Raw genomic sequence first — 144,179 nt, forward strand, 5'->3', positions numbered from 1 at the left:
GCCATTTTACCAAAAGCGATCTACAGATTCAATGCAATCCCCATCAAAATACCAATCCAATTCTTCAAAGTGTTAGACAGAACAATTTACAAATTCATCTGGAATAACAAAAAACCCAGGATAGCTAAAACTATCCTCAACAATAAAAGGACTTCAGGGGGAATCACTATCCCTGAACTCAAGCAGTATTACAGAGCAATAGTGATAAAAACTGCATGGTATTGGTACAGAGACAGACAGATAGACCAATGGAATAGAATTGAAGACGCAGAAATGAACCCACACACCTATGGTCACTTGATTTTTGACAAAGGAGCCAAAACCATCCAATGGAAAAAAGATAGCATTTTCAGCAAATGGTGCTGGTTCAACTGGAGGGCAACATATAGAAGAATGCAGATCGATCCATGCTTATCACCCTGTACAAAGCTTAAGTCCAAGTGGATCAAGGACCTCCACATCAAACGAGACACACTCAAACTAATAGAAGAAAAACTAGGGCAGCATCTCGAACACATGGGCACTGGAAAAAATTTCCTGAACAAAACACCAATGGCTTATGCTCTAAGATCAAGAATCGACAAATGGGATCTCATAAAACTGCAAAGCTTCTGTAAGGCAAAGGACACTGTGGTTAGGACAAAACGGCAACCAACAGATTGGGAAAAGATCTTTACCAATCCTACAACAGATAGAGGGCTTATATCCAAAATATACAAAGAACTCAAGAAGTTAGACCGCAGTGAAACAAATAACCCTCTTAAAAAATGGGGTTCAGAGCTAAACAAAGAATTCACAGCTGAGGAATGCCGAATGGCTGAGAAACACCTAAAGAAATGTTCAACATCTTTAGTCATAAGGGAAATGCAAATCAAAACAACCCTGAGATTTCCCCTCACACCAGTTCGAATGGCTAAGATCAAAAACTCAGGTGACAGCAGATGCTGGCGAGGATGTGGAGAAAGAGGAACACTCCTCCATTGTTGGTGGGATTGCAGACTGGTAAAACCATTCTGGAAATCAGTCTGGAGGTTCCTCAGAAAATTGGACATTGAACTGCCTGAGGATCCAGCTATATCTCTCTTGGGCATATACCCAAAAGATGCCTCAACATATAAAAGAGACACGTGCTCCACTATGTTCATCGCAGCCTTATTTATAATAGCCAGAAAATGGAAAGAACCCAGATGCCCTTCAACAGAGGAATGGATACAGAAAATGTGGTACATCTACACAATGGAATATTACTCAGCTATCAAAAACAACGAGTTTATGAAATTTGTAGGCAAATGGTTGGAACTGGAAAATATCATCCTGAGTGAGCTAACCCAATCACAGAAAGACATACATGGTATGCACTCATTGATAAGTGGCTATTAGCCCAAATGCTTGAATTACACTAGATGCCTAGAACAAATGAAACTCAAGACGAATGATCAAAATGTGAATGCTTCACTCCTTCTTTAAATGAGGAAAAAGAATACCCTTGGCAGGGAAGGGAGAGGCAAAGATTAAAACAGAGACTTAAGGAACACCCATTCAGAGCCTGCCCCACATGTGGCCCATACATATACAGCCACCCAATTAGACAAGATGGATGAAGCAAAGAAGTGCAGACCGACAGGAGCTGGATGTAGATCGCTCCTGAGAGACACAGCCAGAATACAGCAAATACAGAGGCGAATGCCAGCAGCAAACCACTGAACTGAGAATAGGTCCCCTATTGAAGAAATCAGAGAAAGAACTGGAAGAGCTTGAAGGGGCTCGAGACCCCAAAAGTACAACAATGCCAAGCAACCAGAGCTTCCAGGGACTAAGCCACTACCTAAAGACTATACATGGACTGACCCTGGACTCTGACCCCATAGGTAGCAATGAATATCCTAGTAAGAGCACCAGTGGAAGGGGAAGCCCTGGGTCCTGCTAAGACTGAACCCCCAGTGAACTAGTCTATAGGGGGAGGGCGGCAATGGGGGGAGGGTTGGGAGGGGAACACCCATAAGGAAGGGGAGGGGGGAGGGGAATGTTTGCCCGGAAACCGGGAAAGGGAATAACACTCGAAATGTATATAAGAAATACTCAAGTTAATAAAAAAAAATGTTGATAACAGAATTCCCAGGGAAAAAAAAAAACACCAATGGCTTACGCTCTAAGATCAAGAATCGACAAATGGGATCTCATAAAACTGCAAAGCTTCTGTAAGGCAAAGGACACTGTGGTTAGGACAAAACGGCAACCAACAGATTGGGAAAAGATCTTTACCAATCCTACAACAGATAGAGGCCTTATATCCAAAATATACAAAGAACTCAAGAAGTTAGACCGCAGGAAAACAAATAACCCTATTAAAAATGGGGTTCAGAGCTAAACAAAGAATTCACAGCTGAGGAATGCCGAATGGCTGAGAAACACCTAAAGAAATGTTCAACATCTTTAGTCATAAGGGAAATGCAAATCAAAACAACCATGAGATTTCACCTCACACCAGTGAGAATGGCTAAGATCAAAAACTCAGGGGACAACAGATGCTGGCAAGGATGTGGAGAAAGAGGAACACTCCTCCATTGTTGGTGGGATTGCAAACTGGTACAACCATTCTGGAAATCAGTCTGGAGGATCCTCAGAAAATTAGACATTGAACTGCCTGAAGATCCAGCTATACCTCTCTTGGGCATATACCCAAAAGATGCCCCAACATATAAAAAAGACACGTGCTCCACTATGTTCATTGCAGCCTTATTTATAATAGCCAGAAGCTGGAAAGAACCCTGATGCCCTTCAACAGAGGAATGGATACAGAAAATGTGGTACATCTACACAATGGAATATTACTCAGCTATCAAAAACAACGAGTTTATGAAATTCGTAGGCAAATGGTTGGAACTGGAAAACATCATCCTGAGTGAGCTAACCCAATCACAGAAAGACATACATGGTATGCACTCATTGATAAGTGGCTATTAGCCCAAATCCTTGAATTACCCTAGATGCCTAGAACAAATGAAACTCAAGACGGATGATCAAAATGTGAATGCTTCACTCCTTCTTTAAAAGGGGAACAAGAATACCCTTGGTAGGGAAGAGAGAGGCAAAGATTAAAACAGAGACTGAAGGAACACCCATTCAGAGCCTGCCCCACATGTGGCCCATACATATACAGCCACCCAATTAGACAAGATGGATGAAGCAAAGAAGTGCAGACCGACAGGAGCCGGATTTAGATCGCTCCTGAGAGGCACAGCCAGAATACAGCAAATACAGAGGCGAATGCCAGCAGCAAACCACTGAACTGAGAATAGTACCCCCGTTGAAGGAATCAGAGAAAGAACTGGAAGAGCTTGAAGGTGCTGGAGACCCCATATGTACAACAATGCCAAGCAACCAGAGCTTCCAGGGCCTAAGCCACTACCTAAAGACTATACATGGACTGACCCTGGACTCTGACCTCATAGGTAGCAATGAATATCCTAGTAAGAGCACCAGTGGAAGGGGAAGCCCTGGGTCCTGCTAAGACTGAACCCCCAGTGAACTAGACTGGTTGGGGGAGGGCGCCAATATTGGGAGGATGGGGAGGGGAACACCCATAAGGAAGGGGAGGGGGAGGGGGATGTTTGCCCGGATACCGGGAAAGGGAATAACACTCGCAATGTATATAAGAAATACTCAAGTTAATAAAAAAAAGATGTAAGAATGGTTGTGTGATCTTTTTTAAAAGCCTGTCTTCATTTCTGTTTATTCATATATCATGTACTCCCTTTACTTGATTTCATGAATCAATATACTGATCATTTATCACTTCCTTAAGTTTATCTTAAAATTTCATTTAAGTTGAATAGAACATTAACATTTTTCAATACGGAGAACATAAACCAATGATTATTGATTATTTTCTCATGCATATATAAACAAGATCTTCATGCTGCAAGATGGTCCTCAAGACTCTAAAACAGCAAGAAGGCTAGGGTTTTAATATCAACATAAGTCAAAATATCTGTTTGGAAAACTTGAAAGATTATTTATTTTAACCTTTACAAATAGAAAATCTCATAGTAACAAACAGTGACTTCAAAATTAGGCAATGCATGAAGCATTGTTGCCTTTAAAGTTGAAATGCAAATAAAGACCTATAGCTATAAGATATATTTGTAAAGTTCTTATGACAAGCGAGATATTAAATAAAAGGGACAGAAATTGGGTAGAAGTGAGCATTTTTGAATACAGAAAGATTGGCAATTCAGTGGCATAAATATTAAAGGAATTATGACTGTTGTGGTAACCAGGAAATTGCATCTTAGCTTGTGATAACCATTGACAAGCTTCGATACAAGTATAGTTTCTACTTCTTACTTTAATTTTCAACTTGAAAATTTATCAACCAATATGCATAGAATGAATATCAGAACAAAAATCAGGGCGTGAGATTCTGACTCACTTGACTGTAGAGTCTGGCTGAACCCTTTTCATTTCCATGCTTCTCAACATTTTGGAACATTCTAGAGTACAGTTAATCAACAGCTGTTAGCCGTGTGTGTGTGTTTGTGTGTGTGTGTGTGTGTGTGTGTGTGTGTGTGTGTGTGTGTGTGTGTGTGTAAGGGGTAAAGATGCAAGCCATCATGCTTGGCTCTCAACAAAAATTCCTTCAGAGTATGAAGGGACAGTCTTTTCAAACAATGCAGAATACTTTCTGTCTACTCAATGGGAAGGTTAGGCAATCGATGTAATGGCACTTTGATAAAATACCACAGTAGCCATAGCTACAGTGCCTGTTGACTCATGTTTAGGACACCCACATGGCACTAGGAAAAGCATGGTTCTGTACCAAATGAATCAAACTAGAATCACTATTATAGTGTCAGGAAGAAGCCTCTAAAACTTCCAATCACATGATCTATAAAACAGAGATTGTTCTTTTATAAATATTAAAAGTGATAAGATTTAACACTGTCTCAAGAAATAGGAGCTCCTAGGATTAATGTTGATTCTTTTCAGTAATCTTCCTAATTATCATAATCTGCTTTCCTTTTGAATCAGGTTTTTTAAATAATGATAGTTAATCCAATTATATATAAACAGACCGTATTTCCACCAATGAACTGTTGGGTCATTTGAAGTTAGTTCATTAAGTTTTCTTCTGTTCTACAAGGGTGACAGTACAATTTACATTGTAGGGTTGGAGGAAGAATTCAGTAAAGTAGTACTTACATTTCGGATCTTGGTGTCAGACACTTGTTTAATTTTAGAGAAAAGCATTTATGCTAAATTGAAGTAATTTACTATATTTTATTTATTTATATAATTTATCATATCTTAGTCATATAAAATATGTGTTATATTTTATATTTTATTATATATAGATTTATATTATATAAATATAAATACATAAAACATTTATGCATAAAATATTAGAAAGCATACATATAAAATGACTAATCAAAATTATTTTGAAAAATGTCTTATATTATTAGTAATATTAATGATAAAGTTTTTGAGAAAATGACATTGAATTAATAATAACCACTACATGTGAGGTTATGAACTTGTCCATGGCTAATTAAAAATGACTGAGCTTCAATTAAGAATTGTGGCTTCATTGTAGGTATAGAAATTGTACAAGGTCAATTAGAATATTACAGCCCCAGAAAGAGCATTCCCCCCAAAAAAAACCCCTCAAAGATACAGACTGTTTTACTCGATAAACATCCTAGAAATATTGGTGGGAATGGGAGAGAGTCTATGGATTTTGAAAAGCAATGAGAGAAAAATGTTGACAGTTCCTTCCTGATAAGGGAATCGGCTACACGTGCCATCCAGAATGGAAACAGAAGGTATTTCTGAGAAGTAGGGGCGAGGATGACTGCAGGCAGCTCTGTAGAGCCTGGAAGACGAGGAAGAGTGCCAAGATCATCAGCATTAATAAATCGGAGGTCAGGGGGTCAGGCTGCTCATCAGTTAGTGTCACTGGTGATGAATGTCCTGAGGGGAAAGGTCAGTGCAGTTGACAGCGCTGCAGTTTGCGCCATGGTTCTACTAAACATGGAACTCTTATTGATACGTGGTTATTAAAGCCACGACATCAGTGAATAGGGGACAGAGACAAGTCAGAATAAAGTTTCCAGGAGTTTAATAAACTGAGAAAATAAATGGAGTCAAAAGATTAAGTGGCTTTCTACTGAACTTTTACTTTTACATAGTTCACTTGACAAAGCCAAATTTACTTTTAATATAGTTCTTTCAAAGAAAAAGTTCATTCCTTCTAAATATTTCCAAAATAAGCCAAATGCTAATATTTTCAATCACTTAAGTATTCCTGATAAAAAGTTTCCGTGAAAGCTAAAACTAAGAGTTAAGGTATTAGGAGAGAGTATGGCTGCTGAAAGACAATATCCCAGATTATGCAATTTATAGGTGTGTAGTAATGTTTGAGTTGGGACAGAAATCTGTGGGATCAGACTAAAATTTTTTATTAATCATCCCATTTGTTTATATCTCAAATGATATCCCACTTCCCAGTTACCCTTCCACTCCCCCCCTCATCCCATGATACCCCACTTCGGGGTTACTCCTCCACCAGCCCTCCATCCCACCCCACCCCCTTTGCCTGTATGAGAGTGCTCACCCAACCACACTCTCCTGCCCCACTGCTCCAGCATCTCCTTAAGCTGGGGCGTCAAACCTCCCTGGAACCTAGGACCTCCCCTCCCATTGCTCTCAGGCAACGCCATCCTCTGCTACATATGTATCTGAAACCGGACGCCTCTGGGTACACTCCTTGATTGGTGGTGTAGACTCTGGAAGAACTGAGTGGTCAGGCCAGCCTATGTTGTTCATCCAATGGGGATGGTATCCCTGTCTGCTCCTCCATTCCTTCCTCCAGCTCCCCCACCAGGTTCCCTGAGCTCTGTCTGATGATTGGCTCCAAGGATCCACAGTTGCTGGTCGGACCTCCCAAGGAACCATCACATTAGATACCTGTCAGCAAGTGCCTCTTGACCAAACAGTATTGGGTTTGATGTCTGCAAACATGAAGGATCCCCAGGTGGGGCAGTCCCCAGTTGGCCCTTCGGACAAGGACATTTCTGGGTTACAAATTTTGAGACGGGTGGGTGTTCCCATCCCTGGACTGGGGGCAGTTCCTATCTACTGGAGGTGGTTTCAACAGGATCTTTTCCCCTTTCATTGTGCATTTCGGCTAAAGTCATCCACATTGGGTCCTGGGAGCCCCACGTTTCCCTGGTGTCTGGTAGATGCTTTACCTCATCATTAGATAAAGCACACATGGAAATATCAGTGCAGGCCTGAATGCTGGCAAAAGATTGCTCCAATTCCATCAGCTGGTCAAAGGAAAATAGAATATAGTAATAATGCTTCCAGTAAAGTGAGAGGTATGAATTCTGTGTCAGTACGCCTAAGGGTATAGTTCTGTGTGTGCACAAAATTTGCTAATACCTCATTTAAATTTTTTTTAAACTGATTTTATGTGTAAAACTATTCTTTCGGTGATTATTGATTCGGAGGTAGAGGTTAAGTAGCAGATGGCACAAGTCCTAATCCCAAAGGACAAACATTCTGAGAAAAAGAAGACAGAAGACAAATCATTATGGTGAGAGCAGAAGTGCTCAGATAAATATTCCAAAGTAGAAGAGACACAGAGTGCCCTAGGGCCCAAAGATGGCAACGTCTATGAATTTAGATAAAGATAATTATGAAATCAGATGAAGTGTTCATCAATGACAAGATTGTACTGTGATGGGGATAATGGGAAGAGAGAGAGAGAGAGAGAGAGAGAGAGAGAGAGAGAGAGAGAGAGAGAGAGAGAGAGAGAGAGATTTTAAAGGATTTTTTTTTCATTTTTAGCTGGCCTTAAAACCAGGACCTCAAGAATATGTGTCACAGGAAAGGCACTGAGAGAAGGTGCTGTGGTCTGACTCACCCAGGCTTGGGGCCCATCAGAACTTTGTTTGACTCTCTATGGAAACAGGAAGCCAGAAAGCTGTGAATGTAGGGATGATACCTGGGTTATCCCTTCCAGCAAAAAACATCAACACATACCAAGGGATGTTCAAAATAAGTTGCTGTGTCATTTTCCGTGGTATTCAGGCAAGGGACTAGAAGTTCAGAGGGGTTAAGCAGTTACTCTACATTTCAGGGCCAGACCCTGAGGTGTCACTCAAACCGTAGCAGGTGCAAGGCACAATGTCAGTTCTTCTTCATTTTCAAACATGTCGGGCTGTTTTTAATTTATGGCCTTGTCCAATAATAAGAGTGTTGATGTTCATTTCTTCCATTTTACAATCTCGAGTGTCAATCATTCTTTTATTTCACCATCTGAAAAACTGACCTTGTCTCTAATATGTTATAAAATTAAATTTATTATCTTCAATGCATGCCTGCTTATAAACACACAATTTCCCTGACCTGTTATTTCCTTTCACTTCTTCCAGGTTATACACAGCTTTTGTTTGTCATCCTTTATTATTTTCTTCCTTGTCCCTCTTCCTTTCCTGGTCCTGGTATCCTCCGTTTACTTCTCCCCCTTCTTCCTAATATCTGATCCTTTTCCCCGTGGTACATTTTCTATTTTATCATTGTATACATCATTTTTCCCTAATTATCTTTGGTTCACCCTCCTCTTCCATTGCTTTCTGTATTAATTCTGAGATTATTTATCTCATGGGTTCCTTCTTAACATGCTGCAAAAGTGTCCTGTGTGGTGGTAAAGGCTTGTGAGTTTGTCAGACCTGTGAACCTTGGACTCTACTCCAAGGACTGTCCTCCAGCTGCACCAACACCTTAACTTCTGGTTTTGTGCAGAGGGAAAGGTATAGCAGTGGCCCTCAGCACTGGATGATCTGCTGGCCTTATAAATAGTATCTGTTTTCCAGATATGCATCCTTCGAAAATATCAAATTCAAGGATACCCTTGAATGTCTACTGTCAAGAAAAACACTGATTGAAGCAGTTTTAATGCTAAACAAAGGCCAAAGCTGTTTACTCACCAGGAAGTACATAAAAATACGTTTTGAAAATACACACCATGCTTGTACTATAGCTAGAGTGCCTTCACATATTGGCACAGTACTACCTTTCTGGAAATAAACATTCCAAGGAAGCGATGAGTCAATGTTAGTTGTTTAAGAAAAACAAATGTCTCCTTCCTCCCCTGGTTTCTTTTTAGATTCAGTCTCATTATAATCTTAGAATAAGTTCCTCTGGAAAGGAAGGCTATGCACTCTATTCTTTTCAAAAGGATAGTCAATTCTTGTGTTTGAAATAATGGCATAAATTGGGAGAGACGCTGTGTCTCTTTACCTCTGTCTTCCACTGAAAGCATCCTCCACTTCTCAAAGGCGGAATAGCTATTTGACACTGGGTGTATTTCTTAGGTCACTCCTGTATTCAGAAAATTGTTTCTATTTTAAGAAAATTCCAAACTGAGATTGCTACTTTTAATGCCTTCATGAGATTCAGAAAATTTATAAGACCTACCCAACTTGTGAGTGACCAGCACAAGAGGCTACACAAACAGGCACACCCAGATGCATAGAAACACACGCAGCAGAGAGAGACCAAATCTAATGATTTCCTACTCACATGCTGTGCATTTTTAAACAAAACACGATGAATAGCCACATGAACACTGGGCCTGACATCACTACTGCCATTTTTGCAGCTGACGTGGTCCCACATTCCACACTTGACTGCTGCTTTTTGCAGCTGATGTGGTCCCACATCTCTCTAATTGCATTCCCAGATCTTAGGCCCTACTGAAATTCACAGGTCACTTTCTTTGCCTCCATGGTGGCCTTTGTGTGAGTAAATTGGCCTGAGCTCCAGCTGTTTGCTGACTGCCGTGGGTGATGATCAGTAACTAGATGTTGAACAGCTGCTCCCTCAGTAGAAGACAAAGTCAACACATATTTGGGCTTCCGAAGTTTTCAATTGGTTTGGTAGTGTTCTGGATGTAAGCACGTACGACAAATCATCCTTCTGAAGTAGCTGTATGTTTTATCTCTGCGTGTATAAGCCTGGAACTGTTTATAAAGTTAAAAGTGCTTTTCGTCTAAAATAACTTAATCTTATTAATTGTATGTAAATTGTTGAATCCATGTAATAATATTCAATTAAGTCCACTTGCTCTGTTCTCAGGCTACCATCAGTTCCTTTCTGTCTTACGGTATTTTGTCAGATTCTCATAAAGTTCATGGATCTTGAAATGTTCAAAGGCCGGAAATAGCAAAGGAGAACTTGGAGGTCTTTATATCAGCCAAGTCTGTATTTTCCTTGGAAAATTTAATGCAGTTCGCCCAAATAGTAATATAAGATGAAACCCTGGTGTATGCAACTGCCAAAGAGTCTGATTATTTTAAACAGTTTTTATTTCCTTTAATAACACTCCTGGAATATCATTTATAAATGTTCACTCTCAAGTAGTAATGTGTTCAGCTTTAGTGACTTAAAGATATCAAAAAGTAATTAGTCCCCTGAGCCTATTAATTAAATTCATTTACATTTTATGGTTATAGAGACAGAAAAAAAAGTCATGAAAAGTTATGGTAGAACACTGTACAAATATGAGTAGAAATGACAGACATTTAAAAACAAGCAAGTGCTAAATACACATCCATACTGCCAATCCATTTTAACATACTTTAGTACAGCTGAGTAAGATAAATCATTCTTGTTCTCAAAGTCTTGCCTGTGGATATTTTTCCTCCTTTAGCAATTATGGTGTATTGTCCCAGCAATTTAGCATGGTGACTATGTCAATAGCGCTGTTTATCCTAGGCTTGCCTGTAACGCCTGAAGTTCATAAATCAAGCATCTGGCCTACGAAAGCTGTTTATAGTTTGAGAAGGTTAACATTCTTTGTCAACTCAAAAGGATTTGAAACATCCATGAGAACACTTCTCGGCCTGTGTCTAGGAGCAGGTTTCCAGAGTTTTCATTTTGAATGGCCCATGCTAATGTGTGATCACTATTGCTTGGACTGAAGTCTTGACTGAACAGAAAGTGAGCTGAGCACTGTCTCTCACTGTCTCACTTCCTAACTACAGATGCCCCCTGTCTTGATCTTGTGCCTTGTCCAGAGTAGCCCTTTTGCATTGATAAACTGTAAATCCTATCAACTTCTCCCTGATGATACCTTGGGTCATGTATTTCCTCACATAAAGGAGAAAAGGAACTAACATATGTAAAGTTAAGCTGTGAGTAATACATGGATCAGCTAAACAGTGCTTTCTGCTAATTAACAGAACTTTTCATTCAAAGAAAGAATTGAACCTTGGCAAATTCAGAAACACAAGAAAGACTCAGATGAAACCGAGGCTATGGGAGCTCAATGATACTAGAGTGAGTAGAGAATCATTATAGCATCCTGGTAGGGAAACACAAATACGTCGGCTGTGCCTGGAGCATTAGCCAGGGCCCTGTGATGGACAAGCTGTGATAGATGCAGACAAGCTCAATATGTACATATAGCATTAAATTAGTGTAAATGATTCATGTAATTAATACTAATCATAAAATTATCTTCCTAATTAGGTTCTGGGCACATCTTCTAAAATTCACCAAAAACTGATAACTCCATGAAGGGTTTTAAGTTTTTCCTTTGAAAGAAGAGCACTGCAATTGTACCCTTGGTAATCCTTCCTCCCTACCAGAGTGGACGGGAGCCAAATTTACATGACTCACATAAAATTATATATGAGACATTTCAGGCAAAACTCAATGGTAAGTTATTGTAAAGAGGATAATTGGTTTGTTTGCTTTCTCTTATCTTTTTCAGAAAGATATTTATTACACATTTTTTGTTTTGGCTCTCCATGTGACAGTATTAATCCTTTTTGACAACATTTTCTTTGAAAAACAGTCATTTCTTGTCTCAGTCATTAGCAATAAATTGGGAAGGTGCCTTCTTTTACTATTGTAGTTGAAATAAATCATCACAAACTTAGTGACCTGAAACAAAACACCATTATGCCTCAGTTCAAGAGGAAGATTCTCCCAAGTGAATCTCACTGGGCTGAAAGTAAAGCAGTAGCCATCCAGTATTCCTCCTTCTGAAGGTTCTAAAAATGTTTCTTCTCTTAGCTTTTAGAAACCAGATGCATTGTTTATTTTTGGCCATTCCCTTGCACTCAAAGTGCCTCCCCCAAAGAACATTCTTAAGTATGTCTCCACCATTGACTTTTACTTCTTTTCTCTAAATGATTTTGGATCCTGCAGAGCTAACACGTGACAAACACAAGTCCCTGATTTCAATATCTGGCACACCACTTAAGAACAGCCAGACAAAACAAAACAAGAAACAAGGCACTTTAGCACATTTGTAATCTCAGTGCAGGAGGAGCTCTGAGGTTCATTGTCCACTTACCTCAGCCAAGTCAGTGAGCCGCAGATCCCAGAAAAAGACTATCACAGAAAACAGAAAACAATAAACAAACAAAAGTGGCAGCACTTAAGGGACTATGCATGTGCATGTATATACAGGTACAGGTATAGTCATACACGCACATGGAATGAAGCACCTTTAAGCATAAGCACACATATAGGCACATGTAAAAACATTTCTAAACATATTAAAGGGGGAGAAAGATGGCTCAATATGAACAGTATTTGCTATTTGTTCATAAAGATCTGAGTTAACATTATCAACATCCCGGGTTGCGGATTTAGCTCAGTGGTAGAGAGCTTGCCTAGCAAGCGCAAGACCCTGGGTTCAGTCCTCAGCTCTGGAAAAAAAAGACAAAATAACAAAAAGACCAAAAAACGAGGTAACATCAACATCCATGACAAAAGTTAGGTATAGCACTGTATACCAATAATCCCAGCACTAGAAAACTTAGATTGGAGGATCCTGGGACTTCACCAGCTAGCTAGTATAGTTCCAGATTTTGTGTGAGACCCTGTCTCCAAAAGAAAGACAGTTAGCAATAGTAGATATCTGATGTTAAGTTCTGGCCTTCACATGCTTATTATGCAAGGGTGAGTACATCTTTACTTTAATATCATATGGACACACACACACACACACACATACACACACAAAACATGCACACTCATGCACACACTCATACACACACATACATGCCATGCACACACACATATGCACACACATATACACATGTACACACAAATAAGCATACTGATGGTTACAAGTAAATATGAATGACTCAAGATAATCTCTTAAATTGAGAGATTAACAAATTTAATTCCAAATGCAACCTTCATTTACCATTGTCATTTGAACTGATATATTTAGAGGTACTGGGATTAAGACATGGCTATTGAAGTTAATAATTCTCACAACCAATGTAAATTTAACCTCTGAGTAATCTTTTTTGGCTTACAAAACTCAACTAACCCCTGCCAGCTCTCAAACTACTCTCAATTACCACCATTGTTGGATACAGAGTTGGCTTAGCAGTATATGAGAATGTTTCTATATGGATCACAGACAAAATGGAGTAAGTAGCAATTGACATTCATATAGGCTGTTTTCTTTTTCTCATTCCTGACCCATTGTAGTTGGCCAGTAGCTGAATATTATGGTGCCCATTTAAGTCAATATTTGCAAGTCAGCCTGACTCCATTATTGTCATTAACTTCAAAAACAAAATAAACAACAGTAAACAGCCAAGCAAATCCCATAAATCACCCTTAATAAATTTCTCCATATTTCCTATATTCTCACTAATCACTGGCTTTAATTCACTTCAGTATCATCCCTCTTCTTGATAAAAACAATCGCCCCATAGATATAGTCCCTGGTTCCACTTCAAACATCCCAGTTCATTCAGACTGGGACCTAGCATAAGAGTGGTAAATAGCAAGTTCAAGACAGAAAGGCTCTGAATACATTTAGTACATACATTTTTATCTTGTTACAATGAATGTCCAGCCCATTTTTGATATCCTTATCCCTTTTTGTGGTTTATCTTTTTCCCAACCATATACTAAGTTCTAAAAAAAACACTAAAGAACTGGTCAGAGAAGCAAAATTACAAGAGAGGTCTACTATAAAAATGGGCAGAAGAAATATTAAGAAAATAGGAGAGAATCCAGTAGGGAAGTGTTGTTATTAGCGGATAATGAAAGAGTTCTCTTCAGAAATGATATAGAGAATGCTGGAGGGTAAATGGAATTAGCGTAACTGTCATAGAGGCCAGTTTTCTGGTTTTTGTTTTCTTTATTTTTTACCAGAGTTCTTTGTGAATCAGGGATAGAAATTAGATTGGGGATTCATAGGAAAGAGGAGGAGGATAGAAAAATATGCAGTTCTATATGCTAGGGGATAGAAATGTGGGTGTATATTAGTTATTACATTGATGTCACTCTTAATATAGTTGGGTATTTATCTATTAAAATGACATTTAATATTGTAAATAATGTAATGCTTTTCCTTATCTGTCACAGAATGTGAACTTTTAAAATTGAAGTCACTGAACAACATACTTCTGTTTGAATTAAATTGAAGCAATTCCTTAAAGTCAGATACAATCTTAAATTCAAGATGTATTGGAATCCTAGCATCTTTTATAGTTGTTTAATATTACCTAGAGCACGTGTCTGAATCTCTTCTTTATCTTCAAACTTTCTTAGCAAATTTGTGCATTGTACGACTTGTATAAGTCACATAAGTCCTACATTATCTCTCTAAATTTTAGTATCCAAATTCTCTATCTTATAGAGGTCACATATTTCTTTTTGGAATATTTATTTTGTAATTTTATGTATATCTGTACATCTGTGTCATGCAAATATGAGTGTGAGTGCTTATAAAGTCCAGAAGAAAGGATTGGATCTTCAGGAACTATACTTACAGGTAGTTGTGAGTCATCTGACTAGGGTTATGAGACGTGAACTTCGGTTCTTTGTAAGAGTACCAAGTCCTCTTATCTGCAGAGTCATGCCTCCATCCTGAAGACTCCTATTTTCAATACATGACAATCACTCTGACCTTCCATAGTAAAAAGGTATATGGTATTTCAACAGTTAATCTGCACTCACAAAATATCTCATTACAATATTGTTCATTTCCAAAAAAGACATATTCACTTATAAATGGTGAATCATAATGAACTTTTATGAGCTGTATAGTTCTGAACAACTTTATTGCTACAATAGTTAGAATTGCTGAGTTCGAAGATTATCATGAAGGCTTCATGAAACACTATTCTCACTACCTTCTGCCTTACTACTAAAAGTTGAATGTGATAAGACATCTAGACAATATTTAGGTAGGAGAGCGCAACCTCCATCTACTCAGCTTTAGTTCGACTTCCAAGGTATTCACAGTCACGTTTGCTTTTGCCCAGGATGTGCTTATACAGTGTACAAACATAAGACAGGTCAAGTCTTTGTCTTTATTGAGAAGGTATTACACATACAATTGTGCACAAATCCTGGGGCCTTGAAGCAATGAAGTATCTGCTCTAGAAATATCATCAATTATGTGGTTAACTTTTTATCTCATTATAATGCATTCCTTCACATATTTTTCCCACTGGTTCAAGATAGGAATACATTTTCACCGAGACTCTGTAAATACCAACAACATAGAAATGTAGAAGAAAGACTGTGGCAGCATAATGATAGAGTGTCATAAATCTAAGCTTCTTGGTTTTTTGTTTGCTTTTTCTCATAGGGTTTTGCATTTGTTTTGGTTTTAAAATGTATGCTTTTATATAAATCCTTTAGACTCCCATATTCTATATCTTTTAATAAAAAATGATAGTGCTGGATAGATTTATGTTCTTTAAAGATTAAGTTATTTATTATATACAGTGGAGGAGATGTGCAATGTGCCAGGCAGAGAACCAGCTTTTGTACTCTTAACTCATATTTAAATATGGACAGCTGACTTCCAACCACTATTGAGCTTCCCAGTAGGATTTTACAACCAAATATTTGAAATACATTCCACTAGATGTTCTCTATCATTTCCCGATCTCCAATGCAGTGTGGCTCCATGTGTAAAGTACAAAGGATGACTTGGAATAGCAAGAATTATGCAGGCTAAGACACAAAAGGGATCTCCATTTTGACCTTGACTCAAATTTATAATGTCATTGTTTGTGCAAGATGTACATAAAAATTGTTGACAAACACATAGATGGCTGACAGATAGATGACAGACAGATTGGAGAGAGATAACAGATACATGATAAATGATAGTTAGAATGGTGTAATTATTCAGATTCAGTAGAATGGTAGGCAAACATTTCCAGAATGCAAAGAAGAGAGTCAATAATTGATGGATCATTTAAATAATTGTTATATTCATTCCCACCTCTGCCTTTCAAAGGGAAACTGTTCAATAATAGCATCAAATATTTATATAGAGCCTTAAGACATTTTTACACGGGCCTTTGTCTTCTTTGAGCCACATGATTCTCTAATGTAAGTCTATATTAATTTCCTCACTTTTGCAAGCAAGAAAACCAGTTCACTGGTCTGTTCAAGGTCAAGCAGCTAATAAACAGTTGTCTTGGGGTTTGAACTCAGGCTCTCCAGTGCCCAGTAAGGGCTAGTGCTTTGCTCTGAAAGAGATATGCACATTCAGTTTCATCTGCCATCATATTTTCTGCTTCAACTCTCCCATGTGACTCTTGTGAAATGAAATTGGCACGTGTTTAAGACTGGGATGTTCTGGTGCAATGTTAGGTCCTCTACGGAGGCAGTCATCCTGAAATAACATGCTCCCTGACCCCTCAACATGACTGCACCCCTTGTGTCACATGTGTCATTGTTCAGGATTAATATCTGCCCTTGCTCTACCTCATAGTCCCTTTATAACAATGCATATCAAGGTATTTGCTTTCAATGTGACTTGACTGCTAAGGCTAGCACAGATAAACAAGCATTTTCAACGTATAAACAGCACCTAAACTTATATCAGGCCAAGTGATATTTGAAACAAAATAACAGGGAGTTTTTGATGGCCAAAGTATTACTTTCTTTTAGAGGATTCTCTGTAGTGATAATATTTGTTGATTTTGTTGGACTAAACCAAATCTCTTGAAAAATATAACTGAACCACACTGATACAATAGTAACACGATTCTAGGTGAAAAAGTGTGTACCAATGAAGCTCCTGACTCCTCTCATGAAATTTCAGTGCAGATCCACTCTTTAAAAGCATCATGAAACTAGCCCCAAAGAACACCAAATTCAGTTTACCCTTGATACATTTTAAGTTCCATTTTCAGATACAAATTAGACAAAATGTCTAATACATAAGAAAAATAGTTGAAACAGAAACAAAAACATCACAATTCTAAAAGAAGAAGGCACATGAAGGAGGGTGATAAATGGCTGGTTTTCTTTTTAACATTTGAGTATGTATTTATGGATAACTACCTTTCCCTCACATATTCTGTCTTAAGTCAACCACACATCTTGTCTTTCAGGATATAATTCATCCCACTCCATTATTCATTATTTCAGTCCCCCTACTCCGGTTCACAGTCCCATCCCTACACAACAGGCTGTGTAATAGACCCACATTGTAAATTCCACATTGACTTTTTATTTCTCTGAACCCTGCAATGACTGTGCATCACATTTAACCTGAAGTAAAATCTTCACAATATTAATGAAACCCTTTCCATCAGGACTTCCAGTATCCTAGCCTGTTCCTCTCTTTGTTCATTCTACTACAAGCACACAGAGTACCATCTGTCCCATACACCAGAACCTCAATGATCTTTGTCATGCAGTCACATCTCCCTGAAAAATGACTATTATAAAGTCTCAGATTGTTTCTGTTTCTCACACATCTCTGCTTATATGTGGTCATCACTATGAATCTTTCCCTGTTCACTAGAAAATTGAAGCTCCTTATCTTTTTTGTTGTTTTTTCTTTCTTCTCCCTTACCACCCACTAGCACGCTGTATATTTACTTTATTTGCATTATTTTCTAACTTTCCCATGGAGATGATCATCTTCTGATAGGTCGAACTATCAGCTAGTAGCTCACAGTCTTATCCTTGGTATCAACTTCAGTGCCTGATGATTGGTTATTCAATGAATGGTTATCTTTCTTCTTTATAAATCATGAGTATCTATGATCAGCATAAAGAATATGAGACTGTCCACTGTGTTATTTTCAAGATCTAGAGTTTGGTTAGAGTATGTCAAATAATATTAGCTTTAAGTCTTTCCATAGTTCTTAATTTGGATAATCATGCATAGTTCACTAGAAATCATGAAAATGTAAGTGAGAAAATATGTGTAAAAATGGAGTTTTAAAACTTGATGTATATGTTGTTGTAGAAGACTTTCACAATTTATTTTCTTATAAAATACTGTGATGATGTTTCAAACCATATTAAATATAAATCAGTTTAGCCAGAACCCTCAAGATTTTAGAAGCACAGTAGCTTTAATGGAGATTTAATAGTGTATAATGTTTTAAAATTGGTTATCCTGGAAATTTTTGTGGTGTCTTTTTTTAATCCTTGTCTCAGTCTCTTAGTCAGTCTTTCATTATCTTCACAAAATCTCAGATGTTGTTTAAAGAGATGAAATTTCTAAATAACTTGGTATACTTGCTCTGGTGGAGATCTTCTTAGCCACATCACTTCATGCCAATGCTACCACAACCACAGGAGAGAGGTAAGAAGAAAAAGTCCTAAGAAAAGGAAAAAGACAGAGCAAGGAAGGGCCAGACTTTGGACAGCCCATATTCCCTCTTCAAATTCTTAGCTATTCCCTAATACTGTTCCACTGGAAGCCAAGTTCCTAAGACATATACCCATGGGGGACACACTTTAAATATAGTCAAACAGTGTTTAGTTGGAATACATTTGCTCTGTCTAGGTCCTTTCAGTAAGCTCCTTTGTCTTCAAATGCTCTTCATTCTCACATCCTTCAAAGCTCAACTAAATGTCTCCTTACTTTAGAGACTATGCTAGCTACTTTCACCTTAACGTCTTCCTAATATTCCTCTTTACACACCAAATATTAAAAGTCTTCATCTTACTATTACATAATTAAGCATATGTGGGGTTGGGGATTTAGCTCAGTGGTAGAGCACTTGCCTAGCAAGCACAAGGCCCTGGGTTCGGTCCCCAGCTCCAAAAACAAAAAAAAAAAATTGTGCATATGTAATGTGTTGGTGTAAGTACAACTAGAGTACTGGTGACATATTTTGTACCAACTCAACATCCAACACCTAGGACGTTCGTCTTATATTCCATAAGGAGTAGTAGATGTTTGTTAAACACTTATTTATTAAAAATAAGGTCATCATAAGGCTACAAACTTCCCTGGGGATTTGTACATAGCTAATGGCTTAATGGGGGAAAAAAGATATTTTCTTCAATAGTGTAGTCATTGGTAATTGTCCATATCCCTGTAAGTAAACCATTATTCATGCTCTTACAAACAACCCTAATGAAGCTCATTGCTCCATTAGAAAAGAAAACGTAAAAGTAGGAAGGGAACTAGTTGGTGAAAGACAATTAAAGTAAATGATGAGGGACAAGAAAAGGTAATAGGATGAGTAGGTATATGCATTATATCCATTATGATGATTTCATATTGAAATAATTTTTATAAATAATAATTACTGAAGAAAATATTAAAAAATAATTTTTAAAAGAACCATATAACTAGAGTGGTTGCTCAGTAGTTAGGAGGGCTTGCTGCCGTTACAGATTATCGAAGTTTTTACTGACATGTGGCTCACAGCTGATGTTAACTCCAGCTTTTCAGAATCTGATGCCATATTCTTGCATCTGGAGACCCCAGGAATACACATGGTGCACATACAAGCAAAGCACTAATATATATTAAGTAACTAAGTAACTAACTAACTAACTAAATTATATGTTGAAGATTTAAATTTCCAGTAGTATTTCACAACTTTCAGTTTTAAATACCACTCATATTCTATTAATATACTTTGTCTTTACAGTCTAGTTGAGATTTTGGCCTTATTGTAGGATTCTCATTTATACAAACAGCAGTTTCATATTGTCTGATTAAAAACTAGTCTAATAGGCATGTTGTTTCCACTGGGATATTACTGTTTCAATTCAATAGTCTTTCAATTCTACACATTTCTATATTTTTATTATGTGTTTTAGCTCATCAATATGTAGTCTAGTATACATATTCATTTCCATTTTTAGAGTATTAAGTAACCCAGGGCCATAAAGGTAGACAATGACAGCGCCAGTAGGAAGTTTATTTCATGTTCTTCTGTCAATTGCATTTACCTAGGACACAGATACATATGGAATTGAAATATTTTGGAATAACTTTTACTATCTATTGATGTGGCTACAGTAAATCTCTTTTGATTTAGTGTGATAGAATATTGATTTAATGAAACGCTAAAGCACATAGCTTTTTCAATGTCCTTTTTCATATAGTCCCAAAAGAAAAACTTGATATTTGAGTAGATTTTACTCCTTGTTGACTAAATTATCTCTATCAAGGAATCTACTTAACCTAGTTATCTATTTGTCCATCTACTATCTAACACCGAGTTATCAGTATCTGGATAACACATTTCTCTTAGACTTTAAAAAGTATTCATAAAATGCAATTATTTAATTATTCAATTGGCATTTCCTTACCTTTCTGGTCTAGGAAACACTATCAGTGGGACTGACTTAATTCATAATACTTTCATCAATATAGTTATTCACTAAGTAGTGCCAAAAACTGTCTCACGGGAGTTGTTAAATTTCTGTAATCAGCACCCTAAATTCAACAGGAAAAGTCTGTATTTCATGAAAATATTAGGTAAAGGAGAACCTTAAGTACAGGTGGTCTCTTCTCAGCCGAGAAATGGGGCTGTACAGGGGTTACATGACCTTTGCAGCACCGAGGAGCACTGATTCCCCAAGGAGTGCTTGGGCAATGTTTCTTCTCCATTAATTCTCTTGTGAATCATTTTATGGCTTGAAGACTCCCTATGCAATAAAAGTTTATTGGCCATGTGTCAGGAACTTTGCTGGGTGCTGGAGTTGCAGGGATTTATGAGACACAGCTCTCTCCCTAAAGGACATCACAGTGTAATGACAAAAGTAGGTATAAACCATTCTACAGAATCTAATAAGCACATGAACAGATGAAGGGCACATAAGCCAGCCCAGGGGGTCAGAACAGAAGCACTGGAAAAAGAGGTTTGCAATCAGAGTCTTAAATGATAAGTTGGGTTAGAAGTTTTCTAGACAGTTAATGGAAGACTAGAGGCTATTGGCAAGGTTGAGGCTATGCACAGCAAGGGAGGATGCAGGCAGAAAAGCAAAAGAAATAGTAATACAGAATTCTATGGAGAACATCAATTAATTGCCAGGAGTCCATTGCTCCTGTATGTAAAAGCATACAAGGGACCACAGCAGGAAATTGGCCTGAATAAATAGGTTAAACACTTAAAATGCCTAATAAGTCATATTTAAGTTTTTCGTCTTATTCTATAGAAATTACAGAATAACTAAAACATTTGAAATAATAGTTTCATCGCATGAATTGCATTTACAGAACCTTGGTACCCTTATTTTCTAAGAAAGGGAAAACTAAAAGCAAGGGCTAATTAGGAAGTAAGTACAATAATCTGCTAGATATTTTTGTAAGCCTCACAAATAGTAAAGCAAAACTACAAAGCCTGAAGAGGTTCATGTGATCAAGTACTTTATACATATGCATAGAATCAAATCTGTATTTAATCTGTACATGATTTTGATGTGGATTGTTGAGGACTTTGTAAATAATTTAATGATGTGAGGAAAGTCATAGAAAAACAAACAATAACAGCTCTTTAGTTAAGAGAAGATCTAAATGGGGCTCAAATGAAGACACAGCTTAAGGGATCCAGCAGAGGTTACAGCATGTATGCACAGAATGATAAATAATGCATGTAGGCATGACTGGTGTAAAACTATGTAAGAAGTTTAAGTGCTTATGGGAAACATTTTAATTGAACACACAGTGTTCTTCATCTCACGTCATTCTCACATCATCTTGGGAGTTCACTCTTGTTTTTTTCCAAAAAGACATCCTTATATATAAGCACATTAATTATTTTTTGACTTTCTGTTGTTTTTTGTTAGTATAATGTCTTTATACATGATATTTAAGCCATAATTTCTGGGGCTGGAGAGATGATTCAGTGGTTAAGATCAATCACTGCTCTTCCTGATGTCTGAGTTCAAATCTCAGCAACTACATGGTGGCTCACAACCATCTTTAATGAGATCTGATGCCCTCTTCTGGTGTGTCTGAAGACAGCTACATTGTACTCATATAACATAAATCTATATTTAAAAAATCTGGTACAAATCAAGATATTTATTTTAAAAAAAGCCATACCTTCTGGCTTTTTCCATGACCTTAGTGAACCAATACCCCTCTCACTCTTCTTACCTCCCCTCAAATTCTCATATTTCTCTAGATGAGTGGTTCTCAACTTTCCTAAAACTGCAATTTGGTATTAGAGTTCTTGATATTGTGGGGACCCCCTAAACATCAAGTTATTTATTTCATACATATAATTTTGCTACTGTTATAAATTGTAATGTAAATACCTCATATGCAGGATATCTGATATGCAAACCCCAGAGGGGCCACTGCTCTATGTCAAATTTCTTTTGAGGACTATAGCTCTCTATTTTCTTTGGCCTATGTGGATACAGGAGACAGTAGAGCTTCAGAAAGAAACAAAAAGCAATTCTTAGAGTTATGAAAAGAAACAAGATAGATCGTTTTATGGAAACAACGACAATACATGTCTCAAGAAGGAAACGATTGACAATCTAATAAGCAAAGCAAGCGCATAAATATGCATTCAAAGACAAAATTGATGGTACCAACACCACTTGAAAGCACCAATGTCAACTTGTTTTTAAAATACAATGTAGGATGAATGATCAGTGAAAACCTAGAGAGTGGTTACAATGATTCTCGAAAGTTGTGGAAGAAAATGGCTTTAGAATGGAAACTTTAGAATATTGTGTTTCTATTGTGAGATGCTGGGGAATAACATTTCTAGGAAGAAAAGGAGAAAAGAAATGAAGTTTAGGCTAAAACAGATGTGGCAGTGGTAATAAAGATAAAATATCAAGGAAGAATGAAATCAAGGAAAACATAGAGTCAGAGAGTGGCCAAAATTAGGACCAAGTATTTTGATCTCTAGCTGTTTACCCAGATGAGAGTTATAGAGAAGAGAATAGGTTGAGAGAGATTATGTACTACTAATTTATTTTCTAAATGATGCAAGGCATCATTAACTCTCTGATTGATAGTGTCTTAAGGATATTCACTAAGGAGAAAAAATGAAAGGTCAATGGATTAGTCCTATTCATAAAAATAGGAACATTTTGTCGGTATGGGGTAGTTGGAATAGTAAGATTTAATTAGTGATCAGGAACTGGTGTTCGGAGGCAAAGCTTCAGTGTTCATTTTCATGTTTTCATAAAATTCTGCTTTATATTATTTATGAAATAATAAAGAAATAAGAGATCAAAATAGTCCACCGGTGAAATAAAATAAACGAAAAAAGCCTAGGGTTGGATACAGTGTGATGAATTTGAGTGGGGAAGGAAATGATGACTGCTATGGTTCCCAAAAGTCAGGTAGAATTGTCAATGAAGACCTTGGAAAGATCAACATTTATCATCAAAGAGCCTGAAAAATGAAAGAATATTCTCATCCAGAGCAATATATCTATATCTATATCTATATCTATATCTATATCTATATCTATATCTATATCTATATCTATATCTATATATCTCCTATATCAGTTAGAGAAAATATTCATGAGGAAAGAGACAGACCTGTGATCTTTCCTCCAGGAAATATGAGAGAATTTATAAATAATGTCAATATCCAAAGCAAACCAAGCCAGAGGGCATGAAGAGAAGTACAAGACCAAGAGATGTACAAGGAATGAAGTCAATTATAAGGATGATACTCAAACAAAAAGACAATGTGATTTCTTTACTACTTAAGGAGAAGACATCCTTGGGAGACCAGCATAAGATGCTAAACTGTTGTGAGGATGACTTGAGAAGATGTGTAAACGAGATTGACTTGGAACTTTAGGGTGTTCAGGCTGTAAGTTAGTATGTGCATTAACTGTTCGTTGTTTCATGGAATTTTCAGGCTGTACCAAAGGAAGAAGGGCTAACTTTGTTTATCTATTTCTTTATCTATCTATTTATCTGTCTATCATCTGTTTTGCTTGTCTGTGTATGTTCTTAATCTCAGTCAAACTACCTGCAGGTACACTAGAAGGGAGAGATCAGTGACAGATTGAGTGTCATGATCACGCAAAGAACAAGTACACAGTGGCAAACTATTTGAAAATAAAATTACCCTACATTCAATAGACAACAATCTACAGATGGAAAGGAATAAAACCCAATTAAAAGGGCATTTCTGTTCTATAAACATAATCCATACAGAAAAATAGTCCAGATACAGGGGGCTATGGAAATGTGAAGAGAAGGTTGCCTAAAGCTAAGAGTTTCCAAGAGGTTAAACCAAGAAATCTAGAGGCTAAGGAAACAGTTTTCTCTGAGGGTTGGGGACTAGCATTGTACTCAGAAATGACATGTTAAACGCCCAGATCCAAACGAAAGAGAAGCAGAAAGGCTCTTTGTGTCTATGTCTGCTGAACACTGATACCACTAAGATCCCTTGTGCTCTGGAACGCCCTTGGACTGAGTCTGCAGGTGAACTTGGTGTGATTAATTCTGAGTTGGAGATGCCAGAGTCTTGTCAAAATCTCAAAACTTCACATTCTTGCCAGTAGACAGGAAAAGAGTTCTTCGAAAAAGGAAGGATCATGTCTTACCTGATCTAGGCAACTAAGGTTGAGATTGGAAAGAAGGAAACTAGAATTATTAAAGTTTGAAATTTTGATAAATCATACCAAGTTCATAAACCCACATGTTTTACGATTTGAATTTTTAGTCCTGGTTAATCCAAACAGGAAAAATGAGACTAGAGAGTTCTCTGGGTCACACATTCTGTCTGAGTAGGCTTAAGAAGATAAAGATCCCTTTTACTTTGTTTCTGTCAGTGATGAAACTCCCTGGACACAGTTAATGTTCTGTTCAGAAAGAACTGAGATAATGAGACATACAGACTTTATTTATCTGCCATTTGTTTCAGAACTCACAACTTGATCCACTCAATCAGTCCTCTCGTTAAGCTGATAATTTATAATTCCAGGTTACTCCCCAAATATATTTACATTATAGCCGAAAAGAATTCATTCTGGTAACAGAATGTCAAATATATCATTTAAAAATGTAAGTACTTTCCAGGCATGGGATCGCTGCAGTTTATTGGAGAGCCTATTGTGCAAATTTGTGTAATAAATATTTCAACATACACTGGTTCCTCATTAACAGTGGATCTCATTATGTGACTATATGTGGGAGGGAAATGAATCTATTTTTAGGAAACCATTGTTATAATAAAGGCAGGAAGAGTTTGAAAGAATCATTTAAATTCTAAACAATGTGGAAATATTTGATTTAACATTTCTGAAGAAAAGTGAGACTCTAGAAGGACATTGATGAAACAGGATCTTCAAAATACATTTTTTTGAAATTGGGCTTATATGAAGCTTCGTCTTTTAGAAACAGTTTTGCTCTGAGGTCCCTACTGTTCTAGGATTTGCTACACAGATTGCACTAGTCTTGTGGTCCTCATCCTACCTCAGTTCCCTGAACTTTAGGTTACAAGCAGCTGTGCTATTTTAAATGCAGTAAATGATGCTATGGGAACTGAAAACAGAATCGCAGTTTCAAAGCTTACCTCTATTTCGCATCTATAATCACATAAGTAACAACTATCTAAAGGCATCCCCACACAACCTGTAGGAGGACTAATGGGATGACTGTCACAAGGATTTGAGAACAGGATTCAGATCAAGATGGCAGGCTACAAAAGATGGCAGTGGGTAAGAATCTGCCAATTTGGCAAGTTAGTGCTTTCTCTGCATCTCTGCCTAAGGATCACTGAATAGAATTTCAGTTCACTCATTGTTAATTCGTGAGCTGAAGTCAGAGCACACACTCATACTGTAATATAAATCTCCTCAATTGTTGCCATATTACAACAACTGTGGTTTTAGTTCTTCAGTAAATTCTCTAAATTGGCTCACATCCTTTGTTATCTGTGTCATTATCACCTAATTCTGTAATTACTTCTTAATAGAATTTGGGTTCCCATGTTATTTGCCTTCTAAAACAGGCAAGAGTTGGAAGACAGCCCTGTAATTGCCTTGGCAGTACATTGCTTGCTCTCATGAATCTTATTTTGAAGATATGCTGGGAAGAAAAATCCAAGATTGTAGAATTTACAATCCTATCTTGGCAACCGTGGTACTTAACTGCACACGTACTGTTAAAAGGTGATGTACTTTGCTCTGCAGGTAAAGAAATTATTTCTGTTATCCATTATGCTTGTCATGATTGGGAGCAGGGTTTAAGAAGGACACTTTTACAATACCTAAAAAAATATTTTGGCTTTTATTGAAGAATGCCAAAATTAACGCCACTGAAATGGGACTACTATTCATTTTTAGTTTGGGGATTCAGCATTATTTATTCATTTAATTATCAATTCAGCAACAATTGATTGTTTTTGTTGAGTCATCTACTCTTTCTGTCTTATGAGGAAATAATGAATATGCTTGTGCCTTCTACCTGATAACTATGGATGAATAGATTATTAAAATATGGTCTTTTGTGTTGCTCTTCATCTAAATTCTGTAATGGAGAAGATACCAGTTCCTTTTCCATGGTTCCTAAGCAATAACATTATCCAGATTGAGACAAAAAGTAAATTTGCAATCCAAATAATATTATTAAAACTAATATTTAGCTTAAGATGTTCAAAAAATTAAATAGCATTTATCCAGGATTTTCCTTTCCTGGAACATGAAGGTACAGTTACAGAAACTCTATGTTGGACTGTAGCTCCAGTCAATGTTTTTTTACAACCCCCAGGAAATAGCTGTCATGAAGCCAACTGGGTAGAGGTCACCTCTGGAGCATGTGTCTTCACTTATCTCCCACCTGCCCAGATATGTCTGTCATATTCATCTTGTCAGAATATAGGAGGTGCCAGATTCTAGCCTCATGCTGTGTATGTAGCAGATATTGTATTTATCCTTTCAGGGTGGCAACAGTCTACAGTTTGGATAGTTCAAATCACATGGGCGTAAGTTTATTCATGTTTAAACTATCTGTATTTTGCATGAGTTATGACATGTATAATCAATTACTGTGTGATACAGAACAGTTCTAGATTTTCCTTTTATAAAACCATTGATATCTGCTTAAGTTTGGCATTTATAAAAATGTTTCTTTCTATATAACAATATAATTAACTGGACCATACCACAGTTCAGTTTAGCGAGACAGGAGAGAGAAACACTAAAACTTTCTAAATATATACATATTAATTATACCATTGACCATCAAGTAGCAAAAGAAATTTATTCTGTATTTGAAGGAGTTTATCATGGAATAAATTTCTAAGAATTTTTAAATTTTATGCTCAAACAATGTTGATTAAGTGCTCAAGTACATTAATTCTTGAAGCCATCTTGTTAGGTGGCTTATATCCTCAAAGCAATTTTGGTCTATAGAAAGCTGAGGTTCAGAGACTAGGTGACTTATGAAAAACTCAGATAAAAAAGCAAAGAGATATATGAAAAATTTGTCTTAAGCATTGTTAATTATTTTAATTAAACAACAGCTGCATTTTAAAAACTCAAAAAAAGAAACAAAAAACAAAAAAGCAAATAGATAAAAAAATGAATAATCATGCATATATACATATAAGAGTGTACTGAAATGAAAAGTTTCAAAGAGATTTCTGGATTTGTGTTCTCAGATAATATTGAAGGTTAAGACCTGCTTTGGATTAAGAAAAAAAACCTAGGAGCTTCAACGTGTATGCAAGTACATCACAAAACTTGCACTGTTTTTTTTTAATCCAGGTTGAATAAAAAACAAACAGAACAACAGACAAACAAAAAATACTATCACCAAGAGCTTTGGAATCTAAAGGTCAGTGTCATCCCATAGTAAATCAGAAACAGTGAGTGCCTAGAACAGCTGGTGGCCAACTGACTGTCAACAAGTTCCAAGAGAGTTTAATACTGAAATCTAACTGCTCACAGTATTCTCTTAAAGCAGAATTTTTATCTCCATATCCCATTAATTCTGTGATCCTCTTGATATAAAATTTGATGAAAAGTTAATAACAATTTTATTGTATAAATTTGTACTTCTTAAATGAATGAATGATTCTCCTGCAAATGTTGGTGTACATTTGAAAAACAATACTGAGAAATATATAGATGACAATGAGTTTTGGCCGGAATTTTAAATTGGGAAAGAGAGCTATCTGAGAAATTAAGTGCTAAGTATTTTAACATTAATTCAATTATCTCCATTTATTTCCTTTAATACAGCCTGCAATTAGCTGGTTTACCATAAAAAACAGCACACTTCTAGCAAGAAAGCCGCAAAAGGAACATGTTGTCATTAGACTTCAGATGCTGATTTATAACTAGAGCCTAGGGAAAATGATTTTACTTACAAAAATAAAAGATGAGGAAATTAAATCAACTGTAGATCATAATAAATATATACTCATTTAATTGCAAATGCCTTCAGTGCTATGAAGTCTTTAAACTGAAGGACACATGTAGAAACACTTCAGGAAAGCAGTTGTGTTATTCTATCAAATCCCTGTCATGTTTTGCAAAGTCTTTTCTTGCCATGTTTCTACTGCAGAACACTAGCATATTATTATAATGGCTCATGACAGTATTAATTCTCTAGATGATCATTTGTTTTTAAGGGTAGAAGAGAACCAGAATTATAATTTTAATGGAACTTAACAGAACACATTACCTACATCTGATTAGTAAAGTCATTAATGAGACAGCTGTTATATAAATTAGTGTTTATCTTCTGTCTCGTCCCTACCATTCATAGAAAGGGCCTTGTACATTGAGTCATTGAAGAAGTAACTTGAAATTAAATAACAGCAATGGATGTTTTAATCATTTACAAATTCTTTTTGAATTGTAGGTTACTTAGCTTTATAACCAAACAAACTTACTATTGATAGACTCAAGACAGGAATATATTTCTTCAAACCTCCTGCCAAAGCATGTACCATGTAATCTCTGAAGATAGATTCCATTTCAGTACATCAATATGCATTGTAATGTATTCAGTAAAATCCATACAGAACCTATAATTCATAACAAACAATACATTCTTGTTCAAGTCAAGATTAATCCAATTAGTTTCTAGGATGTGTGAGTGTAAGGGTGAGTATGTGTGTGTATGTGTGTGTGTGTGTGTGTGTGTGTGTGTGTGTGTGTGTGTGTGTGTGTGTTTACCATAATATTCATTAGCTTGCTGTTTTAGTTCTTAGGTGTTATTATATTGTTTTATTTTAAGACCCAATCTTCCACTAACAGTATAGTTATATCCTTGTAAAAACCAAGGAAGGTCAATTAGTCCAAATATTTGAGACTAAAAATTAAGTCAAAGTACTTTCATTTAAAATCATTAGTTTTTCAAAATACTCACCTCTGAAAGACTATTATCTGCTGTTATTCTAAGCCAGTCTTTTGTGATGTAGGACTCGAATTCATAATGACAAGTATTTAAAATGTTAATTAAGTATCCTTTGTCTGGTGATGACTCAGTCACTGTGTAGATGCACAGAAAAAGAATGTGTTGAAAATAAGACTTAGTTTACCCACAGCTAACTAACGGCAAGAGAAATGTTGGAAAACCAGTAGTAGCTTGATTTGCTTGTTGAGCGCCACCTTTGATGGTTTCTTTTCTCGGTCTTACTTCAACATGCCATATGTCCCTGTACTCCCTGCCTTCCAAGTCACCATCATTGTAGCTTGCCAGAATTGATGCGATCCAGCTCTGGGACTGGGAATAAAATTGGACTTGCCAAAATACCCCCAGACTCATGAGCACTGGGATGGATAGTGGCAGTGAGAAGGAGACACATGCCAAGTCATTAACAGTTCTGTTTCAGTAGGAAATCATTCACACGTATGCTCCATAACAGCCCACTGACCTAGACCCAGCACAATGAATTTAGAACTGAGACCGTGGTCAGAAGACCATAGGAGAGAAGCAAAAACAAAAACAGCAGTGTATTTGACATCATGAAAATTTGATCTCTTGTATGTGTTCCCATGCAGTATGGTATAATTTAGTGGAAAAACTTAAACTCAGATACACCTGGATATGACCACCAGCTTTAATTCACACTTTAGATAAAAATACAAACTTCATAAAATCTTTTTTCCTTATTTTCAAAATAGAAGCATTAAAGATAGTTTTTGGAGGAGAATGGAATATGTATACATGAAGTAGTGATTCTTACATGACATTTATTGTATCATTATATGTATGTCAAATGCCTAGCAAGCATTAGTCATTATAGTAAAATGTGTGATCATAGTTAGTGTACAAAGCTTATTTACAGCTCAATTCACAATTTGTTGGGATTGTACGATGGTACTGATGAATAGGATAAGAAGCTAGGCTTTTGCTCACTCCAGGGTGAGGCAATAGAGACACTGTTTGTCCTTCATGTTTCTCTTTTCTGAAGACAGTGACCTTGGGTATCTCATGTTCCAGATGGCACAGCTGTGAGGTGGAGAATATCCAACAATGCGTATCAGATCTTACATGAATAGAAAATGAGCCACACAGGGCTGTCTTGGTTCAGTTTACTTTACCAAAACTCAGCCTTGCCTACTTGTATAATATGGGTCTTAGAGGTAAGGATGACAACTTGAGTTTCTCTTCTTTTATGAAGAGAGAAATCAAGGGTCAGGAGTTTCAAATAATTTCTCTGAGGCTGCAGAGATAACTTGAATCATGTTACATATTACAACATTTAATTCTGTAATTTTCTTCACAGAAACCAAGAGTCTGGGTAACTAATCTGTGCTAAAAATCATCATAGATGAAGAACTGACTCATTTATCATGATCAAATATGACTCTGATCTGAACTAAAATATTGTATCTTGATCAGCTAACAGGACATCAAGTGTACATGATTACATTCCTCCCCAAAACAGGTGGCTATAGAATAAGAATAATACAATACTAGGACCCGGAGACATAACTCAGCAGGTGAGAGCAGGCACCAGTTATGTGGAGAACCTAAGTGTATCCCAAGCATTCACCTGGAGCAACTCATACTTGAATACACCTTCGGTTCCTTGCTGTCCGCAGGAACCTGCACTCACGTCCGCACACCCGTTTACAACTAGACATGCACATAGATTAACAAGCATAATATAATAAACCTTTTAAAATGCAATAATAGCTATTCTTACCCATAGTATATACTAGTTTAATAGATCAACAATTACATGTTAGTTTAACTACTCACATGCTTAAATCACAAGAAATTAAAATTCTCAGGACTGTGTTGAAATGCTCAAAGAATGTCCCAGAAGGGAACACCCTTGTGGGGCCTCAGAGAGGTTGAATGTGTATCATGTGACTTTCTTTCCAGAAATGGTGTTAAGCAATTCAGTATTAATTTGAGTCCTACCAACTAAAATTGGCTCAGTTTGTTTCTAGATGAATTATGGATTTTAATATTTTACCTGGATTGGTGATGGTATATTATCCTTGTTGATTTTAAAATTAATAAATTCAAACTGAGTATTTGAAATTTTAATATGTGCATTATCTGAGCTCATTGGTGTCACCTGTCATCCATCCTACCCCCTGCATTTACCGAGTATAATTTCCTCATTTGTTGGGTGTAACTGACAAGAACTGATTCATGCCTTGATTATTATTTTGAGAAAATTACTTTCATTCTAAACTCAGTCCACCATTAAAAATACTTTAAACAGAATCATATCTGTTATTTTTCTTTTGGAAAAAAATATGCTCAAATATTTTTAATCCAAAATAACTCCATTAGCTGGCTTTATTTTCTTTCTAAATATACACTTAAATATGCAGGATATTTCATTCCTCTATGACTCCCAAGATTGTCTTATTTACTGGAAAAAAAACCCTCTTTTTATTTGTGGTGTGGCTCAACCTTAGCACACATCCTTATTTCAAGAGCTTTCACCTTGGATATTATAAAAAGCATTAAATATAGTCAATAGGTCTAGGCAGAGGGAGCAACAAGTTGATAAGAAGTGAACATAGGTGGTTGGGGAGTTAGCTCAGTGGTAGAGCGCTTGCCTAGCAACCGCAAGGCCCTGGGTTCGGTCCCCAGCTCCGAAAAAAAGAAAAAAAAAAAAAGAAGTTACTAAAAAAATTAGAATTACTAAAATTTAGAATTACTAAAAAAAAGAATTTTAGAGAGCAAGAGGGAGTCAGGAGGACAGATAAAGAGAGACACAGGAAGTAGAAGGGAGGGGCATTCAGTTTGAGGAAGAATTTTTGGGATGGCTTGAGAGGAAGGCATTGTTAATGGGACATTAGCAAAGGAAGAACAGCTGAGTGCTATCCCTGTCTTTCTAAGCTGGCAAGCTTTCACCCCAGCATCTGACTTCTGAGTTTTTGTTTGAGCTCTTGTTAGATAACTACACTTACATGTAACTTAAATGTATTTTCTCCTTTATTGAAATTAGATGCTTTTTCACATATAGTATAACCTTATTACAATTTGCCTTCCCTGTACCCTCCTGGATCTTCTCCACTTCATCTCCCATTCAGATTCATCCCATTTCTGTCTCACATTAGAAAACAACCTGGCTTGAAGGGGTAATATTAAAAAAAAAAAAGATAAAAAGTAAGAAATGAGAGTTGACAATCAAGCATAAAAAGAGTCCAGGAGAAGGCACAAGAAACAGAGACCCACACATTTGCATGCTTGGGAATCCCCTAAAAAGGCGGAACTGGAAGCTATAACATATATGTAAAGGAAATGAAGGGTAAAAAAAGAGAGACAAATAGATAAATAAAATGAAATAAAATTATAACAAGAAAAATTGAAAAGGAACTTGAGAGAGAGAGAGATGGCATGTCATAGGAGACAAGGAACCTCCAAAATTGTCTGGAATTCATTTTCTGTTGGCTATCTATTGTTGAGAATGTTCCCACCTGTAACAATAGTTTGTCAGCGATCTTCCCTTGGAGGAAATTATATTTTCAATTTCAAGTTTTATTACTTGGAAATTGCTTCTAGGTTAAAATGTGTTAGCTTCTAGGTTAGAATTTCCTTTTTTCCTTTCAGCTTAAGAAGTCAAAAGGTGCAAACCCTAACTATTCTAATGTGCCTCAATCTAGTTGACTAGGGTCTTGTTTTCTTTGTGTCCTCCACATCCTTTGGTTATTATACTTTTTCTCCTCCTCTTCCATAATGTTCCCTGACCACTGGGGAGAGAAACTTGATAGAGACATCAGTACCACCCACATAGGTACCTATTTTATTTCCTTTTCCTAGGGAGATCTGTCTATGGCCTCTACTCTAGACCTAACCTCTGTGTTTCTACAGATTGCAGCTTTGTTATCCTTGACCTAAAATATGATACTACATATAAGCAAATAAATACATTTGCCTTTCTGCTTGGTTGATATTGTTCTTCTTCTTATGGGGAAGGAGTGGGTGGATGGGTGGGAGAGCACCATCATAGAAGCAGAGGGAGGGGAATGGGATAGGGGATTTCCAGAGGAAAAACCTGGAAAGGAGATAATATTTGAAATGTAAATTAAGAAATATCCAACTTAAAAAGAAAAAGAGGGAAGCAACCACTTTTCAAAGTGATGTTTGAGAAGCAGACAAAATGATGAATCACTCAATAATAATTTATTTTGACATAATTGTTTTAAGCATCTCTAATTTTATTTTTTCTTTAGCTTTCCTTTAATGACCAATATGTTTTTAACTATAATTTGCTGAGCATCTTTTTGATGCTAAGTACAATATTGGAAACCCTTTACAAACAATGTTCCTTGACATTTTCAGGCAGCATGAGTCACATGTTCCTTACTTTACTTTGATTTTTTATATTTTTTGTTGAAAACTGGATATTTTAGATAAGCTAGTTGTAGGATATTTTGGTACAACCACTGTGGAAATCAGTTTGGCAGTACCTCAGAAAATTGGACAGAGTGCTACCTGGATACCTAACTCTACCGTTCCTGGGCATATACCCAATAGGTGTTCCAACATATAAGAACACAAGCTCCACTATGTATAGCAGTTTTATTTATTATAGCCAGAAGCTGGAAAGAACACAAATATCCTTCAACAGAGGAATGATTACAGAAAATGTGGTATATTTATACAATGGAGTACTACACAACTATTGAAAACAATGACTTCATGAAATTCTTAGGCAAATGGATGGAACAAGGAAATATCATCCTGAGTGAGGTAACTCAGTCACAAAAGAATACATATAATATCCACTCACTGACAAATGGATATTAGCGCAAAAACTCAGAATACCCACTATATAATTCACAGAAAATATAACGTTCGAGAAAAAAGAAGACCAATGTGTGGATGTTTCAGTTCTTCTTAGGAGGGGGAACAAAATATTCACTGGAGTAAATATGGAGACAATATGTGAAGCAGAATTTGAAGAAAAGGTCATCCAGAGACTACCCCACCTGGCGAACCATCCCATGTATAGTCACTAAACCCAGACACTATTGCGGATGCCAAGAAGGGCCTGATGACAGTTTGCTTCCTTGTACAAACTAAACTTATCTTCATTGTTAGGGATTAAAGATGTGCACTAATAATGTGCATTTATTTCACCCAGATCATACTCTAATCCAGGGCCTGGGTACAGTCCTGCCAGATCGTGTAGATCTAGAAGGTCTTTGGATGTGATCCCTTGCTAGAGCAGCCACATTGCTGGATTAAAATTCCTCTACATCTTTATTTTTTCTAATATTTGGAGTGGACTGGTGTTTTGTTTGTTTGTTTGTTTGTTTGTTTGTTTGTTTTTTGCTTTTTTTCAATATAGCATTATCCTGGAGATTCTAATTGATATTAGAAGTAAATAAGTACAACTAATAACATTTAGAGCAAGAGAAAAAAAGTAGAATTAACAATTATAGACAAAAACATAGAATGAAAGACATACAAACAAAAAGACAGGTACAGAGAGACAAACAGACAAAGAGAAACAGAGACAGAGGCAGAAAATCATTCAGGTGAAAAGAGAAAAGTAAATATCTTTAATATAGGATATTTTCAAAAATTCTAAGAAATTCATGAAGTTGAAATTAGCTAGGGGGAGGGGTTAGGGGGATGTTGGCCTGGAAACATTCAAGTTAATAAAGATAAAAAAAAAACAAAGAAAAAAGAAAAAAGAAATTAGCACCGGGCACATTAATAGGCTTGCATAGTGTAACATAGAAGATAAATATCTGAAAATAAAGGCTATTTTCAAAACAACCATTGTTACAATAGGATCAAAATAGTAAAATTAATTAATGGGGAAATTCTCAGTCACACACAATTACAGAATGTTTTTGAAAGAATCTAAATATGACAGAAAACAAGTGGAAGAAATAAATAATGAAAAAAGACAGACAGACAGACAGAGAAGTTTTCATAATCCCAGTTTCTTTGGGTAAAAGTATTTAAAGTATTTAAAGTTTATAAGAAAATCTAAAAATTAAGCAAAGCCGTAACAATTGCGAATGTTATAGCTACTCATTAACACTCAATATCTAGACCTATTCTGAATATTTAATAATGTAGGCCCAACACTGACACAAAGATCAGTGGAACATGATTGTGTTTCCTGTTGGTACAACAGATTATAAATCCCTGTGATAACTGAGAAAATTAAGGTGAGGGAGAGGGAAACCCTCAACCCGTATCTCATGTAGAATCTGAAAACTGAACTAACATAATGTACCAGTGACCAAGGAGCCAAGAAAGATAAAAGTAAAATGTTTTAATATAAAAAGTTGGAGAAAATCTGCATGATCTCTGGTAGAAGGAGTTCTCCATGATGACAAGAATCATAAAAGGCAAATGACTTAATTATAAAATGATATTTTACCAAAAAAAAGATAACTGTGGAGAAAAATGCACAAAGTAATAATAAATGGTGTTAAGTGAAGTGATATATCTTGTGCATGATTTGAATTCATAACATATAAATTACTTCATTGACTATAAGAAGTAGAGAAAGTTACAGAAGAAGGAATACTTTCTTCATCATTTAAAAAGTACTTCATTGTATAAACTTGGTAAGGCCATAAAAAACAAAGGGATGACAATATAGAAGGTTTGGAAGGAGGATATGATATAATTATATTATGATCTCAAAAAAAATGAAAATTAAAAATCAGCTTTTATAGAAGGCACCTGGTGTGTTATTATATACTAGTCAGAATGACTGTATTAAAATTAAGTAAATTCTTATATTTGGTAGAGTATGGAGAAGCTGAATCCTTCATAAGTTCCTCACTAGATGCAAAGTACTATAGTCATGGGGCGGCAGAGATTGTTCAAAGGGCAAAAGCCTGGCCTGCTCTTGCATAAGACTCGGATTCAATTGCCAACATCACTAGGTGTTAATTTACCATCAGCTGGATCTGACACCTTCTACTGGCCTTGGTGGGAATCTGCAGACACTTATATGTACACACACATGCACACACACACACACACACACACACACACACACACACACACACAGAGAGAGAGAGAGAGAGAGAGAGAGAGAGAGAGAGAGAGAGAGAGAGAGAAGGAGAGACGTGGGGGGTTGGGGGGAAAGAATATATTTTAAAAATAAATATAATCACATTTCAAAATCACTTAATACTTTTTTAAATTACTAGTGATTTCATAAGGCTTAGCTATTTCACTACTAGAATTCTACCCTGGAGAAAAGACCAAGGTGTTCCAAAAGGCATGGACTCAGATGTTCTCAACATTATTACAACAATAGCCAAGTTTGGAAATATTTCAAATTCCCATAGAATGGTAAAACACAGAAAAAAATTGTAATAGTTATAGAAGGCAATACTTATATCTAAAAACAAAGAACTACAAAAAGCTTAAGATACAGAAGACATTTTGCATATGAAAAATGAGAAAAGATGGACACAAAATCACTTATTGTATAATTCAGTATAATGAAATGCTCAGATTATGCAAATTTATGAAGATAGATAACATATCAGCTTTTGCATCGGATTAGTGGTTTGCATTCAATCCTTGCTTTAAGGATTATATTTAAATAGACACAGAAGAAATTGGAGAGTTTATGTAAATACTTTACATTGTGATGAACATTACATAACTATATATTCAGTAAAAATCACTGAAATGTGCAATTGCTATAGGGAATTTTATACTTTACAAACCATGTCTTAATATATCATTTAAAACAGGAGCTGTAGAACAGAGTCGTGTTTGGTGGGTGGTAAATGGGAGATTAGATACAGGGCATTAGTTAGGAATGTATTGCTGATGTCTTGATATAAGAAGATTAAATGAAAGCCATAGATATACCAACATGCAGAGTTAGATATGGAGATGACCCCAGAGAATTGGCTTCCCACACAACTGAATCTTAAATTAACTTTCAGAACAAGAGAGTGTGTTTTACATTTTCAAACAGCAATGTACTGGATAAAATAGAACTATATTCTACTACATTGTGGTTTCCTAAAATATCCTTCTCTGATTATATAGAACCTTAACTCAAAGTCTGTAAGAACTGCATTGAAATTCTTAACAAAAATAAAAAAAAAACACTGATGTCCTTTAGAATGTAAAATTGGAAAAAATGGTTTTGAATGACCTGTGTTAGAATATGCTTAAGATTTCCCTGGGAATCCACAGTCTACTTTCTCTCTTGGGAAGGATATGGGCTAAATACAGATCTTTTTGTCTTCCTCTGCTCTTCGAAGTCCTATCCTTCAGGCTTACCTCCAGCTCTGTAGCAGATCTACTATAGTCTGCTTTCACCCTGCTCTCATCTGTGTTGGATCACACAAATCTTGCCCTACAAACTTCCTTCCACCAACTCTTTTCCTTATCCCAGCCCCCAACTCCAACAGATATTCCCTGGGAATGCACAGACCACTCTATTCTGACCAGTGAATAGAGCAGGCTAACTGCAGATTTTCACCTCTCCTTCCATCACAAATTAACATTATTAGAATGGACAAGGGGATATAAGAGTAGGCACAGAGTAATTCCATATATACTTTAAAACCTGTACTCCATCAAATTTAAAAGTAGCCTTGACAAATACCACTTATCAAATTAAATCAAGATTAGTTAAATAATTTGTACAGATAAATAACCCCTAGTGAAACAGATGTATTAAAAGTCTCATAAAATAAAAACCCAACTCAGAACAAAGCAACAATGATAACAACATCAACAGCAGTATCAGCAACAACAACAACAGGTCATCAGGGCCAGATGATTTTAGCATAAAATTCTACCATAGTTTAAAGAAGAGTTAATTACAGGACATTTCAAATTACTCCAAAAGTAAAAACAAAAGGAATATTGTTTATGATGCCACAGTTACCCTATCACCCAAACCTCATAAACTCTCAACAAAGAAATAAAATTGCAGACCAATTTCTCATATGATCATGGGAGCTTTTCCCATAGGAACTTCATGAAAATTGTCAATATAATGCTTGCATGCTGAATCCCAGAACACATGAAAAGGTCATCTGCCATGATCAAATAGGCCTCACTTGATAGATGCCAGGATAGTTCAGTGTATGGAAATTGACAAGTGCAATTGATCAAGTAAACTATCTGAAAGAAAACCAGAAGATCATCTCAATAGCTACACAAAAGGACATAGAGAAAATCCAACACCACTTAATGAGGAAAGACCTTGAGACACTAGTGAACCAAGGTATTTACCTAAACTTAGTCAAGGCAATATATGGCAAGCCCATATCCACGAACATCAACTTCAAGCTGGAGAATGCAAAAGAATTCCACTATAATCAGGAATAAGACTTTGTGATCTGAACTCTATACCTCTTCATTATAAGACTTGAAATCTTAGATCAGTTAGACAAGTGAAGGAGTTCAAAGAGATACAAGTTTGAAAGAAAGAAGATGAAGTATCTTTATTTGCTGATCATATGGTAGTATATGTAAAGGAGTTAAAAAGTTCCTAGGTGAATTCCTACAGCTGATAATTACATCCAGAAAACTAACAAAATTAACTCATGAAAATCAATAGCTCTTGTGCATACAAATGACAAACAGACTGAGAAAGAATCAGGAAAACCATACCTTTCACAGTTGCCTGAAACGACAGAAAATAAATTTAAACAACAAGTTAAAAACTTGTATGATAATAGCTTAAAATAATTGAAGAAAGCAATTTAAGAAGGGAGAAGATGGAAATATCCACTATGCTCATGGATAGGCAGGACTAGCATAGTAAAAAAGAAAGAAAGAAAGAAAGAAAGAAAGAAAGAAAGAAAGAAAGAAAGAAAGAAAGAAAGAAAGAAAGAAAGTTGAAAACTGATTTTATTTGATATTAGAATGGCTACTCTTGCTTGCTTCTTCTGACCATTTGCTTGGAAAGTTGTTTTCCAGCCTTTCACTCTGAGGTAGTGTCTGTCTTTTTCTCTGAGGTGTATTTCCTGTAGGCAGCACAATGCAGGCTCCTCATTCCGTATCCAGTTTGTTAATCTATGTCTTTTTATTGGGGAGTTGAGACCATTGATGTTGAGAGATATTAAGGAATAGTGATTATTGCTTCCTGTTATATTCATATTTGGATGTGAGGTTATGTTTGTGTGCTTTTCTTTTCTTTGTTTTGTTGCCAAGACAATTAGTTTCTTGCTTTTTCTAGGGTGTAGCTTGCCTCCTTATGTTGGGCTTTACCATTTATTATCCTTTGTAGCACTGGATTTGTAGAAAGATATTGTGTAAATTTGGTTTTGTCATGGAATATCTTGGTTTCTCCATCTGTGTTAATTGAGAATTTTGCAGGATACAGTAACCTGGGCTGGCATTTGTGTTCTCTTAGGGTCTGTATGACATCTGTCCAGGATCTTCTGGCTTTCATAGTCTCTGGCGAAAAGTCTGGTGTGATTCTGATAGGTCTGCCTTTATATGTTACTTGACCTTTTTCCCTTACTGCTTTTAATATTCTTTCTTTATTTTGTGCATTTGGTGTTTTGACTATTATGTGACGGGAGGTGTTTCTTTTCTGGTCCACTCTATTTGGAGTTCTGTAGGCTTCTTGTATGCCTACAGGTATCTCTTTTTTTAGGTTAGAGAAGTTTTCCTCTATGATTTTGTTGAAGAAATTTACTGGTCCTTTGAGCTGGGAGTCTTCACTCTCTTCTATACCTATTATCCTTAGGTTTGATCTTCTCATTGAGTCCTGGATTACCTGTATGTTCTGGACCAGTAGCTTTTTCCGTTTTACATTATCTTTGACAGTTGAGTCAATGATTTCAATGGAATCTTCTGTTCCTGAGATTCTCTCTTCCATCTCTTGATTTCTGTTGGTGAAGCTCGTATCTACGACTCCTTGTCTCTTCTTTTGGTTTTCTATATCCAGGGTTGTTTCCATGTGTTCTTTCTTGATAGCTTCTACTTCCATTTTTAATTCCTTCAACTGTTTGTTTTTTTTTTTTATTAACTTGAGTATTTCTTATATACATTTCGAGTGTTATTCCTTTTCCCGTTTTCCGGGCAAACATCCCCCTCCCCCCTCCCCTTCCTTATGGGTGTTCCCCTCCCAACCATCCCCCCCATTGCCGCCCTCCCCCCCACAGTCTAGTTCACTGGGGGTTCACTCTTAGCAGGACCCAGGGCTTCCCCTTCCACTGGTGCTCTTACTAGGATATTCATTGCTACCTATGAGGTCAGAGTCCAGGGTCAGTCCATATATAGTCTTTAGGTAGTGGCTTAGACCCTGGAAGCTCTGGTTGCTTGGCATTGTTGTACTTTTGGGGTCTCGAGCCCCTTCGAGCTCTTCAAGTTCTTTCTCTGATTCCTTCAACAGGGGTCCTATTCTCAGTTCAGTGGTTTGCTGCTGGCATTCGCCTCTGTATTTGCTGTATTCTGGCTGTGTCTCTCAGGAGCGATCTACATCCGGCTCCTGTCGGTCTGCACTTCTTTGCTTCATCCATCTTGTCGAATTGGGTGGCTGTATATGTATGGGCTACAGGTGGGGCAGGCTCTGAATGGGTGTTCCTTCAGTCTCTTTTTTAATCTTTGCCTCTCCCTTCCCTGCCAAGGGTATTCTTTTTCCTCATTTAAAGAAGGACTGAAGCATTCACCTTTTGATCATCCATCTTGAGTTTCGTTTGTTCTAGGGATCTAGGGTAATTCAAGCATTTGGGCTAATAGCCACTTATCAATGAGTGCATACCATGTATGTCTTTCTGTGATTGGGTTAGCTCACACAGGATGATATTTTCCAGTTCCAACCATTTGCCTACGAATTTCATAAACTCGCTTTTTTTGATAGCTGAGTAATATTCCATTGTGTAGATGTACCACATTTTCTGTATCCATTCCTCTGTTGAAGGGCATCTGGGTTCTTTCCAGTTTCTGGCGATTATAAATAAGGCTGCGATGAACATAGTGGAGCACGTGTCTCTTTTATATGTTGAGGCATATTTTGGGTATATGCCCAAGAGAGGTATAGCTGGATCCTCAGGCAGTTCAATGTCCAATTTTCTGAGGAACCTCCAGACTGATATCCAGAATGGTTTTACCAGTCTGCAATCCCACCAACAATGGAGGAGTGTTCCTCTTTCTCCACATCCTCGCCAGCATCTGCTGTCCCCTGAGTTTTTGATCTTAGCCATTCTCACTGGTGGGAGATGAAATCTCAGGGTTGTTTTGATTTGCATTTCCCTTATGACTAAAGATGTTGAACATTTCTTTAGGTGTTTCTCAGCCATTCGGCATTCCTCAGCTGTGAATTCTTTGTTTAGCTCTGAACCCCATTTTTTAATAGGGTTATTTGTTTCCCTGCGGTCTAACTTCTTGAGTTCTTTGTATATTTTGGATATAAGGCCTCTATCTGTTGTAGGATTGGTAAAGATCTTTTCCCAATAGTTGGTTGCCGTTTTGTCCTAACCACAGTGTCCTTTGCCTTACAAAAGCATTGCAGTTTTATGAGATCCCATTTGTCGATTCTTGATCTTAGAGCGTAAGCCATTGGTGTTTTGTTCAGGAAATTTTTTCCAGTGCCCATGTGTTCCAGATGCTTCCCTAGTTTTTCTTCTAAGAGTTTGAGTGTGTCTGGTTTGATGTGGAGGTCCTTGATCCACTTGGACTTAAGCTTTGTACAGGGTGATAAGCATGGATCGATCTGCATTCTTCTACTTGTTGACCTCCAGTTGAACCAGCACCATTTGCTGAAAATGCTATCTTTTTTCCATTGGATGGTTTTGGCTCCTTTGTCAAAAATCAAGTGACCATAGGTGTGTGGGTTCATTTCTGGGTCTTCAATTCTATTCCATTGGTCTATGTGTCTGTCTCTGTGCCAATACCATGCAGTTTTTATCACTATTGCTCTGTAATACTGCTTGAGTTCAGGGATAGTGATTCCCCCTGAAGTCCTTTTATTGTTGAGGATAGCTTTAGCTATCCTGGGTTTTTTGTTATTTCAGATGAATTTGCAAATTGTTCTGTCTAACTCTTTGAAGAATTGGATTGGTATGTTGATGGGGATTGCATTGAATCTGTAGATCGCTTTTGGTAAAATGGCCATTTTTACTATATTAATCCTGCCAATCCATGAGCATGGGAGATCTTTCCATCTTCTGAGGTCTTCTTCAATTACTTTCCTCAGTGTCTTGAAGTTCTTATTGTACAGATCTTTTACTTGCTTGGTTAAAGTCACACCGAGGTACTTTATATTATTTGGGTCTATTATGAAGGGTGTCGTTTCCCTAATTTCTTTCTCGGCTTGTTTCTCTTTTGTATAGAGGAAGGCAACTGATTTACTTGAGTTATTTTTATACCCAGCCACTTTGCTGAAGTTGTTTATCAGCTTTAGTAGTTCTCTGGTGGAACTTTTGGGATCACTTAAATATACTATCATATCATCTGCAAAAAGTGATATTTTGACCTCTTCTTTTCCGATCTGTATCCCCTTGATCTCCTTTTGTTGTCTGATTGCTCTGGCTAGAACTTCAAGAACTATATTGAATAAGTAGGGAGAGAGTGGGCAGCCTTGTCTAGTCCCTCATTTTAGTGGGATTGCTTCAAGTTTCTCTCCATTTAGTTTAATGTTAGCAACTGGTTTGCTGTATATGGCTTTTACTATGTTTAGTTATGGGCCTTGAATTCCTATTCTTTCCAGGACTTTTACCATGAAGGGGTGTTGAATTTTGTCAAATGCTTTCTCAGCATCTAATGAAATGATCATGTGGTTCTGTTCTTTCAGTTTGTTTACATAATGGATCCCGTTTATGGTTTTCCGTATATTAAACCATCCCTGCATGCCTGGGATGAAGCCTACTTGATCATGGTGGATGATTGCTTTGATGTGCTCTTGAATTCGGTTTGCCAGAATTTTATTGAGTATTTTTGCATCGATATTCATAAGGGAAATTGGTCTGAAGTTCTCTTTCTTTGTTGTGTCTTTGTGTGGTTTAGGTATAAGAGTAATTGTGGCTTCGTAGAAGGTATTCGGTAGTGATCCATCTGTTTCAATTTTGTGGAATAGTTTGGATAATATTGGTATGAGGTCTTCTATGAAGGTGTGATAGAATTCTGCACTAAACCCGTGTGGACCTGGGCTCTTTTTGGTTGGGAGACCTTTAATGACTGCTTCTATTTCCTTAGGAGTTATGGGGTTATTTAACTGGTTTACCTGTTCCTGATTTAACTTCGATACCTGGTATCTGTCTAGGAAATTGTCCATTTCCTGAAGATTTTCAAGTTTTGTTGAATATAGGTTTTTATAGTAAGATCAGATGATTTTTTGAATTTCCTCTGAATCTGTTGTTATGTCTCCCTTTTCATTTCTGATTTTGTTAATTTGGACGCACTCTCTGTGTCCTCTCATTAGCCTGGCTAAGGGTTTATCTATCTTGTTGATTTTCACAAAGAACCAACTTTTGGTTCTGTTGATTCTTTCTATGGTCCTTTTTGTTTCAACTTGCTTGATTTCAGCTCTGAGTTTGATTATTTCCTGCCTTCTACTCCTCCTGGGTGTATTTGCTTCTTTTTGTTCTAGAGCTTTTAGGTGTGCTGTCAAGCTGCTGACATATGCTCTTTCCTGTTTCTTTCTGCAGGCACTCAGCGCTATGTGTTTTCCTCTTAGCACAGCTTTCATTGTGTCCCATAAGTTTGCGTATGTTGTACCTTCATTTTCATTAAATTCTAAAGAGTTTTTAATTTCTTTCTTTATTTCTTCCTTGACCAGGTTATCATTGAGTAGAGCATTGTTCAATTTCCACGTATATGTGGGCATTCTTCCCTTATTGTTATTGAAGACCAGTTTTAGGCCGTGGTGGTCCGATAGTACGCATGGGATTATTTCTATCTTTCTGTACCTGTTGAGGCCCGTTTTTTGACCAATTATATGGTCAATTTTGGAGAAAGTGCCATGAGGAGCTGAGAAGAAGGTATATCCTTTTGCTTTAGGATAGAATGTTCTATAAATATCCGTTAAGTCCATTTGGCTCATGACTTCTCTTAGTCTGTCGACATCTCCGTTTAATTTCTGTTTCCATGATCTGTCCATTGATGAGTGTGGGGTGTTGAAATCTCCCACTATTATTGTGTGAGGTGCAATGTGTGTTTTGAGCTTTAGTAAGGTTTCTTTTACGTATGTAGGTGCCCTTGTATTTGTGGCATAGCTTTTTAGGATTGAGAGTTCATCTTGGTGGATTTTTCCTTTGATGAATATGAAGTGTCCTTCCTTATCTTTTTTGATGACTTTTAGTTGAAAATTGATTTTATTTGATATTAGAATGTCTACTCCAGCTTGCTTCTTCTGACCATTTGCTTGGAAAGTTGTTTTCCAGCCTTTCACTCTGAGGTAGTGTCTGTCTTTGTCTCTGAGGTGTGTTTCCTGTAGGCAGCAGAATGCAGGCTCCTCATTCCGTATCCAGTTTGTTAATCTATGTCTTTTTATTGGGGAGTTGAGGCCATTGATGTTGAGAGATATTAAGGAATAGTGATTATTGCTTCTCGTTATATTCATATTTGGATGTGAGGTTATGTTTGTGTGCTTTCATTCTCTTTGTTTTGTTGCCAAGACAATTAGTTTCTTGCTTCTTCTAGGGTATAGCTTGCCTCCTTATGTTGGGTTTTACCATTTATTATCCTTTGTAGTGCTGGATTTGTAGAAAGACATTGTGTAAATTTGGTTTTGTCATGGAATATCCTGGTTTCTCCATCTATGTTAATTGAGAGTTTTGCTGGATACAGTAACCTGGGCTGGCATTTGTGTTCTCTTAGGGTCTGTATGACATCTGTCCAGGATCTTCTGGCCTTCATAGTTTCTGGCGAGAAGTCTGGTGTGATTCTGATAGGTCTGCCTTTATATGTTACTTGACCTTTTTCCCTTACTGCTTTTAATATTCTTTCTTTATTTTGTGCGTTTGGTGTTTTGACAATTATGTGACGGGAGGTGTTTCTTTTCTGGTCCAATCTATTTGGAGTTCTGTAGGCTTGTTGTATGTCTATGGGTATCTCTTTTTTTAGGTTAGGGAAGTTTTCTTCTATGATTTTGTTCAAGATATTTACTGGTCCTTTGAGCTGGGAGTCTTCACTCTCTTCTATACCTATTATCCTTAGGTTTGATCTTCTCATTGAGTCCTGGATTTCCTGTATGTTTTGGACCAGTAGCTTTTTCCGCTTTACATTATCTTTGACAGTTGAGTCAATGATTTCTATGGAATCTTCTGCTCCTGAGATTCTCTCTTCCATCGCTTGTATTCTGTTGGTGAAGCTTGTATCTACAGCTCCTTGTCTCTTCTTTTGGTTTTCTATATCCAGGGTTGTTTCCATGTGTTCTTTCTTGATTGCTTCTATTTCCATTTTTAATTCCTTCAACTGTTTGATTGTGTTTTCCTGGAATTCTTTCAGGGATTTTTGCGATTCCTCTCTATAGGCTTCTACTTGTTCTCTAAGGGAGTTCTTCACGTCTTTCTTGAAGTCCTCCAGCATCATGATCAAATATGATTTTGAAACTAGATCTTGCTTTTCTGGTGTGTTTGGATATTCCGTGTTTGCTTTGGTGGGAGAATTGTGCTCCGATGATGCCATGTAGTCTTGGTTTCTGTTGCTTGGGTTCCTGTGCTTGCCTCTCGCCATCAGATTATCTCTAGTGTTACTTTGTTCTGCTATTTCTGACAGTGGCTAGACTGTCCTATAAGCCTGTGTGTCAGGAGTGCTGTAGACCTATTTTCATCCAGTTATGGGAACAGAGTGTTCTGCTTTCGGGTGTGTAGTTTTTCCTATCTACAGGTCTTCAGCTGTTCCTATGGGCCTGTGTCCTGAGTTCACCAGGCAGGTTCCTTGGAGCAGAAAAGTTGGTCTTACCTGTGGTCCCGAGGCTCAAGTTTGCTCGTAGGGTGTTGCTTATGAGCTCTCCGCTGGGGTAGCAACCAGGAGGACCTGCACCGCCCCTTCCGGGAGTCCCCGTGCACCAGGGTCCCAGATGGCGTTTGGTGTTTTCCTCTGGAGTCAGAAATGTGGGCAGAGTGTAGTCTCTTCTGGCTTCCCAGGCATGTCTGCCTTTCTGAAGTTTTAGCTCTCCCTCCCACGGGATTTGGGTGCAGAGAACTGTTTATCTGGTTGGTCCCTTCAGCATCCGGCAGTGTCTCAGAAGCAGGGGACCTGCTGCTCCTGTGCCCTTATCTACGGGAACCCAGAGGCCATATACAGTTTCCTCTTGGTCCAGGGATATGGGCAGGGGTGGGCAGTGTTGGTGGTCTCTTCTGCTCTGCAGTCTCAGGAGTGCCCACCTGTCCAGGCAGTGAGCTCTCTCCCATGGGGTTTGGGAGCAGTGAGCTGTGGGCCCGGATCAGCGAGGTTGGGAATCCCGCTAAAAACCAGAAGTGTCTGGTCCTAGAGTAATTTTGCCTCTGTGTGTCCTGAGGCCACCATTCAGGTCACTTGGAGCAAAAAAGTTGGAGCAAAAATGTTGGTCTTACCTGTGGTCCTGAGGCTCAAGTTTGCTCGTGGGGTGTTGCTTATGAGCTCTCTGCGAGGGCAGCAATAGGTAGAAAGAAGCCCTTGAAGAGAAACCAAAAAGATCCCTTAAACAAATACGGGAAACACAACCAAACAGGTGAAGGAAGTGAACAAAACAAACCAGGATTTAAAAATGGAAATAGAAACAATAAAGAAAGCACAAGGGGAGATAACCCTGGAAAACCTAGGAAAGAGATCAGGAGTCATAGACGCAAGCATCAGCAACAGAATACAAGAGATAGAAAAGAGATTCCCAGGGGCAGAAGATACCATAGGAAACATTGATGCAACAGTGAAAGAAAATGCAAAATGCAAAAGCTGCTAACCCAAACTGTTCAGGAAATCCAGGACAATGAGAAGACCAAACTCAAGCATAACAGATATAGAAGAGGGTGAAGATTCGCAATTTAAAGGGCCAGTAAATATTTTCTACAAAATTATAGATGAAAACTTCCCTAACCTAAAGAAAGAGATGCCCATAAACATACAAGAAGTCTACAGAACTCCAAATACACTGGGTCAGAAAAGAAATCACTCCCATCACATAATGATCAAAACACCAAATGCACAAAACTAAGAAAGAATATTAAAAGTAGAAAAAGAAAAAAGTCAAATAACATACAAAGGCAGATCTATAAGAATTACACCTAACTTTTAACAGAGACTCTAAGAGCTAGAAAATTACAGGTAGAAGTTATACAGACTCAAAGAGAACACAATGCAAGTGCAGGCTACCATACCCAGCAAAGCTCACCATTAACTTAGATGGAGAATCCAAAATATTCCATGACAAAAACGAATTTACACAATATCTTTCCACATATCTGGCTATACAAAGGATAATAGATGGAAAACTCCTATTTACAGAAGGAGGGATACCACACCCTAGTTAAAGCAAGAAAGTAATCTTCTTTCACCAAACCCAAAAGAAGATAGCACACAACATAATTCCACCTCTAAGAACAAAAATAGCAGGAAACAACAATCACTATTCCTTAATATCTCTTAAAACCAATGGACTCAATTCCTTAATAAAAAGATGTAGGCTGACAGACTAGATACAGAAACAGGATCCAGCATTTTGCTGCATACAGGAAACACATCTCAATAACAATGACAGACACTACCTCAAAGAAAAAGACTGGAAGATAAGGAAGGACACTTTATACTATCCTTGGTAGAAAAATCTACCAAGATGAACTCTCAAATTCTGAACATCTATGCTCTAAATGCAAGGGCACCCACATTCATAAAACAAACTTTACTAAGGCTCAAAGGACACATTTCACTTCAAACAATAAGATAGATTTCAAAATGATAATATAAGTTCTGGATCAAGAAAGAATCAAGGCAATGAAAAAAGTAAACAACTTTCTAGGGGTCAATCAGAATGACCAAAAAAATAGAACTGCCACAGGTATCTCACCAGCTCTGAACTTTGCATGAACTCAAATGTAAATGTTCGTAATCTGAACCTATTTCCTGAGTACTATACCAAAGTCAGATTCCTACCTTGAACTTCCTTCTTTGTTCTGGCCTGTCAAATTCACACCAAGTTTCTAGAAGCAGCCCCACAAGCTCTCCACATCAAGCTATATTACAGAGAAAGAGTGATAAAAACTGCACAGTATTGGTAAAGAAACAGGCAGATAAATCAATGAAACAATTGAAGGCCTAGAAATGAACCCACATACCTATTGTCCCTTGATCTTTGACAAATGACCTAAAACCATCCAGTAAAAAATAAAAGACAGCATTTTTCAATGAGCGGTGCTGGTTCAACTGGCAGTCAGCATGTAGAAGAATGCAAATCGATTTATTCTTATCTCCTTGTATAAAGCTCAAGTTCAAATGAACTAAGAACCTCCACATAAAACCAGATACACTGAAACTAATAAAAGAGAAAGTGGGGAAGAGCCTTGAACACATGAGCACAGGGTAATTTTTCTGTACAGAATACCAGTGCCTTATGCTCTGAGATGAACAACAGACAAATGCGACATCATAAAATTGCAAAGCTTCTGTAAGGCAAAAGACACTGTCAGTAGAACAAAACAGCAGCAGGTTGGGAAAAGGTCTTTACCAATACTACATCTGGATATTTGGGTTCTTAACACCCCAGTCCCACTGAGATAGTTGGTATTGGATTTTTTTCTTCTTTTGTTTTAATAACTTCTTTCAGCTAAACCTGTGTAATTTGTCCTTTCAGCAAATGTTCATTTGTTCATATTTTATAGTTTTTTTCTATTCCTGACTTTTACATTTGCAAGATTACCACGTATCTAGACAACTTAGTAATCAATTGACAGCTGTACAGACCTTATACCCATCTGCATCAAGCCAGTGAGATGTTGACACTCTATGGTCCAGGTTCTTCAATTATGCATTGACATTTGGGGACATATGACTTAATGTGGAAAAGCAAAACCTTCCTTATGAAAAAAAATATATCACATTCTTTTTTTTTCTCTTTTCTTTTTTTCGGAGCTGGGGACCGAACCCAGGGCCTTGTGCTTGTTAGGCAAGAGCTTTACCACTGAGCTAAATCCCCTACCCCAATATATCACATTCTTAATCAAAGTCATCTTACCAGAGTCTTTTGTTTTTGCTAGTTTCTACATCATATTTTTATTTTAACTATGTATCATTATCCAGATCTAAGTATGAAATAAAAAAGAATTGAAAAAAATATCCAGTTCCATGTCATTTATCAGATGTATTTATCTAGTTGAGTAATGTCTACAGAAAAGTATACTAATATGCCATCCCAAAGCTTCAGTTAAAGAACAAAATATTTACTAGGAAAATCCTATAGGATCCACATGCAAAAAAGAGAAATACCTTGAAATGAAGTTGAGATTTCCTACTGTCTACTACACACCAGGTTTCTAGAAAAGATTTTTGATGTGGCTAACTCTCAAAACTATAAACATGAAATAAACCAATGTCATATACATGGTTTTGGTTGGCTGGGCTTACCTGCAAGCTAATGCAAGTAGTTTGCTATTTCATTTCACAGACTTCCTCTCTGGTGTCATTCTCTTTTCTAACTCCTGGGAACATTTCTAGTGTCATAATTGCCTTTATCACCCATCAGTTATTCTATGAACACTGCGATTTCATTTTGTTTTCTCTTGATTTTTTTAGTCTATTGCTTTTAGAAAATGTGTTTGTGAAAGCAAAAGAGAAGAAAGAAAGGAAGAAAGAAAGAAAGGAAGAAAGAAAGGAAGGAAGAAAGAAAGAAAGGAAGAAAGAAAGAAAGAAAGAAAGAAAGAAAGAAAGAAAGAAAGAAAGAAGGAAAGAAGGAAAGAAAGAGAGAAAGAAAGAAACTAACTCATGGTTTAATGCCAGTGAGGACAAAGTTGTTGTACAGTAGAGGACATCCTAAGAATAAATGTGTTAGGAATGCTGGCAATTCAGGTGTAGTTATCTAATGGCACCAGGAAAAGGTTATGAACTGAGCAATAAAAACTCAGAAACATAGAAAACTACAACAACAACAACAACATCAAAAAAAAAAAACAGCAAAGAAATCTCTAGATCATAGACCTTAATTATAAAAAAATAAAGAACAGGGCAGATGAGATGGCACATTAGTTAATTGCACCTGTTGCCAAGCCTGAGGACCTGAGTTCAATGCCCAAGACCTGCACTTGACCTTCACCTTTTCATGCAAGCCATTGCATGTACACGTATGCGTGTGCGCCCGCATGTGCACGTGCATGTGTGCGCGCGCGCACACACACACACACACACACACACACACACACACACACACACACGAACACACACTCCACAAACAAATAAAGAGGCTTTTGTGAAAACTATAAACAACTCCAGAAACCAGTACTTGAAATCTACATCGTTCTTTGTGTATGTGTGGTGGGCATGGTGGGGGCTTCAAATGCTTTATATGTCAAACGATTTTGGGAATTTATTAAGTAGCCTTTCTTTTTGTTGCCAGAATTAGTAAGCAAATACCCAAATATTAACCACATTTTATTTTTTACATTATTTGATGAGTTGGTTTTTTCTCAGTGTATACATTTGAAATAATCCAATTCTCACAATGTTTGGCTTCTTTGTACATGCTTTTTTGGATATATAGCCTCTCTGTGTCACTCCAAACAGTCTAAAATGTCTTGCAAGAGTTTTAGGGACGTTAGCTTAGACAAACCCAGGATTTGTGACTTCTAAGCTGTATTTAAGGATTGAACAAGTTGTAAAGAAGAATTGGAGGTTTTATTAATGATGTCTTGATATAGAATTAAACACAAAGATAAAGAGAGGTACCCACAAAAAGTAAGACACATCCAAGTGTGGGTTCAGACCTCAAGAGAGATAAGCAACTCATTGCTTTGAAATAGGCATATAAAGTATTTATTGGCCTTTTCATTTTCTGTCTTCTCAATTAGTAGTTTCTGTCTTCTTAATGAGGGATGCCTGATAGGATCATTAATAGGAATGGTGAAAATGTAGTCCACATGTGTACAGAAAGGGTAACAGTTTTGTTTAAGATTCTCAGTCAACATCAGAATAAAGGAATAAAGTCTTATGAATTCATGTTGTAAGAATGGGTCCCTGATATTTTGCCATTACATTATCTATACGTGAAAAGAATATTAAGTCTAGCCCAGCAACCTTTATCACAAATATTCTTTGTTATAGAGTTATGTTTAATTGGTAGTCTATGGGACACCAGGCTCTAGTCCCTTCTCATGTCCCATAATTTTTCTTTGTTTCCTGCCACAAATGACTGTCAATAACTATTCTATTATAAAAATAAATCCTTTTCCAGACATCACCTAAGTTGGTTTAACTCCTTTCTTGGTGACAGTTTTTGGTAATTTGTTATTTGTTTGTCTAGCTCTAGTCTCTTGTAAGCCAGCCTCACCCCATCACACAGCTCACTTTATTCATCCTTCCCATTTTCCAGCCCATGGTAATGATTCTGTTGGTTCCTATCCTTATCTTCTTTCTCCACACCTAAGTGGCACACATTTTCTGCCAATGTTGTCATTTTTTCTTCTTCCCTGTGTCTTTCATTGACATTTTCCTTTTGTATCTCCTTTCAGCCAGCTTTCATTTTTCATGATTTAGTTTAATTAATTTATCATGACAAGATGGGGGCATTCTAGTCTGCTTTAGGTCAATACTATAAAACATACTGTTGGATAATTTACTGTTGTACGTAGATCTACTTTGACTTTGAATATTGTAATTGTTTTCTCAATTAGACTACAATATTGTGATGGTTTGTGTATGCTTGGCTCAGGGAGTGGCACTATTAGGAGGTGTGGCCCTGCTGGAGTAGGTGTGTCAGTTTGGACATGGAATTTAATACCCTTATCCAAACTGCCTGGAAACCAGTATTTTCCTGATTGCCTTCAGAACAAGATGTTGAGCTCTAAGCTGCTCCTGTGCCATGCCTGCCTGGGCACTGCCATGCTCCTGCCTTGATGATTATGGATTAAACCTCTGAACCTGTAAGCCAGTCCCAATTAAATGCTGTCTTTAGTTACCTTAGTAACTCATCTTGAAACAACAGTTTGAGGTATAATTTCAAAATCCTGTAATCTAGGATACTTTCATCTTAAGTACTGCTGCTACATTAATTATTCAATTAATTTATGAAATATGCAAGCTAAACACAAACATACTATACTGGCTAGTTTGGGTGTCAACTTGAACCACAGAAAAGGAGTCTCAGTTGTGGAAATGTCTTCATGAGACCCAGCTGTCGGGCATTTTCTCAACTGGTGATCAAGGTGGGAGGACCCAGCCCACTGTGGGTGGTGCCATTCCTGGGCTGGTGGTCTTGGGTTCTATAAGAAAGCAAGCTGAGCAAGTTAGAAACATCCCTCCATGTGCTCTGCATCAGCTCCTGCTTCCTGACCTGCTTGAGTTCCAGTCCTGACTTCCTTTGGTGATGAACAGCAATGTGGAAGTGTAAGCTGAATAAACCCTTTCCTCCCCAACTTGCTTCTTGGTCATGATGTTTGTGCAGGAATGCAAACCCTGACTAAGACACATACTTAACATTTTAGATAGTCAGTGTATCATATCTCCATCTCAAAAATTCAACCATGTTCTTTCATCCCTGTTCCTTTTAATACTGATACATGTTCATATCTTCTAGTCTGTTGATAATTATACTACATCGGCAACAGTGTGGAGGAAAAATTTAACAGGCTTTGCTAATTATGCTAATTATTTGTATGGCAGCATATGTGCGTGTGCTTTTTCACTCTAAATGCCATTAGAGATCACTATAAGTCACTCTTCTAATTCAGTTACTCTTTGAATTTATAAGTTACTCTTATAATCATAACTTGCTAGAGAAAATATACAGAAACTAGAACCATATAATTTTCTTAATCTGTGGATTTATTTGATTACTATTTTTACCAAATTCCATCCTACATGTCTATACAGTATCTAATAGAAATTTGATTTGGGAAAATTTTGAGGGGGCTGCATTGATTTGAACTTTCAAATTAAAGACTCCTAGAAGACTGAGAGACCTACTAATTATTTCAGTTGATTATTTCCTCTGTGGTAGATGAGGAGATGCCAATGTGCTGACATCAGACATAAAACTCATTTCATTAAAGAATATCAACATATTGGAGAAATATAGGCAAGATTAGAGTAGGAAGGCCAAGGTTTGTCTTATTTCACACTGAAATGATCACCAACAATGCTGCTGATACAAATGTATGTGGTACGTTCCTAAACTTGTAGTCAATCAATATTCTGGCTCCCCAAATATCAGCCTTGAGTTTATAAGTCAATTGGCTTATTAGAATAACCTTCAATGTAAGTGTTCAATTCTACAACACTTGCCTGATTCGAAAGGTAATGGTAAACACTTGATATACAGGATACTTATTTCTCCATGTGACTTAGTTACAGTGTCACGAGTTCCTACCACAATGCCTCTCCTTTCTGATTCAATAGTTGGTTGGATATGAATTCCAAAAGTCAGAAGAATTTAATCACCTTCATGGACTTTTTAGAAAAGATAAAATATGAACAGCTAGAAGAAAAGGTGTAAAAGGTGAAATTGGAAACCCCCAGGTGCTTTCCAAACACAGCTAAATATTTCTGCCATTGAGAGCCCATCTTATGGCTGGTTAGTGACCAGCTCCAGGTAGGTCATTAGCATAAATTCATGGGGAACTTAAAAGGATTTTTTTAAAATAACAAATGACTTCCTCATTTAGAAGTGCTGTGTCAAGAACTAGATGAAGATCCAACATGACTTCTTTTTGTATCATGGAATCATAGCCACTTATTTTACCATAGTTTTGACTAAAATATGAACATCAGCTTTCTTCTTGGAAAAGGAGATTTGCTGAGATTATCAGCAAAAGCATTGTGTTTTTACCTCAATGACTAATTGACATGACATTTTATTATAGAAAACTTGAGGAAATTGTAGTTATCTTTTCATGTACTTACTTTTGACAAGGTATAACACTAAATACCAGGCTATCCTGGACCTCATTATATAGACCAGTTTGTCCTCAAATTTGTGTCAGTCCTTCTGTTTCAGCATCCATCATATTAAGGTTATAAAAACAAACCACTACATCTAGCAATAGAAACCTTCTGATGTTTAATTTATTCACCAGAAAAGAAAATGTGGAAATCACAGTCATCATTTCATCTGTGCTGTTAGATTACTATGGGCTGGATAGTTCAAAACAGTGAAATATGGAGAACTCAATTTAGTGGAACAAAAACAAATAAACAGAAAACAACAAGCATAGCAAAAAACAAAATAGCAACAAAAACTACTCTTGGGTTTTGATTAGCACAAATACTATGAAAGATAATGCCATGAAAATTACCCAAATAGCATAAACGGCTCTCAGCCTCTATCTCTATTACTGTATAATAACAGCAAACAACAGTTTGGGGGTCATGATTTCCTTAGAAAACTATACAACAGTATTTGAAAGAGAAAATATGCCCTGGCGGCAGGACACTGTCACACCAAGTGCCATTGATAAGGATGATTCTAGGTACTGCATGTAAGCTTGACCATTCAGATCCCATGAAGCCAGTATGGTGAGGCAATGTCTGCTAGAACCTGAAACAAATGTGATCTATAGGTTCCTACTACCTTTTCACTGCAAAAGTAGCCTTCTACCCTTTCTTTCACTTAAAAGCTGAAAAAATATTACTTTGAAGAATTCAATGGAAAGCTACAAACCTCTCTGGGAATTACCTGGCTATTGAACGCTAAACCAAAAGGCATATGTAATAAAAAGCAAGCCCTGTTACTCTAGAAATCTGCTCCAATAGAATCCTTGGGTATTATTGTTTCTCAGTGAACCAGTGACAAGGGTGAGCTTGGAACCAAGTTGAATATCTGTTTCACATGGTTGTAGGGAAACGGCAAATGATCTCCATAGCAAAGTTTCTTGACATAAAACTTACAAATTCCAGACTTTGGAAGCTTTCCACCTACTTATATGGCTGCCACTTACACATATCGTTAATCCATCAATAACTTGCAGAATTGCAGCAGCTGAGTGGAAAAATGGTCAAAGTTCCCACATTTCATAAATCTCAAAGTGCTTGCAATTCTTAAAAAACACAGCACATGTTTTTATTTGCAGTTTCAAAAATGATTAAAATAATTTAAGAATGCAGACTTCTAACTCGTGAGTGATTTAGTCTGGGGGTAAGAATTAATATTCCATATTTCTCATTTTTGGACAGAGAGCCATTTACTAAAAACTCTTGAGCTAAAGGAATTAATACATTTTATGTTGACTTTCTCTCTTAATATTAAAAAGTGAACATTTATTGGGGGAAAGTATGATTTCACGTTTACTCTAGATAGTCTTATATATTGACCATTTCTTGGAGAAGAAAATATTGAAATTTTAAGTCCGTGAAGGTTTATATTGAGTAGTTTAAGAAGCTGCAAAGATTTGGTTATTAATTTAGTCACTAAATTTGTTCAAACTTTGACTGTCCACAAGAGGGGAGGCAAGTCCCTATTGTCTGACAAAAGGAAAATATAAATTTATTAGAAAACTTAAAATTAGTTTTAGAACAAGTTATTTTCCATTCCCTAAAAATTTAACATTATTTGAACGATCAAACCTAGATATTCTATGGCTAGATTAAATATATAAATGAGGACTTAAAGCAAAAGTCCTTAATGCAAAGGGCATTTTCTAAGTTAGAGGAAAATAAATATTTATCTAAAAACAAAACAAACAAAACAGAACACAAAGGCAGACACTGCAGGGTGTGATCAGGAAGGCTTGCTTAGCTCAGGGAAACTTATTTGAACTTCATTTACAATCCAGCTATTTAATTTTTTCATGCATTGCATTTTGATCATGTTTTTACCTCCTGAAACTCATTCTTCACCCTCATTCTTCCCACTTTGTACCCACACAAATTTAGTGTATGTGTTTGTGTGTGTGTGTGTGTGTGTGTGTGTGCACGTACGTGTGTAAGGCACAAAAATAAAAACTGAAACAACCAACCAAAAGATCTCCTGCCAAATGAAACAAAAACAAAACAAAACAAACAAACAAACAAACAAAACATCGAGTTCATTTTATGTTGGCCAACAACTCCTGAGCGTGAGAGTTGTATTGCAGTAAATATTAAGAGTTTCTACTTTACTTTTGATGATTTAGTTCTCAAATAAAAGACACAAAACCTTTATATTTGTAAGCATTAAAGCCCTGAAACTGGGCAGACACCAACCGTCTATGTTATTTTGTCTATTTTTTTTTTTTTTTGGTCAATAACCCGGCGGTATAACTTGGATGTTCAGCTTGGGTTGCTCCTACTCTAACAGGCTGGTCTCATGCCCATGTCTTCATGCACTCCCTTCCCTATGGTGCCTTGTTCTTTCTCTTTTCTCCTCTCTGCCTCAGACCCCAAGCCTGGGAACCTAAGCCCCACCAACCTCCCTTCTGCCCAGCTACAGGCTGTAGGTATTTTCATTCCACCAACAGTTTTAAATGAAGGGGGAAAGGTTTTCACAACAAAAGCTTTTAAATATGAGAACTCACTTGTCTTAAAAGGACTAGACCTTGGGATACAGAACTTAGCCTTACAGTACATAGCAACAGAGCAAACCTCAACAGGCTTGCCATGGAGTATGATTGATATATGCAGTGATACTTCATTGGAGAAAACTGAAACTTCTTGTGCGAGCTGGTATTGATTGCAGATAGCTTCTTGGTTATGAGTGGGACCCCTGTACACTTCTCTCTCTCAGTACTAGGACCCTCTCTGCCCAGAACCTGTGCAACTCTTATATGTGTTACTCTATAAGTTCAAATGTACATCAGTACTCATGTTTCTGGAAGACTATTTTTCTTGGAGACATTAATTACTTCTGAGCTCGTACATCTCACAATCTTCCATCGTCTCTCACTCTCTACACATCTTCCAGTTGTGTATCTCCATGCAAAAGCAGTGTGCATGCGTGGGGAGTATTAGTATCATAGTTTATAACATACTCGTCAAAGAGAGGAAGGTATGGGGGTCACAGCAAGCTGGGGTAGCAGAAGCAGGAGTTAGGTGGTCACAGAGACACTTCAGTGAGCTAGCAGCATGAAAGTAATGCTGGTTCTCAGCTCTTTTTATTCTTTCCCTTCCATCCAGGACTGCAGCCCATGAGATAACATTGATGTTTAGGATGGGTCTTCTAGGTAGCTCTAAATCCTACTGCCAATGAATTCTACTATCACAAGAAACATTCTGCCCCCGCCTACTCCAGAGTTTCTCAAAGATCTGGCTCTGTAACTGCCTAAAATGTTTGCTGATGTGAATTTGGTCAAGAGCCAACCTGCAGTTCCTAGTTTACTGTGGAAAGGGTGGGTGTGCAGAAACCTGTTGAGAGTTTCTGGGGGTTTCTGCTGCCTTCAGGCTTGGGACTACTGCTCCGAGAAATTCTGAGGAAAACAAGGGTTGACATTCTTCCATGGCATTTCTCCTGGGCTCTTGTATTTGTGGCACACCTTGCTAGCAAATATTTCATAGAATCCTCTTTGAAACTAGAAACCTGAGAGGGTCATAGGAGAGTATTTATCCCAGTGATAAAGACCAGGGATGTTCTCACTTTCATCCTTCTGTCTACTAGGTAAATTTTCAATTACAGTTGTCTCCCCTATTGTCACTAGAGAACAGAGCTATGTAAGTTCATATCTTAAGAACAAAACAAAACAAAAATTGTTTCCTCTGCATTAGACTTGGAAGCATCTGCTTATATTCTATTAGCTATAACTGACATGGGTTAGTTTCTTATATCTGCCTAAGCAGAGTAAGTGAAATTACTCTTAGTTCAATGATGCTAAGGCTGATAGTGAACTCAGTATCTCTCAATCACATCATGGTGGGCTTTGTGCCTGGGAAAATTAAAGCTAGGATTCCCTTTCAAGAAGAAGGGAATGAGAGAAACTGGGTAGGGAACAAATAACACACACCAAATTTGGGGTTTAAGTGTGAACTGAAAAGTGTAAGTCTAGGACTTTTTTTTTAATTTAGTGTGTTTCTATAAAGAAGAAACGGAGTCAGATTAGGATGAGACACAAAACATTGGAAATGGCTAATGTAAGGGAATTACCAACATACTCGAAGTGTTATGAAGAAAATAAAAGTGATATGGAGGAGAAGAAAGGAAGGACAGGACAGCTAAGCCCTGAGCTGAGATGATGACTAGCAACTGAGAACCAGATTGGATATTCAGGATTCATTTATTCATTTATTCTGTGAATACTCTATTACAATGGAGTTACAAGTGAATAGAAATATAGGAGTATTTCTGTCCTTATAAGAAAACCAAAGGTCATTGAAGATGTGAATGCTTTTCAAAGCAGTGGAACTACGGTTATCACATGAGTTTCCAAAATACAGATAAAGCAAGGAATGGCCAGTGGAGGATAGAAATAACCTTCTTGACAAGAAAAATTAATGTTATCCAGATGGCATGAACTGTCCAGCTATGGTTTTGTGCTATAATTTATGTTTTGGAGAATTTGATTTTGTTTTCATTCTTCCTCTTCTTATTTTCTCTAATTGAATGGGTGGTATCTTTTCAAGAATAATATACAATGAATATATATTAGTGAGTATTCTCTAATATCTCTGCATGTCTAGACCATGGTGTGGTTGTTAAATCTAATAGTTTTCACTCCCACAAACATGCAATCCATAAGAATAGATATTGTTATTTTGAAAAATATTTTACCATGTTACATTGACAATAAAATTTTTGAACATCAGCTTTTATTCTTCCATAGTTGTTTATTTTTATATTTTAATGTTTGTTTATATCTTTTGAGTATGAATCTCTATGCATTGATTGTAATACTATAAGACAATTTTTCCTTTAGTTGTTTAATTTTCACTTGTATTTACAAAACTATCTATCACTTTATTCTATCATCAGTCTCCTGTCTTATTTATCTGATATGGTATATTATTGAAGAAGATATAATAAAATAGAAACATCTGTATTTAGAAAACTAAAGTCAAAGTCTACATCTTTTCACTGTTTAAATTTATGTTCTAGTGGAGCTGGAAATATGGCTCAGTTATTAAGATCACATCCTGTTCTTGTAGAAGTTCCACGTTCTGTTCCCAGCTCTCACATAGGATGATTCACAAGTACCCATAGCTTCAACTCCGGCTCATTCAGTAGCTCTGACCTCTATAGGTTCCATGCTCACGTGTGTGTGTGTGTGTGTGTGTGTGTGTGTGTGTGTGTGTGTGTGTGTGCACAGACACCCATACCCATATACACCATATGAATAATTAAAAATAAGGTAAATATTGAATGGCATTTTAAAAATATGTGGTGCAATGATTCTCAAATATTAGAGTATGACAGGATCTAGTGTATAACTAATTATAAAAATTTCCAGAACAAAGGAGACTGAGGCAGGAGGATTGTTATGGATTCAGGACAATCTGGGCTAGAATAGATTGTGTTCCAAAACAAAATCACAGACAAAACCATCATTGGATCACATTCATGATATTTGATTAAGTAGATTTTACATCAGAGTCTAGAATCTGCCTTTTAACAAGTTCCTTCTGGGAACAATACTGCATAGTTGGAAACTTCATTTTAAGAACAATTACTCAAAATTTTTAATATTATTGTGTTAGAAATCAAAGTAAAGAGACAGAAACATAACTTTATTCATTTCATTGGAAATAACCATACTGAGTAATTCCAGAGGATGTGTTTTCTTTTAAAGAAACATTCTGTAGAGTTTATAGATATGATTTACATTAAAACTCCAGGAAAAATCCATGCCTTGCTAACCATGTAAGCTATTGAAAACTTAAATGCTCTACCAATGAAGCCAGGAAAATGCCTGCATATAATGGCGACTGAAGAAATGGTAGATGAATAAGGGTGTGTGCATTTGTTGTAAGAAGGATTTGGGTCTGTGGAATGATGGATCATAAATCATTTGGAGCATTTCTAATGCTACTCCTCACTGGTTTGAAGAAATAGAAAAAGAAACTTGGCCTCAGTGGGAGAAGATGCACCTAATCCTGAAAATAATCAATGTGCAGAGAGGGAGGGATTGTCTCAGAGGAGAAAGAGCATTGGGGAGGTCTTTGTCCCAGGGATGGGAGGTAGAAAAGAAAGGGAGTTGAGTAAGGAAATAGATGGGAATGATAGATCAGAGTTCAAATCCCACCTGTACAAATTACTGGTTCCCTTAGGTTTAGTAAGGCACTACATCTTTGTGACCTGGTGTACAAAGCTTAGAAACCACATTGTTTAAGCAACAAAAGTACACTGTGTCAAAAAACTAAAAGCTTGACTCTAGGATCAAGGTGTTTATAGGGTAATAGTCCCTGAAGACTAAAGAGAAGTATCCCAAGACGCTACTAACTACTAGCAAAACAGTAAAACAAAGTCTCAATCCTGGGGTTCACATGGAATTCTTGGCATGTACTGTAATTTTCACGGGACAATGGATCAGAAGAGGAATAACAAGAGCCCTTAAGAAGAAATAATAAGGCCCTCCTTCTTTGTATCACGCTTTATACTCACAGACTCCAAAAAGTCAGCATGACCAGATTCTCCTATTTACCCATATTCTTTTGTGAGTAGCTGTATTTGTAGGAAAGCACACTATAGTGAAATTCTTCTGTCATTCCTTGTCATTCCTTCACTCTCAGAATACAAGGTAGACTTTTGTTGGTTCATCAGAATGTTCTCCTTACTTGTATCTCTGTCTCTATCTCCCCTTTATAAAATGGCCTCAATCATATTTATAGATCATCTTATTAATGAATGAGTTAACTAATTATAACTATACTAACCATATTTCTGAATAAACTCACATTTCAGATACTGACAGATGTTCAAAATGTGAATGGAGAAAACAATTTAATTAAAATCTGCTCCACTCACTCTGCCTTTGACTCTCTGATTCATTCTCTCTCTCTCTCTCTCTCTCTCTCTCTCTCTCTCTCTCTCTCTCTCTCTCTCTCTCTCTCTCTCTCTAAGTCTGACTCTCCCCAACCCCTCAGTGTGTCTTCCATGAAAGACAAAGAGATTCCATGTTATATTAAAGGAGTTCTGTGCAAATTAAATGGGAATCTATGTGTAAAGGTGTCATCTCACAACACCAGTTTTGATGCTTTGTAATGTGATTAAAATGTGCCTACTCCTGTCACATTTTTAAGATAGCCATCATTTTGTATCTACTTCTGCCTGGGACATGAGCATTCATAATACAGAAGCTATAAACACGAGCACTAAGAAAACCACACTTGTCTTTTGTTTTCTTGTAATTAGATATGCCTGTGCTACTTCATTTCTAGCAGAATATTCTTGCTTTGCGTAAGCCTGTTAAAGAGCAGGACCTTCTGGGCAAAGGCTACTCTCTAGTTAAGTCTATCTACCACCATTCACCTTTCTTCCTTCCTCTCTTTTATTTACCTATTTAATTTCCCCCTCTGTTTTCTGTCAAATGTTCTCTGGATGATGAAACCTTGCACTGACCAGCAGGAACTGAATCAATGCTGAGAACACACTCTTAACAGCTGAACGGGCAGCTCACAGGTGGTAATGACTTTCAGTCACAATTTCTGTGAAGCTCAATGCTGTGCTTTGGCTTGCTACTCCATTACCAATTTCGCTGCTCTCTCAGTCTATTACCAATTTAACTCTGCAAAGTTCCCTTTCACTGCTCCCTTTCACTCTGGCTCTCTTTCTAATTCAATTGCAAGGGGATTGAATGGAAGTTCCTATGTCACAAGCACGATTAAGTTGCTGTTCCAATACCACCTGTATTTGCAGGCATTTGGATAGGCAGGATATAGTGTGGGCCATTCTGTAGGCAGACTTTTCATCATATAAATGTGTTATTCTGGCCTGCTTTATAAAGGACTTCATTTTATACTTCATATTAAACTACAGAATAGGCAGAAAGATGTTGAAAAGATGACTTTTTGTTCCTAAGACATATAATATAAATCACTTCCTGGATGTAAGGATGACTAAATATGTACAACAAAAATACTTTATCCAAATAATGATGACTGAATGTTTTAGTTTACATATATTTTTATTACAAATATTTTATTATTAAAGCAGAATATAATTTAAATATTATTCAATGAAAACATCATCCACCTATTGGGCATATCTGAGGTATGTACAATAAGTGCTTTTAGTATTTCTCAAACGTTGAACATTTCTATACCACTAACAGTTTTCAGAAAAGAAAGAATGTGTACCACACATCATTCCTTTACCATTAGAGAGAGATGCTAGAATTTCATCTTCTGTTCCAAGCTGAATTCTCTTGGGCTTTGTCCCAGGTAGCATGTACTGATGTGACCTAGGGTCTGTACTCCTGGATAATTGTGGAGGCACACAATGTAAAGATCATTCAATTTTCTGTAATCAAGTACTTTCCAGGGATGGCAAATGTGGAACCAGAGTGGTTTATTTAGTATGTACCCTATAAACTCGCCTTATTTTCTAGGCAGTGCTAGTTCTAGGTAAAATTTCTAGGTCCTTTGGCACTTTGGAACAAGGCTAAGGAACAAGCACCCAATATAATTTCCTCTTCATACACTCCAAAGGGACCCATACAGACCAGTCATTTTAATATGTTTCCTGCTTATTGACTTCTTGTCACTCAAATTGATTTGAGACATTTTTATTCATTTAATAATATGTAGATCTGCACATACCATTATTGTATGTATAGATGCATACATCTTCTTACTTTATATACTTAACTATAAGCCGACCTTTTTACTAAGAAGAATTTTATGCCAAATTCTGAGGTTTTGAGTGATTTTGGGGGAGCAATGTAAGAGCTAGTATATTTGAATGCATTAATTGTATAGTTTATCTTGAAAAATGATATTCAATAATATTCAATAATATTTAATAATATTTACTATTTAATTCAACAATATTTAAGGCTTGGTTGGTTTCTGTCCTTGTCTATTGTTCCTAAATATAACATGAACAAAGTCTCTGTGCATTGACTGAAAACTAATCTGTGTGTCGGGCAAATGACTTCCTACAGGGTTTTTTTTTCTCATAAAATTAGGCAGAGTTTATTTGCACATAAAACTTATCCAGTGGGAATTGAATTTGTACTTTTTTTTAACTCACAGGAATTGACGCTTTTCATCCTCATTTTCAATTTGTCTTTACTAATTAAGGACAAAACACAGCAAAACAGCTACAAATTCCACAAAATCTCGGCAATCGCATGGGTCTCTTGGCATGAGCCATCCATTTCCACAAGACAGTGGATCTGGAGCTTGAAGCTTTCACAAAGATTGAGCCCTTAAGAAGAAAGACTAACTCATCTTCTGTTACCAGGCTTTCTACACATATGCTCCTTAAGAACATTATGGCCCTATTTTCCCAAAGCCATCCATTTCCTCTAATGAGTGACTGTCTTTCCAGAAATGTATACCAAAGGGAAATCCCTTCATTCTCAAGAAAATATAACACAAGCACTAGATCATTTGAGCAGCAGAACCAGTCTCCAATTTAGAGCCAAGCGAAACTGGCAATGAGTGGAAATTAATTTCCTTCTATCTAAATTGTATTTTGGGATTTCAGTCTGAGATATAGGTCTCGTTCGTCATTCAATTAAACACAGTTCCATATAAAAATAGGATCCCATAAATATAATCAATATTGAGGTTACTTCAGACCAGTTCAACCACAAAGAGTAAAGTTGAAATTATAAAATACATATATTCAAAGAGGAAAGGGACCTGCCAAAGAATCTGCAGCTGAAAAGTATCGAGAATACAAATGAAACGTTTTAAACTGTAACTTAAGATGACTCTAAACAGAGACTGAAGGAACGGCCATTCCGAGCCTGCCCCACATGTGGCCCATACATATACAGCCACCCGATTAGACAAGGTGGATGAAGCAAAGAAGTGCAGACCGACAGGAGCCGGATGTAGATCTCTCCTGAGAGACACAGCCAGAATATGGCAAATACAGAGGCGAATACCAGCAGCAAACCACTGAACTGAGAACGGGACCCCAGTTGAAGGAATCAGAGAAAGAACTGGAAGAGCTTGAAGGGGCTTGAGACCCCATATGAACAACAATGCCAAGCAACCAGAGCTTCCAGGGACCAAGCCACTACCTAAAGACTATACATGGACTGACCCTGGACTCTGACCTCATAGGTAGCAATGAATATCCTAATAAGAGCACCAGTGGAAGGGGAAGCCCTGGGTCCTGCCAAGAATGGACCCCCAGTGACTGGGATTGTTGGGGTAATGGGGGTGGATGGGGAGGGGAACACCCATATAGAAGGGAAGGGGGAGGGGTTGGGGGATATTGGCCTGGAAACCGAGAAAGAGAATAACATTTGAAATGTATATAAGAAATACTCAACTTAATAAAGATGGAAGAAAAAAGAATAACCCCCCCCAAAAAATAAGATGACTCTAAAGAGGGCTTTTAGACATAATTGTAGGATTTAAATAAAATGGAATAATTGTTTTTTTTACAGAGCAACTGATAATTTAAACTAAAGTTTATAATGTTCTCATGAACCTGTAGTCACACAGCTAAGACACATTGGCATGTTTAAAACCACACGGAGATAACTACATGATCCATCATGATGGCTATGCAATCTATTCCAAGCCGATAAGCATTATCGCCCACGGATTATGGCTAAGATTCAAATGGATTCTCCACGCCACACTCTTCTGTCTGTGATCATAGGGACACATGCTTGTCAGGGAATTCTAGTTACCCACAGTCTTCATGTGTTACTCTGCTAGCTGGTATGACACCCGCACTGGTGACACCACATCCATTAAGTGTCATTCTTTCCTATCATTGGCAGCTCTGCTGCTACAAACAGACATTTTTCACTCATTCTCTGCTCTGATGCTGGGCTGCAGGATTCAGGACAGTTGCAAGAGTTGCGTCTGCCCACCTTCTATTTAATCTGCTTACCAAGTCTGACAGGCAAGCACAATCGTGGTAGTTGTGCTTCGTATCTCTTTTTGTCAGGGTAAATTTACAAGTTTTCTTAGATGAAGCATGGCAGTCTGTGAAACTGCTAGGTGTAGATTTAGAAAAGAAAAAAGGATGGGCGGTGCCTTCAAGTCTAATTTTCCAATTGTCCTTATTGTCTATTTTACTTCCCCAATTTCTTTAATCCTGACCTTGTAGAAGCACCAACCATAATTCAAGGATTGTGTTGAAATGCAAGAACTTGTTGAAAAATGAATGCTATGCACTGTCCGAGGGAAGAAATACAAAAATCATCAGGATTCACTGGTGACCAGAGAATGTCTTCTTTTAGTTGCATCTTTATGGATATTTTACCCCATTCTCCTCACAACACCATGAAATAAACCAAAGAATGGTAAGTAATTTGCTTGCAACCTGGAAACAAATAATCAGTGAGCTTGAATGCCAGGAAGCTTGATTCCAAATCCCGATTTCTATACTCTCTGCATTGTTTAATTCCTTTGCTCTCTACGTTTCTAAGGATTTTATTTATGTTACTTTTGCAAGTCATTTACATCATAAAGTAGACAGTGGAGACGATTGGTAGACTCACACAATGAGAAATGAAGGCAGATTCTTGGAACCAAAAAGTTCTGTCAAAGTCATCTAGGTGAACCCTTGCCTTTCAGAAAGCTCACCAAACCATTCCAGACATGCTGTCAGGAAAGGAATTAGTCGCTCTGCTAACTCCTTCTCTGCTTAACCATGCTTGCTACCCCCCAGAGTCCCCCCCTTACATCATGCCAACTCCCTCCAGCTGCAATTTATGCCCTTCTTGTGCTATTCTTTCTCCATCAGAGAGCAAAAACAGCTGGTCTCCATCCTCAGCATAACCCCCCCTGGATGATGGAGGTGGTTACCGAGTCACCCTCTAACAACTTCAGCCCAGGCCTGACTGCCAGACCTGTTTACTGGGCAACTGACAACCATAGCAAGTAGAAGAAAATGCATTCAAACATATTCACACCTAGTAAAAACCGGGGCAGGAAAACTGTTTTAGGAATAGATGTAATCCCCAGTTCATATTGCAGCTAATCTTTTGCAATTGTTTTAAATCTGAAGCACATTCAATAATGGCCAGATATCATTTTTTATGCAATTTGGGATTGGCTTTATCTGAGTTTGAGGTAATTAAATCAAGAAATCTAAGGTGGAAGAAAAAAAAAAGGTTTGGACAAAGGCCAGCAGGATATTTGATCCAAGGCCCATGTGTCTGAAATTAGACATGAAAGTTAAAACTGCACTATCCTTAAATCATTACGGCAAATGAAGGGGAAACGTCTGTGAGAGAGAGGGAGAGAGACAGAGAGAGAGAGACAGAGAGAGACAGAGAGAGACAGAGAGAGACAGAGAGAGACAGAGAGAGACAGAGACAGAGAGACAGAGAGAGATACAGAGAAAGACAGAGACAGAGAGAGACAGAGACAGTGAAACAGAGACAGAGACACAGAGACAGACAGAGACAGGCAGAGACAAAGTCAGACACAGAAAAAGAGAGACAAAGAGAGAGAGCAACAGAAACAGGAAAAAAAAAACCCACAGCGGGACAGAAACAGAGACAGAGAAATAGCCACAGGCATGAGACAAACATGTAACAGAGTAGAGAAAGAGAGAGACAGAAACAGGGAAAGAGATGGGGTAGGCTGGTGCCCAGTGGGAATTACAGGGGACAACGATAATTTCCAGCAACTGCCCACCCTGACGAAAAGCTGTTTGGCATGACAGTCTGAGTGAACAAGAATGGACAGCTCCCTATAATTACGAACTCCAGTTCCTGAGAGATTGCCTGTGTGTCTAAGGAAATAAAACACAGTATACATAGAGTAGTTTTAAAGCCAGACAGTGTCTTCAGTTAAAACCAGGTATGTACCCTACCATTCATTGTAGCTTTCTTTCTTTCTCTCTCTTTTTCTAATACCTTTTAGAAGTTGTGTCACTTGGAATCACTGTTCTGAGATAGACCCTTCATTGAAACAATGGAATTCTGAAAACATAGGAATGAAAGAATGGAAATCACACTCAGGCTCCATTAATATTTTGTGTCAAGGGAATATGAAGCAACGCATTTTCCACTAGTTATTTTACCCAATCAACCATCAGCACAAAAAAATTGAACAGATTCAGCTTCCTAGCGATGAGCTTTATGTGACCCATACATAAAGAGCATCTGATAGTACCTGGCAGATAGCTTGGCAGATGCTGAACATCATTGCCCATCATTACTATAAAAAGAGGCATATGCTTTGACTAGACTGTTCAAGAATAAACAAAAATAGTACGTAATGGGGATAACTTTTTAAAATAGAGCAGACATCTCAGTGGTAAAGTGTTGGAAGGAATCAAAAAGAAAGTTTAGGAAAAAAGTAATAATGATTAGTTGATGGTTGGGCTACACAGGAAGTAGTTTGCTAAAATCAAATAGATATAGGTTTTGAATTAATTTGAAAGGGAAAAATTTGAGAGTTTATTTACTTATTCAATTGACAGAAGATGTAATATACACTGAATTTCTGTGACTACGAAATATATATTCTTTTAAAAAATTGTTTTATTTATTTACATACAAATATTGCCCCCCTTCCTGGACTCCCCTCCAAGAGTTCTTTACCACTGCCCCCTCTGCTTTACCCTCACCTCTATCCAACTACCACCATTTTACCATCCAGACACCAAATTCCCCTTCCCTGGGGAATCAAGTCTCTACAGGATTAGGTACATTCTCTCCCACTGAGTGCAAACAAGGCAGTCTTCTGCTAAATATGTGTCACAGACCATGGAGCAACCCATGTATGCTCTCTGGTTAGTGGCATATGCTCTCAGAGCTCCGAGGGCTCTGGGTTAGTTGATACCGTTGGTCTTCCTATGGGGTTGCCATCCCCTTTAGTTCCTTCATTCCTTCTCCTAAATCTGCCATATGTGTCTCCAACCTCAGTACAATGTTTGGTGGACATTTGTCTCAGTCAGCTGCTATAGAGACTTGCAGAAGACAGCTATGCTAGGCTCCTATCTACAAGTAAAACATAGCATCAATAATAGTGTCAAGGTTTGGTGCCAGCCAGTGGGATGGACCCCAAGTTGGTCCAGTCACTGTAAGGCCTTTCCCTCTATCTCTGCTCCAATTTGGCCCTGCATTTCTTTTAAATAGAAACAATTCTGGGTTAAACTTTTTGAAGGCAGTTTGGTGACCCCTTCCTCCCTCTGGTAATCCTGTCTATATACTGGAAGTGGACCCTTCATGTTCCAGCTACACAATGCTGGGCAGGTTGGATAAGGTCATTCACATTAAGTCCAAGGAGCCTCTCAAATCCCTGGTCTCTAGGATTTTCTAGAAATCCCACTGCCCAACTGCATATTTCCCTTCATTCTCCTGTCCCTATGAGCTTCTCTACTACCTTCCCTCATACCTGATCCTGCTGCCTCTTAACCTCCTCTCTCCTCTCCCACACAGGTCCCTGCCTCCTTCTGCCTCCTGTGATTATTTTATTCCCCCTTCTAACTAGGGTTGAAGCATCATCACTTGTGTCTTCCTTCTTAAACTTCCATGTCCTTTTGGGTCTGGGATACCTTACTCAGGATAAAATATTTTAGTTCCATCCATTTGTCTGTAAAATACATGATGTCCTTATTTTTAATATCTGAATAGTATTCCATTGTGAAAAATGAACCATATTTTCTGTATCCATTCTTCAGCTGAGGAACATCTGGATTGTTTCCAGCTTCTCGCTGTTACGAATAAGGTTGCTATGAACATATTGGAGCATGTGTCCTTGGGTATGGTGGAGCATCTTTTGGGTATATGCCCAGGAGTGCAATAGCTGGGTCTTCAGGTAGAAATGCTTCCAATTTTTTGAATAATCACCAGATTGATTTCTAGAGTGGTTGTATCATTTTGTAGTCCCACCAGCAATAGAGGAGTGTTCTTCATTCTCTACATGTGCTGTCACTTGAGTTTCGGACTTAGCCATCCTGATTGGTATAAGTTGCAATCTTGTGGTTATTTTGATTTGAGTTTCCCTGATGACTAAGGATGTTCAACATTTCTTTAAGTGCTTCTCAGCCAATTAAGATTCTTCTGGTGAGAATTCTTTGTTTACCCCTACACTCCATTTTTAAAATTGGGTTATTTGGTTTTTTGGAGTTGGCTACTTCAGTTCTTTTTGGATATTAGACCTCTATCTGATGTAGGGTTAGTGAAGATCTTTTCCCAATCTGTAGGTTGCTGTTTTCCTATGGACAGTGTCCTTTGCCTTACAGAAGCCTTTCAGTTTCACGAGGTCCCATTTGTCAAGGTTGATCTTAGAGCCTGAGTCATTGGTTTTCTGTTCAGGAAATTTTCCCTTTTGCCAATGCATTCAAAGATCTTTCCAAAGTTCTCTTCTAATAGATTGATTCAGTGTGTCTGATTTTTATGTTGAGGTCCTTGATTTACTTGTACTTGAGCATTATATAAGGTGATGAGTGTGGATACATTTCCATTCTTCTACATGCAGACTAGACCAGCACCATTTGTTGAAGATGCTTTCTTTTTCCACTTTATGGTTTTGGCTTCTTTGTCAAAGATCAAGTGTCCATAGTTGTGTGGGTTTATTTCAGAGTCTTCAATTATATTCCACTGATTGAGCTGTCCGTGTCTGTAAAAATACCATGTTGTTTTATCATTGTTGCTCTGAAGTACAGCTTGACGTCAGGAATGGTGATTCCGCCAAGTTCTTGTATTGTTGATAATTGCTTTGGCTATCCTGGGTTTTGTTTTTCCATATAAATTTGAGAATTGCTCTCTCCTTGTCTGTGAAGAATTGTGTTGTAATTTTGATAGGGATTGAATTGAATTGGTAGATTGCTTTCTATGTACATTTTTACTATATTAATCCTACTGATCCATGAGCATGGGAGATATTTCCATCTTCTGAGGTCTTCTTGAAGTTTTTCTCATATGGATCTTTCACTTACTTGGTTTGGGTTACACCAGTGTATTTTATATTATTTGCGGCTATTGAGAAGGGTGTTAGTTCCCTAATATCTTTCTCAGTCTGTTTATCCTTTGAGTAGAAGAAAGCTATTGATTTGTTTTAGTTAATTATATATCCAGCCACTTTGCTGAGGTTATCAGGTTTAAGGTTCTCTGGTGGAATTTTTGGGGTAATTTAAGTATACTATCATATCATCAGCAAATAGTTATAACTTGACTTCTTCCTTTCCAATTTGTATCCTTTTGATTTTCTTTTGTTGACTAATTGTTCTAGCTAGAACATCTAATACTACAATAAATAGATTGAGAAAGAGTAGGCAGCCTTGCCTCGTCTCTTATTTTAGTGGGATTGCTTCAAGTTTCTCTCCATTTAGTTTGATGTTGTCTGTTGGTTTGCTACATTGCTAACTCGCTGCTATTGTGTTTAGGTATGTGCCATGAATTCCTGATCTCTCCAAGACATTTAACTTAAAGAGGTGTCATATTTTGTCAAAGGCTTTTTCAGCATCTAAAGAGATGATCATATTACTTTTTCTTTGAATTTGTTTATATAGTGGATTACATTCTTAGATTTTCCTTTACTGAAACATCCCTGAATCCCTGGGATGAAACCTTCTGGACTGTGGTAAGTAATGGTTTTGACGTGTTCTTGGATTCAATTTCAAGAATTTTATTGAGTACTTTTGCATTGATATTCATAAATGAAATTGGCCTGAAGTTCTCTCTCTTTGTTGGGTCTCTGGTTTAGGTATCAGAATAACTGTGGTTTCATAGAGTGAAGTAGGTAATGTTCCTTCTGTTTCTGTTTTGAGAAGTATTTTGAAGAGTATGGGTATTGGCTCTTCTTTGATGGGCTAGTAAAATTCTGCACTAAAACCATCTGGCCCTGGCCTTTTTTGGTTTGGGATAATTTTAATACCTCCTATTCCCTTAATGTTTGTGGGACTATTTAGATAGTTTACCTTATCTTAATTTAACTTTGGTAAGTGATACCTGACTAGAGAATTATTCATTTCATTTAGATTTTTCAATTTTTTTGAGTATAGGCATTTATAATAAGATCTACTCTTTTTAAAAATTTCCTCAGTTCTGGTTGTTATGTCTCCCTTTTCATTTATGATTTTATTAATTTGGATACTTCATCTTTGCCTGTTACTTAGCTTCTCTGAAGGGTTTATCTACTTTTTTGATTGTCTCAAAGAAAGCTCCTGGTATTATCGATTCTTTGTACTTGTCTCTTTTGTTTCTAATTGGTTGATTTCAGCCCTGAGTTTGACAATTTCCTGTTCTCTACTCCTCTTGAGTATGTTTGCTTCTTTGTGCTCTGCAGTTTCCAGGTGTGCTCCTAAGTTAACAGTATAGGATCTCTTCAAGTTCTTTATGAAGGCACTCAGTGCTATAAATTTTCCTCTTAACACTGCTTTCACTGTATCCCATAAATTTGTGTATGCTGTGCCTTTCATTTCATTGAACTTTAGATGGTCTTCAGTTTCTTTCTTCATTTCTTCCCTGATCAAATTATCACTGAGTAGAGAATTGTTCAGTCTCCATGAGTATGTCAGCTTTCTGTTGTTTTTGTTGTTATTAAGTTTGGACTTAATCTGTAGTGATCTCATAGAATGTATGGGATATGTTAATTTTTTGTATATGTTGAGGCTTGTTTTATGTCTGTTCTATGTCAATTTTGGAGATGGTTCCATGCAGTGCTGAAAAGAAGGTATATTCTTTTATTTTGGATGAAATGTTCTGTAGATATCTGTTAAATTCATTTGGTTTATAACTTTGGTTAGTTTCTGTGTACCTCTGTTTATTTCTGTGTCACTGACCTGTTCATTGTTGAGAGCAGAGTATTGAACTCTCCCTCTATTATTGTGTGAATTTCATCGTGTGTTTTGTGTTGAGATGGAAATCACAGCTCAAGTCCGAACAAACTATACCAGGCCAACATGGTTTCACATGGAGGAGGTTTATTGGGATGGCAGAGAAAAGGGGGAGGGCATAAGAGAGGGAGAAAAGAGAGAGAGAAGAGAGAAAAGAGAAGACAGAGAAAGAGAAGAGAGAGGGGGCAGGAAAGTTTGGCCTTTTATTTGAAATGTGACATAAGTGCTACCAGGTGAAGATGGGAGGTGAACCCAAGGTATGCTGGGAATGTATGGCTGTTCCAGGTGACCAGGTGAAGTTACTGCTGGAGGTGAAAGCAATTCCTGATACCAATACCTCCCCTTTTCTTATCATAAAAAGAAGAAAAATGAAAAAGGGAGGGTGAAGATGACAGTGAAAGGGGAATAGGGCTATCCTGTTGTCTTGAGGCATCATCAATTTCAGGGTATTGCTGACTTTCACCATCAGGGTCCATTTGGTAAACATTGATATCAGGCTCCTCTGTGGAGAGTGGCTGGTAATTCTGTAACAGGAACTGATTAAAAGTTTGGTTAGAAATTTTCTGTATCTGTCATTGAAAAAATGTTATAGCACTGAGAGTCAAGATTAATGAGGCAGGGAGTAAATAGTAATACCAGAAAGACAACTAGGAAAGGCATTGTGAAAGGGAGTATTCACTTTGATATTTTGAAATATCAATGACTCAGGGTTTTTAAAAATTCAGGAATTGGAGGCCTCACATTTCTTGAAATTCTGTATGTCTGATTATAGTTCCTTGATTTTATTTCTCACTATCCTGGTTGACATTAAAAACAGCATTCTTCTTGGAGGAACAGGCAAAGACCACCTTCCTTAGCTGTCAGGACGTCCAGCCCCTGCGAATCTAAAGCACCAAAGCTGCCAAAGAATCAATATTTCTGGATAGTAAGCATGGTTTCAGACATTTTTTGAAAACCGTTGTTACTCTCATAAGTGAACTCATTATATTTGTCATAGAAGTAATTATCCCTGTAATACCAGCGGCAGCACCTATAGCTATTCCTACAATGACCACGAGTGGCATGACCTGAACTGCCCTCTTATGCTGGGCAGCTATCATATCTATAACTGGGATTGGCAGGGGCTTATTTCCCTGGTTTACCTCTAGTTCAGGGAAAAGGAGCACCACCATGCAACTTCCTGACCAATTGACAGGCGTCTGAAGCAAAAGGCTAAATGACAAGTTAGAGCCATTTATGAGGGGGGATGTTAAAAGGAAAGAACCTCAGAGGAGTGCTTGATTACTTCCCCTGTTTTTCCGATACCTAGAGTTTGGAAAATTGACACATATTTTCTCTGAATGTGGATAGTACTTATTGGAGACCCTGCTTGATTTTTATGGTAGAGCTTACCAACAACTCCTGTCTCTCACCTGGGATTCCATAGATCTTGTATGTTGAAAAAGTGTCTTGTGTTATTCATAGGAGTGATTGATCCATGATTTTAGCATATGTATCTGACAAGACCAATATGGATAGTCCCCATATTCATCTGGCCATTTTTTACAATTGTCTTTTGTCTGGCCAAAGAGAAAGCAGCAAAAAAGATCATAATACTTAGATGGAATAACTGATACAGGGATGACAGCAATTTGGGCCGGTTCCAGGCATCCGACCAAGGAGCAGTTTTAGGACCCTATTTGGAAAGACTGTTTAGCAACAGAGGAGTTCGGGACTTCCCAGTCTGGGGTCTACCTGAGAAACTGGAAAAGGAAGCAACATGCTCATGTTAGTAGGTTGGCTGGCTAGAAGAAGGAACAGAGGGACTGTTGGCGAGCTTGTGTTTAGGCAAATGGGTGGAGCAAAGGAAATAGAGGCTCCCAAATTAGCTAGAAGATCCTGTCTTAAAAAGAGGTCCAGGCATGTTGGTACTACCAAAAAGGATGGGTGAGAGGTATACCCTTAAAAATGTAACTACGTTGTGGGGTTTGGTGAGGAAGATTAAGGTTGTCCTCCTACCCTGAAAAATAGAATGGGAGAGAGAAGTGAGCCCCCAGAACTCCATTAGAACTGAGTAGGTGGCCCCAGTGTCCAAGAGGAAGGAGATGGGCCACCCACACACCATGATGGCAACCCAGGGCTCCCTGCTGGTGGTGGCAGTAGTCGGGTCAAGAGAGTTTGGACCCCTCCAATCTTTCATACCAAGACTAGGAGATTGGCTGGAGGGTTATCTGGGAGTGATATGTCTCTGTCCTGCACAACACAAGAGCAATTGACAGCCCAATGTTCCTCCTGAGGGCACCTAGGACATGGCCTCAGTGGCTTGTGGAAGTTAGGGCAAGCCCTTGACCAATGACCTTCTTGGTCACATTTGTAGCAGGAGCCTGGTGGTCTCTTAGCCTTAGAAGACCCAGGGAGCCAGGGCAGTGGCTGGGGCTGGTTGGACAGCCTTTGTCAGCATATGGAATTTTGTCTGTGAGCCTTCTCACCTCTTCCATGATATACATTGAAGGCCAACACCAAAATTTCTACCTATGGAGTTAGGGGTTCCCTCTCTAGCTTTTTAACTTGTCTTTTATGTCGGGGTAGCTCTGGGAAAAGAAATAGGTTATCAGAAGTTGCTTACCTTCTGTGTTTTCAGGGTCTGGATTATAAAAATGTGTGTTGCAATAAAGCCTTTTTGAGGTGTTCTAAAAATTGAGATGGTTTTTCATGTTCTTCCTGTATAACTTCTTGGAGTTTTTAAAAATTTACTGGTTTTAAGGATGCCCTGGAAGACTGGCTAGGAGGCAGGTTTTGAATCTATCTCTGGCTGAAATACCACCTGTGGAATTATAATTTCACTGGGGATCTTGGTCAGGTACTGCCTCAGATCCAATTGGATATGTTCCTCTATTTGATGGATCTCTTCTGCATGTATTCTCACCTGCTCCCAAACTCACCAGCATTCCTCAGGAAGTAAATTATTAGTAAGGATCATATGTACATCATGGAAAGTCAGGCTATAAGACTGAGAAATGTACTGAAATTCTTGAATAAAGGTGGATGAATCAGAGGTACAGGAACCCAGTCTGTTTTCTCTCTGAGAAAGTTCATTCAGTGAAAAAGGAACATGTACCCTAACAAGACCATCTACACCAGCAACTTCCCTTAAAGGAAGGACTGGTGTTGGGTCAGGTGTCCCTGGTGGTGAAGGACTTGGGGGTTTGGCTGTGACCTTGGAGTGGGTGGACTGGAGGAGTGAAGGTAGATGCCAGTGCAGGGCTATTAGAGCATCCTGTAGCTGCCACAGGAGGGGAGGAGTCTAGGGTGTTCAAGCAAGGAGACTCTGGGGTAGCCTGGTGAGAACGAGAAACTAAGGCAGCATGTATTCAGAGTTTTCAGAGGTGTGGGAACAGGTGAGGAGGTGGTTCGTTAGCTGGGTCAAGGATTGTACTGTCATCTGGTGCCTGTCTCACAGCTAAGAGAAATTGAGTGGGCTACAGGAGACGCACAGAGAGGGGTTGGGTGTGAAAGTAGATAAATGTTTGAACATGATGGACCTCCTTCCCTTTACCAGACCGCTGGCAGTATGTAGGAAGACCCTGTAAGATTATAGGATCTAGTATGCCATTAAGTGGCTATTTGGATTCATTGTCTAATAGGTACAAAGTCCAGACCTTATTGCAAAGGTGTATCAGTTTTGATGCCCTGAAGTGAGACATTAATTTCAGAGATCTGAAATTTTCTAGGAGACATTCAGAGACAATGATCTATCCACTGGAGAGTCATTTAATTATTCCTGTTGGCATCCCAGTGAGAAATTCAATAAGCACTCTGCCAGGCTGGGTGTCTGAGAGTTCATTTAGATTCCGAGAGGCTAATCGTCTGCTGCCCCTACACTTGATACTTGGCTCTCTCACTTGCACACAGGGCTTCTGCAATCTGCTACGCAGCTGAAGCCCCTGGTTCGCAGCCACGGAGGGGGGTGGGGGGTTGGTCTGGCCCCACCCCTTGCGTCCTGTTAGGGACTCTGTGAGAGTTGCTTGCAGCCCTAGGAAAAGCAGCTTTGGCCCTGTCTGCCTCTATCTGCTCTCTTCCTTGATTGTAGTTCTGTTTAGGCCAGCCGTAGCCTCAAGAACAAGCTATTTTGGGTACATCCCTTCTAGGAGGAGGCTCCACCCTAACTCGCTGGGTCTTAGCCATGTCCACCACAGAACCACCCTCATGCCCGGTGCCTCAACTGCAAGCCTGCACGCCTTCCCCTTGCTCCATAGACTGGGTCTCAGGTATGCAAGAGTTGTGGCTGCTCTGCGGGCCCAGCCCCAATTGTTCTGTTGCTTGCCCAGCACCTGGAGCTGCCTCCACAGAATGTGAATACACACACACACACACACACACACACACACACACACACACACATATATTATGCAACCTGTCATGTTCCTATCCTGCCTTGGAACCTTGGTAAATGACTTTTAGTATTGCCACTGAATGTTCTATATTTACTATATGCATTCTCAAATATATGTAATTTAAGAGACACGAGTTACTTAGCTCAGATGTAACCAATCAATATAGTCCTCAATCTTGTCAGTTTGATAATTATTAATATAATTAATTAATTTTTTCAGAGACAGAATCTTCTGAAGCCTTTAGCAGTTTGCCCGACCAGGGTCTCTGAAGATGTGAACACAGCTTCAAGAGGCTGCCTGAATTGTACTATGATACACAGTGGATAAAACTGGATACCCTCAGCATCAAATGATTTATCGAAATCAAGATACATTTATGGCAATCTGTTTATTTAGGTTAGGGAAGTTTGCTTCTATGATTTCGTTGAAGATATTTTCTTGCCCTTTGAACTTGGAGTCTTCACCTTCGTCTATTCATGTCATTCATAGGCTTGGTCTTTTCATTGATTCCCAGATTTCCTGGATGTTTTGGCTTAGGAACTTTTTATACTTTGTATATTCTTTGACTTATGTGTTGATATCTTCTATGGTATCTTCTAATGCCTGTGATTCTCTCTTCCCTGTCATGTATTATGTTGGTGATACTTGCATCTGTAGTTCCTAATCTCTTTCCTAGATTTTCCATCTCCAGGGTTGTCTCCATTTTTTATTTATTGTTTTTATTTCCATTTTTTAGGTCTTGGGGCATTTTGTTCAATCTTTCACCTGTTTGATTATATTTTCCTATATTTCTTTAAGGGATTTTATTGATTCCTTTTTAAGGGCTTCTGCCTGTTTGCCTGTGTTTTCCTGTATTTCTCGAAAGGAATTATTTATATCGTCCTTAACAGCCTCTATCATCATGAGATGGAATTTTAGGTCAGTGTCTTGTTCTTCAAGTTTGTTAGGGTAGCCAGTGTTTGCTGTGGTATACAACTGGGTTCTGATGGTGGCTTCTTTCGTTTATGTTCTTTTACTTGCCTTCTGTCATCTGGATATTTCTGGTGGTAACAGGTCGGGTTGTATAAGACGGCAGCGGGCCTCCTTGGAAGCAGGTAGAGCTGTGTGACCTGCATTATTGCAGGCCTCCTGAGAGGCAGGCAGTGCTGTCAATGGTTAGGGAAGGCCACCTGTGCCCCTGATAAGAGGAAGTCTCCTGAGTTCCTGTGTCCCTGTGTCCCAGGTTAGGGCTAAAATGTTGAGAGACAGGCTGGCTTTGGGGTTCTGGGAATATAGGGTTCAGACATTGAAGGATAAAGGACGGTGGAAGAAGAGTGGCTAGACTGTATAGTTTAGGAGTCTCAGGTCTGATGGAAGCATAGGGGAGGTGTGTGAGGAGAATGGAGGTCCCTCTGAGTAGGTAGGCTGCTCAGGGTAGCTTGGCTTGGCCTAGAGGACTCAGTCAGCAGGGAAGATGTGTGGGGAAAGTAAAGCTTACTTGTATGCTTCAGGCATCTGATGGTGGTGGAGGAGAGGTAGCAGGATAATGGAGGTCTCCCTGGGATAGCAGGCTGTTCAGGGCCAAAAGTTTATAATTGTCCAGAGGACACTGGAGCTTTCGCAATACTAGTGAAGTCTAGCTAAGAGCATATAAAACTGTGACGCCTTTTTTATTTTGCTTTTTATTAGCTATTTCATGTATTTACATTTCAAATGTTATCCCCTTTCCAGGTTTCCCACTCTCCCATCCCTCCTCCCCCTGCTACTATGAGGATGCTCCCCCTCCTACCCACACACTCCCATCACATGGCCCTGGCATTCCCCTACACTGGGTAATCGAGCCTTCCCCAGGAACAAGAACTTTTCCTCCTATGGATGTCAGACAATGCCATCCTCTGCTACATATGTAGCTGGAGCCATGGGTCCCTCCATGTACACTCCTTGGTTAGTGGTTAGTCCCTGAGAGCTCTGGGTGGTATGGTTGGTTGATATCCTTGTTCTTCCTATGGGGTTCCAAACCCCTTTAGCTCCTTCAGTCCTTTCTTTAACTTCTCCTTTAGGGTCCTGGTGCTCAGTCCGATGGTTAGCTCCAAGTATCCTCATCTGTGTCAGTAAGGCTGTGGCAGAGTTTCTGAGGAGACATTCATATCAGGCTCCTGTCAGCAAGTACTTCTTGGCATCAGCAATAGTGTCTGGGTATAGCGGCTGCATATGAGATGGACTCCCAGGTGAGGCCATCTCTGTATGGCCTTTCTACTCTTTGTCCCTATATTTCTTTTAGAGAGGAGAAATTCTGGGTTAAAATTTTGAGAAGGTTGAATGGACCAATTCCCCAACTGGGGACCCTGACTAATCTCTGCATATGGTCTCTACAGGTTCTCCCTATGCTTTGTTGTGCATTTCAGCTAATCCTTGTTGGGTCCTGGGAGTGTCTTGCTTTCCTGGCATCTGGGATTTTCTGTTGGCTACCCCTAGTTCCCCATCCCCAACTGCTACATACCTTTGTTTAAATTCCTGATTTTGTCTCCTCTCAGACCTGATCCTGCCCCTCTACCCCTACCTTTTTTCCCTCCCAAGTCCCTCTGACCCTCTACCTCTCCTGAGTATTTTGGTTTCACTTCTAAGAAGGACTGAAGCATCTACATTTTTGGTCTAACTTCCTTTTGAGCTTCATATGGTCTGTGAGTTGCATCACGGGTATACCCAGCTTTGGGCTAATATCCACTTATCAGTGAGTGCATACCATGTGTGTTCTTTTGTGACTGGGTTACCTCACATGGGATATTTTCTAGTTCCAGCCATTTGCCTAAGAATTTCATGAAGTCATTTTTTTTTGTTTTTTGTTGTTGTTTTGTTTTTCTTATTTTATTTTACACTTCAGAATATATATCCCCATCTCCACAGAATGTCTGCACCCCTCTCACCGCACCAAACCTTTAAACTTACCAGTCTCTTAAGGGTTAGGTGCATTTTCTCTGACTGAACCCAAGAATCCTCTGCTGTATGTGTGGTAGGGCCTCATCACATCTGCTGTATGCTGCCTGGTTGGTGATCCAGTGTCTGAGAGATCTCAGGGGTCCAGGTATTAACTGCTATTCCTCCTACAGGGTTGCTCTCCTCCTCAGCTTCCTCCAGCTCTTCCTTGATTCAAGCAGAGGGGTCAGCAGCATCTGCTGATTGGTTGGATGAACATATCTGCTTCTGACTCTTTTAGCTGCTTGTTGTATCTTCTGAAGGCACTCATGATAGGCCTTTCGTGAGCACCCCACACGATCACCTCCTTACATGCTGAAAATGCACTTGACAAAATACAATACCCCTTCATGTTAAAAGTATTAGAGAGATCAGGAATTCAAGGCCTGTACCTAAACATAATGAAACCAGTTTACTGCAAACCAACAGTCAATCAAATTAAATGGAGAGATACTTGAAGCAATCCCACTAAAATTGGGGACAAAACAAGCATGGTTACTCATCCATATCTACTCAATATAGTACTCGAAGTGCTAGCTAGAACAGTAAGACAACAAAAAGAGATTAAAGAAATACAAATTGGCAAAGATGAATTAAAGGTATCACTGTTTGCAGATATGATAGTACACATAATCAATCCCCCAAAAAACAAAAAAGGCAAAAAAAAAAAACAAACAAAAAAAAAACCACAAAAAAACAGAATAGTGAAAACAATTCTTTTTTTCCCCCTCTATCTTTATTAACTTGGGTATTTCTTATTTACATTTAAACTGTTATTCCTTTCCCAGTTTCCAGGCCAACATCCCCCTAGCCCCTCCCTCTCCCCTTTTGTATGGGTGTTCCCCTCCCCATCCTTCCCCCATTACCGCCCTCTCCCAACAATCACGTTCACTGGGCGTTCAGTCTTAGCAGGACCAAGGACTTCCCTTTCCACTGGTGCTCTTACTAGGCTATTCATTGCTACCTATGCAGTTGGAGCCCAGGGTCAGTCCATGTATAGTCTTTGGGTAGTGGCTTAGTCCCTGGAAGCTCTGGTTGTTTGGCATGGCATTGTTGGTGAAAACAATTCTTAACAATAAAAGGATAGCTGGGGGAAATCACCATCCCTGACCTCAAGTTCTACTCTGAAGCAATAGTGATAAAAAGTGCATGAAATTTGTACAGAACTCATTGTTTTTAATACCTGAGTAGTACTCCATTGTGTAACCATACCACATTTTCTGTATCCATTCCTCTGTTGAATGACATCTGAGTTCTTTCCAGCTTCTGGTTACTATAAATAAAGCTGCTATGAACACAGTGGAGTATATGCCCTTGTTATATGTTGGGGCATCTTTTGGGTAAATGCCCAGGAGTGATATAGCTGGGTTCTCAGGTAGTACTATGTCCAATTTTCTGAGATTGATATCCATGGTGGTTATGCCAGCTTTCAATCCCACCAACAATGGAAGAGTGTTTCGCTTTCTCCATATTCTTGCCAGCATCTGCTGTCACCTGAGATTTTGATCTTAGCCATTCTGACTGGCATAAGTTAGAATCTCAGGGCTATTTTGATTTGCATTTCGATGATGTCTAAGGAAGCTGAACATTTTCTTAGGTGCTTCTTGTCCATTTCGGATTCCTCAGCTGAGAATTCTTTGTTAAACTCTGTACCCCATTTTTTCAAAAATAGGGTTATTTGGTTCTCTGGAGTCCAATTTCTTGAGTTCTTTGTATATATTAGATATTAGCACCCTATCAAACATAGGATCAATAAAGATCTTTTCCCAATCTGTTGGTTTTATTTTGTCCTATTGAAAGTTTGTCTTACAGAAGCTTTGCAATTTTATGAGATCCCATTTGTCGATTCTTGATCTTAGTGCATAAGTCATTGGCGGTGTTCAAAAAAATTTTCCATGTGTTCATGGATCTTCCCCACTTTCTCTTCTATTAATTTCAGTATATCTGGTTTATGTGGAGGTCCTTGATCCACTTGGACTTAAGCTTTGTACAAGTAGATAAGAATGGATCAATATACATTCTTCTACATTTTGACACTCAGTTGAACCAGCACCATTTGTTGAAAGAGGTGCCTTCTTTTCCACTGGACGGTTTTAGCTCCTTTATCAAACATCAAGTGACCATAGGTGTGTGGGTTCATATCTGTATCTTCAATTCTATTCCCCTGATCTACCTGCCTGTCTCTATACCAATACCATGCAGTTCTTATCACTATTGCTCTGTAATAATACAGCTGGAGGTCAGAGATGGTGATTCCCCCAGAAGTTCTCTTATTGTTGAGAAGAGTTTTCACTATCCTGGGATTTTTTGCCTTTCCAAATGAATTTGCAAATAGCTCTTTTTAACTCTAAGAATAATTGAGTGGAAATTTTGACGGGAATTGCATTGAATCTGTAGTCTGCTTTTAGCAAGTTGGCCATTTTTACTATATGAACCCTGCCAATCCATAAGAATGTGAGATTTTCCATCTACTGAGCTTCTTTGATTTCTTTTTTCAGGGACTCGAAGTACTTGTTATACAGATCCTCTGCTTGCTTGGTTAGAATCACACCAAAGTCTTTTATACTATTTGTGACCATTGTGGAAGGTGTCATTTCTCTAAATACTTTCTCAGCCAGTTTTCCCTTTGTGTAGAGGAAGGCTGCTGATTTGTTGGGAGTTAATTTTATGTACAGCCACTTTGCTGAAGTTGTTTATAAGCTTGAGGAGTTCTCTGGTGGAATTTTGGGGTCACTTAAGTATACTATCATATCATCTGCAAAGAGTGATAGTTTGACTTCTTTCTTTCCAATTTGTACCCCTTTGATCTTTTTTAATTGTTTAATTGCTCTGCCTAAGACTTGAGTACTATATTGAAGAGGAAGGGAGAGAGTAGACAGCCTTGTCTAGTTCCTGATTTTAGTGGATTGCTTTAAGTTTCTCTCCATCTAGTTTGATGTTGGCTACTGGTTTGCTGTATATGGCTTTTTCTATGACATTGAATCCACGATATTTTCAAGACTTTTATTATGAAGGAGTGTTGACTTTTGATAACAAATGTTTTTCAGCATCTAATGAGGTGAGTATGTGTTTTGTTTTTCCTTTGAGTTTGTTTATATAGTAGATTACGTTGATGGATTTCTATATATTGAACCATCCTTACATCCCTGGGATGAAATGTACTTCATCATGACGAATGATAGTATTGAGGTGTTTGTGGATTCAGTTTGGAAGAATTTTATTGAGTACTATTCCATCAATATTAATAAGTGAAATTGGTTTGAAGGTCTCTTTCTTTGTAGGGGCGTTGTAAGGTTTAGGAATACATGTAATTGTGGCTGCAAAGAACGAATTTGGCAGTGTTCCTTCGGATTCTATTTTGTGGAATACTTTGAAGAGTATGGGTAATAGGTCTTCTTTGAATGTCTGATAGAATTCTGCACTAAACCCATCTGGTCCTGGGCTTTTTTTTTTTTTTTGGTTGGGAGACTTTTAATGTCTGCTTCTATTTCTTTAGGGGTTATGGGACTATTTAGATGGTTTCTCTGAACCAGTTTTAACTTTGGCCCCTGGGATCTTTCCAAAAATTTGTCCATTTCATGCAGATTTTCCAGTTTTGTGGAGTACAGGCTGTTGTAGTAAGATCTGATGACTTTTTTTATTTCCTTGGTTTCTGTTGTTATGTCTCCCTTTGCATTTCTGATTTGTTAATTTGGATACTCTCTGTGCCTTTTTGTTACTCTAGCTAAGGATTTATCTATTTTGTTTAATTTCTCAAGGAACCAGCTGCTGGTTGTGTTGATTCTTTGGATAGTTCTTTTTTTCTACTTGGTTGATTTCAACCCTGAGTTTGATTATTTCCTGCCCTCTACTCCTCTTGAGTGTATTTGCTTCTTTTTTTCTAGAATTTTCAGATGTGCTGTCAAGCTGTTAGTGTATGCTCTCTCCAGTTTCTTTTTGGAGGTACTCAGATCTGAGAGTTTTCCTCTTAGCACTCCTTTCAGTGTGCCCCAGAAGTTTCAGTATGTCATGCCTTCATTTTTATTAAATTCTAAAAAGTCTTTAATTTCTTTCTTTATTTCTTCCTTGACCAAGTTGTCACTGAGTAGGGAGTTGGTCAGCTTCCATGTATATGTGGGCTTCCTGTTGTTTTTGTTGTTCTTGAAGACCAGCCTTAATCAATGATTACCTTATAGGATGCATAGGATTATTTCAATCTTCTTATATCAGTTGACACCTGTTTTGTGAGCAATTATATGGTCAGTTTTGGAGAAGGTACCACGAGGTGCTAAGAAGAAGATATATTCTTTTTTGTTTTTTAGGATGAAATGTTCTATATATACCTATTAAAACCAATTGGTTCATAACTTCTTTTAGTTTAACCGTATCTCTTTTAAGTTTTTGTTTCCATGATCTGTTCTTTATGATAGTGGGGGTCTTGACGTCTTCACGTATTAGTATGTGTGGTGTAATTTGTGCTTTGAACTTTAGTAAAGTTTCTTTTATGAATATGGGTGCCCTTGCATTTGGAGCATAGATGTTTTAGAATTGAGAGTTCATCTTGGTAAGTTTTTCCTTACCAAGGAAGTGTCCTTCCTTATGTTTTTTATTAAGTTTTGGTTGAAAGTCGATTGTATTCGATATTAGAATGGCTACTCCAGCTTTTTTCCTTAGATCACTTTCTTGAAAAAATTTTTTTCCAGTATTTTTGTCTGAGGTAGTGTTTATCTTTGTCACTTAGGTACACTGCATGTATGCAGCAAAATGCTGGGTCCTGTTTACATATCCAACCTATTAGCCTATGACTTTTTATTGGGAAATTGAGTCCATTGTTGTTGAGATATTAAGGAACAATGATGGTTGCTTCCCTTTATTTTTGTTATTAGAGGTAGAATTATATTTTTGTGGCTCTCTTCTTTGGGTTTGTCAAAAGAAGATGACTTTCTTGCTTTTTCTAGGGTTTAGTTTCCTTCCTTGTTTGAAGTTTTCTATCCATTATCCTTCGTAGAACTGGATTTATGTAAAAAATATTGTGTAAGTTTGGTTTTGTCATAAAATATCTTGGTTTCTCCATCTATGGTAATTGAGAGTTTTTCTATAGATAGTAACCTGGGCTCGCAATAGTGTTCTCTTCGGGTCTGTATGACATATTCCCAGGATCTTCTAGCTTTCATAGTCTCTGTTGTAATGTCTGTTGTAATTCTCATAGGTTTGCCTTTATATGTTACTTGACTTTTGTCCATTACTGCTTTTAATATTCTTTCTTTGTTTTGTGCATTTGGTGTTATGACTATTCTGTGATGAGAGGAATTTCTTTCCTTGTCCAATCTATTTGGAGTTCTGTAGCCTTGTATGTTCATGGTCATCTCTTTCTTTAGGTTAAGGAAGTTTTCTTCTATAATTTTGTTGGAGATATTTACTTGCCTTTTAATTTGGAAATCTTAGCTCTCCGCTATACCTATTACACTTAGGTTTGGTCTTCTTATTTTTTCTGGATGTCCTGAATGTTTCAGGTTAGGAGCTTTTTGCATTATGCATTTTCTTTTACTTTTGTGTCAATGTTTTCTATGGTATCTTCTGCTCCTGAGATTGATTCTCTCTTTATAACTTGTATTCTGTTGCATCTATGACTCTTGCTCTCTTTTCTAGGTTTTCTATCTCTGGGATTCATATTCTTTCTTTCTCTCTCTCTCTCTCTCTCTCTCTCTCTCTCTCTCTCTCTCTCTCTTCTTTGTTTCTATTTGCACGTTTAGATCCTGGATCTTTTGTTTAATTCCTTCTCCTGTTTGGTTGTGTTTTCCAGTAATTCTTTAAGGACTTATACTTGTTTATCTTTTTTCTTCTGTATTTCTTTCTTTCCTTTCTTTTCTTTTCTTTTTTGTTTGTTTCTTGGGATTTTTTTCTTTATGGAAAATTTATTGCAACTCTCCAACCATGCTTTACTTTTTCTTTTCAACATCTTGCTCTCCAGCTTCTTTCACCCTTCTTTTCTTAGATGCCAAAGAGCCAGGTATTGGCATGGGCCATGCAAAACCTCGTAAAAGCCTTAAAGTTCTTCTCTTCTTTTGTGATGACTTTGGCCTTTTCCCTTTTGTATACGTTCCAGATGGGCATCACAGGTCCTGGGTGACCAATTTAAGTTCTTCAGCAGAATGGTCTCCCTGTTTCGGTAAAAAGGCTTCATGGGTAAAAGTATGAGCTTGGAGAGGTACTCCTTCAGGAGCTGCACGTTGACATGCAGTGATTCAGTGGAGTTGCTTCACCTCCTTGGAGCCACAGAGATAATGATGGTGCAAGCCATTTTTTTGTGGATACCAGCCATCCTAAGTTCCTCCAGGCTGAAGCCCTGCCAGCCCGGAGCTTGGTGTGATATCTATCTATAGGGTACCTCATGATGGACCTGATGGGACCGGAGGCGTTGCACTTTTGTCTGCCAGGCCTTGAGTCTGAAGATCTTGCATGCAGACTGGTTGCACAAAGTGTCTACTCACTGCTGCCAATCCTCATGGAAGTGTGGCTTCAGGATCATGCCATTCCAGCTGGGCATCATAGTTGCCTTTTGTATAGGAGAATGGTCAAACAGAAAGGACTCTCCTGTATTTCTTTAAGGGGTTATTTATATCCCTCTTAAAATATTCTATTATCATAATGAGATGTGATTTTAAATCCAATTCTTGCTTTTCAGGTGTGTTGGTATACCCATGACTTGCTGTGGTGGGAACACTGGGTTCTGATAAGGCCAAGTAGTCTTGATTTCCTTTGCTTAGACTCTTGCTTTCCTCTGCCCATCTGGTTATCTCGGTGTTAGCAGGTCTTGCTGTCTGTGCATGGACGTGTTCCTTCTATGGGCCTGTGAGCCCCTGATTATAGGAGTAAGAACACTCCAGGGAGACTAGCTCTCTCTTGGTAGGATTTGGGTATTAAGGGCTATGGGACATCCTTATCTTTGGGGAGCAGATGGAGACTGAAAGGATCCTGTTCCCAGGTGCTCTGAGGTTCCTGTGCCCTGTGTGTTCCTGGAGGGTCCCTCTTTGGACAGTTATTGGAGCAAAAGTGGTGGTCTTGCCTGTGTGATTAGGAATGAGAGCACTCATCGGAGACCAGCTCTCACCTGACAGGATTTGGGTATGGAAGGCTATGGGACAGCCTGGTCAGCTCTGGTCCCAGATGAAAACTGTGAATCCTTAATGACCTTATATAGAATGAATTTTGCTTATTTTGGGCCTTAACACATGGAGAACTAAAATGGATTTAAGGCAGTAGGTGGTGTGGTATTTAACTTTGTGTTGCTTGGTCCTATTATTCTTATGTATCTAAAGAAAGAATCTGTTGCCTTAGAAAGATAAAAGAACGTTCTTCACTCAATGCATGTGGAGCTTAATCCAGCTGCACAAATCAACCCTAACTGTTGCAACCCTTGGTATCAATCCTTCCCCTCTAAACTCTGAAAGAGATGCTATTGTTGAAGTCAGGGTAACAGGGTAGCCTGAAATGTATAAAGGGCAACAAGGTCCTTACATGGTAGAAAGAAGTTATATGTGGAGGGGTAAAGAGTTAAATTAATGCCAGACTCTCTCTCTCTTTCTCTCTTTCTCTCTTTCTCTCTTTCTCTCTTTCTCTCTCAGTCTCTCTCTCTCTCTCTCTCTCTCTCTCTCTCAGTGTGTGTGTGTGTGTGAGAGAGAGTGTGTGTGTGTGTGTATGTGTGTGTGTGTGTGTGTGTGTGTGTGTGTGAGAGAGAGAGAGAGAGAGAGAGAGAGAGAGAGAGAGAGTATGTGTGTGTCTTCATGGAAATAAAGGAACTGGCTCACTTCCCCCGAGAAGTATCTTTGTATTCCATAATAAGTTCCAATTTTAACAAAGTATAGTTGATTTGAGATACCGAAGAAGACAAATCAGGGACAGAAAATTTGAGAAAGCCAAAGTAAAGCAGAACATATCTGGCTAGTCTGCTAATGTAGATGCCATTGGTGCTAACGAAGACTGGAGTCATTGACCTTTGTTATCTCTTACAGAAAGGAAGGCCAAGGCACATTTGTAAGGTTGTTTGCATTTAAGCGAATAGAGGGAACAACATTATAAGTTTCTCTATGTATCTGCTTCCTCTTAACTGACTTTACTTTTAATATCAAGCTGAAGTCGTGGAATAAAGGATGACATCGTTTAGAGTCCACATGTGCCATGAGACTTAAACAATAGGAATTTACTTCAGACACTTCTGAGAACTAGAAGTCTGATTCCAGACACAAACATAGTTGTTCTCTTCTTGACTTCATATAGTTCCATTCTATCCATTACTGAAATTTTTTCTTTTGACAATGTCTGAAAATAGTGGATTACACAGTTCTATCTTCCCTTCTTTCCCTTGAAAAGCCATTAATCCTACCTGTGACAACAACCTCTTAAAACAGTATACATTTAAAAAAAATGTAAGACATGAATGTGAAGTAAATATTCATTTCTATATCTATTTTCTTAATTTAGAAAATTCAATATTTTTTACAAAATACAACCTATTTATATAAACACATTAAAAGTATATTTTTTGATAGTTCAGTTTTCAATATGGACATACAAAACATTCTTATTGTCATTTCTAATGCAGAATACGTTGACAAGTGTGATTATAAAGCAAATTTTCTGCTGGTCTATAAAATATTTAAGACTGTAAATAAGTCCAAAGTCAAAATATTCCTAAGCAGCATTTGGTCCTGAATACTAGGCATATACTGAGTATTCAAATACTTCTATAGGCTTCTTTGGTTTTTAAATATAATTTTAAAATATTACATTTTCATTGATCCTTTAGGTCAAAAAATATCATTATTTTAAGTTTTCATTTAATTGCAATATTAGTGGCATATGAAACATGAAAATCAGGCTGTATTAATATTACAAAACATAGAAGTCTATTTTTTATGGGCTAAGATTGTCAGATTTAGTAAATAGAAATAAGAAAATCACTAGTTAAATTTAAATTTCACATAAATACTGTTTAATATTTAGTGTCAAGTGTATTTCAAGCATCATTTGGGAAATATCATTTTTAAAAGTAAACCTGGTTTGAAATTCAAATTTAAGTGGCATTCTGCAATTTATATGGTGACTGTTTCAAAGGTTATTCTGACCTTAACAAAATGAGTCTATATCCTGTAGGTTTCTTCCTTCCCTTATGTATAAAATGATGGATCTAGACTTTCTTGCTGATGTACTCACATTATGAATCAAATGTCTATATTATGTAACCTTGAGTTGAGTGTTGGGGCAAATGAGAGATTGAGGCTGTTTAAATCTTTGAGGAAAAATATGTTTTACAGTATTGGCTTGAACTAGGGCAGTTTTGAGATCATTTCTCAAGAGAAAATTGCATCATTTCTTGATTAAAAGATTCTTCACTCCCAGCCCTGGAGAAGATAGATAGGATTAATTGACACACAGCTGCTATTGTCTGCTTTGAGTCTGAGTCCTAACTACACGCTGCTAATTATGACAATATTACTTTGGATGACCTTATATCCTACCCTGCCCTGGACAGTTCCACTTTAGACCGGTTGTCTTGATATATCTCCCATTTTAAGCATATTTTCCACCTTACAGGGGCTGACACTGACAGAAACTCATCACCTCTGGGAGGTCCATCCAGAAGGAGTTAGCCGGCCTGATAATGCGCCACACAAATATTTACATTAATCCTGACCCGCAGGAAAGGTTACATGGGGATTAGTATTTGATTACCCTTGCTTGTTTTCTCTTTTAACAAAAGCTTAAAGCAGAAACTAGTTTATAATATTACTGGGAAACACCAAAGATTTCCAAATAGTGACCATGAAAACAGAGGTCTTTAAGGGCAATATACATCCTCAGTGGACAATATGGAGGACTTGCCACTTAATATTAATTCTCTTTCAGTTTCCCGTCAGGTTCAGTACTTTGGGTTCAGCCTCCATCACTGGAAAAATGCTTATAAATAAAATACATTCCTGAAGCTGATGCCAAAGAGTTTAGGTGTCCTTCTATGTGTACAATGAGTGTTATGCCTCAGTCTATGGAGCTGACAGCTAGTTACACCTGATACATGTGAGTTATGAAGTATTTGTACTTTTATGAACAGGTTCTGTCTCTAAATACAAAGTTGTTAAGGTTCATCCTTGTGTAATCTGTCATAATTTCATTCATTTTAATGTCTCAAAGTGTTAAATTAAATACATAGCTTACATTTTTATATCTAGCTCACAGTTCACCTACATGTTGGTAAATTTCATCTTGCAAAAAATAAACTGTTTTAGTTAAATAAATTATAAAGAAAGGACATAATGAAAAATATTCACACTTAACTCATTCTGAGTATATCAATAAGTAGTATTAAATATATTCATATTATTGACAACCAATCACCAGTACTCTACATTTCATAAAATCAAGATTTCATAGCCATTATGCACACACACACAAACACACACACACAATGTCTATACATCTTTTCTCCTGTCCTTGGCAACATCTGTTGCCCCTTGAACTTCCAATAGTTATTATTACCTGCATAAGACTTACCCAAATGTAGTTCAATCGTGTTTTGTCATGGAGGAGAGGATGTGTCACAAGTACCTTCCCCTCCTGAGAATTTTCACATAGATAATGACTCCTAGAATAGAAAGAATGGGGAGGGGCATGAGAGGGGTTCTTTATTCAGTGTTAGAGTTACCCTTAAGTCGCCCATTTTCCTGTAAATAATCACTCAGCCAGTACTCTATTAAACCACTACTCTATGGCTACATTTGGGAGGATTTATTTATTTATTTATTTATTTATTTATTTATTTAATCTATCGATAGTTCACTAAAGTGAACAGATATTCAATTATATTTCCAACGCAACTTACAAACATTAATAAAAATCTGTTTTGTTTTCACACACACACCTTTTGCTACAGACATTGAGTTCAACTCTCACTTTATAGGAATTGACCAAAATATAATTCTCATCATATAAATTTCACGATAACAGCCAATGCAGATAGACTAGTACTATGAAAATTGCTGGACCACGTTCTATTTTCTGCCTCTATGATTTTGACTACCCAAGGTACCTCAGACAAATGGAATAGCACAGTATTTATTTTTAAATTTCATCCATATTATTCTTTTTAAGATGAAAAAACATTTCACTGTATGAATAGAAACATTTTTATCCATTCTTTCATGTAATTTCATTTGCTTTAACCATAATTAACTCATAAAGTAGCTTAAAATTTTTATATGCTACAAAATCCTCCAGATATACAAAGGATCACAAAACATCTATCAGATCTTGAAAATTGTCAGTGTTGTCCCTTTGAAGGCCACAAAAAATGTGAAAGGATGACCAACTGTGGAGGGGACAATAGTCCTTGTCCTCTGGATTGCCTGAAAGTATGTTTTCCTGGGGCTCAAGTGCCAAACACACACTCTCTATCGCCAGTACAGTACAGTGGTCCCTTGAGACCACCATGGTCACTAATCTTAAAAAGTATGTCAGTGTCACTTTATTCCACATCTGTGACGTGACCTGAAACCCACCTGCAGATATTCATCAATGGGTTTGTTTCAGTGACTTTCCACTGGAGCCATATTGAGCTACACAGTCGGCTCTGGCCACGATGGATGGCAGTACTTGATGTATATTCTGCAGACTATGTAGAGATTAATGCTTTGAAAGCAGCATTCCAACACAGTGCAAGCTCAGCACTTACAGAGAGCCAGCCTGCTATGCAGCTCGGCTCACAGACTTTTTCCTTATATGTCCTTTTATGACAGTTTACTCCACTACATCTGTCTCCCTCCATCCCCATTTTATTCGTCCTGCTACTCCCATCCCAACACTTGCTGCCTAATCATTACTGCTTGGGTTCTCAGTCTCTCTTTTGCACCCTGTGAAGGAACAACCACACCATGGCTTTCTCCAACTTTCTGTGCATCATTAAACTTCAGCTTGTTCTCTTAGCTGTCCTCTGTTCTTGGAAATTTTGAAACTCAGGGACCTGAGAAGTGGGAAACTATATTTCCCTCGACTCTGCCATTCCAGGATCTCCTAGAAAATCTCTAAGAACAACAATGCCAACCAACCAGAGCTTCTAGGAACCACTACCCATAGACTATACATGGACTGACCCAGGGCTCCAACTGAATATGTAGCAAAGGATGGCTTTGCTGGACACCAATGGAAGAAACCCTTGGTCCTGCCAAAGCTGGATCCCCAGTACAGGGGATTGCCGGGGGTTGGGGGTAGTAAGGGGGGGTGGATGGGGATTGAATCACCCTTATAGGAGGGGAGGGGGAGGGTCTAGGGGGCTTATGGACAGGACACTGGAAAAGGGAATAACATTTGAAATGTAAATAAGAAATACCCAGTTAAAAAAATTAAAGAAAATCTCTCAATGTCTTTTTTAATGCTCAACACATTTTCACCACTGACACTCACAATCATAATCTTTCCCATCCCTTCATTCAACTGCTGTTGGCATGACATCAGGTCTCAGTTACTTGTTATTCCTGGTTTCCTTTTCTCCAGTCTTTCTTATACCCCTGTTATTTCACTGACATGACTTTTCTTAGCAAGGGTTGCTCATAGGTCTATACCCCAACAGTTACGTCAGGAGACACTGAAAGAAACAACTGTCTACCATCACCATTGAAGGTGCCTCAAAGAGAAGCTTAGCAACTTTGTGTGTCTTCTATGAGTAAAATTTATAAATGGCTCATTTATTTTATCCTTTTATTTTTCTACTCTCAGTTTGAGCTACTCAGATGTGGGTAAAGCTATGATTGGAGGCAGCATTAAACATGTTATACATTGTTATGAGGCAGATGCGACAATTTTATCATGACCACTATAGCTAAAGCTAGATAAATTATATTATACAGGGTTATGACATATGATGTTATACCATTCAATGCAGCATTTTACAGACCTGATATTTTAATAACAGCTATTTAATGAATATATGCATAGCATTAGTTTTGTCTGAATTACTTTTTCATCTGGTCAACAGCATATTTTCATGCATTTTGTTTTACAAATAGAAATTTCTAGACTGCAGTTTGGAAGAAATGGTGTCAATCTGATATGAAATTCATAATGTTACACATAAATTACTTTACATTTAGGTGAAACATCTTGGACTGCCAATGATCAAGAGGATAATGTTTTATGGGTAATAACAATGCAGGAGTTCCTGCACGGAAGTTTGACTGCAGGTTTCTGTTGTATGTCTAGACAAGTAAAAGGAGTGTGTGCCATGGTATCCCTAAGTGAGGAACTATACAGTCGAGAAAGCTTCAGAGGCAAGAGCTTCACTCTGAACTTCCTCCAACTGTGAAGTGGTTCAGACCACCTAGGACGAATTCTTCCACCTTTCCTAGAATAGGTCATGAGGCATTCATTCAAGACATATTCTCCTGTACTTAGCAGGAAGGATCAGTCTCATCTCTGAGGAACTGATAATCTGCTTACATAGACCCTCACAAAGAGCTACTGCATCATCAAAACCAGCCCAAGGTAGGCAGCTTTCATTGCCCCCTCCAGTCTTCATTTTTCCAGAATAGTCCTGTCTCATAAAAAACTTGGTAAATAATCTTTTTGTTATTATTGTTATTATTCTGTGTGGCCTTTAGTCAAGGTCATGTGTAGTTCAAGCTGTCTTCACATCCATAACAATCTTCCTACTTTTGTCTCACAAGTGGTGGGGTTATAGGCAAGACTCCATCTGTCCAGTTATATCTTTAAAATCTATAGCATGTTATAGAATCTTAGCCTTGAACCTGAGATGAGAAGACTAGTAAATTACTTTCCAAAAATAATTCACAAATAAAATACATTTCAGTATGATCCAGAAGTACTAACTATAGTGCCTGCTTTTATATTTTCTTTAATCTCATACAAAATTCTTGAATCACCATGTAAATCCTGTGCAATGAGCTGGTGTTCAAACGTATTTTTTGCATTGTTTCTTCTACTATTTTAAAATCAGACGATTCGCATGATTCTGTTAACTGCATCATAAGACCGTCATGAATAAATGACAATAAACAATCGCCTGGCCTCTTTGGGACTCCTTCTAAATTCTCACTGCTGGTTATGAAGAGTGTGAAAAGAAAAGGAGAAATCTTCTAAAATCCGGAGCAGTTTGAAAGGGGAAATTCTCTACTTAGGAGTAAAAATTGCAATAATTCTAAAATTTTCGGTCTATGTAACCATGTTGTTCAAAAACATTTCTTAGCTGAGGAGGTCTAATGCATATATAGCGGCTAGGTTCTCCATGTCGGAAGTGTAGAGAGATATAAATACAAAACTGAGGGCCTTCTGTGTTGATGGAAATGCCTTCCGTTAGAACCCCCAGCTGGCAGCAGAGATTACTTGGTCCCCAGGGTTTCTGTTTTTGCTCCACTTTGGGATTCTGATGGTTCTTTTTCTATCATGTTTGCTCAGTAATGCAATAAATAAGATTTAGAAAATATTTTATTTTTCAACAGTTCATTAGTTTTAATGGGGTATTTATTCAAGACAAGTGGACCATTATGCTACTGGAATTGAAAGTTCACCATTTGTATCACCCAGTCACCAAACACCTGGTAGCAGAGAAATAAGGACGTTTATCTGTATAATTTTACATAAGGGGACTATTTCACTATTCGGTGGACAAAAGTGACTCCCCTGAAGGTTACATGTATATAAGGAAAAACATTCCACCTTGCCATGCTACTACCATCTTCTAAATCATGTTTTCTGCTCTTTCCCCATTTTCTCTACTTCTGTGTGTCAATCTCAAGCCTAGAATGTACATATTTCTTAATCACCCCAAACCATCATTTTAGATTTGACCACAGAGCTCACATAATAGGCATAAAACAATAGTAATGAAAAGAATGAAAAACTGACTTTGTCCCTTTTAGTGGCCTTGTCCGTACTATTTTCTTTTTCAACAATTAAAATTTCCTAATAAAGGAAAAAAACTTGATGTTCTTCTATATTTAACTATATGCTTATCTTACCAGAATTTTCTTAACTTATTTAAATTTTAATATATGTATTATCAAGTTAGAAGCTATGTTTTACATTTGGACAACATCTTGTTGCATTATAAATATATGCTTATTCAAGCATTTTTCCATGAGAGTGAAGAAAACATGGCATAGTGGGTAAAAACAGACTCTACAGATAGCTTGACTTTATTTTAACAGAATAAAATAAGATTAAACAGAATTGCATTGTTAAGTTATATAACTATAAAAGAATAACGTTACAGATTCAATTTACAGCACAAACTAATATTTCCATTTATCCTGATAGGCACATGGGTATAAAGCACCTAACACCTGTATATCACCCATTCGTGCCTCCTCTGTCATACGGGGAGAACCTGTGCCGAAATGTGCTAATAGAACTGTTGGGGATCCTTTCTAATGCTTTGAACTTATCCAGCCCCCAAATTTGGGGATCTGCTTGTCCCCAGTTGGGTCGATCAAATAAGGAGTCAACAGCCAATGGCTGGGCAGGTAGACTGAGTCGGGACTTGAAGATTTGTGTGGGTTAGGAACTGGGAGGAAGAGAGGATGTCTCAGAGGGAGACGGATCAGATTTAGAGCAACAGAAGAAAATTCATCTAAAATGTAGGTGGAAAACGCAAGTGGACCTATGGGAGGAGCTGCCCAGAAGGTAATAAATGGGGCAGCAAAGAGAAAACAGAATTAGCTGTTCAACCAGGAATGCTGGATGGAAATGTATGCTAGCTGGGTGGAGGATTAGAACTGCCCAGCCTTTGGGCTCGTCAAGGCCGACTAAAATTAATTGGTGTGTGTGTGTGTGTGTGTGTGTGTGTGTGTGTGTGTGTGTGTGTGTGTGTGTGTGATTTGTATCCAGACAGCTTCTGGGCACATGCGTGTGTACGACCAATCTGGACAGGAGCACAGAGCAGTTAACTATTTACTGCTATAAGAACACTCCGTAACACATTCTCTCTTCTCCTTATTAATGAACTAATGGTCACTGAATAGCAATCTCTGTGTGCCTAATTTTTATCATACTCAAGACTTAGTGCTTGCCATTGTCACTGTTACTGTTTTAAACAGTGAGACTTTTGTTCTAATGGTTTTGCCCAGAGATGATGCGGGGGTGGAGTGGGATGGGGGGTGAGCCTATTGCAAGCAGAATAGATATTAGTAAGATGTGGTTTCTGGGGACCTCCACATCAAAGCTGTTAGCTGATTTCCAGAACTATCTGTGCATTTTACGGTTATTCAGCAAATCACTTCTCACACTAAATAGATCCCTCGTGCCACTTAAAAAGGCCATGGCATTCATTTCACTCTCTTTCACAGAATGGAGCAGCTTGTCGCATAGATGAAAAAGAATTTAGTTGTGCTATCAGTGGCTTTTACCCTCTTTTTATAGGTTGATTGGAAATTTCATAGTCATGATGCCCTTTGCCTCTTTTTCTTCTTACTTTTAAAATCTATTTGGAAACAGCTTTCATTTCCCCTCAGGTAGATAAATTTGGGGACTGTTTTCCTGTACAGGATATATAAAGGTGGAACTTGGATTTTGCTAACAAACAAGAACTCAGCACCTTTCTTTCCTGGTGATTTTTTTCTTTCCTTTCAATAATTTGTCTATAATAAATGTCTTCCCAATTCATAATGGAGATAAACGATGGATAGATAGACGATAGATACATAGATGATACATACATACATACATACTACATACTATGTATGCATACTACATACATATATACATACATAGACACATAGTTGACCTGCTAACTCTACATATTTGTATATCCTAAAATTATTATAGAAGGCCAAACAAAAATGACCTCATGTTATGTAACCTATCATAGTCTTTGCTATTAGTCCCAGGGAAGTATAGAATGAAAATGTCTATACGTATATACGACATTGTATCTGTGTTCTAATGTGCTTCTATATGGAAGAACATACAGACTAGAAAGCCAAAACCAGACTTTTGAGAACAACTCTGACAAATCTTCCTGGAGGACATAATTGGTGATTTATCTCTAAGAACATAAATTACATCCAGACCTTTAAAAGGTACCACTCTCACCAACTATCTCTGCAGCATGGTTCGCCCCTCTACTGACCTACTGTGCCTGATAATAACCTAACAACACTGATTGATTCTGAAGGTTAAACCAGCAGAATAAGATTCTCACTCCTCTGATCGCTTCATTTAAAAGCTGTTTAAACGGTTTCCAAGCAAATTTCCTAGGACTAATCAGCTGCTCTGTGAGTAGAATTAGCTTTGCTCATGTAAGTGCTCTATCTTGAATTAAATATGGGGGTAATTGACTTAAGATTGCTTCTGAGGTATGCTTCTTTTTATAACCATATCCCTCCTTTGTAGTATATTCAAAATACTAAATTGATGTAGTAAAAATAAAAAGCCTTCAGATTTCTTCAAACAAGAAATATAGTCTGGCCACTAATAATTCACTCCTAAGTAGACATTTATATCTACCCCCACCAACAGCAATGAAGGGCAATGTAATTTTAGATATAACAAAGTTTTACTAGTCATCTGTGTCATAGGATGTTAGACCAATTGAGACATTAGCATAAAATATAAAATTAAAAACTTAAATGGTTTTTCACAGGTTCTGTGAGCTCCCAAAGTTTAAAAGTTATGTATGGTCAGTAAAAATCATATAGTTTAATGAAATTTAATACCTCTTAATATAACTTTATGAGGTCTACTCTGATTTCAGCCGTAATTTTTGTAACAGACACAACACGCCACTTTGCCCAGAATGTATACAGATTGTTTTTCTGTAAGCACAGATGATTTTTTAAAAAAATAATGAAGTCATCAGAAAAAAATGGTTATTTTTTTTACTTGTTATTCAATTTTTGAGGAAGTTTTATTGAATCCAATCAATAGTTAAAAATTTCCAAACATTTATGCATGTTTAAGATATTCGATCAACTTTATTGGAATCTGGAACAACCATAAACCAAAAGTAGTCCTCAGATCGTTCAAAAGCTTCTACTCAGATATGTCATTTCTAGATTCTTCCACATAGCCAGTAGTGTCAAACCTTACAGAGGCCATGCTGGCTTTGTGCCATATTCTCATGAAAGGACGCTCCTTTGGAATGTTTTCCAGCTTCTTCCCAGAGGCTCAAAGAAAGTTTCAGACGTGTTGTCTCTTGATTGGCCCAAACCATTTTAGCTTAAAGAGTGCTTTCTGTGCCTGAGTTCCTATTATGGTCTTTGCCAGGAAGATCCCATCTGCTTCTGTGCGTGCCTCTTCCTTGCTCTTCTCTTGACTTAGCCTTTCCTGAAACATAGACTTCAGTGACCTGTGACACCAGGAAATGCCAGTTTAGTCTGGTAAATTATCATTTTCACAGTGGACTTAGCATTTACAGCAAAGAGAGTTTGTTTTTCGTCCTACCTCCTGTCAGGAAGCGTGGTTTGTGGTGGATTTAGAAGTTCAGGTTGATTACAGAATATAATGATAGGATGCCCTCAAGTGGTGACATTTACATTACCCAGAAATCTCTACGTGTTTCATTGCACATATGCACAATGCTTCCTATAGCCTCTTTGGAAGTACATCTGCCCTAGCAGCTCATAAAACCAAGAGAAGGAACAAAGTGAAAAGATACTACGAATATTTGAAAAGAGAAAAAATATACTTCAGAATATATTTTACTCAAATAGTAGATTTATATTTTACTCAATAGTAGAATTATATTTTACTCAAATTCCCATTTATTAAAATATTGATAAATAAAGTTTTTTCTCATTTGATATTAACAGCAATTGATCATTATTAGAAATTATGGTGTGTGAGTAAGGTGTACCTGTGTGTGTGTGTGTGTGTGTGTGTGTGTGTGTGTGTGTGTGTGTGTGTTGGATTTATAGATTTTAAAATGAGCATACTTCAGTAAAACTGAGATCCTACCAGAGAGCCATCCTCAACTTACGTTCAGAATCATATTCTAATGAATGCAACAAAGCAGCATGTAACCTCATTCTGTTTCCCATGTACCTCTCTATCAATGATAACCCAACCAAAAGACTACCTTGAATGCAGGTGGAAAATACAGGCCTCTTGTAAGCATGAGCACGAGTCCTTCTACTTACTATTTGTCTGTGATCCAAGTGTGTGCCCAATTCTGTATTTCATTCTAAGTACACACATTCTGGTTAAAACCGTCAACATCCCAAACTTTGTTCTACCACTGATCCTTAACACAAGCTTTTCAAAACACACACACACACACACACACACACACACACACACACACACACACACACACACACACCTTCCTTGAATCTTTTGGCTTTTTAGATGCTTCCTCAGTCTGGCATCACCTTCATTTCATTGAGGTATTAAACGGTTTTCACCTAACAAGTCTTTCTAGGGAAAAGAAATGTTTGATGTGGGAATGATGTAAATGGATATATAAAAAAATATTAGCTACCTTCCAATAATCTAATGCAGAAGTACAGTAGTAGAAAATGAAGGTAAAAAATGACATCAAGAACCATATAATTCCAAAGGATTAATAATTTTAAAAGTGTTTATCCAAAAGTTAGACAATAGTTTTAGAATAGTCCAAAGAGCTAAAAAGTGGTATGTGACAGATACAGATATTTACTATTGATTCTTCTCTTGAGTGAGCAAAAATGTATGAATTTAGCTAAGAAAAATGCTAAAATTTTGTCAGATTTTTAGCTGTGTATATTGACATGCTCAAGACATAACTCATGACAGAAGTCTTGATTTATATTTCCTGACTATGGAACTACCAAGTACATGAGCAGTTTGTCCTTAAACATCAAATCATATACAGGAATGTGGCTGTGAACAACATGGAAATGAGAGAGCATCTGGGTAATTTAAATGATCAACAAAATAGTTAATTAGAAAAAATCATCAGCATATCTGAAGTAGTTTACAAAGGATTGCATTTTTGCCTTCCTTGTCCCAGTTTCAAGTTTATACACATAGGAACAATAATATAGTTTCTCATTGTAAGTATTTTCAAATGTGTATCAGAGGGACCACAGGAATAATTCCTGTTTTTATATATTTGGTCTCTGTCTTTGGCAGAACTAGAATCAACAATATAAATATTCTCATTCAATTATGTTCAGTGTATGCTGTACACTGTGTAAGGAATATCATTAGATTAAAATTGTAGCTAATTACTTCCTTATAAATTATGTTATTGAAGAGTTATGCATGATGAGAAGAAACTTTAAAAATATTAATTTCTCCTCAGCATTTTGACTGCTGAAGAAATGAGACTCTCTCTATCTCAAAAGACAATATTTTGCATATTTATTTAGATAAAATGATGGTTAACTTCATAGGTCAACTATGACTGATTCACCTACCTACATATATAGGCAAAGATTTTTCTGGGCATTTGGTTTGGATGTTTCCCTTTAAAGTGATGTATTTAGAGTAACTTGATTGTCTTTCCATAAGTGAATATTGGTAAAAAAAAAAAAGTGAAGAGTCTCATCCAATTAGTAAGAACACTGACTCTCACTGATAGAAGAGAAGAGTCTCATAGACGATGGCCTTGACCTGTTATTTATCCTTCACTTACTGACAGCCTTAACAATCAAGCTGTGACTCCTCCATATGCAGACTGTAAGTCTACTGACCTCACTAATAGAGCTTTGACCCACACATCCACAGCATTGACACTGACTGCTTAAAATTAGTCCTTTAAGCTTTTATGCACGTGCTATTAGTTTGTCTTTCTGGAAAAAAACATATTTTTAAATTAGTTCATTATTGTATAACCAACTAATTTATAATTTATATTGATTAAAACCTGTATGATTGCATCAGTACAAATGTTCTTATTAAACCATGAAAAAATAGCTAATAAATACACATTCCAATTGGTTCTTTATTGTTGAACAACAATCTAGAATTTATGTAAAGGGAGAGAAATATTATAAATAACTGTCTTTTAAGTTGGTCAGTCATGATGGTCTCAGGTGGTAGCTCTGTGTTCAGTTCTCTGAGTTCTCAGTACAGTCAGACTGGGACTATATTTAGAACATAAAGTAAGTGTAACATTTGACCTATCTGGGAATGTTTGTACGTGTGTGTGTATCTGTACAGTTGTGTGCAAGGGTGTGTGTGTGTGTGTGTGTGTGTGTGTGTGTGTGTCCAACTTTTAACTTTCTCACGGTTGCATAGCCACTGAATTGTCATGGTATTTATAGCTGCAAAAGTGCTCAGGTATGTGCTTTCTGGATAAAAAGTCAAATCTACCTGATGTTTTGTTATCGAGTTCCCCAGGAAACACCATACAATTTTGTGTTGAAAGTTTTCTTAGTGGAAATGGTCAGAGAAGAAGTCATAGTTTCATGAAGAAGAGTTGTGGATCTTTACTTCTCAAAGAAAGAAGGATCAGAAACTTTACCAATATATTTGAAGAATCCTATGCTCTTCTTTCCAGCCCTTTGGGAGCATTAAAATAAAACAAACAAATAAAAAAAAATCCTTGTTTTCCTTTAAAACTGGCCTCTGAGACAGTGAAGGAAAATTTTACTAAGTTTGGTCTTCAAAATCATTAAGGAAACTATATCTCCCTCAGCCTATCATTACCAGTCACTCAAGAAGGTGTCATGTTCTTAGTATCTTGTACATAGTATTTTGTAAGTCAATATCAAGCAATGTGAAACTATTTCCTGAACTCAGGAGATTAATATCTAATTATTATACACACATATATATGTGTTTGTATAATATACATTATATTATATATTATGAGATGTCACATATTTATGAATAGATAATATATAAATACATATTATATAAAATAAATACATACATAGTGTGTGTGTATCATCTCTTTTGAACCTGCTTAATACCTATGAGAGGATATTTATAAAATTATCTTTTATTTCCCAGATATAATTGTTTTCTTAGCGGTTTACTGTTGAGTCAGCTCAGTCTTTCTGTTTCTTTCTGAACTCTGGATGGCTAGTTGAAATCAGTTGTTCTGCCTCAAAGTCCTCTTCAAGCAGACTATTTCAAACTGGCTTCTCTCAGCTTCCCACTGAATTGCTCTGCGTGCCCTCAAATCAACTCTAACAATCCGTTTTTGTCTTCTGGCTCCTTGCAACCAAATGAGAAGTCAGTACCGCCTTCATGCTCTGTGTGCAATGGCATAAGTCTACTTGCTGGCCACCTGTGGAAATTCTATATACTAATTTACTTCTTTCTCTCTGTCCTCTGAGTGCTTTATAGCGTTCAGGATTCTAAGATACAGGTAGAGAAAAAAATTAGTGTGGAAAATAAACACAAACTAAGCAAAGCAAGCTCAGGGCAATGGAAAGAAGTTGTAGGTCTATTGTAAACAAAGAATTATATAGGACCCCCAAACGATAAGATTCTAGAAAAGAGGGACTCTGGGAGAACCTATAAGAGAGGCAGAACCTTCTGAGTCCATATTTTAGAGATGTCCTCACAAATTATAATTCTACTTCTAACCATAACTTCACATTCCCAGTGAAAAAGCCCAAAATAAATAACTCATATTTTGATAGATATTAAGGAATAATAATATAAAATACTATTCAGTTCTTTCCACCATGCAAGAGTTGACCACTGGAACAAAGATTACACAACCGGTCTTAGTCCCACCAAGTGGAAAGGAAAGACATTCCCTTCACTGCTGCTGCTCTAAACTAATGTACCAGAAGAGAAATACTGTGGAGATCACACTTCCTAGACACTGGTCCATGGAAGGCATGAGATTTAACCAACAGAACATAGATATCTGCCTTTTCTTCATGTTTTATGACCACATCATTGGATTACAAAAGAAGAGATTCAAGACGCAGACTGTTTTCATCCAAGGGTTTCTTTAAAATGTCTGAATATGTCAAGGGATAAATAATAAATAAATGACATTAAGTAAATCAAATCTTTAGGTACTCATAGGTTTAGCAAACTTTAAACAGCATGATTCTCATCTAATTTAATGTGTGTGCTTATGAGTACCAACATATGCACCTAAATTTCTGTCATCTATCCAATATAAGTAGCTTTTAGAAAATGTAGAAAGCATGAGATACTACACACCTGAACAAAATACCTCAGAAGAAAAAGAAGCAAGCATCATTATGGCAAAGATCTTAAAATTACCATATGTGGGACACAAAGTTATTATAATGTATACATTCTTGGTTCTTATAAAATTAGGGATAACTACAAAAACAAACACAGTGCAAGAAATTGGAAAATGTTAGAAATATAACTAGAGAACACAAGGAAGAGTGTGGTTGAGAAATAGTGTGGATACTAAAATTCAGCCAGTAGAAACCTCCCAAACTCAGAGGTAAAGACCAAAATGAGCCAGGAAACTTAGGAAAGAAGATCTAAATGTGAAAACTACACAACATGCATAATTAAAGAACAATTATAAGAGAAAAGAGCTTAAAAATATGTGTAGCAGTAATGGCCAATAAGCTCATAGAACCTGTGCTAAACAAGAAAACACGGTCCATGAAGCTGGAAAAAAAATGCAGAATAGAGACAAGCTCTGCAAAGACCGATAGCGAAATATTATGAGGACAAATAATAATCACCACCGATGTCTGTTATTTAACCAGAAAAAAAAAAGGAAAATTAAATCTATGAAAGAGGCAAGCTGTCTGGGAGTAAACACAGTATTTGCAGGTAGAAGAGGAAAACTACAGAACCGACTTGGCATGCCAAGAAGCAAAGAATAAAAAGGGACAAAAGAGGGAAACAACACCCATGAATTCTGCTCTCACTGAACCATCTTTCAAACATAACAGAGAAATAGATTTTTTTGGACAAATAGACATTGAAAGAATTCATGATGCATATAGAATTACCAAGCTATATTGCCAAATTTCTTTTTGTATGACTGAAATGTATAAATTCCGAACTGTATATTCATAAAAAGAAAAGAATTTTGAGAAAGAATAGATGATTAAACAACTAAAATAATTCTTTTTTATGTATTGCATATGTAATTATATGTGCATCTGTTTAAAGGTGCACATGTATATGTAGGTACTGGTGAATATGTGTGCTAATATGTGAAGGCCGAAAGTCTCCCTGGAGTATCATTTCTCAGACCCCATTCAGCTTTTGACTTAGTATCAGTGACCTGAAACTGAGCGAGTAGGTTAGAGGTGGCCAGGGGTTCCAGAAATTCTCCTACTTCCATCTCCCCAGCACCAAGATTATTGCAAGCATGCACTACTTCGCAAAGCTTTAAAAATATTTTTTCTGTTCATATCTATTTAGGATAGCAATGACAGTGTGTTGTATGATGACATCATCTAGGTACATAAAGTGCTTGAGAGCAATAAGAGAGGGGAGAGAAGCCTTGGGAAAGCTCAGTTATTCATTTCATATATAATACTATTATTTGAAAAATTAACCTCGATTTTACACTGTAGAACAAGTGAAGTCTATTTAGGAACATAATCTATATTCCAAAACAGGATAGAACAGAGCTACACATAATAAAAGTAGAGAAGCAGGAAAAAAATAAGAAAAAAAGAAAAAGTAACAAAATAATTTTTAAAAGAACATACTCTTTTTATGACAGTCAAGTCTGCCATATATTGCCTTGATTGTTTTCTTGCTTTAATCCTGCTTACATTTTGACAAAGAGATTACATGGGCTGTGAAATTTAAAATCTGTACTTCTACAATGCGTAAAGTATTGGACATCTGTAGAAAAACATTGTTATTCTCATATAAAATTTCATTGTCCATATTTCACTTTCATTTCCTTCAAATGGTGTTCTTAGTAGCTATTTAGCACAGCATATAATTCAGAATCTTTTGTCAATGTGGTATTCATTTTCTTCGTTTCTCTCTGTGTGTGTTTGTGTATGTGTCTGTGTGCGTGTGTGTGTATGTATGTATGTATGTATGTGTGTGTTTGTATTCTTTTATCTGTACAAGCACACATTTGAGTAGAATTTGGGATGTTTTTCAATGATCTATAATATTATGTTGGCAATGTTTCAATTTTTTGTTTTCCTACTTCAAGAAAGATAGGGCTCATTGAAGCTGATTGTCCCACTCTATCAGTAATTTCTTAATTTCACTCTTAAGGAATTTCCTTGACTTCCTGTTTAAGAAGTGCTTCAAGGCTGGGGAAATAGTTCACCATTAGAGTATCTGCCCACTATAAGCAAGGTACAATGTATGATCCCACCATTAAGAAAATGTGACAAACTAAAAGTTTGTACTCTGTGTATCCTGCCTCAAACTTGATCTCATGTTTCGTTTCAAAGATCCATAAGTCTTTTGACTTCAGAGCAAGATCTAGAAATACAGATATGAGTACCGGTTTACTCAAAGTTAAGGAGTTGTCAATGACTCTAATTCTAGAAGGTATAGGATACTCTCACACACATACACACACACAAACACGTGCATGCTTGCATATGCATGCATTCACGTGCATACATGTATACACACATATGCACACAAATACACAGTGTAATAGAGCCATGACAGATAAAAATATATGTTTATTGTTATCTTCCTCTGTTTATAGGCTAATATATTTAAACAGAATTTCTAGTGTATTTGTCCAATTCTATAGACCCATCCATGTAAAATTCAAAAAAAAATTTTCAGAATTTTGAATCCAGACCAGTGAAGAAGGAAATCTAATATACAAACTTAAATTTTTTCCTGAATCCTTTGTTCTTGGAAGGTAAAATTTACACAGGCCAAACTCAATTTGATGGGGTTTTTCAATGCATACTCTAGTATAGTATATTCTATTATCAAGTTTTGGGACCATCCTCTTCCCAAGAAAGACCTCATTGTATTTAATAATTCACTTGAAGCAAAGATTTACTCTAACAACTTTTATCATCGATTACTTGTGTTCAAATCCTTCTTTTCTATTAATAAAAACATAATTTTCTGTGCCCAGCTACTTTTTTTTAAATCATAAGGTTGAAAGTCATCTAACGTATTACCTATGTGAGTATCTTCTGATTGCTTAGTCTGATTTTTATAGTGTGAAAATATTCAAAGGATATGTTCTTTTTGGAATAACAATCAGTTCTATGGCTGTCATTAAATGACTTGTGCCAATGAAAATACACAGAGACTATGCTCTCTGGCCAGTTTCTGTCATTATGTACCTTGGTATTACTTCTGGTTCCAACAGATATAGAAGTGACAGTAGGATACAGTCCTGTTCTATCCCAAATTTGATCTTTCTTACTAGTCCCTGTTATTTGACTTGCCTTATAGTATAGTTCATAAACCAGTGCCATATCAATAACAAAGCAGTTACCACACAGAAACAATAACAAATGCTTCCAGAAAATCAATTTGCTGTTTTATAAAAGAATTACCAAAAGACCACAACTCAGCATAAGTTTAAACCTTCTAAGACTGTTGGGTGGTCTTCATAATCCAAGCTCACACACACCATCATTTCTCATGACCCATTATGATGGTTATATTACATTTCTTCTTCTAATAGTATAATTGCTTTTTTTCTAAAGCATTATAATTGTTTTTAAATTAAGAATATCAACTTCATTTTTAAATGCAGAATAAATATTTATGGAGCTATTAATTATTAACCATGCTGTATTATTAATTAATGTAAACAGTATTAAATTCAGAATAATAAACATTATTATTATAATTACATTATCAGTTATATTAACAAGAAGAGAAACTAATTAGTCAGTATTTTCTTATTTTCAACACTCATTTGCTTCAAGCAATTTCTTCATTGTTTTGAATAAAAGTATGTAACAGGCACTTGGTGGTCTGTTGCAGTGAAATTTTGATGCAGCAGAGCTCTTACACAATAAATCTGCATGAGTGTATTAACAAGCTAATGGTAGCTATAGATTTATGCAAATCAAATCCAGATGACTTGTTTTCTTGGTCCTTAAATTTTCAAAGTGTCAGTTATTGATTTCTCTTGTCTACCAGGCTTTGTTAGTAACAAGTTTCCCTTTTTGCTATGAAAAGGCATTCTATTCATTTTATCACATTTGGTCCAACTTTGTCCAAGTGTGGAATGATTCATGATTTAAATTTCTTTGTAAAAAGAGCAAAAGTTCATTTTAATATTTTAAATACCCCTAAAGACCACATGCAAGTTCTCTCTCCCTCTCCCTCTTCTCCCTCTCTCTCAATCTCTGTCTCTGTCTCTCTTTCTCCAAATCAAATAAGAAGGTATTCCCATTGCATTTCATACTAATTATTTAATTTTATTTTTAATTAGTGTGTTTGTGTGTGTGTGTGTGTGTGTGTGTGTGTGAGAGAGAGAGAGAGAGAGAGAGAGAGAGAGAGAAAGAGAGAGAGAGAGAGAGAGAGAGTCCGTCCACATGCCATTTGAAGGTCAGAGGACAACTCACCAGAATCAATTCTTTACCTTCAGGTTTGAATCAGTTTTGGGATTAGAACTCATGTCTTCAACTGTGCAAACCAAATGCTTTTCCCACTCAGCCATCTCTCTAGCCCTGACCTGATCATTTAATTTGATGAATAATAAATTGAACTTTCTGAATACTTCAACATCATTTGCATTTTTACTGACATTTCATAAAATACTTTGCAAATTAAGCCTCAATGTTTCATGCTTAATTTTAAAAGGTATATATGAAAAAAATAACTCTCTGATTCATAGATATACAGAAAATAGATTTTTAAACCTAGCAAATCAGATCTCTAAAGTGAATTTTAACTGTCATTAAGTGATCACTGAGTAACAATGCTATGTTGATCTGTTTAACACGCAAAAAGAAAAAAGGATTAGGAAAAACTCACTATAGCTTTTTGCTATGTTATTCCATGTCTACTAATGTGAAAGAAGAAAAACATGGAATTCTGGCTTGTATGATTTCAAAGATGAAGAAAAGTACTAAATTCATACAAAGGATGAGAGTAAAATGGAAATTAGGTGAAAATGAAGTACCCTTTTCTTTAGCCCATGGTCCTGTAAAATAACATTACAGTAATTCTATTATTACTGCAGATAATGCCTGGATCTGCAAGGCAGATGATTTCCTACTTTCACTATAAGTCCTCTACTTACTATTTTTTCCTTCTTGTCCGTGTATTTCATATACTACAAATATCCTTCTTCACTATTCCCCAATGTAGAATGATCCATATTTTAACAGCTAGAGCAGTTGCACCCTAGAATAGAATTCATTATACCCTTGTTTATATCCTCACTCCAGGGTTTGTCTTAGGGGGTTGCATTCTAATTCTTACCTGGTGTTATTAACATACAAGCTCATATGTACCTGGTAAGACCTTTCTTTTCAAGGCTCTCTGATCTGCATTATCATTAGTGTAGTGACAACATAAGAAAAACATTTACAGATGGCAAGACATGTATCCATGAGATAATTTTCTAGCCCACGCTGAAGGGCACCATTTCTTCTACAGAAAGCCTCTGCAATAGTAAATTGTGTCAAGTGTGAAATTGGCAGTCACAAAATATTCCCAAGGATTATTTTATTAATCTCTTTTAAATAGCAAAGATTCCTCAGAAATAACAATCTAAACCAAGGATAGAGCAAAAGAAAAGATTTAAGTGGTAGATTTTTATGAAAGGAACATCCTCCTAGAATAGGCAGAAATAAGAGTCTCTATTCACTGTCAAGAAGACCAGAGCTAACTAAGCTTTTGTGAGATGTTTTTTATTTAAAGATCAAGAATCTCCCTCCTAACCTAAGAAACTGTACTATGAACATTCACTATCATAATTCTTCATTGGCAAATGATTGCAATGATTATTCATTATTTATAATACTCATCACCTAACAAAATTATTCCTAGCATCAGTTTACATGAATTACAGCCTTTCCATGAATTATTGAAGATAACTCTTTCTCAGAACATTACAGTGTTCTGATTTTAGATATGCATTGCAGTACTGTGCTAATATGTACAAGAATATCCTGAGAATGATTGTCCCCAGGTATTAAGCTGAAGTTTGAAGTGTTTGCTAGTTTTATATTGCAGTGTGAATCTCTTTACCAAGTGTTACTAAGTAAGAGATTTGTTTCCCTCTTATTTTTCCTTGGCTACGTGTAATAGTAGATGCTCAGAACCATAACATCTTTTAAGATACTAAACAAAAAAATTGTCAAATGTGTCTGAATTTGTCAGATATGTCTTTAAAATAATATTATTACTATATTTCCTGCTTTTGATTATCAATCATTTTAATCAAATACTACTGTAGTTTTTAGGCAAACCATTTTGCCACTGTGTGATAATAACTTTAGAGAAAGTAATCATAAATTATTTCAAGTCAATATCAGGAACTAACAATCATTGGCCATCAATACTTGTCAACATCGATGGACTCAATACAATAGAGTATGTATTCAGACTAAATACATAAATAGGATACATCGTTCTGTTGTGTACAAGAAGTATACCTCAGCAACAAAGATAGAGCCTACTGCCTCAGAGTAAAGGGCTTGAAAAAGATTTTCAAAGTAAACGGTCCCAAGAAACAAGCTGGAGTAGCCATTCTAATATCCAATAAAATAGACTTTCAGTGAAAAGTAATCAAAAGATCCCAGGCACTAAACCACTACCTGAAGACTATATGTGGACTGACCCATGGCTCCAGCTGCATATATAGCATAGGATGGCATTGTTCTGCACCTATGGAAGAAGCCCTTGGTCCTGCCAAGGATGGACCCCTCAGAATAGTAGAATGTTGGGGGCAGGAAGGCGATTGGATGGGGAGGGGAATACTCTTATAGAAGAAGGGGAGGGAGATGGAATAGGAGGCCTATGTCCAAGAAACCAGTAAAAGAAATAACACTTGAAATGTAAATAAAAAATCCAATAAAATTTTAAAAAATGGTCAAAAGAGATGGGGAAGGACACTTGATACTCATCAAAGATAAAATCCACTAAGATGAAGTCTCAATTCTGAAAATCTATGCCCCAAATGCAAGTGCACCCGCATTCATAAAAGAAGCTTTACTAAAGTTCAAAACACACATAGAAACTGACAGAAAAATAGTGGGAACTTTGATACTACAGTCTCACCAATAGGCAGGTATTAAAACAGAAGTCAAATAGACAAATAAAAAAATTAACAGAAGCTGTTATGAACCAAACAGATTTAATAGGTACCTATAAAATATTTCACCCCCAAACGAAAGAATACACCTCTTTCTCTGCACCTCAGGGAACCTTCTCCACAACTGACCACATAATTAGACACAATAAATGATACAAGAATGCAAGGCATTCTATCAGATCATCATGGACTAAGGCTGGATTTCAACAACAGCAGAAACTACAGAAAGCTTACACACCCATGGAAACTGAACAACTCTCAACTCAATGATAACTTGGTCAAAATAGAAATAAAGAAAGGAATGAAAGCCTTTCTAGATTTCAATGAAAATGAACACACAACATACCCAAGGGATAAAATGAAAGCAGTATTAAGAGGAAAATTCATAGCACTAAGTGCCTTCATGAAGAAACTGAAGATATTTCCTAGTAGCCACTTAAGAGAACACCTGAAAGGTCTAGAACAGAAAGAAACAGGCACACTCAAGTGGATTAAACAGAAGGAAATAGTCAAACTCAGGGCTGAAATCAACCAATAGGAAACAGAACAATTCAAAGAACCAACAAACCCAAGAGCTGGTTCTTTGAAAAAAAATCAACAAGATAGACAAATCCTTAGCCAAACTAATTAAAAGACACAGAAACAGCACCAACATTAACAAAATCAGAACTGAAAAGAGAGACATAAAAATGGACACTTGAGAAATTTAAAAAGACATCTGGTCTTATTTTAAAAACTTATACTCGATAAAACTGGAAAATCTACACAAATTGATTATTTTCTAGACAGATAGGACATACCAAAGTTAAATCAGGAACAAGTAAACTAAAAACTGTCCGACCACCCCTAAGGGAATAGAAGTAGTCATTGAATAATCCTAACAGCAACAACAACAACAAAAGCCAAAGGCCTCGTGGTTTAGGTGCAGAATTCTACCAGACTTTCAAAAAAGACTACTTACCAATACTCTTCAAATTATTCCATAAAGTAGAAATAGAAGGAATACTGCTTAATAAATTCCATGGGGGCATAGTTACCCTGATACCTAAACCACACAAAGACTCAACAAAGAAATAGAACTTCAAACCAAATTTCATTCATGAACATCAAAGCAAAAATAGTTAATAAAATTCTCATGAACTGAATACAAGAGCACATCAAATCATCATTTATAGTAACCATTTATAATGGTTATTGCTTATGACCCTGACACAGAGCCTTGGGGTCAAGTGTAAGAAGGCTCAGTCAAGAACACGACACTGGGAGTTGGAAAAGTGGACAAAAGAAAACATGTTTAATATACAAATTGAGCAAGTCTTTATACCCTCCACCCAGGCCCCATTGGCCCGTGACTGCTCACTCCATGTAGTTGGCACCATCTGATTGGCTGTTTTGGTAATGCCCTCTGTTGTCATTTGTCTTCAGGTATCAGGCAGGATTTAGGGTTATAGGTGTGAAATGCTACTGTTGCACTTGTGTGGGTCACTGTAAGCTGCTGGTCAGGGTTTGCTGACTCATTACTCCTGTACCTATCAAGTTTGGTGACTCCTGTACACCTATCAAGTAGGCTTCATTTCAGGGATGCAGGGAGGTTCAATATAGGAAAATTCATCAATGTAACTCACAATATAAACAAGCTCTAAAAAAATTACATGATTATCTCATTAGATGCTGAAAATAAACCCCTTCAAAACAATCCAATCCCCCTTTATGGAGAGATCAGGAATTGAGGCACATACATAAACATACTAATAGCAATATACAGTAAGTCAATAACCCTTACCAAATGAAAATGAAATTGAAAGGAATGTGAAGCAATTTCACTAAAATCAGGGAAAACACAAGGCTGTGCATTCTCTCCCCATATCTGTTCAATACAGTACTTGAAGTTCTAGCTAGAGCAGTAAGAGCAAAAGGAGATCCAAGGCGATGCAGATTGGAAAAGGAGGAAGTGAGTGTATCACTTTTTGCAGATGATATGATAGTATGCATAAGTGTTCTCTAAAATTCTACCAGAGAACTCCTCCAGCTGATAAACAACTTCAGCAAAGAGGCTGGATACTAAACTCAAAGAAATCATTAGCCTACCTTTATACAAATGATAAATGTACTAAGAAAACAATTGGGGAAATAACACTATTCACAATATCAACAAATACATAAAAGATCTTGGCATAATTTAACCAAGCATGTGAAAGATCTGTATGTTGAGAATGTCAAGTGTGTGAAGAAAGAAATCGATGAACTCAGAAGACAGACGCCCATGGATCAGTAAGATTAACATAGTGATGATGGCCATCTTAACAAAAGAAATCTACAGATTCAATGCAATTTCCATCAAAATTCCAACACAATTCTTCACAGACATGGATAGAGTAATTCTCAGATACATAAGGAAAAACAAACAAACAAACAAACAAATCCCAGGATAGCCAAAACAATTCTGAAGAATAAAAGAACTTCTTAGAAATTACCATCCCTGACCTCAAGTGGTACTACAGAGCAATAGCAATAATTATTAGCAAATCTTTGTCATTGTGAATGTCAATTGATCCTGGACATCTCATTCGCAACAGTGCACCCTCAGAAAAAGTAGAAAATGCTTTGGTTTTATCTATGCTTCATTCGTACTTCATCTAATCTAAAATGTAGAGACAAGAAAATGAAATACAACTGGAAAAGAGAGTGAAATGGTCATCCATAAAATCGAATGAGAATATGTAGTTTACTGCCATGTTTAATTCCAGAAACAGTGACATTAGGGAAACAGATTCCTTCATATATACAACCAAAATGCACATATGTGAATTGAGTCAGAGGCAGTGTCCATGAAGTTTGCTCTTACATTATACTCTAAACTACAATAAACTTTTTTCTTTTAGTAACCCATCCTGGTACCCCAGTAACCCCAGTTGCTGTGCACATCTGTCTGAAACATTCCTTGCTTACGTCTTTGTAATCCTGTTTTACTGTCTATGATATGAGTTAGAACCATTGTTTAATTTGTGTTATACCTTCATCTACATCTGTAACAGTATTGCAAGACACTATGTGTTTGAAATACTTTAATGAATGAATGGATGGTATCTTATAGGGGAAAATTCTAATCTTTTACTAGAGAGTGATTAAAGCTAGGGACTTATCTCTTCGTGCTATAGGTAGCCTTTCCTGTATACATACATCCCTCATGAAACTCAGTTATATTTTTAAAAATAAATACTTGAAAAGCCAGAGAAACTATAACCTTTGGAAATATAAGAAGGGCAAATAAGGAACACATAGTATGCGTCAAGCTGTTGGCTTCTCCCGATGCCTCTATGTCTCTGATTTTACTATCCTTCTTTTTTTTTTCTTTTTTTCGGAGCTGGGGACTGAACCCAGGGCCTTGCGCTTGCTAGGCAAGTGCTCTACCGCTGAGCTAAATCCCCAACCCCTTCATTATCCTTCTTATCAGTTGTCAGAAAAATCATAGAAAATGACTGATTTTAATTTTTAAAATAAAAACATCTCTCTGATTTAATAAGAAAACCATTATATCTTAAAACATCGACACAAATATGTATTCAGAGACACAGAATATTAGACTAGTGGATCTTAGGAAAAGGGAAGGAAGAAAAATTTCAAATATACAAAGGAGTGAGATTGCTATGTGAAAACACTTCAAGGATATTGACATAAACAATATAGAAATGTATTTGTAGAGACCAAAGGGAAGCATTGATATTACGAAAGCCTGAATCATAGGTACCTGTTATATACACTATTACATATTTGAAGCTCTCCAGAAAACAGAGTCAAAAGGAAAACAAAGAAATCCATCAAAGAGATAGATGGAATGGAGAAAAAAATGATTTAACACGACAACCATAGCAACAGCTGTCACTTCTACAGTGTGAGAAATGATAAGGTTTCCCTTTGTTATTAATATTTTCAGACTAACAATAAACCATATAAGGTTGGTAGCATTGCTAGCTCTACTGAATGCTAAAAGCGATGGAACCATGAGAGATTTATTTGCTATTTGCCCAAGGTAGTAAAACCAGGTTGGGAAGTCATCCCATATGGGTCAACATGGACTAATACTATTAATGAGAATTTTAATAAACACCACTTCCTTTTCCCAATTATATTATTTTAAAAAGTAAGTTATAGTGACACTTACTGGTCTATTCTCTGTATTATCATTTTTTCCTAACTGGCAGGGAAATGTGAAAACTATATCTTAGCAATACTATGGTATTTTCCACAAAGACTTCTTTTACTTTTCATGTGATTATTCAGGCTTTTGCTCATCTTCAATTTAAACTTTTATGAATCATACTGTCCTTAGTGGGTTTTAACTTTTATATAGTACATTTTATTGTTTGATCTAATAATTGCTGTCTTGACATTTGATATAACCTTACCCTCCTGGCTTGAGACACACTGTCACTTCACTAAGTACTTTCCTGGCAGGAGAATTGAACTGCTCTGTCTTTACTTATCAGAATCACTCGGGTTTTGTCATAAAAAAAGAATGTTCATTTGTCTTTGCCTAGAACTGGATTCTTTAAAAGCGAGGGTTTGTTTTCAAGCAGTAATGCAGCTGTCATATGTACTATAGAATTTATTCAACAATGGAGTGAATGAGGCTTATGGTTTTGGTGTGTTGAATTTATCAGTAAGAAATTCAGAATAATTAAGAAATTAGCTAAATTATAATGAGAAATAAATCACTCTCTTTGAATGCAGTGGGCAACAAATCCTCTTTCCTGCTACTAATCTGAAAATAAGCATCACCCCTCAGAGGCCATCTTTCTCTTTCTTTTTTTTTTCCCCTTGGAGTGGAGATACTGCTGACAGAATGATGTCTAGATAATTATTCAAATGTTAAACAAGATTTCCTTTTGCTCATGCATGCAGCTTTTATGGATTAATCTGTGCTTTTAGACTCTCATCTACTAATTGGAACACTACTAGAATCCAGAGAGTTTTATTATTATTAAGTTCGATGGAAGCCCTCACTGTGTTGTTCAGTAATTAACCATGGGGGTGGCGGGAGAAGATGAAGAAGAAATTAAACGCCTGATTTCTCAGATTTTTGGGAAATTTCTATGAAATTGCAGCACCAGAAGTGTCTTGAAAACAATATGAATGCTGTATTTGTGACAGTATTTTTTTTTTAACAAAACGTCTTTTTATAGAATTTAATTCATTGTAATTCTTGGAAATTAAAAAAATGCAGTTTTATCCATTTTTTAAATGTAGTTTCTTCTATTTCTGTGACTCTTTGTGTTTATATAGAAAAACTACCCAACTAATTCAAGGATAAAGGTCCAGCTGGAAGAACAGAGGAAAGAAGAAAAGATAGCATTTGATACTTTTCACTTCTCCCATCCCCTTAGGCCTCCTTTGCCTGCTTTCCATCCACAGTGTGCTGCCCTCTGCTGGATGCTAGTCTCCTGCAGACAGACACAGGGACAAGACACTTCTGTTTTACCCCGTGTGTCTGGAAGGGTGGCTTAGATCACAGTTGGTACATGTTAAATATCTGCCAGATCAGTGCATTTGCTTCAGATTTCAGGAACTTGGGCTTTAAATCTTCCGCATTTTCGTGCACCCATCTGGCCTCGATGAACTCGCTGACATTTTTTGAGCGTTTAAAAGAGAAACCAGTGAGTGATAGCTTCGGTTAGTGCATCAACTAAAAGGACTACCGGACTCTGTCCTTGCTCAGGATGTTAGCAGCTGCTAGCACTGTTTTCGCTCACCCCTCTTTCTTAGCATACACAATGAAAACATTGAACAATCGTGGCGCACGTATGTAACTCCACCTTGTCACTGGAAACGTGTGGCCCCTAGTGTCTCTCCTGGCAAAGTTTTTAGTATACCTTGATCAAGCGTGATCCCAATCACTAATTTCATTCCTATTTTTATTTCTGAATTATCAGAAGAGCTAAACAGTAAGGCAGAAAAGCATTCTGCTCTCATGCAGAGGGAATTGAGCTAGTCACAATCAAATTTTCCCCATCAGCAAGCAATTTAAATCATTATTCCAAGTAAATATCATTTGAAAAGCAGTCTTAATCAGTTGAGACTTGATAGACTTTTTGAAAGACTTGCTTGATTTAAATTTCTGAAGACACTAGTCGGGTCTTTGAACCTAATCATCCCAACGCTGGTAGGAAACAAGGAAAAATAAAAGAATATTTAGCATCTTTGAGAGCACCCAGTCGACTCAGATAGAATTGACGTTCATCCACAAGCATTGTCTTAGTCAGGGTTTCTATTCCTGCACAAAAGAGCATGACCAAGAAGCAAGTTGGGGAGGAAAGGGTTTATTCACCTTACACTTCCACAGTGCTGCTCATCACCAAAGGAAGTCAGGACTGGGACTCAAGCAGGTCAGGAAGCAGGAGCTGATGCAGAAGCCATGGAGGGATGCTGCTTACTGACTTGCTTCCCCTGGCTTGCTCTCTTATAAAACCCAAGACCACCAGCCCAGGGATGGCACCACCCACAATGGGCCCTCCCATTCTTGATCACTAGTTGAGAAAATGCCTCATGGCTGGATATCATGGAGGCATTTCCTTAGGGGAGGCTCCTTTGTGATAACTCCAGCTTTTGTCAAGTTGACACACAAAACCAGCCTGTACAAGCACTGTGAATGAATTAACATCTAGCATTTGTTTCCCTCTCTTTTTCATTTGGGTGTTTATGTATGTGTGCATCTGTGGTGTGTTTACATGCCAGCATGTATGTTCCTATGTATATAGGCACACATGTGTGTTCAGGTAAACATATGGAGATCAGAAACTGACATCAATTGTCATCTTTGACTTGTTTCTACCTCATATATTGAGGCAGGGTCTCTAACTTATACCAAGTGGCCATCTACTTGGCTCATCTGCTAGTCAGCTTGTTCCAAGCAGCCCTGGTCTCTGGTTTCCTCATGATATGATTACAGATGTGTTACCAAGCTCTTGTATGGGTACTGAATATCTAAACTCTTGTCCTCACATTTTTCCTTTAAGTGCTTTATTCATTGAACTATCTCCCCAGATCTGTATCTCTATTTACAGTGCCACCATATTTAAGAATCATTTTGTACCATTATTAGCATTTTAATTGACTGATATTGGGACTCATATTTTGATTGAATTTACTTTTCATTAACAATAATTTTAATTGGCAAAGAATCAGTATACAAATTTGTAGAGCGTACAATGTTCTTACCTCTTGACTATATTTTTTTGATATGAAACATTTATATCTTCTCTGATGCTGCTGAAATACACAGAATATTACACTTATTCCATTACTCTACCCATTTCTACATCTCTCTCTCTCTCTCTCTCTCTCTCTCTCTCTCTCTCTCTGTGTGTGTGTGTGTGTGTGTGTGTGTGTTTTCCCTTCTAGATGTCAGTAATATTCCAAGGAAGGGAAAGGTAGGAAATAGCTTCTGACAGGAACAATGAAATCAAAGGCCCAGGAGAAAGATTCAGTGCCAGAAAGAAGCAGAGACTGCCTTGAGAGTAAAATAAAACATACAAAATTTCTAGTTCTTAATCATTCTTAATCGCATCTATATAAAGAAAGGAGGAAATGGGAGAAGAGGATCACTTATTTTTATTAAGTATCATTCAGTCTCCATTCCACTCTCTTTTCAACAATCTCATTTGCCTTCCTGTTTCTAAGTCATCTTTCATTACTTATCCAGAACCCCAGCTGGACAATCTGCAGAGAGGAGATTTTTGGCTGTCTCCATGGTCACAGTTGATAAAGCTACCTATAAGTATTTTAGTTGTATCTTGATTGAAACCAGGTCTTGGCTATGTCATGGAGACTTGGAATGGGGAAACTTAGAAAGACAAAAGCACAAATAGACAGGTGACAAACCTAGTTAGTTGGGTAGCGTTTCCAATCAAATCTACGTATGGTAGACCTGGAGCGTCGGCATGACCTTTTTGAGATGTTTCAGACAACCAAGAATTCAAAAAGGAGTAAAGCGTGTTTATTTTGGACGTTTGCTGATAACTAATTTCCCATTGTTTCTGCATCTAATCTGTTACTGAGGTTTACACTGAGTTAATAAGAAAGTCTGGTTCCTTTCTGCAGCTCGTCATATCTCTAAAAGGGCTTATATCACCAGAGTATATCTCTAAGCGGAAGGAAAGCATTTTTCAGCGACCTGTCTCATTCTTCAGAATGATTTCCTTTGCACTTTGCATCTGAATTAGTAAACCAGATAAAGTCTGCCTCTAAAAATCCATCATCTTTGAAATCCCACAAGTTTTCCTGATTGTTTTGTGCAGCAGAGTGAGAAGAGAAAGTCAGTATTTCCCAGGACAGTCATCTAGCTTTGGAATACAATATTATTCTCAAAAGCAAAGTTTATGACTTTGTAAGAGTTAATAAAAACAGTTCTGAAATGGTGGTATAGGAATATTCTGAAATATTCTGAATGTGTGTGCATATGTATAGTAGAGTTCCTTTGGAAGTATCCATAACTTTCATCGTACCCTTCCAGGAATAGATGACACAAAACGTAGAGTTGTTGCTTTGAAATTTGAGTTCAACCATAAGCTCAAAGGATCACACTGAATCTAGGCATTTTATGAGGGAAATCTGTCATGAACTAGGAAATTTCTAAACCTACTCTTCCTAGTAATGTTATAAAATTAAAGAATCTGTATGTCTTTTCATTAGACATAAAAGCTTTCACGTGGACCAAAGGCTATTTGATCCCTAATCAAAATAAAATGTTGGCTATAAAATGTGCCATGTGCAAAGGCCTCATCTTTGATGTTGCATACATACTCCTTGATGTTATATGAAATTCATCTTTATCTTTTTCATTTTCTTTGGACCTTCTTTCTAATCTTCACACCCGTCTCACCCAAGACATTCTATAAAAACAGTTAAAAGGTAAACATTTGATACTATAACTTTGATGCACAGTCGTGTCTCTGCTCTTTTGTGCTGTTATTATGGTACTAATATTGTTGTTATATGTGTGTGCTTGTGTGTATGATGGGAATGCTCAGGGGAACACATGTTTATGGATGTGTACACTACTGCATGCCGATGTGGAGAACAGAGGTCAACGTCAGGTGTCTTTATTATTCTCGACCTCAGTTTCTCACTGAATATTGTACATGAGATTTTGCTCAGATTGGTTAGCCATCAATACCTTGAGGCCCTCAGATCCTCACTGCCTAGTACTGGGATTACTGAAATACTGTGAACGCGATGCTTGGGTTCAGGAAATCGAATCTCAGCTTTTCCCTTGACATGATGAGCTCTTCACTCACACTGACTTTTCTACTCTTGTGCCATGATTTCATTTCTTTTCATATAAAACATACTCAAGGCCCTCATGAGGCTGGAAAACCAGAGGTCATCATTTGATAACTCCAACACCATTAGATATACAACTCATGGGTTAGTGTATATATTGAGATGGTGCTGAAATTATTAGTTGCTCTCCTAACAACTAATAATCCGTTAGTCATGCCTAGTAGGAGAACAAGGTATTGAAAATGAAGTTTGGGCACCACATGACTTGTGCATGAGATGTGGAATCTTAAAATACCAGTGTTATAATATTTCTTGTTTAAGAGTCTTAGGCAGTTATATGCAAAGCTTACATTATTTTCTGTACAGTTCGGAGGAACTTAATGACTCAGATTTATAAACATAGCCCTGAGTTGCAGGATTTTATAGATAACAAAGTTATTTTTACAACTTTTTAGCATTGTAGGTTATGAAAGAGTATATGAAACATTAAGTTGATAAATGAGTCTAAATGCTTTGTTCATAATAATTTTTAAAACATCATTGATTCTTTACCACATGCTGAGTGTCTTATTAAGCACCTCATATAAATTGTCACCTTTATTCTCAAAATTATCCTAGAAAGTAAGTAATACATGGATACATTAACTCTGGAGATGAAGAAATGCCAACTAAGATAGATATGAAAGGGAACGTTGCATAATATCCTGAGTCATTTTAGGTGCAGGAGTCCATGTCTCTAAGATGCATTTTTAAAGCCTATAGCTATGTTTCTGCCATAGAAATGCTTTCTGTCTGAGAACAGTCCTTGGGGTAGGTGTGTGTGTGTGTGTTGATGAATTGTTATGCTGCAATCAAAGAGCAAGGAGGGAAGGAGGAAAAACAAAAGCAGCAGGCGACACCACAGATGCCAGCACCGGTATGTTATTAGTGACTAAGGCAGTCTTAAAGATCACTAGATTCAAAGTAAGATAGTTGACATGCCAGTTTAGTCTGTTCATTGCATTGTTTTGCCAAATGCCATACTACCTCCTTCTATATTATCCTCCACTCATTTTGTAGTTGTTCACTTGTTTCTCATAAGTGAATACATTTATTACAAGGAAAGACTGATCTGTGGCCTGCTACATAGTTTTCACTGTAATATGTCAAATTTGTGAAACATTAATGGCTCATTTACCTTTAAGCACATATCTCATTATCAAAAGATTTTAATTCTCTATGGAGAGTGTTTCTTCTGATCCACACTATTCAGTAATTGTCTTGGCTTCTCAACTGTAACTGTGACTATTGGTTTTTCAAACAGGAACAGAGATTTCTCTGTTGCTTGGTAGAACAAAGGATTTTTAAAGTCCACTTGTAAGCACACTTTGGGGCCCAAATTAGTTCTATAAAACATTTGATATTTCAGGGAAATTGGTTCTTTGTTTCTGTTTACTCATTTATACCCTATTTTTTTCCAAATTATTTTTAAAGCATCAGGCACTTCCAATTAAAATTAGGACAAAAATTTAGTTGAGATGACTTTCAGATCAACAACATAATAAACAGTGAGTTCCTTGCTGCCCAGAGAGTATTTCCTTGCATGTTTTTCCTCTAACATCAGCTCTAAGAATCACAAATACCAGGTGGCATTAGGTCAGGGACTCTAGTTATCCATGATCTATTTAAATCTCTTAGAATGAAGGAGGTCCTCCCTGTACAGTGAGAAGAGTAATTGCTGCCATGGCAACAAACACTTCAAAGCACATAATATTCTTTTGACATGATATGCAAAATGTTCTGTTCATGATCGTGTAGACATTCTCCAAAAGCTGTATTAACTACAACCATCTGGCCTGGTCCATTGTGACAGGTCTCTAACTGCATTTTTACCTCCGTTCTTTCCCATCCCATTTCTCCAGCTCTCTTGTCACATGAATGCTCTCAACCCACTGCAGTGCACATGTCTACTTAGTGTGTGCCTTCAGTATTCTTCTTCTCCATAGAAAGGTCACTGAAAGCTTTACAAGGTTCTCCCATCTTCCAATCACAGAAACCTGCCAAGTTTTAAGATTAAGGTTTGCTTCCCAAATTAACCAGTCAAGTTGATTTAACTGGATTCACACTTTGTCAACCCAAGCCTATATTCAGTCTCCCTCCTTAGAGTTTTCCTATTCACTCTTTCCTACAACTATTATCTTTCTTCAACTTAATGTTAAAGTTACCTTGCCTTTAAAATTCGTTTCAAATTTACTTCCTGTATAAAAATTTCTTACAGTACTTTCAAGACTTCATCTGCTAAGGAATCAAAAATCCCAAGCAAAGCATAATAAAATTATTGGCATCCAATTCACGGCCCCCTTAGGACTTACGTACAGATTGAAAGTTAGACCTGTCTTTCAGTATTAGCTCTTTTACATATCCACTGGGTGCTGTGAAAAACGTCATGTTTGTTGAAACTTGTATCTTTTTATCTATGAATAATATGTAGAAATACTATAAGAAGAGCCTGAAAAACAAAGTTTAAGAAAGGGTAAGTGTTCTAGTACTACAATATTTTTGACATATTACTATATTTGTCTGTGGAGTGACCATACATTTATGATTTGAAAATGTTTTACATCTATGATTTAAACAATTTTTAGCTTTATGAATTTAGAATTTATATCATAATTTTCGATTTCAATATTGGAATTTCCTACTAAGTCCACCTCACCAGAGATGGCATAACAATATATTTAAAAACCAGTCTAATTACAGGAAGAGTGAATCTGAAGTAAAGAGTAAACTGCAATAAAGAGTATTAAATGTGAAGTGTGTCGTACCTTTAACAAGGAGACATGCTTGACGAAGACCCATGACTTACTTTCTAAGATAATGAGCTCCTTAGGAAGCCCTTTCTGAATCCAGAATGCATTGTCTGAATAAGCAGGTCAGGGTTCACAGTTGATACTATTCCTGCAAAATAAGTCCAAACAGAAAAGCAAATGAATGTGTGTGTGTGTGTGTGTGTGTGTGTGTGTGTGTATGTGTGTGTCTGCATGTATGTACATTCATATTTGACGTCAGGGAAGTGAACATGAGGAGAAACACTAAAGGAAGAGTGACAGTGGGTTGAGCCTTCAAGGACTAGTTCCCAAGGGTTCTTCACTGACCTGCAGTGTTAGAATGCTATCAATACACTACAGACACATGACATTGCAAAGGAGCATAATATTTGGCAAAAGAAAGAAAAACAAATCCTATCTAACTGTGATAATTTATCAAATGCATAAACATAAATCTTAAACCAGAACTTCTGAACCAGTTCTGTTTCTCAACAGAAGAGGAGAGCCTGTGATTAGGGGAAGAGATTGTCTGGGGAGATAAGAGAGTATGTGGGGTGGGTCTGTATTGAGGCCAGACGCCCATGTCCTCCTCTCTCAGCCTGTGTGTGGAATACTGACTGTGGCTAAAGGTGTCCTGTATAACGGCAGTATTAGCATCCAGCACCTGACACACCCTTATCAGAAGCCATTGTAAAGAGATTCCAGACAAGCAGCTTTCAATCATTTATTTTTTGCCCCTACTTCTTGCTCCAGAAATGGGACAAAAGTTCAAATTTAAAGTATAATTTTGCATTTTTAAAATCATTTGTCAAAGTGTACTTGCTTGATCCATTAATATATATAAAACATAGCACTTCTATTAATAAAATATGTTAAATAACTAAATAACTGCTTCTAGACTTTTCTATGAAAAGAATTATATACAGTAAATGGTCATTCTCAAGATATATATGATGAATCAGTAGTAACTGGATAAGGGAGTAAAAGGAACTGGGAGGAGGGTGTTTCCATTTTTGAGAATGTTGTTTCTGACCTCTAAAAAGAAAAAATGAAAGAGCATGTTTTAAGATTTCTTATGGGATACCTAGTGCTTCGGGCTGAGGAAACAGAAGGTGCTAAGTGTCCTGTCAACATGATGATAAATAAGAAAAGATTGCCTAGAGGCAAGTTTGCTATTAAAGAGTTATGCATCAAAATGAAATCTATATTAGTGGTATAAACAAGGTTGAAAGAGATATGAGGTTTTCTTAGCAGAATGAACTGAATCATAGAGAAAAGAGGCAAGGCTACGAACAGTTATAGCTGGACCCAGAAATAGGAGGAGGAAGCCATTGAAGAACTGGACACAGGCTTCATGGAGTCTGATAGGCAGGGGGAGAGAATAGCTTGGCTTAGTGTGTATCCTACCAAAAATAAAGGAACTATGTTCCTCTTCTTGTTTCAAGCCCAAAAAACTGGAAGAATATATTTTATAATGGCATAGGGGCTGAGTTTTTTCTTGTCTTTTTTTATTTAGATTTACTACAATCAAAGCTTATGCCCAGAACTCAATTTTGTAATTACAATGAGATTTGTACTTAGGGAATAGAGTGATGTTGCCAAGGTAAAGAGAGTTAAAAATCTCTTTGCTGAGAATTTTGTTCACCTCAAGACATATAAAATATTCAGCCTTAGTTTCCATTCTGCCTTTTAAATCAAGGAGAGGGATATATTTAGCTTCGCTTTATCTTGTTGAAAATATGGCTAACATGAGTGTTACAATTTGAAGAGTGTGACAAGAATGGAGAAGTCAGCTATCGACAAATGAATGACTGCAGTGAGTTATACTTAGTGATTCTAAGAATCCAGCCATTCTTACCAGGGGCATACAGCCGCTGTGGCTGTGGCAGCTTCTTTATACCCTTATCTATGGGAAATTTTAATACCGTAATTTGACCATTATAGTAGTGAGCCCTTGTTCAAATGACTAAAATCAACGTGAATCCCAGAGTTTATAAAAACATGTAAGCAGTGTGGTGATCACTCTCCACCACAGTAAACAGTGTGAGGGAAAAGCAAAGAATCAGGCACATCTACTATTAAGTCCTGGCTCCAGAGTCTGTCGTCTTATCTACCATATAACCACAGGGAGCAATAAATCCAATGTCTTAGCAAAACAAGTGGTACCCTTCTATTTCCTGAAAATATGATGACATAGAATTTTGGAAGCATAATGAAGAATGCCAAATGTAGCTTTCACAGTAGATCCTGTCCACACCAGAATTTCAGAGCCTACTAGCAATGATACAGGAGGTATCTTTAAATTTCCCTGGCTATTCTGTGAAGTATTTCTCCCAGTGTCACTTTCACAAGAATCCTTGAGTCTGAAAAATTGTGCTCTTGAAAGATATCTTTTCATATTTTGAATCTTATCTGGTCTAACCCTGGAGGAGGCTCACATTGTTACAACAAATATCTCTTCAAATTAGGAGTAGGATGAGATTAGGAGAATGTGTGCCTTCAAAACCGAAACCTCTAATCTCTTTAAAGGTTGAGATCATTACTATATTATTTATCAGTACATCCTCAGAGACAAAAATAGTTCCGGAGACTTAATAAACATGAAGAGAGAAGTTAAACTGTGAAATAGGAAGACACCTAGTTCAAGGACTAAGCAGAGAGAGAGAGGCAATAACTCATAACCCATACTTGTTAAAGTAGAGAGCAAGGCCAAGCCAATTCAGAGTTCTCCAGTGCAAGCTGGAAATCATCCCCCAATTGATGCCTATCCCGCCTTATTAGGTATGGTCACTTGATTTGATGTAGTGCTCCAGTTTTTCCGCATGCACTGACTTCGTCCTGAGCATGCTTGCCTATAAATTCTCAGAAAAACTCAGAAAACCCCGAAGCCTCTGTCCAGTGCTGTGGCAGTTTTACAGTTAGGAAACTAGTCCACTGGGTGTGGTATTCACACTGTCAAGTCGTACAGAAACCCTGGTTACCTTTTTAACAAGCAAGGAGGTCTCCTTTCAACTCAAGCACCTGTTATTTCCTGGGGAATGTGGCACTAAATTGATAAACACTCCAGGCAAGCACCAGCACCTGGAAACAACTTGCTTCCCAAAAAAATCTGTCAAATGCCTGTGTTCAAGGATGGCTTCCCGAGGACATCTGATAAATGTTATAAGAAACATAGAAGGCATTGGTGAGATGAATGTGGCAGACACTTTGTCCCACTCTCCAATAAATTAGTGAATTCTGTATACAAAGATCTTCAAGAGATTTAAAATAAACACTAATGCATAATAGGCTCAAAGAGAACCAGAGAATAAAAAATATTCTTTTACTTTTTGTATTTATAGTTCAGCCTCTTGTAACATAGCAACATTCAGTTTCCTTGAAATATGTGCTGGGTTAAATCCCTTTACCTTAGTGTTTCTGCCCCTTCCTAAAAGGATTCCTCAAGACCTTTCTGAGGAATCAAAATAACTTTCATGCAAACATAACTGTATTCACTTTCATACATCCAACAAATTCTTCTAAAGAATGAGCAGTGTAATGTGCAGCATCCAGAAGTACAAAGAACTCTGCTACTTCCTCTAGGTAGACACCAGGACATTTGCAAAATCTGAAAAACCTTGCTGTTCTCACTGCTGTCCCTTGCTTTGGGAGACAGGGTTTTACAAATCAGAATCTGCTGTTTATGTCAAAGTCATTATTTTAAGTGAATTAATATATGTTGAAACTCTATTAGTTTAGGGTCTAGCATGATAAACATTTGCCTGTGATAACGAGCATAACCATATTTTGCTGGGATCAGCAATTTTTCTTTTTATTGGTTATTTAATTTATTTACATTTCAAATGGTATCCCCCTTCCCTATTTGCCCCCCATAAAACCTCTATTCCATAACCCCTCCGTCCTGTTTCTATGAGGGTGCTCTTCTACCTACCTACTTCACCTCACTGGACCAAGACTTCATGAGACCAAGGGCCTCCCCTCCCACTGATGTCCAACAAGGCCAATCTCAGCTAGTGGAGCCATGGGTAAGTGGTTTAGTGCGTGGGAGCTCTGGGAGGTCTGATTGGTTGATATTGCTGTTCTTCCTATGGGGTTACAAACCCCTTCAGCTCCTTCAGTCCTTTCTTTACCTTCTCCACTGGGGAGCCCTGTTCTCAGTCCAATGGTTGGCTGCTAGCATCCATCTCTGTATTTGTCAGGCTCCTGCAGATCCTCTCAGGAGACAGCTATATCAGGCTCCTGTCAGCAAGCACTTCTTGGCATCAGCAATAGTGTCTGGGTTTGGTGGCTGCATATAGGATGGATCCCCAGGTGGAGCAGTCTCTGGAAGGCCTTTCCTTCAGTTCCTACTCTCCTCTTTGTCCCAGCATTTGCTTTAGACAGGAACAATTCTGGGTTAACATTTTTGAGATGGGTGGGTGGCCCCATCCCTCAAACAGGGGCCTTGCCTATCCTCTGGATATGGTCTCTACAGGTTCTCTCACCATTTTGTTGGTTATTTCAGCTAATGTCATCCCCGTTCTGGGAGAATCTCCATTCCTGACTTCATGATGTACTACAGAGCAACAGTGGTAAAACCCACATGGTATCAGTACAGGGACAGACAAGTAAGTCAATGGAATTGGTCACTTGATCTTTGACAAAGAAGCTAAACCCATGCAGTGGTAAAAAAAAAAAAGACAGCATATTGAACAAATGATGCTGGCTTAAATGGTGGTCAGCATCTAGAAGAATGCCAATTGACCCATTCTTATCATCCTGTACAAAGCTCAAGTCCAAGTGGATCAAAGAAGTCCACATAAAACCTGATACATTTAAAAAAAAAAAAAAAAGCAAGGCTTGTGAATGTGAAAATAACAGTGCCCAATCACATTCTGCTTTAAAAGGGTAAATACAGATGAGATAAAAAGAAAAAAAAAAGAAAAAACACCCGATACATTGAATCTATTAAAAGAGAAAGTGGGAAAGAGCCTAGAATACATCAACACAGGGAAATATTTCCTGAACAGAACACCCTTGGCCCAGGTTTTTTTTTTTTTTGGTTCTTTTTTTCGGAGCTGGGGACCGAACCCAGGGCCTTGCGCTTCCTAGGTAAGCGCTCTACCACTGAGCTAAATCCCCAGCCCCGGCCCAGGTTTTAAGAACAACTATAGACAAATAAGATCTTATAAAATTGAAAAGCTTCTGTAAGGCAAAGAACACTGTCATCAGGAGAAAATGGCAACCCACAGATTGGGAAAAGATCTTTACCAATCCTACATCCTGTAGAGCAATAATATCCAATATGTACAAAGAACTCAAGAAGTTAGATTCCAGAGAATCAAATAACCCTATTAAAAATGGGGTACAGAGCTAAACAAAGAATTCTCAACTGAGAAATATCAAATGGCAGAGAAGCACCTAAAGAAATGGTCAACATTCTTTGTTATCAGGGAAATGCAAATCAAAGTGACTCTGAGATTCCACCTCACACCAGTCAGAATGGTTAAGATAAAAAACTCAGGTGACAGCAGATGCTGGCAAGGATGTGGAGAAAGAGGAATATTTCTCCATTGTTGGTGAGATTGCAAGTTGGCACAACCACTTTGGAAATCAGTCTGGAGGGTCCTCAGAAAATTAGACAGTACTACCTGAGGGCCCAGCTATTCCACTCCTGGGCATATACCAAAAAGATGCTCCAACATGTAATAAGAACATATGCTCCACTATGTTCATAGCAGCCTTATTTATAATAGGCAGAAGCTGCAAAGAACCCAGATGCCCTTCACTGGAGGAATGGATACAAAATATGGCACATTTACACAATGGAGTAGTACTCAGCTAAAACAATGACTTCATGAAATTCTTAGGCAAATGGTTGGAAGTAGAAAATATCATCCTGAGTGAGGTAACCTAGTTCCAAAAGAAAATACATGATATGCACTCACTGCTCAGTGGATATTAGGAAAAAAGTTTGGAATATCCATGATACAACTCACTGACTACATGAAGCTCAAGAAGAAGGAAAACCAAAGTGTGGATGCTTCAGTCCTACTTAGAAGGAGGAACAAAATTATGGGATTAACAATTGACGTGATGAAACAAAGGGGTTTCAAGCTTTCCAAATTTGAGGATTGTTACTCTAGGCAATGTGTACAGTAAATTTTTTGGCTCCATCCTGGATCTAGGTTGGACTAAGAAACATGAACTCTTTGCAAAGCGTTATCAGAAGGAGTTCAGGGCAGGGTATGTGGAACCACCAAGGTTCTATAAAATGAATAAATGATTAGGGTTTTATAAGGCAGTGATATTTTACCTAGGGCCAATAGTGTCCACTTATATCATGATATTTATGTACTACTTATTTTATTTGGGGCTATCTATTAATTAGCCTGTTTCTTAGCTTTCTTATTTCAGAAAAGAAAAAAGAGATGGAAACGAAACAAACAAAAAATAAAAACATGAAGTGTAACTAAATGTTTTAATATTAGAAATAACTTTTATGAAGAAAATGAGCATGATATAAAATGATTAAAGGCTCCAAATACTTTGATTTCCTAATAAACATTTGCTACATACTAATTACGAGAATCCAAGCAACATCACCTCTCCATTTAGGAGGTCAAAGCAATTTACCAATAGATAATTATTGAGTAATTCCAAGGTACCACACTGCATTTGCCCCAATGTATCTTTGTGTTGTCATAACTAAATACTAACATAAACTAAATAGATTGAATAATTAATAAAAATGTAAGATTTATCTAGTCCATACTTCTAGATGCTAGAAAGTCCAAGAGCTTGACACCAGCACCCGTTCAATGTAGTGAGCCATATTGGATTTGGGCCTGGCCGCTTTGTGACTGCATAGCTCAAGGTGGCTACGTGACTCTTAGCTGCATGGCCACAGAGGTTCAACCTTGAAATGACCGCCATACAGACATGAGATTGTTGAACTAAAGCCTCTCCCAGGAAGACCCTGGGAGCAATGACAGGATGTTTCAGCCTGAGCAAAACACCGGATGTCCCTGAGCAGATTCCTGTGAAGGGTTCAACCTTTTCAAAGAACATGTCCCCAGAAGACTGTTGCCTCTTTGTTATAGGAGGATATCTTGCAGTGTAGTGATTCACCTTATATCCTTGGGCACTTCCCAAACTCCCCCACCCTAAGCTTCAGTTCCCGCTTCTATTCCTGCCTCAGAGCTTTAAATGCTGTACATTTCTCTCAATAAATGAGACCTAGACAACAGAACTTTGCTTGGTATCCTTCTTCTCTCGCCCCTCATTAGGTCCAAGGGTAGCACCCCTTCGGAACCCTGAATAACTGGATCCCCGCTGGCGGGGACAGTTCAACAGTGAAGAACAGCTGGATTGCACCACGGTTTTCACTATTGTAAGCCATTTGATCATTTTATAGATCTATACTATATTAGAATATACTCTAATTACAGTGACACAAAAGATAGTGTTGATAAAATTTCATCCTTACACATTCAGACTGTCGTGTTTTTGGCACAGTAAGATACCAAGAAGTGAAATAAAACACATTGGCCCACAAACAGACAAAGTCAGAGGCTTCGGTGGAAACAAAACCATGAACCAGCCCCTGCCTTTGAATCAGCTGACTCTCCCATATTAGAGGCTCAGCCACGTGCTCAGGGAGCTGTGGCTCTGGTGCATATTCCTGCAATGTTGCGTGGTCACAAAATCATGACATTGTTCAGGTGTTCACAGACTGCACTGGGCCAGGTATGGAAACAACCTTCTGCTCTAACTGTCTACCAAGGTGGCATAAATGCTCAGAGCTGAACTATCAGAAGGGCAGAAGTGTCTCTCCTTTCTCTCCTGTTCTCTCCCTCCCCTCTTTCAGCTCTCTCTATTTTTTCTTCTCCCCCTTCTCCTTTTTCTATCCCTCCCCTTCAGTCTCTCTCTCTCTCTCTCTCTCTCTCTCTCTCTCTCTCTCTCTCTCTCTCACTCTCACTCTCTCTCTCTCTCTCTCTCTCTCTCTCTATATATATATATATATATATATATATATACAAAGGAAACGAGAGGTCCTTGGTACAGTCATTACCCATAAGGCCACTGAAACAGTAAGCTCAGCAGCAGTGGACTTACTCCATGGTGCAGGATTTCCAAACCGTGAAAGGGTGAAAAATGAGGGAGAAAGGAAAGGAAAGATGGAGAAGTGAGGTGAACCCCACACAGAGATATTCAACGCTGTTCACTCATACCAGTTTGATTTGTGAATTCAAGTTGTGAAACTTTCATCGTAATTCTTTCAAGAGAAATATTTAAAAAAAACTATGACTTTCTGAAACCTTGTGAATGAGTTGATTTATACCTGAATTATAATAAATGTCAGGAGGTGTTCACAACACACTCATCTCCTTTTTTGCTCAAACATCACTGCATGCCTACTCAATTCCTGCTGTGCCTTGTTTCAGGAAGCGCCTCATTTCAGGGTGTCTGACTCCAGGAGTTTCCCTGGAGCCTTGTAGAAATGAAGCAGCAAGTCCTTCGGTGCTGGGCTGGTTTACCAAACCCGGCTTCCTCATCAACTGAACTCCGTCACTGTCAGTTTCTCTGGAGTAAATTTTGAAAATGCTTCTATACTGAAAATTGTCATTCTTCTCAAAGTCTCAAATATTAAAATCCAGTTAGATGTGTGGCACTTGAATTGAGCGTTTTGGTTTGATTTTTTGTTACTGTTGCTGCTGCTGACGGCTCTGTTGCTTGTTGTTTTCCACAAATATAGGTATTTTGGAATCTGACAGTGGAAATCTCATCAAGAAATAGAAGCACTTCTATATTCCTACAGATCCAGTTAAAATCTGAATATTAGGATATATGTTTTGCATCTGATCTTAATTGCATTTTATTTATCTGAATTTTTTGGCATGAAATTAAAAAATAATAAATTACTCAGACTGTTTTCAGTTTAGCAGGTGCCACGATGTTTTTATACTCCGGATTAATTTTGGTAAGCATTTTGGCACAACTTGTTCAAGAAATGGATTTAACATTAGAGCAAGGACATTCGTTTAGTTGCTAACAAGAAGTGTCCCCTGGGGCTTATAGAAAATAACTTCAGTGTTAACAACTTAAGAGAGAAATTATCTTAAAGTGTGTTTCTCTTAGATGCAAATGGAACCGGAACGTGTGAATTGGCACTTTCTATGCCAGTAGGGCTTTGCTATCACATATTATTTCATCATTCTCCATTTCTAGCCGTGTATTCAGAACACTGAGTCAAGCAGACAGATATAATCATCTCTGTGCACTCTTCAATGTTTGAGAATAAAAGTGTTGTTGCAGCAGATCATGTGAATCTCTACACAATATTATAAAAATGCATTCTGAACAGTGTTTACTACAGAATGGGTATTGCACAATAAAATGGCAGGCTTTTTATAAAAATGCGTGCATGTAATTGAGAAAGGTGGTCATATACACTCCTCTAGCTTTTATCTCTTCAGGAATATTTTAAATTGAATTTAGATGCACACTTAACTATGCAGAAACATCATAACTTCACATCTACATGTATAATTAATGATACCCACTGAAATTGCTGAATTAGCTTGATCTGTGTACTTTTATAGATTATTTTTATTAATTTAAGTAGAAGGTATTTTCATATGAGTAGATAACCTTCTGTTGGACAGAAGAGGGTGTTGGATACCCTGGAGCTACTGTGGGCTCCCTGTCAGGGTGCTGAGAACAGACCAAGATCCTCTAAAAGAGAAATAATACAAACTCTTGACCACAGAGCTATCTCTCTAGCCCTTTTATTTATTATTTAGAAGGGGAAAAAGTATTGACAGAATTGTATAATATTCTATGATATATAATTGTATATTTGTCATTGTATAATAAATAATTTCAAGATACAAACTATCTAAATCTTTTTAGATTCCCTCATTTTCTATAAAGTTATTTTTGCATCAATTACAAAGCTTATCTGAATTCTATTTAATGCCTGTCCTCTCTTTGGTAAATTTGGTTAATTTAATGAAGACTCCAGATATGTCATTGAAATAGATTGTTTAAGGAGTAATTGCTTCCAATATTCCTATATTGTAATAAGCTTTGTTTTGTGCTATAACACGATAATACTCTGCCTATAAAATTTTGATGTATCTCTTCAAAGAACAACTCAAATGGCAGGAGCACCTATCTAAATTCAGCTTGCCATTGGATACATATTTTATAAATTAAGTAAAATTGATTGATGAGACATAATTTGAGAACAGTTAAGTGCTAATTTATGAATTGTTAAAGCTGTTAGAGTTGCGATTCAAAATGATCAATGAATTTGCTTCAAGTCTGCAAAAGTTCTTGAATAATGTGAAGCATATATTGAAATACTTTAAAAAAGAAGGCTATGGATGAACCAAAGGAAAATATTCAGACATTGTATATGCACTTTGATGGGCATAGAGAGAAGTAACCATGAGGATTCAGAAAGAATGCTAATAGTTTAATGAAATATATTTTTTCAAAAGGCTATACTTGTTTGGTTCCTATGGAATGCCTGTAACAGCCAGATTGTAGCCTTCTTTGTATTATTCTTTTAATCCTGTATGTCACAACACGAGGCACCTTCTCTATACATTTCTTGTATATCTGTAACTCACCAATAAAAACAAGTCAGTAAGCTTTCCTGACTTATCCTGTATAGAATATCACTGATAGACAAATTTCTCATCACTTGAAGATAGATTTGACTTTTGGAACGTGCTGAATGCGAACCAGAGTTACTCCTGGTGAAAATTGTGTGGATAGAATTTTTGGACTGTTATTCTTGGGAAGAATGACTGTCCTAGCTTGCAAGAATCCAGAATTAAATAATTTACTAACAAATTAAAAATAAAATAAAATAATATGGGTACACAATCTGAGGTGTGTGTGTGTTTAAAAATATTGTAACTTGCTTTAGTATAGACCTCCATTATTGTGACTATGGATACTACTGGATACAGGGTGTGAACGAAGGGCTTAATTAAAAAAAAAACTTACTAAATTTCATACAGTTATTCCAAGGAAACAAAGCTGGGTGCTAGCATATGAGTGAAGTCTCCAAGAAAGATGTATCGTCACACAGACAAGAACATCACATCTTTTTCTAGGGTTTATCCACTTAACTTCTGTGCTCCATTGAGTGCTTCTCTTCGGTGACACCAGTAAATGATATGGAGGACAAGAGGCAGTCATCAGTTTGGGCTTGGCCTGTGCCATGAGTCAGTTTAGACAATCTCTGTTTACAATCTCTAAACTGGGAAAGTCTCCAGTTTCCAGTCACTTTGCCTACAGAGCACAGGCCTTGCCTGCACACTGTCACCTTGGATTACGTGGCTGGATTTTCCTCCGTGAACCCAGCAAACTTAGACTTCTCCCACTGTTATCACAGCCAGATCCGCCTCCCTTTCCTCTTATCGCATGTGGCTGACTCCTTTCCAGATTCTTGCTAGCCAGCATCTGGCCATTCTCCCTGGGATGATTTCTGTTTCTGAGTCCCCTTATTTACAAGGTAGATGTGGTGCTGGCCTTCCTATCTCACAGGATTAAGACTTTATCCCAGAAGAGATTCTATCTGCCTAATCCAGATCTGTTCCAACTCATCTGTTTCTCCTCTTGCTTGAAACCTGCTAGGTACTTCCTCTACTACTCCAGACACTGCAAATTCCCCTCATGATAAAAGTAAATAGTTAAGAAAAGAAGCTCGGCGGTATTTTAAATCTGTAAAGGGGCAACCAGTAATAGCAATAGAGAAAACCAAGTGTTTCATAATTAAAACGGTCTCTATGCATTCTACATATTATGGTACATATTTTAATCCAGATTTCATTCCAGAAATGGCCCTCTCAATTTACAAATAAGGAGTACTTTCTGAATCAATACCATTTCATAGGGTTTCTGTGATATATATCAGGCCACTCCCTTGCATGTACATGAAATACTTTTAGGAAGTCAAGAAATCAGTCATAATGGACAATAAACCCTCACATGGCCCTTGATTTTCAGCATCATGCCCCAACCTAAATTACCGATGCTTAGTGTATTAGACATCTGGCATAATGCACTAAAAAAGGGCATCAGTAAATTTATGTGTTGGAGATACGAAAGGAAGGTGTGGCCCATATCATGACTGAGGAGGCTTGAATAATATTCTACATCTTCAGCTATAGGATTCATAAAGGATATGCCTTAATGTGGTAGAACCACAAGTTCCAAGAGAACAGCGAAGACTTACTCCAGGGTTTCTTCTCCCCATACCAAAGCCAAAAACAATCTCAAAAGGGTAGCTTCATGTTTATTCCAAATATTCTTATCTGAGTCGAGTTGTTTTCCTTGAGTGATCTCTTCTCCAGTCATTGTATATATTTATAATTCCCTGTTTGTCATATCAATAACAAGGCATTGGTCATTCTTATTTAGTATAAATAGATAGGGAATCATATGTTGAAAGCTCGGAGCAATTACACTGAAAATATAAATATATAGTCTTTAAAAAACAGGACAGAGTCTGTCAAGTGTCTTATACAGTTCCTAATTAATTGGGGGATGCAGATAAATGCTTTTAAACATGCTGCTAGCTTCAGTGTCAATGTAGGAGACATTATATTTTACACTTAGAGATGGGAATAATTCCCACAAGTTAAGAAAGAAAAAATAGCCAAAGTCCCACACTTTACACTCACAACAGCATCTATTTTAGGTTAGGTTTTCCTCTGTTTGAGCAATATGAAGATCAGAAAGAGAAGGAGACAGGTGATCGTTCTCCCCTCCTACTACCTGAAAATACCGCAAGCCTGCTTCAATGTTGCTATGTAAATGGTATTATTTTTTGGTGCTAATACGTTTGTAAGCCTAAACGTAACCATTGCTATTAAATATTTCAGATATTCTACCTGTTGCTATCGTTCAAGGGACACAGAACACTTTGTATATTTAAAGAGATGAAAGTCAAAGATGATTTAAAAATTTTAAAAATGTGTTGAACGCAGAGGGTGTAGAAATTTTAATTCAGGTTTTTCTAAGGCATATATATTTTGGTGGATTTCAGATATCTTCCATTAGGCTTCACTGTATCTCACATCTATCTTATAACATGGACTATAGTGTGCTAAATCATTCAATTTGTTTTTAATTCTTCTGATTTCAATTTTAGGTTCTTTCCTATAGCCCTGAAGCTTAATCAACATAATAAAATTAAATTTCATGTTTGAAAATGTCACATGATATGACTGGCACTTCCTAGAGAGGAGTCTGTGGTGTCTCCCAGGTGAACGTTGAGGAGTGTTTACCCTTTTTAATTACTACTAACACTAATGCTTTGCTTGGCCTTTTCTGCTGGCAGGTTTAGTGGGGAAGGAGACATTCTCTTGAGTCTAGAATTGAAGAAGTCATCATAAGTATGTCCATTCATTGAACACAAGCCAAACATTTATTGATGTTTCTAGACACTATAGTCTGAGTGAAGAGCTACCACGGTCCTGTCACCGAGAAGATGTCTAAGAGGTCCAAGGCATAAACTTTCAAGGAAAACTGTCTACAGACCAATTCTTAAGTAAAGAAACTCAGGCAGGAGGGGGGTGTTGGCACTTTAGGGTTATGAATTCCTAAGATATCAGAGAAAGAAGGAAAGATCCATGATTTAACACTTACTTCTTAGAGAAAAATAATATTCTGATTTTTAGAACAGTCCTTGAACGTTAGTTGTGCATTTTATAGGTGTGGAATTAGAGGTAAAGCAAGCAGCAAAAGAAGAGGCGAGGCTCTATTTGAATCCATACTTGGCTCAGAAACTCTTGCACTTCCTCATGGTTTAGGTGGGGTAGCAGGGCATTTGCATGTCGCCTGGTATGTATGGATCATAGGCTAACAGTTTCGTTTTTCTGAATTGTGTGGAATGGCTATCCTGCTTCGGTTTCTTCTATTTTCACCGAATTCTTCGGAAATAGTGGATAACAGCTCCATTCTTCTTCCTGTTTGCAGGTCTGAATTTCATGTCCAAATGAGCAGTGTTTACGCAGTATAAGCAGAAAGAAGGGGTTTGTTGTTTGATGGTCTTAATATTACCTTATTAAATGCTCTAGATGAGAAAAACTTATAAACCCACACTGATTTATTACAAAATTCTTATTACAAGATTTTACAACTCCACGGGGCATGTTTAGGATAGGAGAAATCTTCTTAACATTTAGATTCTTAAAGATGGCAGTTGACGATTGATATACATAGCCCATTCCTCTGGTTGCTTATTAGGACAAGTTCTCAGTTTGCAGCCCTTCTCCAGCAGTCCCCCAGTTCTCTTTGTCTGCTCCCCACACAGCCCACAATGTGCTGTGACACTATCTATCCTATCTTGACATTCTTAGTGTCCTTGGTTTTACTGCTGTCACCCATGCTCCTTACAACAGACACTTATTACACAAGCAGGCATTTCCACAAAGCCTGTCATGTCAATTCTGTGTTTATGAGGTCCTGGGTGTCCCCAATAAGCTGGATGGCTGATGCAATCTCCCACCTGGGATGTCCAGGATAGTGTGTGATCAGAAACTCGGGGTTTGTACAAACAGCTCTTCAGTAACTGTGGCAAATGATTTATTCAGAGAGAAATAAAGATTAGATAAGCTCGGAGTCATTTCACAAGATGAACCGTAAGAGACAGCAAGCAGTACATTTTAGCTCCAGGGATTTTATTCCTAGAAGACAGACACCACAGCTTTCTCCTGATCAGCTATACTTCTTCCCTTTTGAGTCCCTTCCATTCATAATTCTGACCACCTACTATGTACCAGCCATTGTGCTCTGTGTTGAGGGTGCAAAACACAACAAGTCAGCCAGGCAAAATACATACCTCTAATGCAAGAGCTCAGAAAGTTGAGGCAGAAGGACCAGGAATTCAAAATCAGCCTCAGATGCATAGGAAATTTGAAGCTATACTGGAATACACAAGATCCTGTCTCAAAATTCCAAGAAAGCCAAGCAAAATCAACAAAGAAATGAAATAGGCCAGGTTATGCCTGTGTCCTTGTGGATTAACACATTACCAGGCTTGATTACAGGCTGAGTACATTTGGCTACAGTGAAATAGTGTAGGTAAAGTGGATGACAGATGACTTGAACGGTTGATTTAATGGACTGATTTCTCCAATATATTATGAAGCTCTAGAAAGAGAAGTTTGATCAGTTCTAAAACTCTGGCTAAAATGGAAACAGTTCTTTGTGTATAACACATGAAAACACACACACTCACACACACACACACACACACACACACACACCAATTTGTATGATCTATACAAAGATACGCAAGCTGCCGATGACATTTTCATTAATTTACACTACGCAAATGCCTCGCTACAACCTACGCAGCTGTTGTCTTTGTTCACTCTGACTTACTCATTCCCACCTCTACACTCTGCAGCAATGTGGTCTCTTCCACATTGTCTTCCCTCCTGCGGCAAGTCAAGATCCCAGTAACCTTGGGACCTATGCAGATGCTGTCTGAGCTATCCCTGGAATGCTCCTGCTGATGTCAGGAACAGTTCTCTCATTCCTTTCTTAAGCCTTTTCTCTATTTGAAGGCTTCAGCAGACTCCCACCCTGAACTTGACCTTTGCTGCCTTGCTGAGTAATTTTCTACCTCTTCCTTCAGAATGCTTGTCACTGCGGAGAATAGCATAGCTGTCTCTAATATGACAAGTCACAGCCTTCCTGAACTTTTAGCCTAACACAAAACTAAAAAGAAGAAAAAGGAAAAAAGAAAAAAAACTTTGTTTTTTTAGCTCCCTTTGACTGCCTTTTTATAAAGCATAGGAAGAATTAAGAACATTCTCCTTATTTTTACAATATTTTTTCTGCCACAAACAGATCAGGTGTACACGTTCACCCAGAGTCTGTTACAGTACACATGAGTAGCTTTCTTCCTAGCAGTAAGTTCTTGATTTTTTTTTTATGAACAAAGTGACTACACTGGAAGAGACTTTAATAATGATGATGAAATAAGCTACATTCAAAGGAGTGAAATTCTTGACTGAACAGAGGCCTCAGAAGTTAATGTAGAAAAGAAGAATCTAGAACCATGCTTAACAGATGATAATGTCCAGTTACTTTTAAACCCACTCTGAGCAGGGGAAAGGTTGTTTTTAGCTGATATTTAGGAGCAATGCATACTAGGTGTTTGGAGAAGAAATTGGTAAAAGCTGAGAACGTTTCACTAGCAACTTTAGCAGCTTTATATCTTTCTGTGTGGCCTGACAAGGGATACGCAGGCACCCCACCCCTACTGCAGCTTTTCAGAGATGAAGTCACAAACTGAGAGGCCCTTACAAACAGTGCTTGAGATCAGCTCTGCCCAAGGATTCTCGTTTATAATTTTTGAAATGTTTGCACTTTGACTGGTTGAGCTTCCTTGAGTGAAAACTTCAAAGATTGAGAGATTTTTAAGTGGATCTAAAATTTTAAGATTTTTGGAGCATTCGGGTTCCCCATTCCTTATTAATTATGCAAATGAAAGTAATTCCAGTGTGAAACTTAACTCGTTTTCTCCAGCTGGAATCTCTAAAAAGAAAAATATAATCTATAAAAAAGACAGCTGATGTATCTTTTTAGAAAGTCAATTGGAAACCTGAACAAAATTGAGTTTCCTCTTGAAGGCAACTGTGTTCACAGTACAGAGTAAGGTACATGTTGTAATATTATTGTGCCTAGTGTGTGTTCATTTGTTTGGCCAACCTGACAAAAACCTAGAGCTATGTGAGACGAGGGAGCCTATTGAGAAGAACAAGGGAGCCACAATTGAGAAGAAGCCTCCATACGATTGGCCTCAGGAAAGCCAGAGGGACATTTCCTTAGTGATTGATGTGGAAGGGCGGACCCATCGTGGGGCGTGCGATCTCGGGGCAGCCGCTTCTGGGGTGCGTTAGGAAGCAGCTGAACAAGGGACGAGGAACCAATCAGAAAGCAACACGTCATATGGCCTCTGCATCAGCACCTGCCTCCAGACTCCTGACATCCTGGCACCTCTGGGTGACGAACTATAAGCTACAAAATGGAAAAAAAAATCCCTTTCTTCCCCAAGTTGTTTTGGGCTATAATGTTTCATCACAGCAAGAGAATCCTTAACTAAAACATGTATATCCTGAACTATTGTCACCAGTGTGTTGTATTTCAAAAATCAAAGAGGAAACATGGGAACTATTTCCTTCTGGGCACCAGGTCAATGCTTGACAAATAGGCACATTTGTCCAAGAGGTACTATTTCAAGACAATTAATTTAATTGATTTATTTTTAAGCCCCAAATAAGGCAGGGAATCATCAAAGAAAATGGTAAGCATGGGGCATCAGGAACAGTTCTTATAAAGCAAACACTATTTCGTTTAAATAAACTTGGGGGACATTCACACCCCGTAAATACTTCAATAATTGTTTCCCACTTAGGCAAAGATTGACATATTTGGCTTCGAGTCAGGGGTGATAGCTATAATATTTTGAGTAATGTTACTAGCTAGTCTGATAGATTTAATTGTCTTCTCTGTGTGCACAAGACAGATCTGATTTCCTAACCCTCAAGAGAGCAAAATCAGTTTACTCCTATCTTGTGATATGTCTCCTTTTTTTATTTGAGGAAATAAACTTCAATCTTAACTGATCTTTGGACATTTCGGTCCATGTCACATCTAATCCCTTAGTTTCTCCTTCTGCAATAAGAATACCAGAGACAATGAAGAGATCTTACACTAATGGAAGGCATTACAACAAAATGAAGACAATTTTAGGTATGCATTAGTTTTCACAGATAAACCAAAAAAAAAGAGGTGATAGTTTTTCATAGGAATTTATTCACATGATTGGAAAAGTCATGATGTTTCCTTGATCTATTCTTAGTCTGTTGCCTATACACTGAATGAAGAAAGTCAGTAGCATAATTCAGCCTCAGTACAGACATGGCAACCAGGGAAACTCTTGCATTAAATCTCTAGTTCCTTGACTGAGACTTGAGGAATGGTTGGTTCCAAACCCTGAAGACTGGAGGTCTTAGACCAAAGGCTTCATGCTCAAGAGCAGGAAAGGGGCAGACAATTCTAGCTCAAAAGCACAGGAGTGAAATCACCTTTTCCTCTTTCTGTTTTATTCTATCTTTGATGAGTGAGGGACTAAATAAACTGTATACTTTATCATTGTATGTGGGTCCCCTTACTCAATCCACATTCCAATGTTCATCCCTCCTAGAAATGCCTCCATGGACTCACCAGAAATAATGTTTTATTAGTTTATGAATATCCCACAGCCTAGTCAAGGGACTATGTAAAATTTCAGGCTTTATAGTAAAAAGAAAGACTTTTGAATTGCCCATAGATTTAGCTTAAAATAAAGTGCCTTCTCCATGTTTTCTCTTGAAATTAACACATGTTTTCAACTAAAAAGAGATCTAATAACAACATAGGATGTTACATCATAAATAATGTTAATATTATGTACAATATATGTAATATAAATCCCACATATTTTGACATATAAAATGCCACATGAAGTATATTCATATGTTTGATGCAAGTTTCATATAAATATTTTATGGTTAGTTTAAAATGTTTATTTTTATTAACTTCTGGTATTCAAATGGGTGTTCCCACTTCTCTTTTATGTGTAAGTATTCAGTAGCAAACGTCAGGAAGATACAAATGTCCATCACCAGGTCAAGTCGGGCAAGTCTTGCTTTTTCAGGTTTTTGCTTGCTGCTTCACAATGGAAAGTATTGCTAAAATATTATAAGTGTGTGTGTGTGCTTGTGTGAGTGTGTGTGTGCCTGTGTGAGTGTGTGTGTGTGCTTGTGTGAGTGTGTGTGTGTGCTTGAGTGAGTGTGCTTGTGTGAGTATGAGGTGTGTGAGTGTGTGTGTGCTTGTGTGAGTGTGTGCTTGTGTGAGTGTGTGCTTGTGTGTGTGCTTGTGTGAGTGTGTGAGTGTGTCCTTGTGTGTGTGCTTGTATGAGTGTGTGTGTGCTTGTGTGAGTGTGAGGTGTGAGTGTGTGTGAGTGTGTGTGTATGGTTGTGTGAGTGTGTGTGCTTGTATGAGTGTGAGTTGTGTGCTTGTGTGAGTGTGAGTGTGTGTGCTTGTGTGAGTGTGTGTATGCTTGTGTGAGTGTGTGTGTGTGTGCTTGTGTGAGTGTGAGTGTGTGTGCTTGAGTGTGTGTGCGTGTGTGTAAGCTTGTGTGTATGTGTATGCTTGTGTGTGTGCTTGTGTGAGTGTGTGCTTGTGTGAGTGTGTGCTTGTGTGAGTGTGTGCTTGTGTGTGTGTGCTTGTGTGAGTGTGTGTGTGCTTGTGTGAGTGTGAGGTGTGAGTGTGCGTGTGTATGGTTGTGTGAGTGTGTGTGTGCTTGTGTGAGTGTGTGTGTGCTAGTGTGAGTGTGAGGTGTGAGTGTGTATGTGTGAGTATGTGTGTATGGTTGTGTGAGTGTGTGTGCTTGTATGAGTGTGAGTTGTGTGCTTGTGTGAGTGTGAGTGTGTGTGTGCTTGTGTGAGTGTGTGTGTATGCTTGTGTGAGTGTGTGTGTGCTTGTGTGAGTGTGAGTGTGTGTGCTTGAGTGTGTGTACATGTGTGTAAGCTTGTGTGTATGTGTATGCTTGTGTGTGTGTGCTTGTGTGTGTGTGCTTGTGTGTGTGTGCTTGTGTGAGTGTGTGTGTGTAGTGTGTGTGCTTGTGTGAGTGTGTGTGTGTGAGTGTGTGAGTGTGAGTGTGTGTGCTTGTGTGTGTGTGTGTGTGTGTGTGTGTGTATGTCTTTCATACTCACGAGAAACTCTCCAAAAACCATAGGTATATGATAAGACATGGATTTATGATCAGTATATTATACTGTGAAATGATTCTTGGCCGATAAATCAACTCACAGCACATGAAGCAAAAAAGGAGAAGGCTTTGAAATAAGTGCAAAGACAAGTATTAAAAATGCCAACGTTAACCAAATAACCATGAAAACAAAATTTAGTCAAGGGAATAAACGGAGAGCAAAATACTTGAAAGCTCACCTCATTTTCATAAATAAAATAAAAAAAAAATAAAACCTCCATGAGTAGCACGCTTCCTCCCCTCCAGGTACTTCTTTCCTTTCACAGAATCCTTTTATGTATTATTCATATTTAACCAAAAGAGCTAAGCTGCCTTTAAACTGATTGGTAGTTACACGACAATCACATTGTTTAGAATTAGATGCTTTTTGTATTTTCATTTCAAAGAGGTGCATAAACACTCAGAGCATTACAGTGGCACAAAGGATGCAGATGTGAGCTAATGATCCCCATCACACCGTATCACAGTAGTGAAACCTGAAGTGACAATGAATGCTTTATATTTTTATATTTATTAAGATTTACATATTACATTTAAGATGTTTTAAAGTACACATGCTAAAAATTGCTAACTTATGTGTGTGAATGTGTATGTATTTGCCTTATAATAAGCTATTCGACATGTTCTTGATAAAAATAAAAGTATAGGGCTGGAGAGATGGCTCAGCGGTTAAGAGCACTGACTGCTCTTCCAGAGGTCCTGAGTTCAATTCCCAGCAACCACATGGTGGCTCACAACCATCTGTAATGGGATCTGATGCTCTCTTCTGAAGTGTCTGAAGAGAACTACAGTGTACTAACATATAAATAAAATAAATAAATCTAAAAAAAATAAAAAAGTATACATACAATTTCTGGAAAAGAAAATACATGTGATTTCTGTAAAGTGATATGGAATATTATAGGAAATATTTAAAATTTTGATCTGTTTTGATCCAAACTTTTCTGAAACTACACTGAAAGAAATATTCAAATTTTGTATATACTATTGTATATTTCTATTATTTATTATAAGGAATGATAGAAAATGACTTGAATGCTCATCATTAAGGGAATACAAAAATTACTAAATTCAGACAAAAACACATTTTACAGTTTCAAAGAGTACTTATGATTTAGTGGGTATGGACACCCATGGTGAGGACATACATGGAGCAGAGCAAGACTCAGTTGGCAAATAACACGGCTGTGATGTAGTTTAGAGTAGCTCAGAATCTGCCCAGTTTAGGCTTGCAGCCTGTTAATAAAAATATCAGGTTTCTGCATCTCTCATTTGAGAGCTATAGGGATTGAAGTGGATATAGAATGACCTGCATATATCTAGATATCTGGGAGCAAAATGGAGTGCTGCAAACTACCTATATATATATTATCACTAGCTTATAAATATTCTTTTAAACCGTAAAATGTGACTGTATAAATTTAGCAATATTTCTCTCCCCATAATGATGAACATTCAAGTCATTTTCCACCATTTCTTATAATAAATAATAGAAATATTCAATAAATAAAATAGTATATATATATATATAATTTGATTATTTTCTTCAGAGAAATTTCAGAAAGGTTTGGATCAAAACAGATAAAGAGTTTAAATATTTCCTATACACATTCCACTATACATGTAATATTTATATATCACAGATTTTTCTATATTCAATACATATCAATTTAATATATATCAATTAACTGGGTGTCACTAACAGACTGATAATAATCTCATGTACTAACAGGATATTTTTATCTTCTAGATTAAAGCAAAGCCTGATATTCATAAATGACAAGCCATTGGATATCTTAAATGTTTTAAAATAAATAATTGATTACAATATTCCTTTCCTATATTGATACATATATACATACACAAGCACATAAACATACACACATACACAAATACAACAACAATTAGCATTTACTCACAATTTTATAATTAGAGTTTTCTATCCATTTTCTTAATTTAAAATATTATAAACCCATTAAATCTATAATTGAATTCTGTATTCTCACATGTAGATAAAAATATACTTTTAAAGTTAATATTCAAATTAATTCACCGTGAAAGGTTTAGATTTTTAGTTTATAACATGATTTTTAAACTGAAAGCACGAAACTCATGAAGTATTTCTACAATCTAAAGAGACTTCAAACCATGCAACTATTATCAGTGTTTCAGAATGAAACATTATTATAAACACTCAAAACCCCGACCTTCGAGGTGCAAACAAAAACACACAACAATGCATTATGTTAAATATAAATATGTGTAAGATTTGATAATAAAATTG

The sequence above is a fragment of the Rattus norvegicus genome, chromosome 14 (assembly GCF_021556685.1).
Source record: "Rattus norvegicus strain SHRSP/BbbUtx chromosome 14, alternate assembly SHRSP_T2T, whole genome shotgun sequence".
Classification (NCBI taxonomy): domain Eukaryota; kingdom Metazoa; phylum Chordata; class Mammalia; order Rodentia; family Muridae; genus Rattus; species Rattus norvegicus.